Source organism: Enhydra lutris, unplaced genomic scaffold (genome assembly GCF_002288905.1).
Source record: "Enhydra lutris kenyoni isolate GAN:26980312 unplaced genomic scaffold, ASM228890v2 scaffoldscaffold26, whole genome shotgun sequence".
NCBI lineage: Eukaryota > Metazoa > Chordata > Mammalia > Carnivora > Mustelidae > Enhydra > Enhydra lutris.
The window spans coordinates 26,841,478-26,978,737 of record NW_019154110.1 but is presented as its reverse complement, the minus strand read 5'-3'; the positions used below and the strand labels follow the sequence as shown (position 1 = coordinate 26,978,737).

Sequence of the window (137,260 nt, the reverse complement as noted above, 5' to 3'; positions counted from 1 at the left end):
TTTAAAATGACTTTTGTGTATTGATTTAGAATGAGAAACTTGTTTTTATTTTCAGTCAGTATTTCCTTTTTAGGGGCAGAAAATGAGTAGTTTGTGATGTTTATGTTAGATATTTGGCATAGTATATTTATTTGGTATCGTTTTTGACATCTTTTGTTGAAGAACAAAAAACCATTCTAATTATATATAACATTTTCAGAGTTAACATAAATTGAACTTGAGGACTGAGTTATTTCCTGTGCTTGTGGAATGATCCACTTTTTATATATAAGCTGATAGTGAATTATATTTTATAAATATAATAAAGAGATTATATAATATATATACTATGTTAAAGAAATATATAATATATATTATATAATTATATATTATTTATATTTATTATATTAATATATTATATATTATAAATATATATATTTATATATATATTATAAAGAAACATATATAATATATTAAAGAAATATAATAAAGAGATTATTTGTGTATGTGCCCTGCTAAGTTATCATTCATTTCATATTGAAGATGTGTGTTTGTTTTTTTTTTTCAACTTAAAAAAAATTAACATATATTATTTGCTTCAGGGGTACAGGTCTATGATTCATCAGTCTTACACAATTCACAGCACTCACCATAGCACATACCCTCCCCTTTTTTTCAACTTAAAAAAAAAAATTGGTCTAGTTTATTTTAACTTCAGGTAACCCTGTGAACATTGTATTATTTCATTATATTTTGTGTATTTGCTTTTGTATTGCTCTCTCTTTTATGATAATACCTACAAAGATTGCTAGGTTTATGGATTTTTTTTCCTTGTAATTCCATTAGTCATGGTTAATGACTTCTTTAAATGTTTATTATGGTATTCATTTGGGAATATCTGGTAAAGGAAATCTCTAGTGAAAGATACTTTCTCTTGGGTATATGTCATTGCTAATACAAGAGACTTGTGTTCTGCCTTAATTAAATTCACATTAAATAGTTTCTTTGTAACTAGATTTAGTTTTTTTTTTTTTTTTTAAGATTTTATTTATCAGAGAGAGAGAGGGAGAGCGAGCACAGGCAGACAGAATGGCAGACAGAGGCAGAGGGAGAAGCAGGCTCCCTGCAGAGCAAGGAGCCCGATGTGGGACTCGATCCCAGGACGCTGGGATCATGACCTGAGCCGAAGGCAGCTGCTTAACCAACTGAGCCACCCAGGTGTCCCTGTAACTAGATTTAGTGTTCAAAAGCTTTTTCACATTTTAAGAACCTTAAAGAAGAAAAATGAAAATAAATTACAAGTTGATGTTTTAGGAGAAATCTGGAGAACAAGTTTTAGGTCTTAGCACTTTTGCAACAAATAAAATTACAGTCTTAAAAATACATATATAGGGGCTCCTGGGTGGCTCAGTGGGTTAAAGCTTCTGCCTTCAGCTCAGGTCATGATCTCAGGATCCTGGGATCGAGCCCTGCATTGGGCTCTCTGCTCGGCAGGGAGCCTGCTTCCTTCCTCTCTCTCTGCCTGCCTCTCTGCCTGCTTGTGATTTCTGTCTGTCAAATAAATAAATAAAATCTTAAAAAATATATATATATTTGAGCCCAGCAGAAGACCTACTCACTTTATTTTATTTTATTTTTTTTTTAAGATTTTATTTATTCATTTGAGAGAGAGAGAAGGAGACCTAGCACAAGCAGGGGGAGAGGCAAAGGGAAAGGGAGAAGCAGACTCTACACTCTCCACTGAGCAGGGAGCTGGACATGGGGGTCCTGGGTCTATCCCAACACCTGGAGATCATGACCTGAGCCGAAATCAGATACTTAACCAACTAAGCCACTCAGGTGCCCCAAGATTTTTTTTTTAAAGTAATCTCTACACACAGTGTTGGGGGTTGAACTCACAACCCCAGGTTCAAGAGTTGCATTTTCTTCCAACTGGGCCAGCCAGGCGCCTCAGGCCTACTTATTTTATAAAAGTCAGCTTGGTAAAAGTTTTCCTTAACCTGGATTATGCCTAGTAATTTATTGTAATGGAATTTGCTGTAACAGAATATTTAAGTCAGTTTTGAGGATACTAAAACGTAAGAGAAATCATACGGTACTTTTTAGTGCTTTGTAAACCTAAATCCATAAGTAGTTAATTCAAATGTATAAAGATGAATAAATATTTTCATGTATTAAAACCATAAACATATATTGCCCGGTATGCCTTCATAAATAAATCCTGTTGATTTTCTGGCTCTTTTTGCTTATTACTTCTTATCTTCTCTGCCTCCTGAAAATGTGATCAATCTCATTTAATCCAAAATTATATTTTCCTTTGGCTTCAGTGTATTTATCATTGCTGATTTTCTCTCTCATCTGTTTTATCACTGTGGCATTTTTATGACCAATTAGAATAATCCCCTTTATTTATTTATTTATTAATATTTTATTTATTTGTTTGAGAGAGAGTATGAGCCGGGGGGACAGAGGGACAAGGAGAGCCTTGCTGAGTGGGGAGCCCAAAGTGGGTCTCCATCCCAGAAGCCTGAGATCGTGACCTGAGTGGGATGAAGTCAGATGGTCAACCTACTGAGCCACTTAGGCACCCCTCCCCTTCTTTTATGTGCCTGAATCATATTTACCAAACCATGAGATATTTTAAAAATCATATATATTTGAGGCCTCAAATTTAACATCATATATTTTACAACATGGCATCAGTAAATTATAGAATATATTTTTAAATTAAGATATAGAATGCTTTATGTTTTCTTAATTTAGAACTAGTTACTTGATTGTTTTCTAATCTTTACCAGATTTTGGAGAACTTGGTTATTGTCACAAAGACAAGTCTTTCCCAAGTCTGTAAATCTTAAGATTATTTCTTAAAGGAGCTCAAGTATATGTAACATTCAAAAGAGGATAAAAAAATTTACTTCTTTCAAAAGTTAACATTAGTTTTGTTTGAAACTCTTCAGTCTGCTTTTTGTTTCTTAGCTGCCAGAGGGCTTTTTGGGGTCGTGTACGTATGTGTATTTAAAAATACTTCTGAAGTGAGTAAAGAAATTTATTTCAAAATTTTCTAGTAATTGGGCTACCAATTGAGGTAAGACTTAGTAAATATTTGCTGACTGAATGAATGGGCTGTACAATCACGTATACTAAATTAGACAACAACTTGCCCCATTAAACTGTACTTGCCAATGGTTCTTAACCATTTGGGGATTAGGGGACCTTTCGAGGCTCTAATGAAACCATTGACTCTCTTCCCAATAAAATACACATACACATAAAATATTGCATACATTTGAAGAATTCCATGGACTCCGGTTACAAACCCCTAAAATAAGCAACCAGCCCTCTCCATTAATGCAGTAGTGGAGATGGGGGTCATGTGGAGAAGAGATAATCAAATTTATAAAATGTGGATTTATTTAAAAACCTCTAGCTGATCTTGTTACCTGGGGGCTCAGAAACTTATTCCCCCATGCCTGGGAACTCAATAAATATCAATCTGTCTCAACATTCTTTTTTTTTTTTTTTTTTTTAAGATTTTATTTATTTATTTGACAGAGATCACAGGTAGGCAGAGAGGCAGGCAGAGAGAGAGAGAGGGAAGCAGGCTCCCTGCTAAGCAGAAAGCCTGATGTGGGACTCGATCCCAGGACCCTGAGATCATGACCTGAGCCGAAGGCAGCGGCTTAACCCACTGAGCCACCCAGGCGCCCCTGTCTCAACATTCTTAAGGTCTGTATTTCATTGCATAGTCCTAGCATAATTTAGTTAACCCACTAATATCTATTAATGGTTATTTAAGTTGTTTACAGTTTTTCTCTTTTATAAACAACACTGTGGTACAGATTCTTAGGTTGACTGGGGCTTTTTCGCATTTACTGGATCATCCTCTTAATGTAAGTTCTAGAAGTAGACTTGCTGAGCAATTTGCATAGATAGTACACCCTCCAAAAAGATCATCCTAGTCAGCATGCCTACCAAGAACTTGTGTGTGATGGGGTTGACATTTCCTTACATCTTCCATAACTGAGTATTGATAACCTTTGTATCTTTGCTGGTCTCTCATATTTATATTTCTTTAATTTCTAGCGAGGTTAGACAGTGTTTCACATGTTTATTGGCCATTTTGTTTCTTCTTTGTCGTTTGCCCTTTTATATAATTAGCCTTTTTCCTATATAGCTGCTTGAGTGTTCTCAAAGATCTTTCTGTCTTATGGATTATAAGTCATTTCCTCCCAGTTTTTTCCTCTTTTCTTGCCTTTCAACTTTGTGTAGTATTTTTTGCAGTACCAGTGTTAAATTTTTATGTTGTCTAATTTAATAGTCTTTTCTTCTCCAGTCTGGCTCTTAAGACGTGCTTAGAAAAATCATCTCTACCCAAAGATTGTAAAATTTTCATTTGTATTTTCTTTTAGAATATTCTGTGGTTATTTTTTTGCATTAAGTTTCTCCATCCATCTGGAATCTATTTCTGTGTAAGAAGTTTGGGAATGTAGCTTTTTTTGTTTTTCTGAAAATACTATTTATTGATCACTCACTATGTGCCAGACATTGAGCTTAATGTTTCACATCTATTTACAGTTTTAACCTAAATCAATTCCAAATGGTGAGCCAGTTATCAAAAGAAAAAAAAAAAAAAAAACAAAACCCACCGTTTGCCACCAGCTCCCTCTTTCTCTACTGATAAAGTACATGTTTAGTGTATATTCTAAGTCCTCATATCTGCTCAGATTCACTGCTTCTTTGTTCTGTTCCAGAGATCAGTGTGTCTCTGAATATACTCCATTGTTTTAATTATTGGACATTTTATTGGATCATTACAGTTTTTTCAGAGAATAATAGAGGTGAGAATTTTCGGGAACTGCCTCTGAAATATGCATTAGTATAGACTTTTAATCTGGCTCAAAGTATATTTCACATTCTTTAAACAGATGGTAGATAATCACCAGTAGTTCCATTAAAGATACACTAGATTTAGTCTTAAACATGTGTTCCTATAGAAGTAGAAACAGAATAGTAATTTTTAAAAACAGTCTGTCCACTTTCAACTCCAATAGTGTAATTTCATTCTCACATTTCAGTTAAGTATAGTAAAACTTTACTTCTAAATTTTAATTTAAAAGCTTAGGATTGCTTTCAAAATGTTCTTCTAAACAAACAGAAGGAAAGGTATGCAGGTTACAGATAAGACATATATGAACTAGAAAACTACACAGGAGTTATATAGGGATATGTAAAATATTTATGTTATGGATAAGCACTGTCCAGATACAAATATAAATGCAATTATCTAGTAACTAGCTTTATTTTTTTAATACACGTTATTGAGATGAAGAACTTCTGTTCATCAAAACCACCAAAGAATAAAAAAGCAAGCTACTGAGAAGATATTTGCAACATGTGTAACTAGTAGCTACCTTTAAAAAAGCAAGAAGAAACAAGTGCAATCAATTTTAATAATATATTTTAACCCAATATATTCAAAATATTGTCATTTCAACATGTAACGAATATAAAAACTACTACTGAGATATTTTACATTCCTTTTTCTGTGTCAAGTCTTTGAAATCTGGTGTGTATTTTATACCTATACCCTATCTGAATTTGGATACAAAATTTTCATCAGAGATGTATGAACTGGATAAAAAATAGATGCACAAACTGTGTTCAGATTTCATAAGACTTTCAGTTGATGAAGTAGATTCACATACCCAGGTTGTCCTAAACATACTTGAGAGTTTTCCAAGAACTAAAGCGAGCATCAGTTTTTAAGTTTACATTTAAGTTTATTAAAGTAACAAACTCTTGTCCTCAGTCATATTAGCCACATTTCAAGTACCAATAGCATATGTGGCTAGTGGCTGACATATTGAACAGTGCAGTTACAGGCCTAGTTCTTAAGAAATAAAATAGAGGCTGGTCTGCTACTTTTAACATCTAGTCTACAAATAACTCAAATACAAATAGGGTCTCAAATAGGGTCTCTTGCCCTCTGGGAATAGAAGCCATTGCTCTATAAGGGTGCCAAAGCTACTCTTACCTAAAGAAGATGATACCCCCAACATTTCCCACCAGACCCCCACCCCAAAATACATACACAGATGCACTTCCTTTGTATAAAAACAAAACAAAACAACCCGCTGCCCTGGGATGCCTGGGTGGCACAGTCAGTTAAGTGTCCATCTCTTGGTTTCAGCTCAGGTCATGATCTCGGGGTTGTGGGGTCAAGCTCCATGCCAAGCTCTGCACTCAGTGGGGAGTCTGCTTCAGATTCTCTCTCTTCCCTCTCCTGCCCTTCTCTCCTGCGTGTGCGCACATTCTCTCTCTCAAGCAAATAAATGTTAAAACAAAAAACCAAAACAAGGGGCGTCTGGGTGGCTCAGTGGGTTAAAGCCTCTGCCTTCGGCTCAGGTCATGATCTCAGGACCCTGGTATCGAGCCCTGCATCGGGCTCTCTGCTCAGCAGGGGGCCTGCTTCCTCCTCTCTGCCTGCCTCTCTGCCTACTTGTGATCTCTGTCAAATAAATAAATAAAAATCTTTAAAAAACAAAACAAAACAAAACTGCTGCACTGAGGTATGGTTGAAGCAAAGCCCTTCTCTTTTCTTAGGAATAAACCAATCTGTGCTGTGTGGCAGCCAGGAATGAAGAACAGACAGGGCTAGAGGGATTATTTGGTTACTAATGGTATTCCTGACTAGAAATTCTAGCATCTTTTCCTTCAGAAACAAAATTATAAAAGGTAACTAAGGTTTTGTAAGATTGTAGATCTATTGAGGTTTGGGGGTTTAGCTAGGTATTTTTCATCTCTTTATAACTTTGTTCCTATGGGAAAATGTTCCATGTTCCAAACAACACATGTGCAAATGCATTTTGAATATGATTCCATTTGTAAAGTGACCAGGAAGAAGATATGGGGAAGATGTTGGGTGTTGCCTGTTGTTTTTTATTACAGGAAGGTACAGGGGCTTGAGTATGGAACTTTGATGCATCAGCCTAAATTCTCTCTTATCACCTATATCACCTTACTTAAAATGCTGGAACTAAAACATAAAACAGCCCATTGTTTTAAGTATAACTCAACTATCAAATCACTTTTAGGTAGAGTTTTTTGTTATTTTGTTTTCCTTCTGTGTGTGTGTGTGTGTGTGTGTGTGTGTGTGTGCGCGCGTGCGTGTGTTTAAAACAATTTGCCTAGAAAAGAAAATCTCTTGATCTTAGCTACTATTCATTTTTATGGTATACATAAAATGGATGCTTGGAATTTGAGATATTCTGGTTATAGATGAAACTTTTTCCTTTCAAAAGAGATATTCCCCTCTAATGTTAGTTTAGTCTTTGAAGATACCTAAGGAGGGGAGTAATGTTTAGTTCTCTGTAGATGAGGTGAGGATAATGCCAACTATTTGTGAAAGACTGAACAAATAGAGCTTCAGAAGACCAACGTGGTACAGGGATTTTGGAACCTAGGTAATACCTGAGCCCCACTTCCTGTTGTTCTTCAGGCCTTTCTGCTCTATCTATCATTTATTTTTTTTTTTTTTTTTGAAGATTTTATTTGTTTATTTGACAGAGGGATCATGAGTAGGCAGAGAGGCAGGTAGAGAGACAGGGGGAAGCAGCCTCCCCGAGCAGAGAGCCTGATGCTCGATCCCAGGACCCTGAGATCATGACTTGAGCCGAAGGCAGAGGCTTAACCCACTGAGCCACCCAGGCGCCCCTATCATTTATTTTTTATGTAGGCTCCACAGTGGGCATAGAACCCAACAAAGAGCTTGAACTCAGAAGCCTCAGGTCAAGACCTGAGCTGATATCAGGAGTCAGTCACTTAACTGATTGAGCCATCCGGCACCCCTCTACTTAATTTACCTTAATAGTCTTTTTAGATCTCAGATTTTAGAAGAAACCCTTGAAGAAATGGATAGTACTTCTATGTTGCTTTGAATATTGACTGACCTCTAAGCCGTATTAGTTGGCCTTTTAATATTCAATACAAGTTCTGTAGCTCTTACTCTGGTAGGCCTTGGGAAACCTTTTATTTTACTTTGGTGCCCGAAGAAGGTTAATTATATTAATTACACGCACACATACAAACACGCTTAAGACATCCTGACATAGTTTATTGAATATAAATTATTCCTCAATAAAATTGAGGATTATTTCCATAAAGAAAAATTTTCTGGGGCTCCTGGGTGGCTTGTTGGTTAAGCGTCTGCTTTTGACTCAGGGCATGTTCTCAGGATCCTGGGATTCAGCGCCCTGCTCAGTAGGGAGTCTGCTGCTCTCTCTCCCTCTGCCTCTCCCCTGCTTATGTGTGTGTATGTACTCTCTATCTTTAAACTCTTTAAAAAGATTTTACTTACTTATTTGAGAGAGAAAGAGAGAGCACACAGAGGGAGATGGAAAAGCAGACTCCCCGCTGAGCAGGGAGCCCAGTGTGGGACTCTATCCCAGGACCCTGGGATCATCACCTGAGCCAAATGCAGATGCTTAGCTGACTAAACCACCCAGGCATCCCAAATAAAATCTTAAAAAAAAAAAAAAAAAAAAAAGAGGGGCTCCTGGGTGGCTCAGTGGTTAAAGCCTCTGCCTTCAGCTCAGGTCATGATCTCAGGGTCCTGGGATCGAGTCCCGCATCGGGCTCTCTGCTCAGCAGGGAGCCTGCCTCCTCCTCCTGTCTCTCTCTGCCTGCCTCTCTGCCTACTTGTGATCTGTCAAATAAATTTAAAAAAAAATCTTTAAAAAAAATTAAAAAAAAAAAAGGAAAAAGAATTCTTTAAAAAAAAAGAAAAAGAGGGGCGCCTGGGTGGCTCAGTGGTTAAGCCTCTGCCTTCGGCTCAGGTCATGATCCTAGGGTCCTGGGATCGAGCCCCACATCGGGCTCTCTGCTTGGCAGGGAGCCTGCTTCCTCCTCTCTCTCTGCCTGCCTCTCTGCCTACTTGTGATCTCTGTCTGTCAAATAAATAAATTTAAAAAAAAAAGAAAAAGAAAAAATTCCTTTTTTCCAAATATAATATGACAACCTGCTTTGGAATATTAAAAATATTTCCTTAAAAATGAAAATTTAAGAGCATGCACAACAATTGTTATGCTCCATGGAATCTGATTCTTTTGTTTTAAAATTCATTATATTCGGGACGCCTGGGTGGCTCAGTTGGTTGGACGACTGCCTTTGGCTCAGGTCATGATCCCGGAGTCCCTGGATCCAGTCCCGCAGGGGGCTCCCAGCTCCACGGGGAATCTCTTTCTCTCTCTGACCTTGTCCTCACTCATTCTCTCTCTCACTGTCTCAAATAGATAAATAAAATCTTAAAATAGAATAAAATAAAATAAAATTCATTATTTTATTGAACAAAAGATGGCTGTGTTGAATTGAGAAACAGGTGGGACATTTTCAGGTATTTCAAAATATTTTTATTATACCTAGGTTTTCCTGTGATGGTACTTGCTATTTTAGTAGAATTTGACCTATATTTTATCCTGTAGGAAAAAGAAGAAACCAAGTGTTTGTTAGCCACCTACCGCCTTGTTCTGCTATGCATTGATAGGTAGAAACTTGAGTCCCATTGAATTTTTAACTCTGTGCCCTATATTTTTAGTACCTTGTAGAGATTGAATCTGCAAATCATCTTTGAAAGATAAATGACTTGATTTAGTTATATCAAGCAGGAAAACTGTCTTCCATATAGAACTGTGTATCTTGGAAAAAAGCTAGACTAATATCACACTGAAATGATCTTAACTGTGGAATCCTTGATTAGACCTGATTTGTTTTGCACATACTGTATAGCTCCTTAGAGATGATCAGATTTCAGTGAGGATGAACAGATGTCCTGGTTTTATCAGAAATTTCACATTGCCATGCCTTTCACAAAAGCCAATCTTCACTCTCTCTGTCTGATTTTGTTGACGTGCTTTTAAAACTTTTTATCCAAATATTGGTTTGAATACACAGACTTTGCTCTTTACTTGTAAGATTATCTAATTGTCAGGTGGTATCCTTACCCCTAACAGAACAGAAAGAAGAAAAAGAAGAAAATTAAAGGCAAAAATTAGAAAGTATAGCATAGTCTGTATTTATTTGAACTTTAAAGTGTTTAATAGTAGGATCTAAGTTCCATAAAATGTTTCTCTGTTTTGTTCGCTGCTATATCCTCAGTACCTAGAACAGAACCTGCATCTAACAGATGCTCAGTAAGTATTTATACAATAAATATTAATTGTTTCTGTGAGAGGGTTTATTCACTTTTGTTTAAGGTAGGCAGTTACTCATCTTCATAAGCACTGGCTGGTGTTGAAGATACCTTCATTCCATTTATTTCCCTTTAATCTCAATATAGAGGGGATATCTAGAGACTGCATCAGCCTTCAGAAGGACTGAAAGTATTGTCTTTTACTGTGGAAAATAAACCAAGACGGGGAAAGCCAGTTCCCTTTGTTTCCTTTGCATTTTAGAGTTAGAGATGGAAGAAATGTGAGTTTACTAGGTAAGAATTGGCTCCCCCCTCCCCATTAAAAAATGTGTGTGTATGGAATAAATGTCCAGTTTAACTAGTTCAGTTCCATTAAGTGCATTTACATTTTCAGGCAGCTATCAGCATCCATCTCCAGAACTTTTTCATCATCCCACACTGGAACTGTATGCATGAAACAATAACTCCCCATTCCCCTCTCCCCTAGCCCCTGACAACCATGATTCTACATTCTAGAAGCTTGACTACTCTAGGTGCCTCATAGAAGTGTAATCCTATAACATCTGTCCCTTTGTGTCTGGTTCTTTTTTCTTTTCTTTCCCCGGATTTTCTAGTTTTTGCTCTGTCCCTAGACCTGGCCAGTGATGGATACAAAATAAGTATCCAAAGACAAGTTAATTCAGCACCTTGTTGCATGCCGCTAGGGGTTATATTAAAGCTTTGAAAATGTGATTCCTGCTCTTCATGTCTGTAGGCTCATCTCCTCCAAGTCCCGCTGATAGACCTGCACTGACAGTAATAGCAGAGATTAGTCTTTCTCCATGTTTCATAAAGCAAATTGTTCTTCTTTTAGCCTGATGATGAACTGGGAAATTACTAGTCCGTTGTTGTAATTGTTTATACAGACACTAAGGCAAACTCTACATAAGGGACAGCAACTGCAAGAGAGGAGGTTTTGATTGCAGTTTCATTAAGAAATTATGCTCATAACTTGTTTCTTTTCTATTTTCTATTTCTTTGTATCTTCTTTTTTTTTATTAGAAAGGGTTTTTTTTTTGTTTGTTTTTTGTTTTTTGGGTTGTTTTTTTTTTTTGACCGAGATCACAAGTAGGCAGAGAGGCAGGCAGAGAGAGAGAGGAAGGGAAGCAGGCTCTCTGCTGAGCAGAGAGCCCGATGTGGGGCTCGATCCCAGGACCCTGGGATCATGACCTGAGCCGAAGGCAGAGGTTTTAACCCACTGAGCCACCCAGGCACCCCTCTTTGTATCTTCTTTATTCCTTCCCTCCCTTCCCTTTCCTTCTTTTTCCAGTCTATCCCTTTGTCCCTCCTTTCTTTCCTTTTCCTTCCTTCCTTCCTTCCCTCCCTTCCTTCCTTCCTTCCTTCCTTCCTTCCTTCCTTCCTTCCTTCCTTCTTTTTCATTCTCATCTTTCTGAGTAGTTGCTACAGAGACAAGCAGACCCTATGGCCCAAATATAAATAAAATAGTCATAGCTCTCTTATCAGGCTACCCAGAAGGATAGGGAGAAAGAGACTAAGAGAACTAAACTGAAGGACGAAATATCCCTAATTTTTTTTTAAAGGACAGAAACTAACTTGTTCAGAGAAAAAGGAAATATACTGTGAGATCTAATGGGTAAAGAAAGAAGGAGACAGAAAGCCTTGGAGAATGATTTGAAAAGTAACTTATGCAATTTAGATTTCAAGTAGGATCTTAATCTATGGACTATTGTAGAGCCTCCTAAGCAGAACATTAAACATAGGACCAGTGAAGAGATGTTCTACCACTGTATTCCTTGCTCACTGACACTGGGCAGATGATTTCTGCTATCCTTGACTTCATTTTCTCAACCTGTAAAATGGAGGGTCACCATTTAACCATAGGAGTTTGGGCTGAAGCCATTAGAATATGAAAGTCATTTTTTATTATTTATTTTTTTAAGATTTTATTTTTAAGAAATCTTTATACCCAATGTGGGTCTTGAACTCATAGCCCTGAGACCAAAAGTTGTGTGCTATACTGACTGACCCAGCCAGGTGCCCCGAAGGTGTTTTTAAATTCAATTTTTTGATGTATATAAATACAGGTGTTACTGTGCCAGAGACAGAAGTATTGACAATGAGAAATTACCCAAAACCAAGATTGGTTTCTGTTACAAAGGTGGAAATAGTTTTCATGGAATTCAGTAACCTCAGTGTTCTGGGATTTCTGTGACTTTCAGGATTAGGAGAATATTCCACTCCTTGTTTAAATATGAAGGGATAGGGGCGCCTGGATGGCTCAGTCCTGTAGCATCTCCCTTCAGCTCGGGTTATGATCCCAGAGTCCTGGGATCGAGTCCCATATCAGGCTCCCTGCTCTGTGGGAAGCCTGCTTCTCCCTCTCATAATCCTTCTGCTTGTGTTCCCTCTCTCTCGCTGTCTCTCTCCCTGTCAAATAAATAAATAAAAGCTTTAAAAAAAATTCATAGCAAAAATGGATTTTTTTTAAATATGAAAGGATATATATTGCCATTATTGCCCTGCCCCCACTTCTAAATTTACATTGCCAGTATTTATAAAGTTTACTGGTCACAAATAGATTCTTATATCTCCCATTCCTTGTTATAGGGCCCTCTTGGAGTTCAATATGCTTTTATTGGCACTTACTTTGGTTTTCTTTACAGCAGCAGCTGCTAATTAGTGACAGCTTTTGAGCAAGCAGCTTGTCATTTTTGGCAGGGGTAGGGGACATCCATAGCAATTCAAGAGTATATTTTCACTTACTAAATTTACTTTGCTTCATGGAAAGACATCTCAAGTAAAAAATAGTCTGTAGTCAAAGGTGGCTGTATTTACTGAAATATCTTCCTGAGTTGGCATTTGGTCCCATGATTGAAGAACTCTCAGGAGATTAAAAAATAGGTTCAGTGTCTATCAGACCGATGCCATTAGTCCTGAGTCATCCTTCTAACGTTAATTTACATTCTGGATGTAGAACCTCATCATCTCTTTTTGGCACAATAATAAATCTTTCTGGATTGTATTTGGTAGTATGCATGGTAACCAAAGGAGTGAATTGTTGATAAATGTTGTGCTTTCCGTTTTTACTCAGCTTCTTTCTTAAGACATAATTAAAGCAAAGAAACAGTTTAATTTGCATAAAGGAGAAGCTTTCTTTGGAATTTCAGCTTTTATTAGCACCATCGTATTTCATGTAATTCTCCTCTTTGAAATTGCTGCACTGAGTTGTGAGCTCTATTTTACAAACTTGTCATGATGTTTATGGAATGGTACATTGCAATTATATTTATCTTTTTTTTCTTTTTTCTTTTTTTTAAAGATTTTATTTTATTTATTTGTCAGAGAGAGAGAGGGAGAGAGAGCAAGCACAGACAGACAGAATGGCAGGCAGAGGGAGAAGCAGGCTCCCTGATGAGCAAGGAGCCCGACGTGGGACTCGATCCCAGGATGCTGTGATCATGACCCGAGCCGAAGGCAGCTGCTTAACCAACTGAGCCACCCAGGCGTCCCACAATTATATTTATCTTGATTAGCAACAATAATGAGTCAAAACCTCTGTCACAGTTTCCATAAAGTGTGATTCAGTCCCATTATTCCTGTAATAAGGATTCAAGTTAATGACTTCCACAGTGTCGAAAATAACATCTTGAAGAGAATAACTGACCTACCATTCATTTCCCCCAATTTAAGTTCTTTTTGTAACACGGGGGTCTACCAAAATTATATTTAACACCCAGTTATTGATTATGTACCAAGTATTGTGTTGAGGAAATCCAAATGAATGAGAAATAGTTCCTGCCCTGGGATAACTTCTAGTCTAGTAGTTGAGTAACAGATAACTCAAAATTGCTTTGGATCTTATGCCCAGAGTGTAGTATAAATTCTAATTCCAGAGGGGTAATGCATTCCATCTTTTTTTCTTTTTTAAGATTTTTTCTATTTATTAGAGAGATGGAGAGAGACCACAAGTAGGCAGAGCAGCAGGCAGAGGGAGAGGGAGAAGCAGGCTCCCCACTGAGCAGGGAGTCCAATGTGGGGCTCGATCCTAGCACCCCGGGATCATGACCTGAGCCGAAGGCAGCCGCTTAACCAGTTGAGCCACCCAGGCGCCCCAGCATTCCATCTTTAAAAAATGGGATGTTCAAGGGGCTCCTGGGTGGTATAGTCGGTTGAGTGTCCAACTCTTGGTTTCAGCTTGGATCGTGAGATGGAGCCCTGTGTTGGGCTCTGGACTCAGAGCAGTTTGCTTGATATTCTCCCTCCCTCTTCACTGGCTCTCCCCCCCCCACCCCGCCCACTCAAATAAATAAATAAATAAATCTTGAAACAAATGGGATGATCGAAATGATAAAAGGCATGGGATACAAGTATTGTGTTGATTCTTTTTTTAGCTAGAGATATTAAAGATTGTATGAGGCACCTTTAATGAGAGTATGGAATGGCCCAGTGCCCTTGTCTCAAATCTTCCCTTGACATGTTGCACAACACTATTAAATTCAGAAGTTGTCTTCCACATCAGAGTAACTGCTACTTCATGGCATGGATTAGTGAACCAACATGATTTCTTAATATTCAATTAATATTCTGCACTGAGCACAGTAACATAATTATTTCTGTATTTTTCATATTAGTATGCATCAATTATCACAGGGATTTATCATTTACACCCTGTCTGTAACTATGCGTCGGTGTTAGGCAAGTCGATGTTTAGTTATTGATGTAAGGTGAACAGTTATATTGAGATAACTGACTTTAGTAGCTTTTTTTTTTTTAAGATTTTATTTATTTGACAGAGAGAGATCACAAGTAGGCAGAGAGAGAGAGAGAGAGGAGGAAGCAGGCTCCCTGCAGAGCAGAGAGCCCGATGTGGGACTCTATCCCAGGGCCCTGAGATCGTGACCTGAGCTGAAGGCAGAGGCTTAACCCCTGAGCCACCCAGGTGCCTCTGACTTCAGTAGCTTTTAAGATCCTATCTTACCCCCAGAACATTTCACTAGTCTCCTTTGTATTAATGATATTGTCCCTTTAATGAGAAATGTTTCCTGCCAGCAGAAAAACCTGAGTTTAGAATGATCTCTGGTGATGGATAGTAGTGTATCTAAGGGAAACCCAGTAAGGAATTCAGGAACAAATATAACAAATGTAACCACTCTGCTTCTTATAGGAAATGTCGCAGTGCTAATTCTGACCACAGGTGGTCAGGATCTAGGTTTTGGCCTCATTGGAAAGTTACCCACTTCCAGAACAGTTCTCGTTATTCTCCTCCCACTGTCTTTTACAATCTAAAGCATTTAGCTGATTTCTTTCTTTTTCTTTCTTTCTTTCTTCAAGATTTTATTTATTTATTTGACAGAGAAAGAGATAGTGAGAGAGGGAACACGAGCAGGTGGAGTGGGAGAGGGAGAAGCAGGCTTCCCGCCCAGCAGAAAGCCCAAAGTGGGGCTTGATCCCTGAGCCAAAGGCAGACATGTAACAACTGAGCCAGCCAGGTGCCCCGTGTTTAGCTGATTTCTGATTGATTTCGAGGAGTGAAGGTGAGCCACCAGACACCTAATATGGCTGGCTTCCTTTGATTGTGTTTGGAGGTTGGTCATCTTGATGGTCTCTGACCTTTAGGAAAGGGGAGTCCCATTTAAAACATTTTTGGATTGCCAAATAATTTTTCATATCTATTTGTGAGTTGTACTTTGTAGTATTCTACTTTGTAGCTTTTATCATAAAGCAGTCTTGAGTTACAGATACCATGTCATGCATTAGGTGAAGGGTCTTCGAGAGCATGAGCCCTGAAGGCAGGCAGCCTACGTGTCCATCCCAGCTCCTTCAGTTGCTTGCTGCAGGACTTCAGGCAAATTCCCTAACTCTTAAACCTGTTTCATCATCTATTAAAAGGGGGATAATAATAGATTTGTCATGAGGATTAGCTGAGGAAGCATATAACGTGCATACAACAGTACATAGTGTAGTAAGAGCTCCTTGAATGTTTACCATGACTAGTATTACTCTTATTACTCCTCCTAGGGCTTGTACCCTCTTTTTTTCCTTTCCCATGCAAATTCCTTTCTTATTTTTTAAGGTTTGATGATTAAGTACAGGAAAGTCTTGGGAATTTAATAGTTTATTTTGTTTCCAACACGAAATAGTTTCTAGTTGGGTAGCAGCAGTTAATTTAGCATATGTAACAAACTAATAAGTTTTTCCTTAAACCTCAGACTGTCTTCGTTTCAAGCAAGGTATTCTCAAGAGTGGGTTACATACTCTCCATCATCAAAGCCTAGAATCTTTAGAACAAGAGCTTCTCTCAGAAAAAGCCTCCTGTCTCCATTGCCACCACAACCTGAAACTAAAGAGGTAGAAGCCACACAGAGCCCTATGATGTGCTGTAGGAGCCCTTCCGCAGGACCCATCACATTTTCTTGTAAGTTGTATGTGGATAGCTACGCCAGGAATCCATCTGGTTGAGAAAATTTTAAATGTCTTCATTTGTCCTTCCTTTTCCTTTACTTTTATACTCAAAAGGACTAATTTTGGGACGCCTGGGTGGCTCAGTTGGTTGAGCAGCTGCCTTCGGCTCAGGTCATGATCCCAGCGTCCTGGGATCGAGTCCCACATCGGGCTTCTTGTTCTGTGGGGAGCCTGCTTCTCCCTCTGCCTGCCACTCTGCCTGTGCTCGCTCTCTCTCTCTCTTTCTGACAAATAAATAAATAAAATCTTTAAAAAAAAAAAAAGAGTAATTTTGTTGTCTCCAGGAAGACTGAATGTATGGATGCTTGCTTAATTTAAAGAAGTCTGTGTAAGGGGTGCCTGAGTGGCTCAGTGGGTTGAGCCTCTGCCTTCGGCTTGGGTCGTGGTCTCGGGGTCCTGGGATTGAGCCCTGCATCGGGCTCTCTGCTCGGCGGGGGGCCTGCTTGCCCCCCTCTCTCTCTGCCTGCTTCTCTGCCTACTCGTGATCTCTCACTCTCTCTCTCAAATAAATTAAAAAAAAAAAAAACAAACTTAAAAAAAGTCTATGTGAGAATGCTGTTTTTTCTTTGGGGGAGTGGGAGCTCGAGCTCTTCAGTGTTATTCTATAACTATTCAAGGTCACTACCTAAAGAAGATTTAAAATCTTATTTTCTATCCTCTTCTCCTTTTTGTTATTAGTCATGTAGTCTTTTTTCCATGTCTGATCTAAGAAACTATATAATCATTGTATGCATGCTTGTTTATGCTACTGGTTGGTGGTCAGCATGCTTGTTTATGCTACTTGTTGGTGGTCAGCACTGAATCTGGCCAGTGCCTTAGCATGTTTGACGACTAATAGGACTTTAGTTTGAGAGGAGGAAGGCTAAAGATTTATTTTTATATCAATCAACTGGGGACCTCATATGTTGTCACATTTATTATGGCCAAAATACCATTTTATTTTTAGGTGAACTCTGGAGCACTACTAAAAATCTGGACTGGTTCCAATCCTGTTCTTTTCCTCACATTTAAGTCTGCATTAAATCTGGTAGCTCTTAAAAGTTCCACTGCCGTTTAAAAAGTGTAGCTGCTTGTGATCTTACTGTCTTTTTGTCAAGTGAAACACTTTAGCTTGCCTTGGTTCTGAGTCTCATACTTGGTTTGTTTTTCTCTGGAGCTTTACTGGAAACCAAATGCTCTTGCGTACTAGCTGCAGAAGCGGGAGGGGAAGTTGGCAAGAATTAACTGCTTTCTGTTTGGTCTGTCTGAGGCAGCTGACCTTTTGGAAGGAAATCGCTGCTCTTTGCTTCTTCCTGTAACAGTGCAGCCTGTGAAAGAAAATACATACCATGATCCTGGCTTGGGGCGCAAGCTGTTGGTTAAGAGGCGGGAGTCTTTCACTGCCTCTGTTCTGTGGTGTAGGAACAAGGATTCAAGTGCTAAGTTGTGTAGATATCATAGTCGATATGTAGCAAGGGAGAACGTGTCTCTGGAAAAAGTAGTTTGTTTTAGTAAAAGTATTTGTATTGTATTGCAGAGTCCCAATGTTAATGCTGTGGTAAACATGGACAATTACTTTGTGCACAATTTTAGTGCATCTCAATGTTGAACGTCTTGGTATCAGTAGTACCTCTTACACTGTATAGTCTTTTTTCCTGAGAAGCCAAACAGTTAGATTTTTTAAGATGTGAACTCTTTTTTCTTTCTTTTTTTTTTTTAAGATTTTATTTATTTATTTGAAAGAGAGAGACAAAATGAGAGGGAACACAAGCAGAGGGAGTGAGAGAAGGAGAAGCAGGCTCTGTGCTGAGCAGGGAGCCCAGTGCGGGACTCAGTCCCTGGGACCCTGGGATTATGACCTGAGCCGAAGGCAGATGCTTAACAACTGAGCCACCCAGGTGCCCCAAAGATGTGAACTCTTATTTAAATGTCATTTCATGAGGTGTCTGGATGGTTCAGTTGGTTAAGTGTCTGCCTTCAGCTCAGTTCATGATTTCGGGGACCCAAGATCAAGCCCCATGTCGGGCTCTCTGCTCAGCGGGCTGCTTCTCTCTCTCCTTCTGCTCCCCCCACCCCCACCACTCATGCTATCTCTGTCTCTCTTTCTCAAATAAATAAATGCAATCTTTTAAAAAATATGTCATTTCAGGGATGCCTGAGTGGCTCAGTCGGTTGGGCGTCTGCCTTCGGCTTGGGTCATGATCCCAGGGTCCTGGGATTGAGTCCCACATCGGGTTCTTTGCTCAGCAGGGAGCTTGCTTTTACTCTACCTCTGCCTGCCACTCCCCTGCTTGTGTTCTCTCTCTCTCTGACAAATAAATAAATAAAATCCTCTAAAAAATGTCATTTCACCTCACAATTAGCCTTTTTTTTTTTAAAGATTTTATTTATTTATTTGACAGATAGATCACAAGTAAGCAGAGAGGCAGGCAGAGAGAGAGGAGGGGAAGCAGGCTCCCCGCTGAGCGGAGAGCCTGACATGGGGCTCGATCCCAGGACCCTGAGATCATGACCTGAGCCAAAGGCAGAGGCTTAACCCGCTGAGCCACCCAGGAGCCCACAATTAGCCTTTTTAAAAAAAGATTTTATTTATTTATTTGACAGAGAGAGAGAGAGAGACATAGTGAGAAAGGGAACACAAGCAGGGAGAGTGGGAGAAGGAGAAGCAGGCCTCCCGCCCAGCAGGGAGCCCAATGCAGGGCTTGATCCCAGGACCCTGGGATCATGACCTGAGCTGAAGGCAGATGCTTAACAACTGAGCTACCCAGGCGCCTCCAGAATTAGCTTCTTAATATACCTGCTACCCATTGTTGGACCATCTTTTCTACAGGACATGTTTTACTGAAACACAGTGAGTATTACACTTCACACCCTGATATTATTTTCAGAAGGCCACAGATGGGTTCATAAATGGAATATCAGCCAGTGAGTAACAAAGGAACTAGCTGATGGGATGGCTCTCTCTTAAAGAGAGGATTTTGGTCTTCCATTATTTTAACCAAAACCTATTTAGGTTCATTTTTTATTTTGTTTTTTGAAATGATTTATATTCAAGTAACTCTCTGTAAGCAAAAATGAAGTCGATTATGATTATTGGTAAATGCAGAGAACACAGCTATGTGAAAAGAGGGCAGAATACTGTGTTCTCCATTTAGTTGGGTTTCACTGGATGGGTGTGCTTTTCCATCGTATTATTTGTTTCACTCCTAGTATTTACTGTTGATAGTATAGGTTGTTGGGTGAGCATTAGTGTCAATGTGCAGAAAAGATACAGAGTAGCGTAGGGAGAACTATCTCAGGGTTTCCTTAGGGAGATTTCCCTACAATATTTCTTCTCTGTTTTTGGAAACTGGTCCAATCTGTTCAGCCTTCCTGAGACAGTGAAAAATCCCAGAGGGAGTGCTTAGGCTTTGGGTATATGTTCTTGGCACAAAGTAAGTCGGTATCAACATAACAGGAAGACTATCCTGCAGTTCTCTTGGCCTAGGAGCAAAGTGAGGAACCAATGGCTAAAGCTTTCTGGGATCTGGTCTTCTAACTATAATCTTCAGTGGCCTTGAATTGTTACTTTTGAACTATCAAGGACCTTTACGTAGGCCAGTTGTGTTCAGGTGTATCATTAAGGATAAAGGAAGTATAGTTTTGAAATGCAATTCTTGCACTGCTGTGAGTGGTGTTCTGTGTATTTCATTCTGTTTACAATTGGTACAAGTTTACAGGGACAGTTAGTCATATCAAGGATGAAAAAAGAGCCAAATATGAACCTAAGTATGTACTATTTCTTGTCTTGAAATATAACTTTCCCAAACTTTTTTTTTTTCTTTTCTATTTTCCATGTTTCTTTTAGAAGTCACAATAAAACCTCCTAAATTCAAACTCCATTACCCCTGAGATTACTAATCCTAACCTGGTCTAAATTACGGTTTACCTGCCCCCTTTCTTCCCCTATTGGTATTCCAAACATTTTGGTATGAACATTTTCAAACACACACAAAATTAGAGAATAGTATATAATGAATATCTATAAATTCATCCCTCAAGTTCAAAAATTACCAAAGTTTTTAAAATTTTTTTTCTTCTACTCTCCACAAACACACTCTTTTGTTTCTTCTGGACAAAGGCAAATACTTCAAAGTATATTTTTGTGCCATTTACTTTTATACTACTTCGAAAAGAAGATTTTACTAAACAAAAGAATAAAATGAACAGTTATTGAATGCACGGCAAATGAAATATAAAGAGATGGCAAAATTACAGATTAATCTTAGCCATTAATAGTCTTGAACTACTATTTGAAAACATACTATGTTGCTATATATTTGAAAGTGATAGAATTGGGGCACCTGGGTAGTCAGTTAAGCATCTACCTTTGGCTCAAGTCATAATTCTAGGGTCCTGGGATGGAGTCCTGCTTTGGGTTCCCTGTTCAGCTGGGAGCCTGCTTCTCCCTTTGGCCCTTCCCCATGTTCATGTGCCTGTGTGCACCCTATCACAAAATAAATAAATTTAAAAATCATTTTAAAAAAGCGAACTTTTTTTTTTTTTTTTTTTTTTTTAAGATTTTATTTATCAGGGCACCTGGGTGGCTTAGTTGGTTAAGGTGCTGCCTTCAACTCAGGTCATGATCCCAAATTTTGGAATTGAGCTCCGCATCAGCCCCTGCTTAGCAAGGAACCCGTTTCTCCCTCTGCCTGCCATTCCCCCTGCTTGTGCTTGCTCTCTCCCTCTTTCTCTGTCCATTAAAATAATTAAAAAATATTTAATTTATCCATTTGACAGAGAGTGAGAATGGAAACAAAGCAGGGGGAGCAGTAGAGGAAGAAGGAGAAGTAGCCTTCCCACCCGTCACGGAGCCAGATGCGGGGCTTGATCCCAGGACCCTGCTTTTTTTTTTTTTTAAATAAAGATTTTATTTATTTATTTGACAGAGAAAGATACAGTGAGAGAGGGAACACAAGCAGGAGGAGTGGGAGAGGGAGAAGCAGGCTTCCTGCCAGAGCCAGGAGCCCAATGTGGGACTCCATCCCAGGAGCCTAGGATCAAGACCTGAGCTGAAGGCAGACGCTTAACCAACTGAGTCACCCAGGCACCCTGCCCCGTACTTCTTTTTAAAAAATGATAATTCTGAATTTTTTTACTATTTCATGCCCTACTTAAATCAGGACTACCTAATTTGAAAGAAAATGCCATAACCTGGATATTGTTTTGTGGGAAATATTTGTTTCTGTATCTTTTGCATGTCCCTTTATGGAACCATCCTATGGGATGAATTATACTAATTGCTCATGCTCATTAAACTTATATTTCAGATCTTACATTTTAAACAAAATTTCGAACTATAAAAAAGTTGTACCAAAATGCCTTCACCTAAATGGAACAACTGTTTATAGTTCTCTTTGACCTTTCTCTGTTATTTGTCCTCTAGCATATGTATTGTATACACTTTTCATTTAACATTCTTTTCTTTATATTTTTAAAGAATGTGTCTACATGGCATTATATTTCAATATTGCCTTTATATTTCATTTAAATTGCACAATATTCTATCAGATTAATATGTCACAGTTTAACCATCCTCCTGTTTTGGATTTAGGTTGTTTCTAGTTTCTTACTATTATATATTATAGGATCTAACCAATGGTTGTCCCTGGGAGTTGACCTAGTACAAGGTGCTCTTCAAAGCAAAGTTTGCTAAGTGAAAACTTAATACTGTAATTCTCAATGGCAAGAGGGAAGCTATGAACTTGAAAGAGGAAAATATTGGGAACATATGTAGATTTACTAATAAAGTGCCCTTTAAAAAATCAAAACAAGAAGGAAGGGATTATCTTTCATCTCAATGGTACAGAAAATCAGTATATTGCAGTGGCTGGGGAATTTTTATTTCCTGAACTAAAGGATTCAAACTATACAAAAGCCACATTCTAAGATGAGTTGGTCTTGATTAACAGTGTAAAATGGGTCCAGATATAAAACTTCATTAGAAATTCTGAGGCTGGGCGCCTGGGTGGCTCAGTTGGTTAGGCGACTGCCTTCAGCTCAGGTCATGATCCTGGAGTCCCGGGATCGAGTCCCACATCAGGCTCCCAGCTCCACGGGGAGTCTGCTTCTCCCTCTGACCTTCTCCTCGCTCATGCTCTCTCTCACTGTCTCTCTCTCTCTCTCTCTCTCAAATAAATAAAAAAAAAAAAAAAAAAAAGAAAGAAATTCTGAGGCTAACACAGGGCTACATGGCAGTCTCAGACCATTTCTTACTTTTCCATAATGCAGATGGGCATTATTTGTGGGCTATGGCAAATGTTTTTAGTTATCTGGAAAATGGTACTGATGTAGCTTCTTCCCAAATGGGCTGTTCAAGTTGCCTAATGGATTTCAACATAGAGATAATGATAATGCATGTGTATTCAAACTGCAGGACAGCGTGGCATGAAGGAGCCTGATTTGTATAACAGTGTCCTACAAGCTTCAGCACAAAGTCTGAGAAGCCTAGATTTTTATGTACTGCCAGGGACAATTTCAGGATAGGACTCAAAACTCTACTCTTACTATTTGTTTGTTTGTTTCTCTTTTCTTTTTCTTTTTCTTTCTTTTTTTTTTTTTTTAACTTTTGCCCTTGATTTTGATTTTGAAAACTTTTAAATTACTGAAAAATTGAAAGGATGACACAATAAATGCTCATGTACACCTTGTCTACATTGACCAGTTATTAACAGTTGTTGCCTTTGCTTTATCAGGCTCCCTACCACCCCCTCCCCCTCTTTCCTTTGAAAGTAAATTGTAGCCATCATGACCATGTTTTACCCTTAAATACTTGAGTATGTATCTACTAAGAATAGTCCTGTATAACCTCTATGCCATTATCAATCTCAAGAAATTTAACATTGACACAATAATATCCAGTATATAGGCTGTATTTAAATTTAATCTGAATTTAAAATTTTAATTTTTAATTGTCCTAGGAGTGTCCTTTAGAGATGTAGTTTGTTTTATTTTTTAAATTATACTCTAGGTAGTTATTGTGTCTCTTTTGTCTCCTTTAATCTAGGATAGTTCCACATTTTTCTGTCTTTCATAAGAGTTTTGTAATTTGGATTTGTCTGATTGTTCCATGAGTAGAGGTGGAACATTTAGTTTGTGTATTCTTTTCAGTAGATCGCATTCCGAGGCGTATGCAACGAGTACCCCCTTATCCGTGGTTTCGCTTTCTGAGGTTTCAGTTACCCATGGTCCTTCTGACATATTGTCAGAAGGTTCATAGTAGCCTAATGCGTACATGATGCTTACATCATTCACTTCAGCTCACGTCATCATGTAGGCATTACCATCGCAGGATGGATGAGTGCAGTGCGATGAGATGTTTAAAGAGCAGAAGAGACCACATTCGTATAACTTTTATTGTGTATGTTGTTACAATTGTTCAATTTTATTTTTAGTGATTGTTTTTAATCGCTTACTGTGCCTCATTTATAAATTAAACTTTATCTTAGGTATGTACGTGTAGGAAAAACATACTGTTTAGGGTTTGGTACTATCTGCGGTTCCAGGCATCCACTGAGGGGTCTTGGAACATATGTCCCACAGATAAGGGGGGACTAATGTATTGTCCGTTTGTTCCATGATTGGGGATGTTTGATTATTTTGTTAAGGTGTTGTTCTTCACCTCTTCCACTGAAACTGCCTTTTCCTCTTTATGAATAATAAATAATATGTGAGGTAGTACTTTGAGACTGTGTGAATATCCTGTTCTCAGCAAATACCACCCGATGGTTTTAGCGACTGTGATGATCCTTGTCTGAGTCCACTCTCTTTATTTTTGAAATCGTGCTTTTGGCTAAGATAGCTTATATTTAGGTGAGAGTTTTAAACATATGATAATCCACTGACTAACACTTGATCTGTATACTTAGAGATAGCTCCCCTCTCCCTTTCCTCCCCTCTCTCTACCTGCTCTCCACTTCTCCCTCTCCACCCTCCCCCCGACCCAACACTTTCCCCTCTCTCTTCTTCCCAAAGTAGTATGTAATGGTTTGGCTGTGATGTGAAGATTTATGACTGTCATCCCACAATATTATCATCTCTGTGTTGCCTGGGCAAATTTTTCCTTGTTTGTTTCTTTGTGAGCCAAATACTATCATTCTTTCTGTTCTCTTCCCATCTGCTTAATAATCTGATTTTGTTAGAGAATTGCCTTTCTGATTCCTTATACAGTACTGTTTAGAAATTTTTTTTTTTTAAAGAGCAGATGGCTCTGGTATTGACCTACTTCTAGATGAGATAGTTATACTCAAACCTTCTTACTTGACGTTAGTCCAGTTTTAATATGAGCAAAGTCTTAATCCATTATTATTGCTATTTAATATTTTGCCATCCTTCCAAGTTCCTATTACTAGGTGACCATGAGCGCTGAGTCTGTGTAATAATGTTGGTATTGACAGTAGGGCAGTAAACATAACCAAGGAACTTGCTCTTTATATTCTGTCCAAAGTCTTCAGTCATTAAATGGTGCTGATATGGTTAATAGTTTTGAATCCTGGTTCCTTGCCTTAGACTTTCTTAATCAGAAGCAATGTTTATCTGTCTTCTGTTTCATTTGCCAACTAGCCCAAGCCTTTGCCCAAATCAGAGTCTTGCCATATTTCTTATTCTTTTTTAAAATTATGAAATATAATAAACATGTAGAAAAATGCAAAACATAATATGACAAACCACCACAAAGTCCTTAGGACAGAGGCCTCCTATATAGTGGTGGACTGCCCAGATCCAGTGTGGATGGTGCCCCTCAGTAGTATGGGACCTGGAACAAAGTTTTCACTCCCAAAAGAAACCCATACTTCTTCCTTTTTTTTTTTTTTTTTTTTAAAGAATTTATTTATCTAATAGAGACACAGCAAGAGAGGGAACACAAGCAGGGGCGATTGGGGAGAGAGAAGCAGGCTTCCCGCCAAGCAAGGAGCCCAACGTGGGGCTCAATCCCAAAACCCTGGGATCATGACTTGAGCCGAAGACAGATGTTTAACGACTGAGCCACCCAAGAGCCCCAAAACCCATACTTCTTAAGAGTCACTCCACATTATTGCACCAGCCTACTTTGTGTCTATGGGTTTATCTATTCTGGACATTCCATATAATGGAATTTACAATATGTAGCTTTTTTTGTCTGGCTTCTTTCATTTAGCATGTATCACTGTCTCATTCCTTTCTGTGTCTGAATAATGTTCCCTTTTATCCATTTTATTTATTTTTAAAGATTTTATTTATTTATTTCACAGACAGATCACAAGTCAGCAGAGAGGCAGGCAGAGAGAGAGAGGAGGAAGCAGAGTCCCTGCTGAGCGGAGAGCCCGATGTGGGGGCTCGATCCCAGGACCCTAGGACCATGACCTGAGCTGAAGGCAGAGGCTTTAACCCCTGAGCCACCCAGGCGCCCCTCCATTTTGTTTTTTAATTTATATCCATGTTATCCATCCATTCATTGATAGGCATTTGGCTTGTTTTTACTTTTTCACTATCATGAATAATGCCACTTTGAACATTTTTGTGCAAATTTTTGTGGACGTATTTTTTCAGTTACCTTAGGCATATACCTATGAGCGGAACTACCGGGTCATATAGTAACTCCATATTTAACCTTTTGAAGAACTGTAAGATTGTTTTCCAAACCTATACCATTTTACAGTCCTGAGCCTCGATTTCCTCATCTATAAAATAGAGATAATAATAGTGCCTACCTTCTAGTATTTTTGTGAGGATTAAATGAGTAGATTCATAAAAGCACTTGCTGTTGTAAATAATATAGTTAGATATTCAGTAAGTGACAGTAAATTATAAATCTGGATGGTGGAAAATAACACTAATAAATGTTATTTAATTCATTTTAAATCATATTTCTGAAAATTTTTATTTTTTATTACTTTTTAAAAGCTTTTATTTATTTGTTTGCCACAGAGAAAGAGAGAGCACAAGTAGATGGAGCTGCAGGCAGAGGGAGAGGGAGAAGCAGACTCCTGCTGAGCAGGGAGCCTGATGTGGGACTTGATCCCAGGACCCTGGGATCATGACCCAAGCTGAAAGCAGATGCTTAACCAACTGAGCCACCAAGGCGCCCCTGAAATTTATTTTCATTTATTGGATGAATCAAAATATTTGTTGCTAATAATTCATAATTTAATTAGTAGGAGTCAGATGTGTTCTTGGAAGGAATAGGAAAAGATACAGCTCCCTGCTGGGGTACATTGGAATGGATGTTCTGTTCTTTTTTTTTTTTTCCTTTTAAAGTTTAGTATACTTAGTCTTACTCTTGTTACACTGCCCTTCACAATTCTTGACTCTCTCATTCAGAGGTGGGAGAACAGCTCTCCCAGTACTTTCCCACCACCATCCTTCCATTCTCATCTATACAAGTCCATCTGCCAGTAAAATTGACTAAAAAATGGGAATTCCATCTTTTAAAAGGAAGGTGAAGTTTATACTGCTGGATATTGGTTAAGGAGAAAGGTAGCAAGAATTCTTTATGGAGGGTTGACTTTGGAAAGGTTTATTGAAGTGAGTTAAAATTGGAGTCTCAAGAAATTTAACATTGACACAATAATATCCAGTATGTAGGCTGATATATCATAATTGCTCAATATTGTTCTGAACCAGGCACTGTTTTAAGCATTTACATACATGAACTTATTTTTTACAACAACTCCCCAAACACTGTATTATTAGTACCATTTTACAAATAAGGAAGCTGAGGCACAAAGGTGTAAGAAGTTAAATCTTATAGAACTCTGTAGGTGAGTTCACCATTGTCTTCAAAACTCTAACCTTATTTTAAAGACTTTGGTCCTAGGATGTGATGGGATGGGGGGGTGGTTATGGTGGAATGGAGAGTAAGAGTTACAAAATGCTTTATTTAAAAAAATATATATTTTATTTATTTATTTGAGAGAAAGGGACAGTTAGTGATAGAGATAGTAAGAGAGAGCACAGGCGGGGAGGAGAGAGCTCTCTCTCCCGCTGAGCAGAGAGCCTGACTTGGGGCTCAGGGCTCCATCCCAGGGCCCTGGGATCGTGACCTGAGCTGAAGGCAGATGCTTAACCGACTGAGCCACTCAGGTGCCCCAGAATGCTTTAAATTATGCACATGAGTCCAGGGAAACAAATCACTACACACATTTTAACCCCCCCACTCCCACGCTAAGCTAGAATTCATTCATTCAGTTAGCATATATGTGTTGGGAGCATTCTATTGTCTTGTACGCTATACTTCCCCCACAGGTTAACTATACCATGACTTTGGCCACAGTGTTCTAGAAGTCTTCAAAGAGTGATGTTTTTCTTTTCTTTTAAGATTTTATTTGAGAGAGAGAGAGAGAGAGCAATAGCAGTGAGAGGGTCAAGCAGACTTACTGCTGAGCAGGGAGCCTGATGCAGGGCTTGATCCCTGGACTCTGAGATCATGATGTGAGCCAAAGTTAGATGTTTAACCGACAGAGCCACCTAGATGCCCCTAGAGTGATGTTTTTCTTGACAGGGTTTTGTATTTTACTTTTAAAAGGGAAAGCATCTAGGGGCATCTGGGTGGCTCAGTGGGTTAAAGCCTCTGCCTTCTGCTCGGGTCATGATCCCAGGGTCCTGCGATCGAGCCCTGCATTGGGCTCTCTGCTCAGCGGGGAGCCTTCTTCCTCCTCTCTCTGCCTGCCTCTCTGCCTACTTGTGATCTCTGTCTATCCAATAAATAAATAAAATCTTCAAAAAAAAAAAAAAATAAAAGGGAAAGCATCTAATAAAAAGGTATTTATTATTGAGACAAGAATATTCCTCAATCCGGGCGCCTGGGTGGCTCAGTGGGTTAAGCCGCTGCCTTCGGCTCAGGTCATGATCTCAGGGTCCTGGGATCGAGTCCCGCATCGGGCTCTCTGCTCAGCGGGGAGCCTGCTTCCCCCTCTCTCTCTCTCTGCCTGCCTCTCTGCCTACTTGTGATCTCTGTCAAATAAATAAATAAAATCTTTAAAAAAAAAAAAAAGAATATTCCTCAATCCTACCCACTCCTATCATTTATTTGTTAGTAGACATTCATTTTTATGGTTTTCAATAAGCCTGTAACATTATAAGCTTAGACTTTGGAACTTTTTTAAACAAGTGCCTGAAGGTCTTCTTTATTTGAGACTCCTAGGACATATCCAGATATGGAGGGTTGATTTCAGCACCTTAGGCTTTCGGAAAGCACAACATTTTACATCCAACGCTGGTTTAGGTTGTTTGGAATGCTTATGAACATTAGGAATGCAACTAAGCAAAGCTCAGCTGGTTCTCATCTTTGGCTAAAAATAAGATTGCGCATCTATTTCCCAGTCTTTAGAGAAGTGCCTGTGAAGATTTACCAAAGATACAAACCACTTCCTTGTCAGAACATCATGCGTTGAAGATGGAGTTGCCTGTAAATGAGCAAAAGAAAGTGTGTATTGAGAATGGGGGTGCAGTTACTATGTATGCGGAGTAGTAGTCCATGACAGGATAGATACTGATGAGAAAGGACAGAGACCCAGCTCATGCCAGGGGTAGGCATAGCTTAATAATGGATGTGAAGAGTTTGGGCATGTATGAGGGAAAGTACTACTTAGGTTCTAGCTTCTATTGATGCAGTGGGGGATGGGGTGGTTTTTTCCCTCCAAATTGCCTGTTTTCAATTGTTACGTGATAATTTCAGTAACTCATTTCATGTTCTGTGTGTATATAATTCTTAGTTAAAATGCAAAATGATTCTGTACTATTTACTATACCTTTTTTTATATACATTTCTGACTAGTAGTAGGCAAAATCTACTTTCCAGCTCTATCAAAGCATTTTTATGTAGTGAAGTTAAAATAATTTGTATTTTTCAAAATAAGGTGGTTACCACCTTATATTTATCAGCTGTTATTCTTCAGTGGCATTTTAGAAAACACTTATTATAACATGTTCATATTTAGAACCATAAAAAATATTCTTTTTTTTTTTTAAGATTTTATTTATTTATTTGACAGAGAGAGATCACAGTAGACAGAGGCAGGCAGAGAGAGAGAGAGAGGGAAGCAGGCTCCCTGCTGAGCAGAGAGCCCGACGCGGGACTCGATCCCAGGACCCTGGGATCATGACCTGAGCCGAAGGCAGTGGCTTAACCCACTGAGCCACCCAGGCGCCCCATAAAAAATATTCTGACAAATTCTAAGAGTTCAGCATTCCAGTCTGATAAAAACTAGAAACTAATAAAAAAAGAGAAAATAGTGTGACTTTTTTTTTTTTTTTTAAGATTTATTTATTTGAGGGGGAGAGCTTGTACTGGGAGAGGAGCAGGAGGAAAGGGAGAGAGAATCCCAAGGGGACTCTGCACTGAGCATGGAGCCTGTCATGGGGCTCAGTCCCATGACCCGTGAGATCATGACCTGAGCTGAAAGAGTCAGATGCTTAACCAACTGAGCCATCTAGGGGCCCCATATATGTGGTGTATGTGCCTACATATATGGCATATTATCATCGTACTGCTTTCTCTTTTTTTTATACTTCCTTCTTAAAGCAATATGACCCCTGTAATATGCTCAACCAGCAGGACATTTGAGATATTTACCACATATGTGTTTATTCACTAGCAAATTATGTCTTGATTACTTACCATGGCAAGCCACTATGCTAGGCATTAGGGACACAGTGGTAAATAAATGTGCTCCCTTCACTTGCTGTCCTTAGAGTTCAGTGAGGAAGGTCAATAAAAATAAATTAACAAAAATGGAAAGAAAAAAATTACGAATTAGAGCATATGTTATTTTTTTTTAAGATTTTATTTATTTATTTGAGAGAGTAAGTGAGAGAGTACGAGTCGGGGGAGGAGCAGAGGCAGAGGAAGAAGCAGACTCTCTGCTGAGCAGGGGAGTCCGACCTGGACACAACGCTCCATCCCCAGATTCCAGAATCATGATCTGAGTCAAAGGCAGCCACTTAACCAACTGAGCCACCCAGGTGCCCTGTGGCATGTGTTATTAAGGAACAAATAGAATATTGTTAATACAGACTCATCCAAATTATAAAATCTGTTCCATTTTCTTGCCTTGGTATTTCATACTGATACCTTGTTCCATAATAACTTTGAAAAGAGCTGATGGACTTGACCAAATTGTGTGTACACATTTTTAAATTCAAAAACAATAAAAAATTTACAGAATGCTTATGTGCCAGGTACTGCTCTAGGCCCAAGAGAAATAATGAACAAAACAAAGTCATTGTGTTCATGGTGATTTTACCCTAGTGAGAAGTCAGTAAACAAATATATGATAAATGTCAGGAAGTGATAAGTGATGTGAAAAAAAGTCAAGTAGACCAAGAGGTTACAGTGTGACCAGAATACAGTGTTGTTTGCACCGACAGAGAGGTGTCTGAGGAGATAAACGTTTTCCAACAATTTTTCTTCTTTTGTCTCTTAGGTCAGTTCAGATAATGAATGTGAGATTCAAGACAATTTTTGTATCTGTTGGTATTGTTCATATAATCATTAATACAGCTATGGTGAGCTCCTACTTCTTTTCAATTCCTTACCACTAAAAGAGATGAAGACCTAAATTATGTTCTTCATTCCTTCATTGCTCTTTCATACACTTAACTACTTAAGCTTCTCCACCCACCCATCCATCCTTTTACCTTTTTTTTTTTTTTAAAGATTTTATTTATTTATTTGACAGAGAGATAGATCACAAGTAGGCAGAGAGGCAGTCAGAGAGAGAGGAGGAAGCAGGCTCTCCGCTGAGCAGAGAGCCCGACGCGGGCCTCGATCCCAGGACTCTGGGATCATGACCTGAGCCGAAGGCAGAGGCTCCAACCCACTGAGCCACCCAGGCGCCCCATCCTTTTACCTTTTATCCAAAAAACATGTCTTGGTCTCTGTTCCAATTTTCCAAAATCTTGGTATACAATTCATTTAATTAAAAATTATATTGTACAGGGACGCCTGGGTGGCTCAGTTGGTTGAGCAGCTGCCTTCGGCTCAGGTCATGATCCCGGCGTCCTGGGATCGAGTCCCACATCGAGTCCCACATTCTCCCTCTGCCTCTGCCTGCCATTCTGTCTGCCTGTGCTTGCTCTCTCTCCTTCTCTCTCTCTGACAAATAAATAAAATCTTAAAAAAAAATTATATTGTACAATTAAATGTCTTCCAGGTGTTAGATTATAATGTGCAGTTGCTTCTGGAAAGAGCTCTTTTATCCAGGCCTTTCTCCTAGTAAACTCTCAGCCATTGAAATTTGATGTTTTGGATGATCTCACAGTGATCCCAGCCTTAATGTCCAAAAGCCCTAAATAAAATTGTATGCCACTCAAGTGTTCTATAGCATTGCACAAGTCTAAAATAGGTAACTGGCATCCACCCCATACCTCATTGTTGGCTAACTGACTTGTCCCATAAATAGCTCAGTGTTATACTATCGGACAACTACAACTATATTTTTATTTCCCAACACACATGTGTAGTCTTTGGTAGTCAACAAAATCAAGATCTGATTCACTAGACCCTAATTATAACATAGTCAAGAAAATGGTGGAAATCAGTAGCCAGATCATTTTGGATGGGTTTCAAGTTAGCCCTGCCTTCCAAATTCTACATTATGGACTCTGGTATTAGAGTAAGATTCAGTTTTTGTACCCTCTTGTGTAATGAAAGTAATGTTGCCATCCCAATTAGGTTAATCCCAGAGAGTTTCTGCCAACTGAATTAAAAATTCTCAGGTAGGTGCGCCTGGGTGGGTGGCTCAACGGTTAACTGTCTGCCTTTGGCCCAGGTCATGATCCCAGAGTCCTGGGATCCAGTCCCATATCAGGCTCCCTGCTCAGCAGGAAGCCTGCTTCCCCCTCTCCCTTTCCTCTGGCTTGTGTTCTCTCTTGCGGTCTCTCTGTCAAATAAATTTTTAAAAATCTTTTTTTTTTTAAGATTTTATTTGTTTATTTGACAGAGAGAGAGAGATCACAAGTAGGCAGAGAGACAGACCCAGGGAGAACGGGAAGCAGGCTCCCCGCCGAGCAGAGAGCCCAACGTGGGGCTCCATGCCAGGATCCTGAGATCATGATCTGAACCAAAGGCAAAGGCTTAACCCACTGAGCTACCAGGCGCCCCAATAAATAAAATTTTCAGGTAAATCTGAGAGAAGGCATCATGGTAGTTTTATAAAACTTCTAGACTCAAGGGCATGTTTTAAAAACCTACCTACTATTGGAATATAATGGTTCTTGTTCTCTTAGCTGGAATGTATTGTTTTTATGTTGGAGAGTTTTGTTTTTAAGATTTTGTTTGTCAGAGAGAGCACACAAGCAGAGGGAGTGGCAGGCTGAGGGAGAAGCAAGCTCCCTGCTGAGCAACGAGCCCAGTGCAGGGCTGGATCCCAGTGACCATGACCTGAACCAAAAGCAGATGCTTAACTGACTGAGCCATCTAGGGTCCCTGTCGCACAGATTTTTAAATACTGTAATTTAATAGAAGATTGCTTCATAAATTCCTTAGCAGTAACTTAGAAGGTGAAACTTGGGGCATTTTTCCAGATAAATCTATGCCCTTTCTGCATAAAGCATTGCAGCTTAAGTAACTGGCAATAATACTTAGGGTTCAATTCATGTTTTAGATATTTTCACTTTTCTTTTACTGGGTCTTTTTTGAAATGGGAGCACATTTATTGCATTTCTAGTCAAAATGCCAAATCTAAAACAAGTGCTTTTTTTTTTTTTTTTTTTTTTTAAGATTTTATTTATTTATTTATTTATTTGAGAGAGGGACCACAAGCAGAGGAAATGACAGGCAGAGGAAGAAGCAGGCTCCTTGTTGAGGAGGGAGCCTGATGCAGGACTCAATCCCAGGACTCTAGGATCATGACCTGAGCCGAAGGCACACCCTTAATCAACTGAGCCACCCAAGTGCCCTAAAACAAGTGATTTAAAAAAAAAAAAAAAGCAGACTCTCCACTGAGCAGGGGAGTCCGACCTGGCCATAAAGTGCTAATTATCTTACAGTTAAAATGCTGCTTATTGTTACTTCAAGTTTGGAATAAAAGTAACTATGTCTGTGATCCCAAAGTTATAGGCAGTTCTCCTATTGTTGGCTTTGTACTTTCACTTGGAGGATTTCAGTATGTTTTACAGTTGGCGCTTCGTAGACCAAGTTATATACCTTTCATGGCCACACTGGATGTGTACATTTTGAAACATTTTAAAGCTAAAATTCAGTTCCAGAATACTGATCTCTATTCTACCATGAAGAGCTTAAAAGCATTTATCTCTAGGTTTTTTAATTGTGACTATTTATTCTAGTGGATTTAAAGGGGGAAGAAAAAAAAAACCCACCCGAACCACTGATCGCTTGTTGAACAGATTGAAACCATGGCTGTGTGGATACAGGCCCAGCAGCTCCAAGGTGATGCTCTTCATCAGATGCAAGCCTTATATGGCCAGCATTTCCCCATCGAGGTGCGACATTATTTATCCCAGTGGATTGAAAGCCAAGCTTGGTAAGTGAACCCAGTTTTTTCTGTCATATTTAGTGAAGCACAGAGCTGTGGAAGTTTGATTGGAAAGAACATGAGGGAGACTTTAAAAGTTGTACATTTTTTAAAAACTGTGTAACCCATGAAAAGTTATTTAGCCCTAGCTTAGATTTTAGAGAGATGGAATAACTCTTGAGATTTTTAAAATGGGATTTTTTCCTGTATCTTATTTTTTCCTTTTTCCCTTTAATAAATAGTAAGTTGTGCCTAAAAGCATTAGATCCTTGCTGCTAATAAACCACCGTTGACAAATATGTTTTGAGTGCCTGTAGGGTGTAGAGTTCATATGAACAGAGTAAAGCCCTTGTTTGTCCACAAAGAATTTAGTGCTTAATGGGGCAGCTCAGGTATGCATATGCATATCATTTAATAAAATGTATTATTAACAAAGTTAACAATGGCGACATTGGTGTTTTTAAACATATACATACACATAAAGCCCAAAAGACAATACACCAAAATATTAACAATAATTACATTCCTGGTGGCAGATTTTTTTTTTTAAAGATTTTATTTATTTATTTGTCAGAGAGAGAGGTCATGCAGAAGCAGGCAGAGTGGCAGGCAGAGGCAGAGAGAGAAGCAGGCTCCCCACTGAGCAAGGAGCCTGATGTGGGACTGGATCCCAGGACCCCAGGATCATGACCTGAGCTGAAGGCAGTGGCTTAACCCACTGAGCCACTCAGGCATCCCTTGGTGGCAGATTTAACAGGCGTGTTTTTACTCTTATTTGCCAAATTACTGTTTATATACTCAGAGGGAAAATTATTTTTAAATTCTTTCAGAGTTAGTGTAATGCAGTAGATTGACAACAGAGCTGTCAAATGGACGTTATTGCAGGCTCAGGGCCTGTTCTGCTCAGGGCCTGGGAGCATGTTGGGTGGCAGCAGCCTGTCCTTCTGATCTGAGGGGCTCATCAGCTGCTTCAGGCCTCTGCGGGGGGTGGCAGCGTGCGCAGGGCGGGGTCCGCCCCTGCAGAGCCCAGGACAAGAGGCCACTCTGCGACTGTCCGAGCAGGCTTGTGTACCTGACAGTGTTGCCACCTTGCAGTAATTGCAGTTCTGTGTTAGTAGCAGATTTCTGGTCGGAAGCTAGAGAGCACCAAAGGAAGGCAATTTTCTGGGCAATTTAAAAAATCTCAGCCTCTTGTAATGAAGTGAGAAAAAAACCAAGCTAAACACAAGCACATCTGCTACACCTTGTCTAGCGCTTTTCCATTTTTCTCATTTTCTTTTCTGTTTTAATGACTTGGAGAGTTCAGAAAAACATTAGTAGGACGTTTCTGGTGATTTAAAATTTCATTTAGGAGATTCCCCGTGTAGTTCTTATCGAACGAATGTTAAAAGACTGTGTTGATATCAAAGAAAACCTGAATTTTATTTAGCGTGGTTTTCTTAAGAACATAAAGATTTTAATTCATTTATTTTTTTTAAAGATTTTATTTATTTATTTGACAGGCAAAGATCACAAGTAGGCAGAGAGGCAGGCAGAGAGAGAGAGGGGGAAGCAGGCTCCCTGCTGAGCAGAGAGCCCGATGTGGTGCTTGATCCCAGGACCCTGAGATCATGACCTGAGCCAAAAGCAGAGGCTTTAACCCACTGAGCCATCCAGGCACCCCAAGATTTTAATTTAAAAAGATGTTTATTTCTTCATGTTTAAGCTAAGGAAGCCTCCCTCCCCCCCCCACTTTTTAAGTAGAAAATTGAGTTTTCAAGTGCCAGAACCAGTACATGGTTCCTGTGAGTTTTGCACAGAGACCGGATCTTCTCAAGAGTGGGTTCCTCAGATGAGGAGCATTATTGCCAGTGGGAACAGAGGTGCAGGCTGCCCTTCATTCCTTCCAGGCTTTCATTTAATACATAAACTTTACTTAGTACAGAGAGGATACGTATTTAAAATTTGGCTTTCTCTACTGCCTTCTCAGAGTACAGATGCGGGTATAGAGTACAGATTGCGGGTATATTCACTGAACTACATTATCATCAGCGTCTGGGCACACCTGCTTGAGCCTTTGTCTGAGACTAGTTGCTGACTGACTTCAGGGTGTAGAGGTGCAGCCTGTAGCGACCACCAGATCTCGAACTTGGCTCCAGACCCGGTCAGCAGTAACTGAACGTTACTTCAGTCTCACAGCTGTTTAGTTTCTTCAGCGAGCTGAGTTGAGCAATTTAATGCTGCCCTATAGCAACTGTTGCCTAAATTGTTTGAAAAAAGAGAGTTGGTGAGGGGAGTGGGGGAAAGAGAGAAGGAAGGAAGGAATAAAGAGGAAAAGGAAGAGAGGGAAGGCGGGAAACTGTCCAACCTGTCACCAGTTCAATGGCTCTGAATTAGTACAAAATCTGTAGAGTGGTTTCTCCGCGTCACTGGAAGAGTTAGCATTGCCTGGAGGTCCCAGACCTGCGACCAGTGACTTGTGTCAATGCCTGCAGGCACCTTCTGTCTTAATATCTCACTTCCAGGCTTCCTTAGAAATGGCAGTCAGTGTCACTGCACCTGTCTTTACTTTAAGAAGTACTGTGTGAAATTAGCAACGCAGAGAACTAGTCAAGGCTGGCAGAAACATGTAGAACATTCTTGACCTTGTGCCCCCTTACACCCTTGAGGGGTAACTATAAATAGGAAGTTATCAGAGCCCTTGTTTCCTTCAGAGTACACGAAGCACTTTCCTTTTCCCTTCATTTCTAGCGATAGTGTAAGCACCAGAGCAAGTCAGTAGAAGGAAGGAGAAAGGGCAGTACATTGTAAAAGAAAGAGAGAGAGAGAGAGAGAAAAGAGAGAGAGAAAAGAAAGGAAATATATACAGTCCACTAAGGTAATTAGTGGATTAGGGATAGATTAATATAGGCATCTAGACAATTTGAATTGGACTGTTTCCTGAAATTTGCCGTGAGCATTATGAAGAAATCACTTCAGCTAAAGAAAAGGTGTGATGCGTTGAGGCTGTATTTGCATGTATGTATACATATGTATGTAATTTTTTTCCCCTAGGGACTCAATAGATCTTGATAATCCACAGGAGAACATTAAGGCCACCCAGCTCCTGGAGGGCCTGGTGCAGGAGCTGCAGAAGAAGGCGGAGCACCAAGTCGGGGAGGATGGGTTCTTACTGAAGATCAAGCTGGGGCACTATGCTACGCAGCTCCAGGTAGGTGTGAATGCGGGCTCACGCTCAATTCTCTTCCCTAGGAGAGACTCTCCATTTAGTACTTCCCATGGAGCTTTTCTTTCTCTGCTTCAACCCAGTGTTACATGTTAGGTATATAAGGTTCTTACTGTATGATTTTGGGATTGTAGCCTTTTATTTTTAAACCTTTTATTTGAAAACAATTTCAAATTTATAGGAGATTGCAGGATTGATACAAAGAACCCCTACATATGCCCAGAAACACCCATTGTTAATATTTGCTTTATCATATTCAATCTCTCTCCACACACATTTTTTGTGACTTGAGAGTAAGTTGCATACATCATGTCCCTTTGCCCCTAAGTGCTTCAGTGTGCATTTTCTCTTCCTGGTTGTAGTACAGTTATCAGCCTCAGTACATGTCACATTGACAAAACACTCTTAGGTAATCATATCTATATTTCCATTTTGTTAACTGACTCAATAATAACCTTTATGGCATTTTTTTTTTCCCCTCTGGCCCAGGACCACATATTACATCCGGTTGTCGTGTCTCTCTCTCTCTCTCTCTTTCTCCCTCTTTTTTTTTTTTTTAAGATTTTATTTACTCGTTTAACAGAGAGTGAGAGTACAGGCAGAGCGAGAGGGAGAAGGAGGCTCTCTGCTGAGCCAGGAGCCAGATGTGGGACTCGATACCAGGACCCTGGGATCACGACCTGAGCCAAAGGCAGCCGCTTAACGAACTGAGCCACCCAGGCGTCCATGTCGTGTCTCTTTAATGTCCTGTAATCTGGAACCATTTCAACCTCTTTGTCTTTCATTACATTGCCTTTTTTTTCCCCCTAAGATTTTATTTTTAAGTAAACTCTACACCCAATGTGAGGCTTGAACTCACAACCCAAGATCAAGAGTTGCATGCTCTACTAACTGAGTCAGCCAGATGCCCCTGCATTGACATTTTAAAATAATTTGGCTCGTCTATTTTTTTTTAAGATTTTATTTATTTATTTGACAGAGAGAGAGATGATAAGTAGGCATAGAGACAGGCGGTGGGGTGGGGAGCAGGCTCCCTGCTGAGCAGAGAGCCCAATGCAGGGCTCGATCCTAGGACCCTGGAATCATGACCTGAGCTGGAGGCAGAGGCTTTAATCCACTGAGCCACCCAGGCACCCCTTGTCTATTTTTAAAGATAAAATGGACCTCCTTTTGGGTTTGTGTGATGTCTCCTCCTCATTAGATTCAGTGATGTTTAAGTTAGATTAAGTGATGTTCTGTCCCTCTCAGGATATCACATCTAGAGACATACACCATCCATGTTTCCTGCATTGGTGGTCGTAATTTTGATTACTCAGTCAAGGTGGAGTCCAGTTTCTCCTCTGACGTGGTCCTCTTGAAATTTATGTATCCTTTTTCCAGGAATGATGCCCTAGTACTTTAGGCAAATTAAGAGGCAAGAAATAAAATAATCTTGCCTTCTCCTTGTAATTGGGTTTCCTATGACATACTTTTCTCCTCCCCCATTAGTATTAGAGGAGCAGCATTGCTTGTGATTATGCCATCATGTCTCCAGGAGTCTCCTCCTTTATAAAATCTCACCCCTGCACTGAGGTAGCGTTAGGCCCCGTAACATGGTATGAAACAAAGTGATGTCTGCTGTTGGATTCTTTTAGAACACGTACGACCGCTGTCCCATGGAGCTGGTCCGCTGCATCCGACATATTCTGTACAATGAACAGAGGCTGGTGCGAGAAGCCAACAATGTGAGTGTCCCGTGGGTGTGGGGAGAGGAGCTGGGAAGTCCTTCCTTGCCCACTTCTCTCTGGACGCAGATTTCTTAACATAATTTGGTGTGCATCTATTGGTATCTGTATAACCAGAGCACTGTCCTAAGGGGCACAAAAGTAATAGAATGGTCTCATCTTAACTGATCCATAATCTTGATGAGATTATCACCACAAAACAATATGGACAGGTGTAAAATAATTTAATCCCAACTGAATGGTTTTTGAGTAAAGCATGCTCATATTCAGGTGAGATTACTTAAGAAGGATTTTTGCTGAGCCCCCTTTCAACCAAGTGTTGAAGGAATGGCCGAGACCAGGTCACCAAAATGGCTGGATCCATAAAAGCCTTATTGATGCCTCCCCTGTAACTTCATTTTGGGGGCCTCTAGGATGCTGTCTGTGAGAGGTTCAGCCTCTTCCCCCAGTTGCAAGAAGGTCTTGAGTGAGGACACAGATGCTGTGTGTTTACACAGCCTTGTTCCCCGCTGTGTCTTCAGCACCTCACACAGTCCATGGCATCGGGTCGGTGAACGAATGTGGAACAAGGGGTCACCATCATTAGTCTGCAAACTCAGATAACTCCTGGATGTGCTGAGTTCTACTCTCTCCAAAGAGGGCTTAGATGGACCCTGTTTGGGTGACTCTGGTGGAGGCCAGACTGACGTAGAAATTTTTTTTTTAAGATTTTATTTATTTATTTGACAGATCACAAGTAGGCAGAGAGGCAGGCAGAGAGAGAGGAGAAAGCAGGCTCCTCACTGAGCAGAGAGCCCGACATGGGGCTCGATCCCAAGACCCTGAGATCATGACCTGAGCCAAAGGCAGAGGCTTTAACCCACTGAGCCACCCAGGCGCCCCGAGATTTCTACTGTGGCTTAAGAAGGTGTCACAGTTGGCCAGATCACCTATTTTCCCTCCTTTTCTCCCCTCCTCCTCATTGGTTCTCACAAATGATGTGTGCAGTTCCTCTGACTCAAAATTCCACTTTTGGGATTTCAGCCAGGTTTGAGGTACTAGCATTGGCTTTTCCTTCATAAGGTTTTCTTCCATCCTCACTGTGGCCTGCATTCTCCCCATTCTGTCTCCAGGGTACTTCTCCAGTTGGAAGTCTTGCTGACACCATGTCCCAGAAACACCTCCAGATCAACCAGACGTTTGAGGAGCTGCGGCTGGTCACACAGGACACAGAGAATGAACTGAAGAAGCTGCAGCAGACCCAGGAGTACTTCATCATCCAGTATCAGGAGAGCCTGCGGATCCAGGGTGAGGTCCACATGGCCAGGGCGGTGTGTGTCATGAGGGCTAGAAGGAAATTCAGGTCAGATTGGAAGAGAACCAGGTTTCCGTTTAGAGGCACTCTCCTTTCTCTCAAGTAGCAGGGATTTGCCCTAAGGTTGGGGCAGGGAGGAGGAAGCTTAGGAAGGGGGAGAGGTCACAAGCTTGCCTTCAGGAAGTGTGGGTCTCACTCAGGTTTCCCGCACCCGTGTTCTTCCTGGTCTGTTGGGGAAGACATTTCCACCTGTGGGAAGAAGTTCACAGTCTAGTAAAAAAACAGTTTTGTGTATAATTGATGTTTCATAAATGCTGCTTTACTGAAATATTAAATTCTCTAAGCAGGGAAAGTATAAGGGCTAAGAGCTGTGTTTGTAATGACAAATGTTTAATGCTGTTTTGTGCGGTTATTCAGAGGCTGTCCTGGCACCTGAAGCTCACCTTCCTTGTGTAAATCCTGCTAGGTACCTGGGTACTGAGAACTTCAGCAGTAGGTCCTGGGTCCCCACTGGGGCCCCCTACTGACCGTGTAGGAATTTGACAGGGTGACTTTAATTTCCCTCTCCCTGCAAGCAGGCCCCACAGAGATTCTCCGAAAAGCCTCTGCTTGATCAGCCCGGCTATACAGACGCATAGCCGTCTCTATCCAGTGCTTCTCTAAGACTCTGCATGTGGGTCAGTCTTAGAGCTGTCTTGATATTATTTATTAATAACTCCATCTCCCTCAGTAGAATAGAGTCTTTGAGAAGGTATTGTGTCTTACACCTCTGTACCCTCAGGCTCGCACATTGCCTGCACCTATACCAGGTGTTGAGTAAATGTTGGTGGGATTGTTCCAGCATGTCTTCCTCCATCTGAATCCATCTCAGACTGACCTCAGGGAAAGGGTAGCCCTCTTCCTAGACTGGGGAACAGGAAAATTCAGGCTGTCAGTTCTACCCCAGCCTTTGATGGTTGATAGTTCTTCCAGTCCCCTTCTTGGGTTTTCTGTTTCCTATTTACGGGTTTGCGTTAGATTCTGCTTTGGGTTTCTACCCACCATGCAATGTCAGTTCAGTCTCATTTATCAAGTTGACTCATCAGAAACGCAGACTATTGCTCTGTTTGTGCAAGAGAAGGCTCAGCTCCCTCCAGTGGAGCAGAGAATTGCCTCCCATCTCCTCACCTCCCTCCCAGAAGCTTCCACAGAGTACCAGGGGAGACCTAAGTGGGTCACTGGCTTAGGGAGGTTGGGCCCAGGTATGGGGATCACTAGCACCCCTTGTGGGTGGCAGGATTTCTGAGGTGGCCTCAGGACTACTCTGCTGTGTGCCATGGCTGGACGGTAGTCTTCTCTCTCAGTCCCCAGTCATGGGATCAGAACCATATTTCCAGTTCTCCTCCAGTGCTGGGACTTTCACGGGCTGTCTCGAGTTCCTTTTGTCTGTCCCAGCTTGTGTGTCCACGAGGGATCAGAACCGTATTTCCAGTTCTCTTCCAGTGCTAGGGCTTTCCCAGGCTGTCTCGAGTTCCTTTTGTCTGTCCCAGCTTGTGTGTCCATGAGGCAGGGCCTCGGTCAGTGTGACATGGCCCTCGACCACGATATGCTGATGCTCCCATCTCCTTGTCTCAGCCCAAGTGAGGACACTGGGATACTCAGCAAGACGCTGGGCAGGCCGTGATAATCCCAGTGTGGAGGACAGTGGTTACCTTTGGAGGCCGGGATGGGTTTGCAAGCAGGGAAGGACGTACAGGTGGCTTTCCCTGTGGTTTCTTCAGCTGGGTTATCAAAACGCAGGTGTTCCTTGCATCACTCTTTCTACCTTCCCTGGGTCTGAAGTATTTCATAATAGATTTTTGGTAAAACGGTAAGGAGGCCTCCCTGACTCCCCCTTCGTGCCATGGATGAGAGCCCCACGCTAGCGTGGAGAGAAGCTACCTCCCTGTCCTGAGAGGTGTTGCTGCCACTGGGCGCTGGACATTCCCTCCCACTCACCACCTTCTCCTTCTGTCCCTGTGTGTGCCTGTCTGTGCCTCTCCATCTCCTTCTGGTTGGTCCGCTGAGCTCACGGTCACCCAGCCTGGACAAACCAACATGTTAGGCCCCTGCCAGCACCTGGAGAAACCCCTTGTTCCAGAGGAGAGGCTGCTGGGCTCCTGGGGCGGGACAGAGCCTGTGGGGCAGGGGCTTCCCTAGGCGGTCCTTCTGTGTGGGGTGGGACTGAGCAGCCGCTTGTCTCTGGCACCCTGTAACCTGCACTGGAAGCCACTGCCCAGGAAGGACCAGCTCTGACCTTCAGGACCCACGAGCCGGGAGGTTCCTTGAGCCTTTGGTGGATCATCACTTACTTATTCCTTGTCGACTCACTGAGGCAGGGGCCAAGATTCTGCCATTTTGCACGTGGGTAAACTGAGGCCCAGAAGGAGAAATGATTTGCCCGAGGTTCCGCAGTTAGTAAACGGTGAGGGCACACATCGAACCAGGCAGCAAGGCTCCACGCTGGACCCCCGTGTGGCATGAGGAGGTCTGGGCAGGCAGCTGTGTAGACTAAGATGGGAAGGGAGGCCTCGGGGGGCTGCGCCCGCAGGCTTCCGTCTGCACAGTCCCTAAAGGGGAGATCAAAGTCGAGGGGCCAGGGCCCAGAGCCCGCTCAGGTCTGGCTCCCTTGGCTGCTGGAGCCCCAGGTTGCCATCGGTCCGGTGTTGGGCAGACCCTCAGGGCCTTGCCTCCAGAACAGGTGTCAGTGTTCTACTGGGCTTCCTGCAGGAAGCCAGGAAATGATGGTCGCGGGTGTCCCATCGCCTCTTCTAGCTCAGTTTGCCGGGCTGTCCCAGCTGAGTCCGCAGGAGCGTCTGAGCCGGGAGACGGCCCTCCAGCAGAAGCAGGTGTCTCTGGAGGCCTGGCTGCAGCATGAGGCCCAGACGCTGCAGCAGTACCGCGTGGTAAGTGTGGTCTGCGGCCTCTGCTCCCAAGCGCGGAGGCCCACATCCCGGGCCATCCGGGGAGCCCGAGAGAGGGCTAGGGCTGGGAGGAGAGCGGGACCCTGGTGAGCTGGAGGCCAGAACCTTCTTTCCTGTGGGGAGCATGTGAGGCAGAGCGGGTTTGGGAGAGGGGAGGGCCTGTGCCCGGGGCCTGGTCCCCAGCCCTGCCTCCCGAGTGAGGGCTGTTCTGCGGGAGCCCAGAAGGGCCTGCTGTCCCCACCTGCCTTCAGGAGCTGGCCGAGAAGCACCAGAAGACCCTGCAGCTGCTGCGGAAGCAGCAGACCATCATTCTGGACGATGAGCTGATCCAGTGGAAGCGGCGGCAACAGCTGGCAGGGAACGGAGGGCCCCCCGAGGGCAGCCTGGACATGCTGCAGTCCTGGTAATGGTGTTTGGGGGTGGCTGGGGGCAGGGGCGCTGCTTCTGGCGTCTCCTTGGGCAGCCAGCTCTCTCTGTGCTGCAGCAAGGCTTAGTTCACCGAGGGTTCTGGCTCCTGATGCCAGCTTTGGGGCCCCCGTCATGTGCCACGTGCCCAGGAAGGGAGTTCCCGTGCTGGGGAGGGGGACAGGGCTGGGTATGCAGAGTGAGCCTCAGGCGGAGCAGACCGGTTCCGGGGCGCTAGTCCCGCGCAGCTCTATGTTCCTGAAAGGCGGGGGGCACTCTGCTTCAGGGCCAGAAGTGGTGGCTGAGGTGCAGAACCTTCCAGCACGAGCGAGGAGCTGGGTCTTGGGGCGTTCTCCCCAGACTGGGGCCTCTCGGCCTGGAGCCTGGGGCGTGGGGTGATACCATTGTCCTCCCGGTGGCCGGGGCTCCCGTGCAGGTGTGAGAAGTTGGCCGAGATCATCTGGCAGAACCGGCAGCAGATCCGCAGGGCTGAGCACCTCTGCCAGCAGTTGCCCATCCCCGGCCCAGTGGAGGAGATGCTGGCTGAGGTCAACGCCACCATCACAGACATCATCTCAGCCCTGGTGACCAGGTGATTGCCGCCTCCAGTACGCCCAGCCCCTGGGTGGTTGGCGTGGAGCAGGCCGGGGTGCTTTGCCCACCGGGGTTGCGGTAGGGGGGCTCTCGTTGGAGTCCTTGTCTCTTTTCCCTTGGGCCTCCATCCCTCTCTGTCCTCAGTTGCAGTGGCTGCTTGGTGTTGACCTTGCCCAGTCTCTGTTGTGGACGCTCCGTGGACTGCCCTTGTCCCCCCACCCCCAGCCTGGGCCAGCTGCTGAGTCATGTCACTGCCTCCCCTCCCACCACCTCCTCTGACTCTCGGTGGCCTCCCCGGGAACAGGAGCTGTGCCGTGTGCCCTTCCTTTGCCTGCCGAGCCCCGGTAGCCTCCCCACGTCGGTGGGCAGGCCCTGTACCCTGAGTCAGCATCATGTGTGATCTGGTCCCTTGTGTCCCTGCAGCACGTTCATCATTGAGAAGCAGCCCCCTCAGGTCCTGAAGACCCAGACCAAGTTTGCAGCGACGGTGCGCCTGCTGGTGGGCGGGAAGCTGAACGTGCACATGAACCCCCCCCAGGTGAAGGCCACCATCATCAGCGAGCAGCAGGCCAAGTCGCTGCTCAAGAACGAGAACACCCGCAAGTATGCATGCCCTCCCCCTCATGTCTGGCTCTTTCAAGGCTTTACAACAGGAATAATGTGCTCCAGCCTCCCAGTCAGCACTCTGGATGCTGCCAGTCGTTTTAGGAGCCCTGTGAGCCCTTCTGGCCTCTTCTGGCTCAGAGAAAGCATATAGGCTTTCCTTCTGTGGAAAAAGTACATGATTTTCATTCATTTAGTAGGAATATATCCAAGAACATTTCTTTTATGTTAATGTATGTTTATATCTTCTATACTTTATGGAGCTAACATTTCCTTTAAATGATACCCATTTTTACAACCTTCTTTGTTGGGTCCCGCCCAATATATTTTCTACCCTACATTTACTGACATACTGCGAGGGTATTGTGTCAAGTGTCTGTCTGCTCTGCAGTGACTACAGTGGCGAGATCCTGAACAACTGCTGTGTGATGGAGTATCACCAGGCCACTGGCACCCTCAGCGCGCACTTCAGGAACATGGTGAGCATGGGAGAAGGAAAAGAACAAATCTTCCCTAGTTTTGTGAACGCTCTGACCTTTTTTATTTGTCTCCTTTGCAGTCCCTGAAACGAATTAAGAGGTCTGACCGTCGTGGAGCAGAGTCAGTAACAGAAGAAAAATTTACAATCCTGTTTGAATCACAGTTCAGTGTTGGTGGAAATGAGCTGGTTTTTCAAGTCAAGGTAAAGCCCTCCCTCAGCTGTGTGGTGTGTGTGTGTGTGTGTACTTTGTATTGCAAAAGAATTGTTTTGATCACATAGTGTCTTAACCTTCAGTGGACAGAAAGTGGGGAGACCTCATCCTTAAAATTGTGTGTCTTAGATTCTCTTAAGATCTGCAGTAACAGGAAATAGCAAGTTGAAATAGCTGGAGGGTGCCTGGGTGGCTCAGTGGGTTAAGCTTCTGCCTTCGACTCAGGTCATGATCTCGGGGTCCTGGGATCGAGCCCCACATCAGGCTCTCTGCTCAGCGGGGAGCCTGCTTCCCCCTCTCTCTCTGCCTGCCTCTCTGCCTATTTGTGATCTCTCTCTCTGTCAAATAAGTAAATAAAATCTTTAAAAAAAAAAAAAAGAAGAAATAGCTGGAGATATAGGTAGGAATGAATCAGGGAAACCTCACTCCAGATGACTTTGAGTAACAGTTGTAGTAAGTTTTAGACATTTGTTACTTGCTATTTTCTTCTAGAAATACTCCATACTCTTTCTCTTTTCTCTCTTGTTCTCCTTTTGAGAACCTTACTGCCTCCTTCAGAAGTATCTAAGCCAACACTTCTTAAAATATCTAAAATTTCTAAGATTGCAGCACTGTGAAGAGTCCTGTGATTCCTGGAGCCAATCAGGTTCTCTATTCGAGTGTGACATTTACTGAAACTGAAGAGAGAATGAATGTGTTGTGATAAAGAAAAAGAAGAGCAAGAGAGGAAAGTGTCGCTCTTGGCACTCAGCCTTTCTCTTTTGTGTTTCTAGACCCTGTCCCTCCCAGTGGTGGTGATCGTCCATGGCAGCCAGGACAACAATGCGACAGCCACCGTCCTCTGGGACAATGCTTTTGCAGAGCCTGTGAGTGGATTCCCTGAGCCTGTGGGTCTCAAGATCCTGACGCTGGTGTCATGAATCTCTTTCATGTGTTCTCTCCCAGAAAAGCATAGAAAAGCGCAGATTTCTGTAGTGGGAGGCAGAGTAGAGAGTATGTGGAGAATGGAAAGAGCGTGGGCTTGGAATCTGGCCAAGGGTTAAACTCACGCCCCGCCATTTCCTCACGTTGTGACCACAGGGAATTCACTTTCTCTCTTTGAGCCTAAGTTTCCCCAAGTGTCTGTACCACAGGGGTAGTAGTGGTCCATAGTGCTTGTAGAAAGATGAAATTAGGTAACATTCAGGGGCACCTGGCTGGCTCAGTCAGGAGAGCATGCAAGTCTTGATCTGGGGATCATGAGTTCAGGTCCCATTTTGGGCAGAGTTTACTTAAAAAAATAATAAATGAAATTAGGTAACATAGAAAATACAAAATGTTTGTCACGTAGTCACTATTTAGCGAATAGTGTTTTAAATCCTTGGGTCAGACCGTGAGTGGAGTTTGGAACTCCGGAAGGTGGCCCTATCAGAGCGTTACTTACAGTTTAGCAGTTGCTTCCTGCCCTCTTCCCTCCAGTCGATGAGGGTGCCGTTTAATGTCTTTTCCAAACTTGAGGTTCTGTGATCCATATCAACTCTCACGAAGAATGAGATGCTTTGTCTAAGGGCAGGAACGTGGTTTTGTGGGTCTGTGCGTCAAACACTCTCTGACCACTCGTGTGCGCTTGATGAGCATCTTCAAAACATTTCATCAGGAAGAGCTCTAGGTATCACACATTTCCAGCAGCAAGGACTCCATGAAAGCCTGATAAAAGGTTCTGGTTGGCATTCAGGATATAGAATTATGTCCTCCTCTCACATACTCTAACATGAAGAGTCTCAGTGAGTTCTCTCAACAGTCCTCTTTACAGGGGCCCCTGGGTGGCTCGGTTGGGCAACTGCCTTCAGCTCAGGTCATGATCCTACAATCCCGGGATCAAGTCCCACATCGGGCTGCCTGCTCAGCAGGAGTCTGCTTCTCCCTCTGACCCTCTCCCCTCTCATGCTCTCTCTCTCAAATAAACAAATTTTTAAAAATCTAAAAAAAAAAACAAAACAGTCCTCTTTATAGAACAGTATTTTTGCTGCAAAGGTGAGATTTATAGCAGAAATTCTCCCATGCCCATTCTACAGATCGAGTTTGAGGCTTCTCTTAAAACTGCCTGCAGCAAGTCCTGATAAGCCTCCTGGATAGGGTTGCCGCCTCTCCTCTCATTCCCCTCCCTGCCTGTCCACCGAGCTCATTGCTCATGTCACGTTGGCCGCTCTTGCAACATGTCATTGCTAAATAAATTGCCTAAATTTAGGCAGTACCTAAATAAATAAGCATTTTTAGCATTTTCAGTTGTGTTAATGACTAGTGTACAGCTTATGCTCTTTTAAAATAAATACATACTTGTGGGGATTTATTCTACAAATATATTTCCATCTGTGTCAAATGACATAAGTACGTTGCAGAATTGTTTATAGTAGCTAAAGATCACTGGGCTGATACATAGATGTCCATCTATGGGGGCCTGGCTAACTATAGTATTGTTCTTCCATACTGTGGAGTATTTAGCAGCCACAGAAGAACATGTGTTTATGTGCTAATGTAAGGTCTTACAGATACTAAGTGAGAAAAGGGAGAGGTAGAACGTGTGGATTATATGCTATTATATATATGTAATATATATAATATATATAAATAAATAATATATAAAAATAGGTGAATATATATATATTCAATCATTATTTATTTATTTTGTTTTTATTTAGAGAGAGAGTGCATGAGTGGAGGCAGGGATAGCAGGAAAGGGAGAGAGAGATTCTCAGGCGGACTCCGTGCTGAGCATGGAACCCAATGCAGGTCTCAGTCTCACAACCCTGAGATCATGACCTGAGCCAAAAATCAAGAGTCGGGTGCTTAACTGAGAGAGCCACCCAGGTGCCTCCATTTATATTTTTAAAAAGGCATGCATAGAATATGCATAGAATATCTTTGGAGCCATACGCAATAAACTAGATCATATATTCTGGGCAGAGGAACTGGGCTGCTGGGACACAGGGTTAAGAAAATGACTTCATGGGGCACCTGGGTGGCTCAGCCTGTTAAGGATCTGCCTTAAGCTCGGGTCATGTTCCCAGGGTCCTGGAATCGAGCCCCACATCCACCTTCCTGCCCAGCAGGGAGTCTGCTTCTCCCTTTCCTTCTGCTGCTCTCCTTCTCTCTCAAATAAAGCCTTAAAAAGAAAAAAAAAAAAAAGACACATCACTGTATACCCTTCCGTACTTTTAAAATTTTATATTATGTGATTCTGTTGCCTATTCCCAAAAAAAAGTTGTAATAATGGAAAAAAAAAATGAAGTACCATGGCTGAATGGGATGAAAAACAGTTTATTAAAAATCCATATTATAACCTGCTTCTCAATTACAAGTGGTCCAACTCAGTTTCCATTCTTCCACATAAAATTTTTTCACATTGAGCTGGGTTCAAGGATCACACTTATGCACACGTGCGCGTGAGTACGCACACAATTCTCTCTGCCTGCCACTAGAGAACCAGTCTGAGTCCTGTTCCCGTTTTGGTTCACGTTTTGGTTCTGTGGCTCTTAGAATAAAGGATGAGACTGGAGGTTCAGCAGCTCATTTACAGAACACCATAGAGAGCTTGAGGGTACCTCCTAAGTTGTCTCACAGAGCTGCCTGTGTCAAAAAAGTTAGAATTTATCCTCAAGCTCAGCGAGACAAATGTTTGTAACTGCATTGAGCCATCAGTGTTTTCATTTTGTGGGTTGAGTGAATAAATCATGCAACTGTTTTCTCATAAGAGTCTGGCTTCCCTCCGCCTCAGGGCAGGGTGCCATTCGCCGTGCCCGACAAAGTGCTGTGGCCGCAGCTGTGTGAGGCGCTCAACATGAAATTCAAGGCCGAAGTGCAGAGCAACCGCGGCCTGACCAAGGAGAACCTCGTGTTCCTGGCCCAGAAACTGTTCAACGGCAGCAGCAGCCACCTTGAAGACTATAATGGCATGTCCGTGTCCTGGTCCCAGTTCAACAGGGTGAGGGACCCGCCGCCGGCTGCCCTTGGATCAGTCCCTCCAAACTAGATGCCTTCTGGAGGCTTCCAGCCCGGGGCGTTTGTTCTTCATGACTCTAATAAAATGGGCCCCATGTAATAGGAAGCTCCTGAACAGATGGATAAGCACATAATTTTTTATGTAGAAAATTCGGTCTGAATATTTAAGTAAACTGGGCTTTGTGTGCAGCTAGTGGATTTTTTTCCCTTTATAAAGGAAATAGAGCAAAGCAAATGAGAGCATGTCTCACAAGAAGTAAAGCTTTTGTGATCAGAAGTCCATGGGTCTTTTCCATGGACTCTCTGATGCTCCCTGCTGCATAATCCTGCAGAGCCAGGCTACCGTGGGGCCCTCAGCCCACCAGAGGGAATGCTGAGGGAGGAAGCGTCTCCCCCAGCATTGGGTAATTGAGATGTCACCTGTCACATCTTTGACTTTCAGTCCACCTTTTGTTTCTCTTTGTGTACACCTCCATCCCCAGGTGTTTTAAATGTCCTAATTCATAAAAGCAAAGAACGAGTCAGCCCAAATCCAAGTGAAGGTGTTTGTAGCAGGGGCCACTGGGGTGTTGGTAACTTCTCTGTTTTCCCTTCTGTCTTCCTCTCTGTCCGGTTTTTTGACGGTAGGACCATTTGGTAAAACTTAAACAAGCATGTGTATTTGTATGATTCTGACAGTGTAGATGTTTGTTTTTCATTTAATTATTTTCAATTTAAGTATCCGCAGGCAATATTCTAGGTGTTACACTTGGCCTTCTTGTGCTCATTGTTGTATCTCCAACTAGGAGAATTTACCAGGACGAAATTACACATTCTGGCAGTGGTTCGATGGTGTGATGGAAGTGTTAAAAAAACATCTCAAGCCTCATTGGAATGATGGGTGAGAATTGTCATTTCCTAAGTCAGCCAATAGAGTATGAAGCTCTTCTTTCCGCTGTTAAAACATCACATCTGTTTCTCCTCTTTGGCCTCTGTGATCCAGGGCTATTTTGGGTTTCGTGAACAAGCAACAGGCCCACGACCTACTCATTAACAAGCCTGATGGGACCTTCCTACTGAGATTCAGCGACTCTGAAATTGGCGGCATCACCATTGCTTGGAAGTTTGATTCTCGTGAGTTCCCTCCCTTTTTAGAACATATTTTGGGGGCGCCTGGGTGGCTCAGATGGTTAAGCATCTGCCTTTGGCTCAGGTCATGATCTCTGGGTTCTGGGATCCAGCCCCACATCAGGCTCCTGGCTCAGCAGGGAGTCTGCTTCTCCCTTTATCCTCTCCCATCTCAAGTGAATAAATAAAAAATCTTTAAAATATGGTTCTGGTTAGCTGCTTTTGTTGTAAAATTTCTTCAACCAGTGACTTACTGAGCACTAAGTATGGGGTCAATTCTGATGAAGGGCCCGCAAATGGGTCACCATGATGCAGCTGGGGCCACAAAGCAGCTACATAAAATCATACCACGGGAAACACAGTTACTAATTCGGAGAGACAGATGTGTAACAGTGAAGTGGCTACCTGTCACACAGCATTCGTCCGCAATCTGAGCTGCTTCCCTTTTGAAATGTCTGCCTTCTTACTACTGAACCAGAGCTTATTTCAGTGAAGAATTACTTGGATGTTTAGGGAGTCATTAGACTGGAAGTAATGTGCTATTTTATTTTATTTTTTTAAAGATTTTGTCTGAGAGAAAGAGAGAGATAGCGAGAGAGCAAGAGCAGGGAGGAGAGGGAGAAGCAGGCTCCTCGCTGAGCAGGGAGCCTGATACAGGGCTCGATCCCAGAACCCTGGGATCATGACCTGAGCTAAAGGCTATGCTTAACCAACTGAGCCACCCAGGCGCCCCAGAGTAATATGCTATTTTAATTATTCCTTTATCCTAATCAACATAAAGGCATGGCCACTGACTATTTCCATCCAAGAACAATTCTTTTCTCTGATCCTCACAATAAGTTAAGGGTAGCTCACTCGTTTTTTTGCAACTTAAAAATACTAGCAGCTTTTCATAGCTCTCATGCAGCCTCTGCATGACGTGGACATGCTTCCTGGGTCTCTCATGTACTTTTGTACAGGGATCAAGGCTTGGAGTCAATAAGAACTATTTCTTCTACAGAGGAACTGAAAACCATTTGAATGAAACTACCTGAGATCATGGATCTCTAGGGAAGTGCTTACCAGCTTATCTCCCCGTGGCTTTCTTAAGTAATTGAGCCACAACCTCATTTGGTCTTTTTTTTTTTTTTTTTAAGATTTATTCACATATTTAAGAGAGAGTGGAGAGGGGTAGGGGCAGAGGGAGAGGGAGAGAGACCCCCAAGCAGACTCCCTGCTGCAGGTGGAGCCCAACATGGGGATGCATCCCACAGCCCTGAGGTCACGACGTGAGCCAGAAATCAAAAGTCAAATGCTTAACTGTTAAGACTGAGCCAACGAGGTGACCTACAACCTGTGGCTATTTTTAAATGGAGATCTTTATTGGGACAGTTCTAATATAGAGCTTTGATTTGTAGTATATTTGGGTTTTAAGATTTTCTGTTTAGAAATCTGCTTAGAATATGATTATTTTGTTTATTGTTCTAGAGGAAAGGATGTTTTGGAACCTGATGCCTTTTACCACCAGAGACTTCTCCATCCGGTCCCTGGCCGACCGCTTGGGGGACCTGAATTACCTCATCTACGTGTTTCCTGATCGGCCAAAAGATGAAGTGTACTCCAGATACTACACACCAGTTCCATGCGAGCCTGCCACTGGTAACGGTGTTCGTGCTCTGATTGGGTTTTGTTGTGATTTTCGTTTTCTTTTAGTTTTATGTGTGTATGTGTGTCTGTCTTGCAAAAACACGTACACAATTAGTATTTAGTTATTGGTGTTCAAGCATTATTCAGGAGAGTTGTAAATCCCAGACTATATTCTTCGATCATATCTGCTGCTAACCCAAATATCAAATGGAAGGGAACAAATTGCTTTTATTATTATTTTTTTCAAATTGTTTTTAAAACAAGCTTAGACCAAGTAAAATTAGAAAGATAAAATTTGGGGCACATGAGTGGCCCAGTCGGTTAAGCGTCTGCCTTCAGCTTAGGTCATGATCTCAGGGTCCTGGGATTGAGCCTCATGTTGGGCTCCCTGCTCAGTGCGGAGTCTGCTTCCCCTCTCTGCTGCTTTTCCTGCTTGCGTGCTCTCTCTCTCTCTCTCTCTCTCTCTCTCAAATAAATAAATAAAATTTTTTAAAAAAGATAAAGCTTGTTTTTCAAAACAGATGGTTTTAGTGTTTCTGTTCATAAGAGTATTCTGTATTAATTGTAAAATTTCCAGAAAAGTTTGGAACAGATTAGGCATTTATCCTAGGGAAATAGTCAAACAGGATGCATGCACCAGGTTCTCTCAGTGAGTTAGTTTGTTTATGTACGTGCACATGTACATATGTATGTATGAATGTATGTAGTAAGCTACCCCCAATGTGGGGCTTGAACACCGGATCTTGACATCAAGAGTTGCATGCTCTAATGAATGAATCAGCCAGGTACCCCAGGTTCTCTCGATATTAATTCACAACAGAAAACTGTGAATAACCTAAACTGTAAGTCTCTCAAATAACATCAAATCAACATACAGTGGAATTCTATGCAGTCATTAAAGTGATGTTCTAAGATTGTATTTACAGACCTGCTCAGCAGGGAGCCTGTTTCTCCCTCTCCCTCTCTGCCTGCCTCTCTGCCTACTTGTGATCTCTCTCTCTGTCAAATAAATAAAATTTTTGAAAAGAAAAAGAAATAGTCGATGCTTAACCCACTGAGCCACCCAGGCGCCCCCACACCAGCATTCTTCTTAACCAGCCACAGGGCATGGACAGTACAGGATGAGTGACCATTTGATTAACCCCAAACGCAGAAAGAGCAGGGAAACAAAAGAGCACACAGATACTTGACTGATACTCCCTTTCCTAAAAGAGGAGATACTCAGAATGACTCTAGGGACCATCAAGTCAGATTCATTCCTCTCTGATTTCTCGGTACAACCCGACAAGTCTTTGTACATCTTCCGCTTAAAGCTTTTCAGTGATGGGAAATCAGTTCTTCCCAAGACAGCCCCTTTCTTTTGTGGGCAGTTCTAAGTATGACAACATCCTTTCTGTGATTGAAAATTTGTCCTCTTCTGCTCGCCTCAATTTATTCCCTGGGACACAAAGCAAATCCTATCACTCTGCTGCGTCTATAACTTTAAACTTTTAAAATATATTTTCTTTTTATACTTAGTGTACAATTAATGCTTGGTTTGGATTTGTGCTGAAGTACATGTTTTCTGTGGTTTGAAGAATTTATTAACACATCCAAGCCAACTCAGAAGATATTTTAATTTACACTTTTAGTATTAAGGCTTCTAGACCAGGTCCTCCTAACAAATTAAAATATTAAGTGCTTGTATCAGATCTTAAGACAGAATGATGTAGTTGTGTACTATGCTGAGAAAAGATGTGATTCTTAAGGGAGGTTGCATTTTTATTTCATTGAGAACTTTACTTCTCATCACTGTTTCCCCCTCGGCAGCTAAAGCGGTGGATGGATATGTGAAGCCACAGATCAAGCAAGTGGTCCCTGAGTAAGTACCCAGGGTCTGGCTCTGGTCTCCTGCTGCCTCCTTTCTCTCTCCCCCAGCCCCCCTCACCCCTCAGCTCTGCTCCTCCCACTCACTGGCACTACGTGGCCCAGCCCTTCCTTCCCCGCCTAAAACCTGGCTTAGCCCTGGAGAGGGAACTGGGCTTAGTCTCAGTGGGACCAGGACCCAGGGCCCCACTCCCACAGCTGGAGTCCCAGTCCCAGTGGGCACTTTGTCCTTCCACACCCCCAAAAAAGGTGTAAAAATGTCCCCCCAAGCCCTCCCCAGGTCAGCTGTTGCCCGGAGGCTGCTAAGGCTCTGCCGTGTTTCTCCTGCAGGTTTGTGAATGCGTCTGCAGACTCTGCCGGGGCCAGCGCCACCTACATGGACCAGGCCCCCTCCCCAGCCGTGTGCCCCCCGGCTCATTATAACATGTACCCCCAGAAGTAGGTTGTGTTCTGATGGGGCTTTGCGGGGAGGTACTGGGCACCTGGTCTCAGGCTGGGCATCCTGAAGGCTAGTGGGTGAAAGGCCCCAGATCTCCTGTGGGTCTGAGATCACCCAGGCTGGGCTCTAGCATGTCCCAGGTGGGAGAGAGATTTGACCAGAAGATATTGGTAATTTAGAGTGGATTTGGGCAAATGTCTTATACTCTCCTCTCCCAAAGTGGAGATTTTTCTTGTTCTGTGTGAGGGCCAGATGGGCTTTAGGTGTGTGGACAGCCAGGGTTAGGGTCAGCTGGGTGGGTATTGTAGTTTGAGTCTCTCTGTCCAGATAGCAAAGGATTCTACTCACCACTGTTTAGATCATGAGTGTCTTTTCCCACAAAGCCTAGGCAGGGGGTATAGGCAAGCTTGGGCCATTCACCTGGTGGGGTTTGGGGCTTGGGTTGGTCTCTGCTGCTCATCATTGAGCCTCTGACAGCCTTTCCCTTCCTGTCATCTTTTCTGTTTTCCTTCGAAGCCCTGACCCTGTTCTTGACAATGACGGGGACTTTGATCTGGATGACACAATGGATGTGGCACGGCGTGTGGAGGAGCTCTTAGGCCGACCTATGGACAGTCAGTGGATCCCTCATGCGCAGTCGTGACCCCCCACCCCGTCTCCGTCTGCAGCTTCTTCGTCCTCGACAGAGGAGTTACTCTTGTGGATGTTTTAATTCCATGAATCGCTTCTCTTTGGAAACAATACTCATAATGTGAAGTGTTAATACTAGTTGTGACTTTAGTGTTTCTGTGCATGGTGGCACCAGTGAAGGGAGTGTGTGAGTGTGTGTGTGTGCGCGCACACGCGCGTGTGTGAGTTTGCACGTTGGACTGTTTCTCCCCCTTGCTGTGCAGAGTTCAGTTGCAGCATTGGGGCCACAAACAGAGGCTGTGGTTGTTTCAACCTTGTGCAAAAAGGCAGTAGTTCCACAAACCTTGGAACTTGGCCATGTGTCCACTCAAGCAAGAGAAGGACATAGGGAGGAGAAAGCGCCTCCTCTCTGTGAGGCTTGTCACTGTGTCCGCCAAGCAGTTGACATATAACCGGGACCCTCTCCGCTTTCCTTTGAGATGTACGAACTGCCTTTTGAGAAAGAAAGCCGTCCTCACGCCTTCTCTCTCTTCCACCCCCGTTTTCCTGGGTAGGGATGGGTAAAGAGGGAACGTATGGTGATTGTTGGGGCAAGGGAGGTCATGGGTTGTCCGATGGGTAGTGGCTTTTTAAATAACACTTAACCCATCTACATGTTCTCTCCCTCACCCCTCCTTCCTTCCACTCTGTGGAATTCTACTCAGCTCTCTGTGTGTATACATGCACCCACACGTTTGATAAATTAGAGGAGAGAGGGTCATGTAACTGTAGCTTACGACATTGACGTCCTTTGTGTCGTGGCTAGAGTGTAAGGCCCAGCTGTGACCCACAGGCGCTGAGAAAATTGCCTTGCTCCCTGGGACATCTGCCCTCCAGTCTGCCCATCCTTCTGCCCAAGTGTGGGTACTGCGAGGCTTACTGATGACGGCTGTTTGCACATGGTGGTGTTTTATTTCTAAATTGAGACTTCTTGTTTTCCTCTTCCCACCCTCATCAGACATCACAATTCTTTCTTCCTGTGGCAGGTCCTGTGCCATTCATACCCAAGTCACCTTGTTTCCCTTCACTGTTCACACGGGCTGTCTTGGGGAGGGGGTGGCAGGAGTGCGGTCTGAACCAAGGGCCAACATGTTCCTTGGTGTCATTGCCCACTCGGTACGGGCCGCCGGGTGCCGGGCATTGGTAATTTGGGGAAATGCAGTCAGTGGATTTCCTGGGATGTTTGGTAAGCTGCAAAAACAAAATGAAAAACAGCTTCAGTATAATGTTGTCCACAATTTCTTCCATAGCTTTATATCAGATGGAAGGAATGGGCTATGGCAGTCAGGTGGGAAGAGAGGGAAACAGATATAGCTTTTGGGGTAGGCCTACAAGGCCACTCACCCCTGCCCCCCCAAGAATCAATGACTGCACCCAGGAGAGAATGGTCCTAAAAACCTTATTTTTATACATGTGAGTAAATAAACATATTTTTTTTACAAAAATGACTTCTGAATTTATCAGTGTTTTGATGTTAAAGGAAAATATTCCTCTGTAGTAAATTATTTATTGGAAGATGGCTTTTTAAAAGCTGCTGTTTGCCCTGGCTTGGTTTCATACACTGATTTATTTTTCTATGCCAGGCAGTAGAATCTCTCTGCCTCTGAGGAGCAGGCCGACCCCTCCATGATACCAGCATTGACATAGGATGCGGCTAAGCCCTTTACATGCCCCTCGAGATTTGATTAAAATTCTACCGTGAGGATCAGAGCGGTGGGGAAAGGAGAAAAGGAAGCCGGACCGCTCTCGGACCCTGACCTGCCTGTTCCACGGGCTTCACCAACACTGGCCTGTGAGTGCTGCGCTGGGAGTTCGGGGGGCCCTGACAGGCGGGGCCTGACACCCCTTCAGCCTGGACCGGACCCAGCCCCCGGGAATGCTGAGGGCAGAGTTTGCCCTTTACAGTTGGCACTGGGGTTGCGGGTACTGAAAAGTGTGGCTGCCCCGAGTGTAGGGGTCCTGTGCTTGTACAATTGCTAAGCTGTCCTCAGTTTTCCTGAGGTGGTGCCTAGAGATGGGAGAGATTTTTGACTGAAAAGGTGTGCTTGCTATCTGCGTTATATTTTCTCTTTTCTCCCTATTCCTGCAAACCACAAAAGAGGCAGGGGCAAGTTGTACTCCTCTGCCTCTCACTTGCTCTCTCTCTCTCTCTCTCTCACACACACACACACACACACACACACACACACACGTCATCAAAGTATTTCAATGTGTGGAATGTGCAGGGTTTTGTAGGGGGATGGGGAGACTAAAAGTGAATATAACAAAGTAGAAGTATACTTTTTATAATTTTTCTTTTTAAAACTTTGTGAAATTATTTCAAATATATATTTTAGTGTTGAGGCAGATTAGTATATAGCCACCAAAAAAGTATTGTGTACAATTTGGGGCAGTCACAAAATTGTGTATTTTATGTTATAATAAAGACTTCTTCCTCTGAAGGGACAATACTGAGTTCTGTTTTTATTTTTTTCCATCAGGTGGTGAAAGAGGGTAGTTTTGGTAGGGAAATATTCAAATCATCAGTGTGACTGTGAAAAGCAGAACTAGTTGGGAATTGGCCTCAGAGAGAATGTCTTCAGCTTTGATGGCAGAGGGGGCATTTCTGAACTGCCTGTTCATACATAAGATGTTTTAAAAATTAGAATGATAGTCTGTTATCTCCTGCCTCCTGATTCCACACTCTTCCTTTTAGAGAGCTGATCCTTGGGGCGCCTGCATGGCTCAGTCAATTAAGTATCTCCCTTCGACTTGGGTCATGATCCTGGGGTCCTGGGATCGAGTCCTATGGCATTGGGCTTCCGGCTCAACGGGGAGCCTGCTTTTCCCTCTCCCTCTGCTGCTCCCCCTGCAGGTGCTCTCTCTGTCTCAAATGAATAAATAAGATCTTTAAAATAAAAGAAAGTTCGTCCTTAAACTTCAGCACATTTCAAGTGTCCACCCTGCATGGGGCATGGTATGTAGGGACAAGAAATCGTTCTTGAGGATTTTGGCTGGGAAAAGACAGCCACACAACCAATCGTGATAGGATATTGGCTTGTGCTATAGTAAAGTTATCCTGAGGCCGTTACTGAATACCAGAGAACACGGAGAAAAGGCACCAATTAACTTGAGCTGACTCCTTTAAAGAACACATAGAATTAAGAAAAGAGAGGCAGTTGGCCAGAGAGACAAGAGCAAGCAGCCGCTGGAGATGAAGGAGGGCGGGATCATCTCCAGGTCATGAGATCGAGCCCAGCGTTGGGCTCAGAGTGGAGCCTGCTTAAAATTCTCTCTCCCTCTGTTTCTGCCCCCACTACCCATTCACGTTTTCTCATTCACTCAAGATATTTTTTAAAAATGATCAGGTCTAGGAGATGTGTATGCCCAGTAGGCTTTAGAATAGAGAACTTCGAATCCTCCAAGGAACTGACTTCCTTTGCAAAAGAAATTCAAGCTTAAGAGTGCTCTTGAAAACACTGGATGTTTGTGATGAAAGGCAAATGGCAGGAGAACAATAGCTTTATCGGAGATAGAGCCTGAAATGGGGCCAGTTAGTGTGCTACAGAGGGATGGGGAAAGACAGCTGGGAGGTGCTCTCTTGGGGTCAGAACAGATCTCAAACCCTGGCTGTCAAACAGTCCCTTCAAAGAAGCCTGAACTTGATTGGATCAATTTCTGGAGCAACTTACTCCCCAAAGCATTGTTGAAAAATAGGTAATAATCAGCTAGCAGTGCCTGCGGCTTAACAGTTGGGTGTGGTCAGGGAGAGAGACCCATCTGTGAAAATTGCCCTAGTTGTGCTAGGGCGACTGTGGGCATTCTCAAGTCTGTCCCGCCTTACAGACCAGTATCAGGCATCACACTCTGGAGGGGTGTGTGGGAAGTAGACAGACTCCCTAAAATGATCCAGCCACTCATTAAACAAGTAAATAACAAGATCAAGCCCTGGAAAATTCACAAATACATGGAAGTTAAACAACATACTCCTAAATAACCAACTGAGAAAGAAGATTTAAGTTGAAATAGTCACATTTCACAATAAGCAAGTCAAAACTTACCACAAAGTAACAATAATCAACATAGTGTGATACTGGCATAAGGGTAGACATATGGACCAGTGGAATAGAATTCAGAGTCCAGAAGGAAACCCATGTGTCTATGGTCAACTGATATTTGACAAGGGTGCCAAGACCACGTAATAAGAGTAAGAATAGTCCTTTCAACAAGCAGTACTGAGATGCTGGATAACCACATGCCGAAGAATGAAGTTGGAGCCTGACATCACATACAAAAATTAACTCAAAGTGGATCAAAGGCCTAAACGTAAGAGCTAAAACTATAAAACTCTTAGAAAAAAAACATAGCTTCATGACGTTGGATTTGGCAATGATTTCTTGGCCATGACACCATGAGCAATGTAAGATGTATCGGGCCTCATCAAAATGAAAACTTTGCAAGGTGCCTGGCTGGCTCAGTGGGTTAAGCCTCTGCCTTCAGCTCCGGGCATGATCTCAGGGTCCTGGGATTGAGCCCCGCATTGGGCTCTCTGCTCGGCGGGGAGCCTGCTTCCCTCTCTCTCTCTGCCTGCCTCTCTGCCTACTTGTGACCTCTGTCAAATAAATAAATAAAATCTTTAAAAAAAGAAAAGAAAAGAAAACTTCTTTGCATTAAAGGACACTGTTAGCAGAGTGACTAGGCACCCCACAGACTGGGAGAAAATATGTATAAATCATATGTCTGATAAGGGACTAATACCCAGAATATATAAAGAACTCTACAGTAGGAAGAACTTTTAAATGGAAAGAATGTGAACAGACATTTCTCTAAAGACATAGTCCACACGTGGACAATAAGCAGGCAAGAGATGCTCAGTCGGTAGAAATGCAAACCCACAATGAGATACCACTTCTTAACCATTGGATTGGCCATTGTCAGAGCAAAACAAAACAAAAAGCTGGTAGGGTATGTGGAGAAGTTGGAAAACCTGTGTGCACTGCGGGTAGGCAGCTGCTGTGAGGACAGCATGGAGATTCCTCGAAAAGTTAAACAGAATTACCATGTGATCCAGCACTTCTACTTCTGGGTATTTTCTCAGAAAAAAATGGAAATCAGGGACTCAAACAGATATTTGTGCCTCCGTGTTCATAGCAGGAATAGCTAAAAGATGAAAACACAAATGTCCATCAATGAATGAATGGATAAACTAAATGTGGTCTAGACATAATGGAATATCACTTAGTTTTTAAAAAGGAAGGAAATTCTGATACATGCTACGACGTGGGTGAATCTTGAAGACATTATGCTGAATGAATTAGACGCTAAGGGACAATTATTGTATGGTTGCCCTTATATTAGGTACTAGGAGTAGTTAGATTCATAAAGACAGAAAATAGAATCATGGTCATCAGAGGCTGGGGTGGGGGAAGAGAAAGGGGGGGTTTTTGTTTAAAGAGTAGAGTTTAAGAAGATGAAAAAGTTCTGGAGATGAATGGTGGTGATGACTGATACAGTTAAAATGGTAAACTTTATGTGTATTTCATCACCACAAAAAATAAAGATCTATATGTAAGAGCTAAGACTATAAAATGATTAGAAGAAAACATAGGAGCAAATCTTCACGACCCCAGATTTTTTTAAAAAATATTTTATTTATTTTTTTTTGACAGAGAGAGGCACAGCGAGAGAGGGAACAGAAGAAGGAAGAGTGAGAGAGGGAGAAGCAGGCTTCCCGCTGAGCAGGGAGCCCAATGCGGGGCTCAATCCCAGGACCCTGGGATCATGACCGGAGCCGAAGGAAGACACTTAACAAGTGAGCCACCCAGGCGGCCCCATGACCCCAGATTTAACAATGGATCCCTAGTTATGACACCAAAAGCACAAGCAACAAAAGAAAAAGTAGATAATTGGTCTTCACTGAAATTTAAAATTTTGGGGGCACCTGGATGGCTCAGTCGTTAAGCATCTGCCTACAGCTCAGGTCATGATCCCAGGGTCCTGGGATCCAGCCCTGCATTGGGCTCCCTGCACGGCAGGAAGCCTGCTTCTCCCTCTCCTACTCTTCCTGCTTGTGTTCCCCTCTCTCGTTGTGTCTCTCTCTGTCAAATAAATAAAATCTCTTAAAAAAAAAAAAAAAAAAAAGAGGGTTGCCTGGATGGCTCAGTGGGTTGGGCCTCTGTCTTCAGCCCGGGTCATGATCTCAGGGTCCTGGGATCGAGCCCCACATCGGGCTCTTTGCTTGGTGGGGAGTCTGCTTCTCCCTCTCTCTGCCTGCCTCTCTGCCTACTTGTGATCTCTCTCTCTGTGTGTCAAATAAATAAATAAAATCTTAAAAAAAAAAAGAAATTTTAAAATTTTGTACTTCAAAGGACACTGTAAAGAAAATGAAAAGACAACCCACAAAATGGAAGAAAATATTTGGCAAATCATCTATCTGATAGGGAACTTGACTGTAAAATATATAAAGAACTCTTACAGCTTAATAATAAAAGTACAACTAGGGGCGCCTGGGTGGCCTAGTCGGTTAAGCTGCTGCCTTCGGCTCAGGTCATAATCCTGGGGTCCTGGGATTGAGCCCTGCATTGGGCTCTCTGCTCATCGAGGAATCTGCTTCTCCCTCTCTCTCTGCTGTTCACCCTGTTTGTACTCTCTCCCTCCCTCTCTCTCTCATAAATAAATAAAATCTTGAAGAAAAGAAAAAAGACAGCCCAATAAAAAAATGGGTAAGGGGTCTGAAAAGACATTTCTTCGCAGAAGTATACAAATGGCCAGTAGATACATGAAAAAAATGCTGGATCATTGGTCATTGGGGACCATGTAAATTAAAACAGACACAAGGGGTGCCTGGCTGGCTCAGTTGGTGGAGTGTGTGACTCTCTCCATGTTGGGTGTGAAGCTTAGTTAAAACAAAAAACAAACAAACAAAAAACCCACCAGACTCAAGTTACTTCACACCCCACCAGGATGACTATAATCAAAAAGTCAAGTAATAATAAGTGTCATCAATGCTGTAAAGAAATTGGAACCCGGGGTGCCTGGGTGGCTCAGTGGGTTAAGCCACTGCCTTCGGCTCAGGTCATGATCTCAGAGTCCTGGGATCGAGCCCCGCATCGGGCTCTCTGCTCAGCAGGAAGCCTGTTTCCTCCTCTCTCTCTCTGCCTGCCTCTCTGCCTACTTGTGATCTCTCTGTCAAATAAATAAATAAAATCTTTAAAAAATAAAAAATAAAAAAAAAAATAAATTGGAACCCTCATATACTGCTGGTGGGGATGTAAAATGGTACACCCACTATGCAAACCAGTTCAGCAATTCCTTAAACAGTTAAACAAAGTTCCTTAAACAGTTAAACAGCTATTCCATTCATTGGAATGTGATAATTCCCTTGCATTCATTACATTTTTATGCAAGAAAAATAAAAACATATGTCCGAGGAAAAACTTGTACACAAATGTCCATAACAGCATTATACATGATAGCCAAAAACCAGAAATGACCCAAATGCCCATCACCTGATGAATGGGTAAATAAATGTGATATGACATATCCATACAATCAAATAGTATTTGGCCATAAAAAGGAATGAACTACTCCTCCTCAGCACTACATGACAGAAACTGGAAAACATGTTAAGTGGAAGAAGCCAGACACAGGAGACCACGTGTTACATAATTCCGCTTGTATGAAATGCCCAGGATAGGCAAATCTATATAGAGAGAAAGTAGATTTGTGGTTGCTTATGGTGGGGGTGGGGAGGTGGGAAGGGACTGGGGGGTGATAGCTAAAGGGTAGGGGGTTTCTTTCAAGGTGATGAAAATGTTATGAAATTGACTGTTGGTGTTCCACAGATCTGTGAATACAGTAGAAACCATAGAATTGTCTGCATTAAATGGGTGACTTGTATGGTATGTGAATTATACCTAATAAAGCTGTTCTTTAAAAAAAAAAAAAAAAAAACAAGTAAAAGACCTAAACAAGGAATTAAAAGGGGTGAGATCAAGGTGGGGCATCCTGACAGCGAGAGGTGAACTGTGCCACCTGTGCGAAGGCACTCCACTGTGAAAGGGAGAGAGAGCCCCTGGAAGACGATGAGGGGTTGATGGGAGGGGTTTTAGTGTTCAAGAGCCTGATTCCAGAGCACAGGAGCAGGGAAGGCTTAATTAACCACGGGCTGCAGAAGAACCTCATTCTAGAACAGAAGTTCTCAAACTTCACAGTGGGAGGGTAGGAGCCTAACCGAGGTGGGCCCCTCGTTCCAAGTTGCAAAAAGTCGTCGTGTCGTAAAGATGGGAGAAGTTTGTTTTTCCTTGGCATAAACCCTATTAGCTAACACCAATGGTGACCCCAGTTACCAGGTAAAGTTGGGATGAGCTACCGGTGACAAATGGTACTGTCAAGTCCCCTTCCTTGAGAACTAGTTACCGTTTACCTAAAAAAAATAAAATAAAATAAAATAAATTTAAGATTTTATTTATTTATTTGAGAGGGAGAGAGAGATAGCTTGAGATGAGGGGAAGGGATCTTCCCGGAGCAGGAAGACACACATATGCACACACCCCCTACCCCGTCTGGGGCTGGATCCCAGGACTGGATTGGATTGGAAGAAAATTTTGTTTTTTAAACAGTTCTCGGGCTTGAATCTGCTTCTGTGGGGTGCGCCCTTTTCCCAACACAAGCTGCTTCGTGGCACTCTTTTCCACACTCAGCTTTCTATTCCTTCACCTGCAGGAGTTTGAAGACCACACTTCTCTGGCGGGGAGTTTCCTCCCATCTGCCAGCTTGGGCTGGCTGCCAGCATGTGGGCCCCGAGGCAAACTGCCCCTTTAAGAACCCCCCCCTCCCAGCGCCTCCCTCGGGCCTGCGGCCGGATTTCCCCATCAGGGCCCCACCCTTTAAAGCCACGGCTCCATCTTCCTGGCTGGCTGTGTACACAAACCGGAGGGCCCAGGCATTCCTGGGTGCTGAGAGTGGGCACAAGTGGGCTGTGACAGGTGCATGTGGGACATGGAACCACCACCAGGGGCTCAGGAGGGACCTGAAGCTGGGACAGGGAGGGTCCTGGGCTGGGGCTGAGGCCGAGCCACTCGGAGGTGGGAGTGGGCTGGACGGGGCATTCGTGGGGCAGCAGTCTCTGTGTGCCAGGCACCGTGGCAAACCCTTTCTGTAGCTTCTGTGGAGCTATTAGTGTTCCCATTTTACAGATAGGGCAATGGAGCCCAGAGCAGCTAGCTGACTTACCCGGGGCCCTACCGCTAACCAAGTGGCAGCGCCAGGGTCCAAACTCAAGTCAGTGTGACTTCAGAGCCTTGATGTCTTCTCCTCGGCATCACCTGGCTGACGGCTCCTGGCTTCTTCCCAGACTTCCTTTCCCCTTGGTTTCTTGTGTGGTAGAGTGGGGTTAAGGGGTGGGGGAGAGATGGGTTATCCCCTCCTCCCCCATTACCAGAACTTGGGTCCCTTCCTCCTCCCAGGAGCTGCTTGGAGATGCTGCTGCTGCTGCTGCTGCTCCCCCTCCCCCTCCTCCTCCTTCTGCTGCTGCTGCTGCCACCCCTGGCCCTGCTCCGGCAGCCCCAGGATGCCAGGCTGTCCTGGCTTGCTGGCCTCCAGCACCGTATGGCAGGGGGTGCCCTGTGCTGGGCAGCCGCCTGGCAGCAAAGGAGACTAGAGCAAAGCACACTGCACGCAGGCCAGAGCCAGCAGCAGGCCCTGACGTGGTGTCTGCGAGAAGCTCGAAGGCCCCTCGGTCCCCTCCAGGGGACCACAGGTGTGTTTCCAAGGGTCTGGGGAGGTGCCGCGAGCAGATAGAAATGCCACGGGACAGTCAGATTCCAGAACCTGAGGACCTCCCTTCTCCCCTTCTACTGCCAGCACCGGGGGGCCCAACCCAAAGACCCTACCCAGGCTCAGGATCGTTCGAGATGCATGTTCCATTGGGAACATGGGCCCTAGTAGCCTTGCCCCAGGCCTGTGCTGGGTTCCTTCCTCAAGGGTCTTACCAATCTTGCCTGAAACTTCTTGGGAAACTGTGGCTTCAGGACGAGTTTATGATGTCTTTGGAGCTACAGATACAAGCACCTTCCGGAACCATCTCCCTCTGATCAAGGCCAGCCAGGCCCAGGAGGAGGAAAGTGGGGGGCAGCTCCTGCCCCCTATGTCAACCCAGTGCTACGGGGAAGCAGCCCTGCAGGTAAACAGAAGGCTGGAGCCTCGCTCCGCCAGAGACCCTACTTGCAGCCAAACCTTCCCATCAGTGTGGGCAAAGAACCCCCAACCTGGGGCTCAGAGGCCAACACCCTCCCTTGTCTCCCCCTCAGGCTACCTTGCTGGGTCTGGCAGCCCTAAGCAAGGCCTTCCCAGAAGTGCTGACTCCAGGAGGCATTGCCTGTGTGACCCCTACATCTCCCTGGCCTCGTCCCCTCCCCTGGCCTTGGCGCATCCTGGACCAGGTTGTTAGTGCTCCTGGGGCCAAGCACCCTGGGGCCCTACTGCTAGAGGCACTGAGGTCCCCAGGGCTGCGGGCACTGGAAGCTGGGACGGCCACCGAACTCCTGGATGTCTTTTCCGGCCTGGAGGCCAATGGTGAAGAGCTGGCTGAGGCAATGGCTGCTGGGAACCCGGGGTCTCCTCTCCCCAGCCGGGCAGCGGAGCTGCGGGAGGCCCTAGACCTGGGGCCCCGAGGACTGGCCCTCCGACTCTGGCCAAAGCTACAGGTGGTGGTGACTTTAGATGCAGGAGGCCAGACTGAGGCAGTGGCTGCCCTGGCGGCCTTGTGGTGCCACGGGCTAGCCTTCTTCTCGCCTGCTTACGCCGCCTCTGGAGGTCAGCAGGAGTCAGGGCTAGTGAGCTGCGGGGCAGGGGGCAGAGGCCTCACAGCTAGCTGTCAAGTAGTGAGCCCTGCATGGTCACCTCATTTAACGCCCCCAACCCCAGCAGCTCCATTTTACAGATGCAGAAACCGGGGCTTGGGGAGGTCAGGAGACTTGCACAGATGGCCCCAGTATCAGCACTTACCCAAGGGTCCTCCGCCCCCAGAGCCACTTCCCCTTCGCAATCAGGGCCTCAGAGGCAGGGCACTGAGCCTGCGGGAGCCAGGAAGGAGGGGTGGAAGGGGAGCAGTGGGCTCAGTTGCTCAGAGAGTCTGGGCTGGGGTCTAGGCCGAGGGGCTATTCCCTAGCAGACGGCCACAGCACCCCCAGCGAGAGGGCTGCTTGCTCCCCACAGGGGTAGTGGGCCTAAACTTGTGGCCGGAGCAAGCCCATGGGCGCTACCTTCTGCCCCCTGGAGCTCCTTTTATCGAGCTGCTCCCAGTCAAGGAAGGAGCCCAGGAAGAGGCAGCCTCCACCGTCCTGCTGGCCGAGGCCCAGAAGGGCGAGGAGTACGAGCTGGTGCTGACCAACCACGCTGGCCTCGCCAGGTGATCACCTGCCTCCCCCAGGTCACCTCAGGCCCTCTGCAACCTTACTGAGGGCCAGGGACAGGAGCTCACCACCACCGCTACCCCGTCAGGTGCCGCCTGGGTGACGTGGTGCAGGTGGTCGGGGCCTACAATCAGTGCCCGGTCGTCAGGTTCGTCCGCAGGTAGGCGACTCCCCAGGGGAGCTGAGGGGCCGTCCTTGTGCCCTAGGCTCCTCTGCCTCCCCCTTCCACCTCCCTAGGCTGGGCCAGGCCCTGAATGTGCGAGGAGAAGACATTCAAGAGGACGTGTTCACTGAGGCCCTGGGCCGGGCCGTAGGGCAGTGGCCGGGGGCCAAACTGTTAGACCACAGCTGTGTGGAGAGCAGCATTCTGGGTAAGCTGCTTCGTCAGCCCCTGCCCCCCATTCTTGAGTTGGCTGCCCCCCCAATACCATACCCATCCTGAAGGAAGAGCTCTAGGAAAGAGGTAAGACCCAGCCTCTTTTGCTGCTCCTAACAAAGGTCCTTCCCTCATGTCTGTCTCCCATCCCTCCTGACCTCTTTCATCGTTACGATTAGGCTTGGGGTTCCTCTCCATTTCCCCCCTTCTCGGCCAAGAAAGTCCTTTTCTCCCATGAGCCTCAGAGTGGGATACAACAGATGGGGGCGCAGGCATTGGTGTTGGAAGCTGCCCCGTTCACTAAAGTGTGTGTGCGTGGGACTTTGTCCTCAGATTCCTCCCAGGGCTCTGCTCCCCACTATGAGGTGTTTGTGGCGCTAAGGGGGCTGAGGAACCTGTCAGAGGAAAATCGAGACAAGGTAAACGACACAGGGATGGGACGGAACTGCGTGTCCCTTTCACTCTCCATGCCCGCAGGTGCCCTGGGCACAGTGCAGGGAGGGGGACGAGGGGACGAGGGAGCTGGGCAGGAGAACCTCCCTGGGGACTCGGGGAGGGGAGGGATGAGGTCCTCGGACACATGCGTACGCATGAAACGCCTGCCACTCAGCTGCGGCCACCATCAGGCACCCCTCAGCCACGGGCCACAGAGCCACGCACCAGCCTCACTCAGGCCCTTCTGTTCCCAGCTTGACCACTGCCTTCAGGAAGTCTCTCCCCGCTACAAGTCCCTGCGGTTCCGGGGCAGCGTGGGCCCTGCCAGAGTTCACTTGGTGGGGCGCGGGGCCTTCAGAGAACTCCGGGCCGCCCTTGCAGCCTGCCCCTCATCCTGCTTTCCTTCCGAGATGCCCCGGGTCCTCAGGCACAGGCATCTGGCCGAGTGTCTGCAGAGGAGGGTGTTGTCCTGAGCCGAGGCCTCCCTGCTGGCCCATCCCCCTTCATAGGCCACCTCGCTCCTTCCTCTGCGGCCTCTCTGGATGGGAACCCTCCGACAGGGTCTTCGACACTGTGTCACCTGACAGTGGCTCATCAGAGCTGCCAGACCTTAGGGATGTGCGACCTAGTCAGCCTGTGCTGAGCTGCTGAGCAGCAGATGCCTGCAGGGGGATGCCCCCTCCAGAGGACACTGCTAGAAGTCCCGCACACGCCACGCTCCCGTGTCTCCAGCCCAGTGCACCATGCAGGCCGCAAGTGTTGGCAGTTCAGACCCCTGGGAGCATCCCTCTGCAAGAAACAGGAGTGGGAGAAAAGAGCCCGGCATCATTGTCCCTCATGCGACAATTCTGAAGTGTATTCTGCTCGGGTTGCCTACCCTGATAACCCTCTCAGTAACACAGCTCTTCCTGGTTTCCTTCCATCCCCACTCCCTTATCTGCTTTCTAAGATCACCTCCCAAATAAACGGCTCACACCCGATTCTTGACTCAGGGTCTGCTTATGGAGAAACTGTAAGAGTCCTCTTGGCTCTGTTTCTGCGGCCGCCTGGCTCCCTGCACCCCCACCCACCTTCTGCTCTGGACACCAGGGTTCTCCTCCCACTCCCCACTGCAGGTCGGGGTAGGCCCTGGTGTGTGTGCACCTCTTTCCACTCCAAGCTGTTCTGAAATGTGGAGGGACTGCTCCCCAACTTCCCTTGCCCTGGCTTAGCACAGGTCCTGTCTGGCCCCACACCAACAAATCACTTCCCTGGCTGGGGGGCTGTACTATAGATCATGAAGGATCCCACCAAGAAGCAATCCCAAAGACCATGGGGCTTAACTGTGCATCATAACCTGCGGGGAAACTGAAGCTTCCTGAGGCTGTGAAGCTGGCCCAAGGGCCTGCAGCACCTCCTAATTAACGTGGCCTCAGTTGCTAAGTCTTCAGCCCTGCCTCTGAATTATTTCTGGATTCCATGCACCCCCATCAGCCCCACGACTCCTTCCTACTAAAACTTCTCATGGCTTCCTAGTGTCCACAGGACTGAGACCAAACAGCCAAGCCTGTAAGACTCTTTGACCCACCCTGGGCCTCACTCACCTGTCCAGCCACCTCCCACCCCTGGGACTGAAGCTGCAGCTCTAACAACCACACCCTACTATCCCGCATGAGCTATCCCTGGCTAAGCACCATCACCTCTTAAGTCTTTGCTCAACTTGTGCCTCCCGTGCAATGCCTTCTCCCCAACCTTCCCTGATGGAAATCCACTTTGCATGCCAGGCCTTTCTGGGGCCTTTTCTCCCACTGAGCTATCACTACGCTGGGTTGCCTCGCCACCTGAACTTTGGAGCTCCAGGAAAACTGGGTCATGTCCAATGCACACTGTCCCTCCAGTGCCCAGTGCAGGGCCTGGCAGGGAGCAGGTCTTCAACAGACATGCCCCTTATCAAAGAGAGACTCTACTTTGGAGCTGGCACGGTCCTTCCCCAGGGTGGCTCACTCCTGGCTGATAGTGAGATGGGACCCATCTCCGACTCCAAGCAGCCTGACCAGGAAGGAAACTGGGCAGGTCAGAGGACAGTACCAGGTTTGGCTGCTGTCCTTCCCCTGCCCAGGTTTAGTTTCCAAGATTTTCCACCTTGGAGGTTGGTGGAAGGGGTAGAGGGAAGAAGAAAGCTGGAGAGAAGGGAGAGGCAGCTAAGAAGTCTTTTCCATGAAGGAAGAGGGCCAAGGAGCCTGATAGACCCCAGGGACAGCAACAAGGAGCAGAAGGGGGAGGCTAGCTGCCTGACTGCCCCCCCCACATACACAAGCCACGTGGATTGCGGGGCTCACAGCTGCCTTTTCTCCTGCCCTAATTAGCAGCTGCCCAGCACCCCCCTCATTGTCCCAGGCCAGTGCCCCAGGCAAGGCCTCTTTTGTGCTCCCAGATTCCTGGGTGCAAGGTGGCCTCATTAGTGCCCGGAGACCGCCCCATCTCCAGGGAGCAGGCGGACAGACAAGGGGGGTGCCAGGGGAACAGTGATCAAACTCCCGCTTCTGAGAGCCTTGGCGGCCATTCTTTGGGTCCAACCTGGAGACGGGCCCCCTGCAGGAAGCTAATCTTAGACATGTCTTTGTCTGGCCCCAGAGTGGACGCAAGTACCCGTCTGTCCCCCACCACCTCAGAGCACTATAAACCCTAGGCCCTTGATCAGGGGTCACAGTCAACGGCCTCAAAGTTCCTGGCTATTCGGACCACTGCTGACACCACCTCTCCTGGCTACCCCACTCTGAGCTCCAGACACCATGAACCCTCCCTCTATGAAGGTAAAGACGGAGGGAGAGAGGGGTGACTCATCATACCAGATGTGCAATGAGAATGCTTATTCAGGGGGCTGGAAAGAAGACTGAGGGCTCTGAGGCAGGGGACTGGGTGGTCTCAGCGGAGAGCCGGGTGCTTGCAGTGGACTGAGAGCTCGTGCCTCCCGGGCTGTTTGCACCTGTCTCATGTCCCCCTCCCGAAGCCTGCACTGTAGAAATGATTTAATACCGGTTCACAAGGGAGGAAGTTGTGCCCCCTTAGGGCACAAGTGCGAAGAGACAGAGTGCAGTTTCCCCGGAAAGGGAGGAGGCAGACGTGGCAACGCCACGTGGAACCTGCCAGTCGTTGACTTGCACATGTTTGTCCAGGGAGGGACGACACAGGACCTCTGTCTCCCCGAATGAACAAAGTTCTGGTGCAGACAGACTTACACATCTTGTTTTCAGGTATAGTGGTAAGCGCTTTAATGGGGGTACGAGGGACTAAGAGTACCCAGAAAAGAGGGATTCACTCTGCTCAGGGGGTCTCAAAGGGCTTCCTGGAAGAGATGCTGTGCGGGGGCTTGAGAGATGATCAGGTAAAGCAGCCAGAGAGGAGCCCCCCTCCGCCCCCGGCAGGCAGCCATGCTCAGCGGCGGAGAAACCAGCGAACACAGTAGGAGCGCAGGCGGGGAGGGGCGCCGAGCCAGCTGGGCGGGGCCTGGGCGTAGGGGCTGGAGGCTGGCGCGGCGGGAAGACCCCCAGCGCCTAGCCTCGCATCTACCTAGGTACCCTGGGCCGCCGTGACGCTGTTGCTGCTGCTGTTGCTGCCGCCCGCGCTGCTGTCGCCCGGGGCGGCCGCGCAGCCCCTGCCCGACTGCTGCCGCCAGAAGACGTGTTCCTGCCGCCTCTACGAGCTGCTGCACGGCGCGGGCAACCATGCGGCGGGTATCCTCACGCTGGGCAAGCGGCGGCCCGGGCCCCCCGGCCTCCAGGGCCGGCTGCAGCGCCTCCTGCAGGCCAGCGGCAATCATGCGGCCGGCATCCTGACCATGGGCCGCCGCGCAGGCGCAGAGCCAGCGCCGCGCCCGTGCCCGGGGCGCCGCTGTTCCGCAGCCGCTGCCGCCCCGTCTGCAGCGCCTGGAGGGCGGTCCGGGGTCTGAGCCCCTGATCGTGCCCTGTCCTGGCCCTGCCCTTTCCTCGTTGCCCGCCGGGTGGCAGCCCCCAAAAAGGGCAATAAAGACGAGTCTCTAAGTGTGGCTAGTCTCTGTTCTGTGTGGTCGCATCCCGTCCTGCAGGGGGCGTGAGAGTCCTTCGAACTATAAAGAGCCCGAGGGCCTAGAAGCCTCGCGCTGGGGCACCTCTGCTTTGGCGTTTTCGAGCTCTAAACACTGCAAGGAATCGTGGAAGGAAGCTCGGTGGCACGGAGAGGACATGTGCATGCTTGGAGGGGAGGATGGGGAACAGACACGGCTCTCGATGCTCTCCTGGTCTCTGTATCTCGGCCTTTACAGACAGGGAAGGGAGGGAGAGCAAGGAAGGTTGCACAGAGGAGCGGAGTCTGGCCTGGGAAGGGATAGGAGCGGAGCTCGCCCCAAAGGCCAAGAATATAAGGTTCAACATGAATCTTCCAGAATGGCTGCTGCATGAGAGTTGATGGTGTGGGGAACGGGGAAGCGCCGGAGGGAGGCTGTCAGGTTCCTGCAGCCTGGGTTGTGAAGGCCCTCGCAAATCATCAGGTTTTACATTTCATTCTGTAGGTACCTGGGAGTCAGGAGAAGTTCTTAATCAGAGATGGAGTAAGATTTTCCTGCAACTTTAGCTGAATGCACCCTCCACCCCCAATTCACAGGTTGAAGTCCTAACTCCCTCCACCGCACTTCATAAGATGACCTTATGTAGAAATAGAGTCATTGTATATGTAAGTAAGATGACGTCATCCTGGAGGAGAGTGGACCTCTAATCTGATATGACTGGTGTTCTTATAAAAAGGGGGATTTGGATGCACAAAAACTCACACAAGGAGAAACAATGTGAACATAAAGACTGAGGTGGGGTGATGCATCTATGAGCCAAGGAACACCAGAGATTGTCAGCAACCCACCAGAAGCTATGAGAGAGGTATAGAACAGATTCTCCTTCACAGACTTCAGAGGAAACCAACCCTACCTTCTCTTGATCTTGGACTTCTACCCTTCAGAACTGAGACAATAAATTTCTGTTGTTTAAGTCGGTTTGTGGTACTTTGTTATAGTAGCCCTAGGAAATAATTATAACAACAAAATAGAGACACAGAAGGATGTAGCACTTTTAAGCAATCTAACAGCCCAGATAATACCCAGCTCAGACTCTGGGGGTGAGGGAGAGGAGCACTGGCCCGAGATGAGTTTCACCTATCTTCCCATTCTCACTGGCTCCAGCTCCTTCGCCCTGAGAAGCAGCCCCTCTAAGCCACCACACTCATCTGCTCCTGTCATTTTCTGCTTTTGTAGTGAAAAAGTCCCATGGCTGGTCTCACGTGGGTCCTTCTTGCTGCTTCACTGGTTCCCTCTGGGAGATAATGGAGATCAAAGACCATCATTACACCTTTGGAGATTTGCAAACTGCTTCTGCCCACCTTGAAACTATCTTTCTTGTCTCCCATCTTGCCTCCAGCCTCTTTCCCCCTCTTTAATGGCAGCAGAGAGAAGGAGGGTTAAATCAAGACTACAGGAAGAGAAATTGCTCTCCAACACACTCACTGTGTACCAAAAACATGTTTGATTATATTAAATTCTTACAACCGCATGAGGTGAAAATTATTAGCTCCATTTTACAGATAAGGAAAGTGAAGCTTGAGGAGGCTAAGTCACACAATCAGTGAGTAGCCGAGCTGGCATTTTTACCCCATGTACTCCAAAGCTCTTTTCATCCATTCAGCTGCACTCAGAGGCAAAACTCGCCAGGGTGCACTATCCAAAATGCGACACGATGGAGGGTTAAGCCACTCTAGAAGTTGAGTTCTCAGCCTTCCTGCCGATCCTCCACCAACGAAACTAGTCTCTTTAACCCTTGCTGTCACATACTGGAGCGCAGGAAACTGGGATGCTGCGAAATATCTCAACTCCAGCAGGCGGCACTGTGATCCAAACACCATTTCCAGCGTGGGCGGCGCGCGGGGAAACCCGTGGGGCGGAGCCACAAAGGAGTCGCCCGGGAACCACTCGTGGGGGCGTGGCCACCCCAGGAGGAGGGCGTGCCTGCCACCCAAGCCCCGCCCTACCTCTTGGGTCTCAGCTCCAGGTGGGCGTGTCCCGAATTCTCTCTGGGAGAGACACGCGTGGGCCGCTCCCCTCTGGGAGGAGGGCAGCGGAGAAGGGTGAGGGTGTCGCTGGCGGCCCCTCCCCGTGCGGGCCACGTGGCGGGCGCGGGCCGAGCCCGGGGGAAAGAACTTGGCCCGTGGGGAGGTGGGGGGACCGAGGCGGCGCCAAGCTGAGCCGAGAGCTGCGGGGTTCAGAGCAGAGAGGCAGCGGCGGCGGCGGCGCCGAGAGGAGGGGAGGAGGCAGGCGGGCGCATGGGGCGCCCCGGCCCCGCCGGCAGCGCGCCCCCTCCCGCCCCGCCGCGCTGAACGCCCCCCAGCGCCGCTCCTCTAACCCCAGCCCCGAGGCCATGCCGGTCATGAAGGGGTTGCTGGCCCCGCAAAACACCTTTTTGGACACCATCGCCACCCGCTTCGACGGCACGCGTGAGTGGGGAGAGGCTGGGGCTGGGTGTTCCAGCTGGGGCCAAGTCAGCTTCGGCACCGGCGCGGGTCTACTGGATGTGTTGAGACCCGAGGCGGCGAGAGTGGAGTTGATGGTCTAGGAACTCCCGAAGCCGCGGGAAAGGAACAGGACTGGGAGTGCACTGCGAAGGGGGGCGGGGAAAGGGCTAAGAGTGCGGGGGGCTAAGGTTGGGGGTGTGACTTGAGTCAGGAAAGGCTCTTTGTGCCGCAAAACGGAGGAGAGGCCTTGTCAGCTGCTCGCTCCCGGGCAGAGCTCTGCTGGGGGAGTGTGTGGGTATCTGAGACGCAGAGGTGGAACGAAGTGGTCAGGCGCTCTGGAGTCTACTTCCAGAAGGCTCCAGCATCTCCTTGCCTCAGAAAAAAAAAAAAAAAAGAAAGAAAGAAAGAAAAGAAAAGAAAGAAAGAAAAAGAAAAAAAGAAAGAGAAAAGATCAGACTTCAGCAGCACCTAGCTTGGATTAAGGTCACGCGCCCCCAAATCTTGGCGCGTCTGAGTCTGAGGGAGGTGAGGCAGGCGGAAGGGGGTGGTCCGTGTGACGGAGGGAACTCTCTGCTCGCCCACCCCCAGTTTGGATTCCAGGTTCAGCACCTTGGACAGCCACACTCCTCGATCCCAGTCTCTTCTCCCGCCTTTCCCTTTCCCTACTTTGGAGCAGAGCAATCTCCCTTTGCCCCCTTCGGGCTCCCTGGTCAGTATCTGGAAAGTGGGGGGAGCGATACCCGCGGGCGGAAATCGAGCCGCCCGGGCCCTAGCCGCCTCCCCCCCAACCCCCCACAGACACCTCCCTTGTTTCCATAGCTCCCATCACCGGGGAAACGGGCCCTGGGATGGAAGAAGGAGGCTGCTGCCCAGGGCCCAGAGCCTCCCAGGCACCTTCAGTCCCCATCAGCCTCTCCACTCCTACGCACTCACCCCCTTAGCATCCAAGCACTGGTTGTGTCTCAGACCCCTTCCCTCAGCTGGGATTCTGCCCCTTGATGGCACACAGAATCCCCCTGTTGCTTCCACCCATTGGAGCCAGAGGAAGCCAGATCAGGTTCTGGTCCTGGGGTTGCTGAACTAAAAACTTCCTTGCTCAATATGCTGTCAGACTTTGAGCACTGGGACAGACCCTCTGAAATTACCTAAAGAGATGCTAAAAAGAGGACCTTTCCTGGAAGGCAGGGAATAAGGACACTACTCATCACTGTCTCCCTCCCCCACCAAAGGAGATTCGTGAGTTTGGATAATCTCCGTCTTCTGGTTTCCGATCAACAAAATGGGTGTGATATCACCAGAATCTGTGCCCTGTCTACTTTCTAATAGGAGGACAGGATAGCGGCTATGCATGTGTTTTGAAAGCTGTGGGAACGTGGGGGAGTCATTTTACCTTCTCAGTGTAGCTCTTAGTATATGCTAGGATTTGTTCTCCCTAGGTAACTTTTCCCCTATGGTAACTAATGTAACTTTCACAACAGCCATATAGGGAAGATGTATTATGTCTCACTTTGCAGATAAGAAAGTTGAGGCACAGAAGAGTTCATTAACCAGTGTCCTAGGTTACAGTCGGAAAGTGGCAGAGGTGTCGTGCTGGAGCCCATGCCCAGCTCCCTTGTAATAGCTCACCAGCTTGAAAGGAGAGGGAAGGACAGTGTGACCTTCAACCCCTCCAGTAGTCCCTGTCCTGGTTCCAAGCCATCCTTAAGCCCTTGTCCTTTTCCTCTACCTCTTTTTACTCTCATTTCAGAATATCCCAAAGGGGATCCAGGAATCACAAGGAAGCCTGGGAAACTTCTGGCTCTGTGACCTCTGACCACAGCTTGGGGGAGGTACTACTCACCTTGAAGCTAAGATCCCCTCCTGGCCTTGACCTAACCTTGACCTCTTCTTCTCACAGACAGCAACTTCCTGCTGGCCAACGCACAGGGCCCACGGGGCTTTCCCATTGTCTACTGCTCTGACGGATTCTGCGAGCTCACAGGCTACTGCCGCACTGAGGTCATGCAGAAAACCTGCAGCTGCCGTTTCCTCTATGGTCCAGAGACTAGTGAACCAGCCCTGCAGAGGCTGCACAAGGCCCTGGAGGGCCATCAAGAGCACCGGGCTGAAATCTGCTTCTACCGAAAGGATGGTAAGGGGTCGTGGCCCGCCCTGCAGGCCTGCGCAGATCCTGGGCCATACACAGAGTCCACTTGGCACAGTGGAAGACTGGATGCTGGCCCCATACTGCCACAAGCTGACTATGTGATCCTGAGTGCATCCCTGGTCCTCTCTAGGCCTTGCTTCTCCCATCGGGAAGGGAAAGAGTCTGACATAATCGCTGGGGTTCTTTCCATCTGTAAACCTTTGCCAAGCCCTTTGATCATGCCCAGGAACCTTGGGTGATAAAGGGGAAGGGGTGCCATGGGCCGCTCACCCTTCCCCTCCATCTCTTCACATCTACAGGCTCGGCCTTTTGGTGCCTCTTGGACATGATGCCAATCAAGAATGAGATGGGAGAAGTCGTGCTTTTCCTCTTTTCCTTCAAGGACATCACTCAGAGTGGAGGCCCAGGACTTGGCTCCCCAGGAGGCCATGGGGACAGTAATCATGGTAACTGCAGGTCTGGGAAGGAGGCATGAATGGTCAGAGGTCCTTGCTGAGGGTCACACAAGATGTCTGTCAATCTGGCTTCATGGGAGGTGCCCCCACTTATCTCTGCACCCTTCTTTCCAACAGAAAACTCCCTTGGCAGGAGGGGAGCCGGCTCGAGACTTCGATCTGCCAGGAGGCAAAGCCGCACTGTCCTACACCGCCTGGCTGGCCACTTTGGCCGCCGGCGCCAGGGAGGCATGAAAACCAATAATGTGAGTCCCAACATCTCCATCCCAACATCTCCCAGCTGTGATTCTGAGGCATCCTTGCTAATGTCTCCCTGTCTTTCTGATATCCCTCCAGTAGACTTATTCCTTTGTCCACGCTTTCTCATGTACGACTTTCTGCTGTGTCCCATGTGCTCTCACATCTTCCAACCCCATCTCCCTTGCTTACTTATGATTGATATTACTTTACTCTGACGATGTCATAAGGGCAGGGATCTAGGCTCAAATATATTAGCTACCTCTGAGTGACAGTGTTATCTCACGGTGGGGGTGAAATCACAAATTGTAATTCTAGGGAGAGAGCCCCCATTGGGGTCCTGGTATCTAGCCCTAAGACCCTGATAAAGCCACGGGATCGATTCTCCCATCCTCTGTGTAGTTTGTGGGGGCAACAGGGGATGGGATGTGCTGTGTCAGCCTCCCTTCATCTCGGGGATATCCTTATCCTCCACAGGGACCCTAGATTCCAAGTGAAACTTGAGGGAGAAGTTAATGACCCCTGGGAGGTCTAAAGCATGTGTCTGACTTGTTATAATCTCCTTCTCAAGCAGGGTGAAGGTTAAGCCTTATAAATACCCACCACAAAACATGATTGATCCAAAGGGGGCCCAAGCAGTAGGTTGGCAGAGGAAGGAAGTGTCAGGTGCCGGCCCCTGAACCCCTCTCCCACACCTTCCATCTCCTCTCATGATCATGCCTGGAGCACCCACTCCCCCCTGCCCCCTTCCCTGCCTCTTCCTTCCCTAAGCTTTGGCTCCCCTTTCCCTTAAATGTCCCCAACCGTCACCCCTCTCCCCCTAGAACGTGTTTGAGCCAAAGCCATCAGTGCCCGAGTACAAGGTGGCCTCCGTGGGGGGGTCCCGCTGCCTCCTCCTCCACTACAGCGTCCCCAAGGCCGTGTGGGACGGCCTCATCCTCCTCGCCACCTTCTACGTCGCGATCACCGTCCCCTACAATGTCTGCTTCTTGGGCGACGACGACACCCCCATCACTTCCCGACACACCCTTGTCAGCGACATCGCCGTGGAGATGCTCTTCATCCTGGGTCAGATCCTCTGCCCTGCATACCCTGGCGGGTGGGCTGGGGGAACCCACTCATCTAAGCTTTGCTCCGTCCTGAGCCTGCAGGACCCTGGTATTCAGAGCCCAACCTCTTCTGGGTCTTTAAGTCCTAATGGTCCATATCCCCTGAGCCCCGACCCCTTCAGCCTTTAGACCACTCTTCCCTGAAGAGCAGCCAGAAGCCCAATCTGCCTTCCCCATTTCTGCCTCCAACTCCATTCTGGGTCTCATGCTTATTCCCAGATTACTCAAAGCCCCTTAGTAACAGCCTCTTGTACCCCCAGATATCATCCTGAACTTCCGCACCACCTATGTGTCCCAGTCTGGCCAGGTGGTCTCTGCTCCTCGTTCCATTGGTCTTCACTACCTGGCCACCTGGTTCTTTGTTGACCTTATTGCTGCTCTGCCATTTGACCTGCTTTATGTCTTCAACATCACCGTGGTGAGTGACCCCTGTCCCACCCTGCAGCCCAGCCTCCCAAATTCAGCACAGCATCTCCCACTAAGGGACCGACTCCAACCAAGACTCAGCCCTACCCATCCGTCCAGCTGCAAATAGTTGTCAGGCACCTGCTGTGGGCCAAGCTCCTTGCTAGCTGCTCAGAAGGAGCTGGGAGGGTCTGTGCTCTCAGGGAGCTCAGCTCACAATCACTGAGGGAAGCTGAGACAAATGAAAAGCTAACTAGGGCTACCAGGGCGGCGTTGGTCTGATGCCAAATGAGTGGTACTTTTCACATTTTTATTTAACAAACAACTGATGAGCATTTAGCTGTCTGCAAAGCACTGTGTGGAGCATGGTCACTGTGCGGAAAAGGGACAAGGATTCAGCCTCCAGGCAGCTAAGCTGGTGAGGGGGCAGGACTGTTGGAGGGGACAGCAGGAACAGAAGAGGTGAATGGAGAGGAAGACGCGGCCCAGGTATTGCTGGGGGCTGGGCATGGAGCTAGCTGACCTTGGAGTTCCAGGCAGGAAAGTGGGCATGCGTGAAAGTGATCTGATGCTCTGAAATCTAGCCAGCACCTGGGAGTCCAAGCACTCCAGCTGGAAAAAAGGCTCAGGTGATCTGGGAAGTGTTCCTGCGGGAGATAGATCAGGGCTAGACCCTAGACAGAGAGCAGGATTTGGCTGGCAGGGGATGGGGAGAGAGCATCTGGGGGGAACATAGTAAGCCAAGACAAGGAGGTAGAGGCTGTGGGGTGGGTTTGGAGGCAGAGAGTGCCAGGACCTGGGTCCTCCCATCTCCCCGGGGACTGTCTGGAGGTACCTTGGGTGGTCAGCTCTGCACTCAGCCGGTAGCTCATAGGTGCTCTCAAGTCCAGGGTGAGGGAGTCCCACCCTGTGTCCCCAGACTCCCTTGGCTGTTGGGTGGGGAGGTGGAAAGCAGTTTCCCTGTGCGCTCCTCTCTCTGCCACACTCAGCTATAGCAGGAAACCACCTACACGCAGCCGGATTTAACTAGCCGCCAACGGGCTGTGGGCCTCTTCTCCTGGCTGTGTACACGTGTGTGCACGCTCCCACACACGTGCATGTGTGTGTGTCTGCCCTGGGACTCCGGCCACTCAGAGCAGAGCAACCCACCCCTCCCTAGGAGCGCACTCTCCCATCCCATGGCTGTGTCAGCAGGCAAACAACTGTCTCTGGGGAGTGGGAGAGCAGCAGATGGGCTCCTGTCCCTCTTCCCCGGCAGTCCCCCTCCTCTGGTACCTTCAGGAACACTTTTCATGTACTAAGTCTTTTCTCGCACATCATCTCATAGGTGTCTCCCAGTAACCCCTCAGGGCAGATTCTCTTTTTCAGAGGTAGACACGAAGGCTCAGAGAGGTTAAGCAGCTTGCCACAGGTCACACAGCTAGCAGTAGCAGGCAGGAGACTGGAACCAGGTCTCCAGACTCCTAGTCTATTCCTTGTTCCATGACACCACCCCGCTTCCCAGGAACACAAGGCCCCCGAGTGGATGATGTAGCATAAGGGGAGATCAGGAGCAGTGCTGGGCTGGGGGGAGGTAGGGCGAAGAGAGAGGATGAGTGGGCAGAGCTGTGGACTGGAAGGAGCCGAGCCCGGGACACAAGGAAAAGGAGACGAGGGCCCCAGGAGAGTGAGGCGCAGGGCCAGGTGGCTAGATGCAGCCCTGAAGGATTCAAGTCTGGAGGCAGAAGCTCTGGGAGCTGGGGGCAGGCGTTAAGCCCTGGAGACGGTCCATGTGGGGGAAGCAGGGCCACCTCCTTCCCAGCTCCTTCACCTAAAATTAGAGAAAAGGACAGGAGGTGGCTCAGGAGCCGGGTAGGGCCAAGACTACGGGGGACGTTGCTAGAGGCTTCTGGAAGGGCCTTCATACTAAGTTCCCCAGATGCTGCCCTAGAGCCCCCAGCCCTTGCTTCCAAGTTGCCCCCACCCAGAGTACCTGCTCCTCATCTCTAAAATTTGGAGGGCTAATTGAAGCATTAAAGACCACAGTGAAAACAGTCATAGTGGTAATATTGGTAACACTTACAAGCTGCTTATTAGTGCCACGAGTAATCACCCCCCGACCCAGCCCCACAAGGGCTAAGACCTCAAAGCCCAAAACCGAGGCTCCCTCAATTCCTGGACTCCTTTCCTCAACATTCCAGCATGCCCCTCTCATTTGCAGCTGACCCAGCCTGGGAACAGCCCCTAACCTTCCCCGGTCCCCAGGGCCCTGCCTGTTCCCACTCTCCCTTGCTTCTCTGTGTCTCAAGGGATGGCTCCCTTCACAGATGCTGGCATCGCCGACAACCAGCTCTTGTCCACAGCTGATTGCGCCTAGGACTCCGGGGGTGTCCAGCAGGGCCCAGAGCTCATTCCCTACCTCTGACCAGGACTTGCTTTTTCACCAGCCCATGCACGGTGCTAGAGGCAGCACAGCACAAAATGGACTTGGGTAGCCGCTCAGATGGCAGTCCCAGCTCCATCATTTCCTTGGTGTATGACCTTAAGCAAATCACTAGCTTCTCTGAGCCTTAGTTTACTCATCTGCAAACTGGGAACGATGATGATAATTGAACTGAAGGCGCGAGTTTTTCATGAGGATTATAAATGCTTAGCCCAGTGCCTGACACATAGGGCAAGTACATATATAAGTACGCACATAGTTATGTATTAGCCTTTATGAGCTTTAGTATTACTCTCTCCCTGCTGCATTCCCTGGCCACTTCCTCAGGACAGCAGGGCCGTTTTTCCTGCTGCAGCTTCCCCTGGCTCCAGGGCATCTGGTGACAAGGCTCTGGGAGGGGCCGTGGGGGCTCTGAGGAGGTGTGCCTGCTGACAGCCTCCCCCGCCACACTCCCGCAGACTTCGCTGGTGCACCTGCTGAAGACCGTGCGGCTGCTGCGCCTGCTGCGGCTGCTGCAGAAGCTGGAGCGCTACTCTCAGTGCAGCGCGGTGGTGCTCACACTGCTCATGTCCGTCTTCGCTCTCCTCGCCCACTGGATGGCCTGCGTCTGGTACGTCATCGGGCGCCGGGAGATGGAGGCCAATGACCCGCTGCTTTGGGACATCGGTGAGCCGCCGACCCCAGGCTTCCACGGATACCCATCCACCAGCCCTGTCCACACAGGCCCCCGAGCTGATGCCTCCCCCTGCACCACACCCACCACTCCACAGTCTACCTTCCATGCAACAAACGTGCATTGAGCTCCTTCCAGGTTGGGCGTGGAAGTACTGAGTTGAAGACCAAGGGTCTGCCTTGGGCTGACCTCACAGCCTACTGGCAGGGGAGCCGGGCCAGTGACAGGCAGTCAAAAGAGTACTGGAAACACTCAGATGGTGGGGAGGGCGTTTGGGGCAGAGGGAGCAATGCCCTGCCTGGACCCTTTCAGTGGCTCTGCGCTGCCCTCAAAATCAAGTCCACACTTGGCCTGCACCCTGTGCAGCTCTGCAGCCTTCTCTCTCCCCACCTGGCCTCCCCTTCTCCCCTGTGCCCTGTGCCGCAGCCACACTGGCCTCCTTCCAGCACACAGATGTACTGCTTTCTCACAATGGCCTTGAACAGTGTTTTCCTCTCGGGAATCCTCTCCCTCCCTTCTTCCCCTAGGTGACTTTTCTAGTCCTTGCAATCTCCACTAAAATGCTCTGTCCTAATGGAGCCCTTTAAGAACCATAACGCCCACCCCCGACTAGTCCCCGCAACTGGCTTGGCTCTCCCTAACCCATTATGCCCTATTCTTCCTTTTTAGTAGCTCACTGCCCACCTGCAATTTATTTCATGTGTCTCTCCCCTCCAGACTGTAAGTTCCACCAGGGCAGGGAGAATGTCTGGCAGGTCAAATGCCAGGACCCTGCACCCAAGGGGTGCTCAGTAAACTACTTGAGAGTCCTCCCTCAAACGGTCAGCAGCTTAGCCCTGCTTAATGTAACTGTAACCAGCTCACTGTGGGAAGTCCCAGGCCCAGGCTGCTCCTCACATTTCCTGTGCCTGTGGGTGCAAACCTCCCCTCGCCTCTGTAAATACTTGCCCAAGGTCAAGCGCTGGCAGCTCAGGGAAAGCCAGCTCTCTGCTGGCCAGGGCAGCTGCTCCTTGCCTCCCTCCACCCCCCAGGCTGGTTGCACGAGCTGGGCAAGCGGCTGGAGGAGCCCTACGTCAATGGCTCGGCCGGCGGCCCGTCGCGTCGCAGCGCCTACATCGCTGCCCTCTACTTCACGCTGAGCAGCCTCACCAGCGTGGGCTTCGGCAACGTGTGCGCCAACACCGACGCCGAGAAGATCTTCTCCATCTGCACCATGCTCATAGGCGGTGAGGCCGGGCCTGCCAAGCCCCGGGGTGGCCCTGCTAAGCCCCGTGTGCAGATGGGGAAACGGGCTCAGAGAAGGCAAGATGTCCACCCACGTCCAGACAGTCGTGCATTCATTCATTTATAGCCGTTTCCTCAGCATCTACTACATGCTGGCCCTTGGGGTGGGAGGGACGCAGGGGCATGCCACAAAACAGGTGTAGCCTCTTGCGAAGAGGGTGGGAAACCCAAGTCATGACCTAGTTGGGGGGAGGGGGCAGGAGAGGAGCCTCAGGTCTGGCCCCTCCCTGCCCCCACCCAAGCCCACAGGCTCTCGTGCCCCTCCTTCTCTGGGAACCCAGATCCGTGGAGGGCAGGGTGGGTTTGGGGTGAGGGAGGAGGCTGTGGGGGGCGGCGTCCCTCACGGGCTGCCCGCTGCCGCCGCTGCAGCACTGATGCACGCCGTGGTGTTTGGGAACGTGACAGCCATCATCCAGCGCATGTACTCGCGCCGCTCGCTCTACCACAGCCGCATGAAGGACCTCAAGGACTTCATCCGCGTGCACCGTCTGCCACGGCCGCTCAAGCAGCGCATGCTCGAGTCCTTCCAGACCACGTGGGCCGTCAACAGCGGCATTGACGCCAACGAGGTAGTGCGCTGGGATCCCGCGGTGGGGAAGGAGTGGAGGCCGACAGGGTCCTGGGAGGAGGGCGGGGGCGGCTCGCGGGGGCGCGCACCCACCAAATCCACATCCCTCTCCCTTTGCACTAGAAGCACGGGAGCTGAAAGGGAGCTCAGGCCTCAGCTAATACCATCCGTTCCCCCACCCCAGCCTGCATTTCCTGAGCACTTGCTTTGGGCCAGCCTCTGTGCAGGACCCAGAGAGCTCAGGAATCATGACACTCAGCCCTTGTCCTCAGGAAGACACCGGTTGGGGGAGGGAGGCAGACAGGTAAAAATAATGATAACAACAACAACAACAACAACAACACACAGTGATTAGGACTCTGCTGGAGGGATGGTGGTTCCAATGAGGGGACATTATGTCTGGACCCCCACGAGTCAGGGAAGGTGGCACAGAAGAGGGGACCTTGTGAAAGGCAAGAAGGAAATCAGCAGAGGCCATTCCAGGCAGAAAGAGCATTAGGAACCCTGGTCCGGAAACGACACAAAAGAGCAGGGCGAGTTCAGGGAACTGAAAGTGTTTCACTGAGCCTTCCGAACGGGTGTGTGAGTGCTGTGGAGGGAGGAGGGAAACAGGAATGTAAGAGACAGGGCTGGGGAGGCAGGCCCACCCAGCTCATAGGTGGTCTTGAATTTAGATTTTATCCTGCAAAACTTTGAGGCTGGTGAGTGGCCTGGGGCTCTAGGAGGTGTTTCTGAGACTTGGAGCCATGGAACCTGGTAATCAGCTGGTGGCAGGAGAGGAGCTCAGAATGAGGCTGAGGTTCCTGATTGGGGCAGAGGGGTGTGATGGAGGCATGGCAGGAGGAAGGCTGGACTTAGAGGTGGAAACGACCAGGATGAGGGTGTGGTGCTTGTGGTAGATCCAGGTGGAGGCTGCTCCTTAGGCAGGTGAAAACACAGATCTAGACCTGTATGCAGGGCTCCGGGCTCACCAGGAGTAGGGAAGTCATGGAGCTGGTTGCCATGGTGCAGGAAGAATGTGGAAAGTTAGTAGAAGAGCCTGGGGAGGAAATGGAGACAAGAGGGAGAGGTCAGCAAGCCAGAGTGGCCTAGGGGCTCCGTAAGATGAGGATGGATCTGTGAACATTAAGTTTGATTCTCTGAAGGTCATTGGTAATGTTCAAGGCCTACGGTAACCTTGCATCTTTACAGATGATGATATGGAGGCCCAGAGAGAGCAAATGGATTGCCCAAGCTCCACAGGGATGTAGGGCAGAGCTGACTGCTAGTTTCCCGACTCCTGGTTGAAAGGTTGACCCACCAGGACTGGTCCTTGTGTGGGGCTGAGCAACCACACAATGAGTGTGTCTGCATGTAGTCATGTAGTCATGGGCAGTGGACAGACAGGAAGAGACCTAGTCTCTGCTCCAGAACTTGGGTCGGGAGGTCCACACACAAGCAAAACTGAGGTCTTCCTGAAGGTCAGAAATGGGTCACCTCGAAGCAAAGGGCACATTGGAGCTCTCCCCTGGGAGACAGCTCAGGACATTTGTAGAACTCAAGTAGCAGCCGTAGGGGGATGGCCAGAATGACCTATGCCCCTTATGCAGTTACTGCGTGACTTCCCAGACGAGCTGAGAGCTGACATCGCTATGCACCTGAACCGGGAGATCCTGCAGCTGCCACTGTTTGGAGCAGCGAGCAGGGGCTGCCTGCGGGCCCTCTCCCTGCACATCAAGACCTCATTCTGCGCCCCAGGCGAGTACCTGTTGCGCCGTGGGGATGCCCTGCAGGCCCACTACTACGTCTGCTCCGGCTCACTCGAGGTGCTTCGAGACAACATGGTGCTGGCCATCCTGGGTGAGGATCCCACCTCCACCTATGACCTACCCTAGAGCCTTGCCCTAGAGGCCTTGGGTGTGGCCGGGAATCTAGGGACTGGGCTACCCCTAGTGGATATGTGGAATTCCTGCTGAGGAGTCCTCTTTCTTGGTCCCTTCCCCCTACTACCATCCCTTTTGACCATACCCTTGGATTCTCCCCTACTCCCATTGGCCATCAACCCATCAACCCTCCCCCAGTGACTCTCCCCCAACTCAGTTGGTCCTTTCCCACTGCACCATCTCCCAACTCTACTGACCCTTCTCATGGACCCTCAACTCCGTTGACCTTTACCCTTTAACTGACCCCTCTGGCCATTCTTTACTGATCATCCAGTTCCATTGATAACACTGACATCCCCCACTGACTGTCTCCCAACTTCATCCGTCATTCTCCACTGACTTTTTCCCACCTCCTTTGGTTATTTCCACCAATCTTATTGATTGATCCATCTTCGACCACCCTTCAAACACACTGACCACTGGTCAAATCCATTGAGCACCTCCCACTGATATCCTCTTGGTCCCTCTCCCCCAGCTGACTGTCCCCATCCCTTACCCACAGGGAAGGGGGACCTGATTGGGGCAGATATCCCTGAGCCGGGGCAGGAGCCTGGGTCAGGGGCAGGCCCAGGCTACGTGCTGAAGACCAGCGCTGACGTGAAGGCATTGACCTACTGTGGCCTGCAGCAGCTGAGCAGCCGAGGGCTGGCTGAGGTCCTGAGGCTCTATCCTGAGTATGGGGCTGCCTTCCGGGCTGGCCTGCCCCGGGACCTCACCTTCAACCTGCGCCAGGGCTCTGACACCAATGTATGTAGACCCCCTATGGCTTTCATCTCCTCCAAGGTCCCCTCCTTCAGAGCAGACCTCCCCATGCATCTCCTTGATCCTGAGAAAATCCTTCCTCAGTCCCAGGCACCCCTTTCCATTGTCCCTTCCATGCTTAACATATTCCACGCCCACCTGACCCTTCTCCATTGGCCATCACCCAATCCCATGGACCATCTCTCACCGCTTCTACTTCCAACCCCTCCGACCCATCATCTCCTGTTGGCTCCCATCCCCTGCACCCATCCTCACTCCAGACTCCTCAGAGGGCCCTCGCTTTGGGAGCAGACCCCTTGTGGGCTCCTCCTCTGTCAAGTCCCTCTCTGAGCTGGCACATCATCCCCCCGGTTTCCTCTTCTGCCCTCACCAGATACGTCCTGAGCCCATTTTGGCTTAGGCTCTGGGGCTTTGTCTTTCCCTGCTTTTCAGATTGACTTTGCCCCTCAGACGTCTCTGAGCTGGAGTTGGAGGGTATCTCTGACTCAGTTCCACAGAAAGGCCCCACATTCTCAGAGCCCACAGCACCGATGGGTAGGACTAGGAAGTGCTGCGGCAGGCGAGGGGGGAGGTGTCAGTCAGCTTGAACTCCCCCTGTGTCCCCGCAGGGCCTCAGCCGCTTTTCCCGGTCTCCTCGCCTCTCCCAGGTAACACCACCTTCCTGGGTCGGGTTGAAGTTGTGTGGGGAGAGTCTGGAAGCTGGGGGCCCCTTCCCTTGGCTCCTTTGCTGCCCGGAGAAGGGAGGGGGATGGGGAGTGGCATCTGCCAGTGAAGGCTGTTGCTTAATGAAGGGGCCTATTGTTCACTGTCCTGACACCAGCTGCCCTCTGCCCACAGCCCCGCTCGGAAAGCCTTGGCTCCTCCTCAGACAAGACCCTGCCATCCATCACAGAGGCTGAGACCGGGGTGGAGTCTGGGGGTGGTTCTAGGCCCCGCCGGCCCCTCCTGCTGCCCAACCTCAGCCCAGCACGACCCCGGGGCTCCCTGGTCAGCCTCTTGGGCGAGGAGCTGCCCCCATTCTCAACCCTTGTCTCCTCCCCTTCCCTGTCCCCAACCCCTTCCCCTGCCTTGGCTGGCCGGGGCCACAGCCCCTCCCCTCATGGCCCCCCCAGGGGCTCTGCTGCTTGGAAGCTCCCTCAGCTTCTCATTCCCCCACTGGGAACATTTGGACCTCCGGACCTCAGTCCCCGGTGAGACGCCAGCCTCCCCTGCCTTCCCCATACCCCTGCTGGCTTCCAGAACCTTCTCTGGGCTCTGTCCCCAGCATTCCAACTAGTGCTTGTCCAGTGCTCGTCCTGTCTCTGCCCCATCTGTCCATCTGCCCTTCCTGATCCACCCACACTTGCAACCCCACCCTTTTTGACCGCGGCTCCTCTCCAGCTCCCTGGCACTGCTGTCCTCGGTTACCCTCTGCCTGCTCTGCTCTGGCCCTTGCCCTCTCCCCATGGGACTGATGATCACTGCCCCCCATCCCAGGATAGTGGATGGCATCGAGGACTCTGGCAGCACAGCAGAGGCCCCCACATTCCGGTTCAGCAGGAGGTCTGAACACCCTAGGCCCTGCTCACAGGCCCCTCCTTCAGGTAAGGGCCAGCCATAGACTTCACGTCTCAGTCACCCGTTCATCCGCCATCCACCCATCCCTTCATCCAGCCCATTCCACACGTAGTAAGGGTCAACCATGTGCTGGGCTCTGTGCTGGGCATACACAGATAAGCTGGACTTGACCTACATCCTTAGTGAGCTTCCCAGTCCAGTGGGGGACACAACTGTGTCCTCGGATAAACGATTCCAGAGCAGCGTGTTAAGTACCATGACTGAGGCAAGAGCAAGGCTCTGAGGTAGGAGAAAAGGGCACGCCTAACCTTCCTTCTTAGAGGAGGGGACACTTGTGGTGGGTCTTAAAGGTTGGGTGGGAGTTTGAGAAGTGGAACAAGGCCGTTGCTGGAAGGTATAAAGGCCTGAGAGAAGAGCACATCGTGTTTCGGTGCTAAATAGAAGCTTCTGGGTATAAAGCTGGGGCAGGGGTGGGGGAAGGCTAGGGAAGTTATAGGGCCTTGTAATCAGCCTAAAGAGTCTGGATTTTCCATCATCCTGAGCCCAGAGCTCGCTCTTCCCTTGTTCTCTGCCCGCCCAGCCCAGGCTACAGACTCCTGTTTCCCACACTCACCCTTGCATTCCTTTACCCTTTTCTGCCTGCAGGGACCAGGCCCAGCCAGGAACTGGCCACGGAGGCTGAGGAGATGAAGGAAAAGGTCTGCAGGCTGAACCAGGAGGTGGGTTGGGGCTGGCTCCTCCCCTTTGACCTTGGAAAATAACATCTTGGGAGATTTGCCTCATAGAAGAGCATTTCAGGGTTTAGACCCAGAGTCCTGAGTTTACATATTTACACTAGTTGGGTGACCTTGGGCAAGTCCCACAATGACCCTGTACTTCAATTTCCTTGTCAAAAAATGGGCAGAAGAACATGTTTTTGCCAGAGTGGTTGAGGATGAGATAAGACCCGTGCCTGGCTAGTCCCCGGTCCACTGTAAGCCCTCACTGACCGCTGCTTCCCTTTCTTCCCAGCTGCTTCAGGCCTTCCCTCCTTCCACCACCTTGGCATTCTCTCCTTTAGGGACCTACCCCCTACCAAGTCCCTTTCCTACTCCAGCCCTGGGAAGTGGATGCTCAGCAAACCTAGGGCGCAGAGGACGGGGAGGCAGAGAGGCCTTCAGCCCTGGGAGAGCTGGATCTTAATGTCCGAACCCTGGTCAGGAAGAGCCCAGATCTTGTACAGCAAGGCTCTGCCTCTGCCTGCTCCCTGGGGATCTCTGAGCTGTCATCAGGGCACTGCCAGGCCCAACCCTTTGGGAGCGGGCCTTCCCTGGGTTCTGGTAAACATCCCAGGCATCCCAGGAGGGCAGCCCCTGGGCTGGGCGGGCCCTGGGGTTGGGGGCGGGACCAGGCCTGGTTCGGCCGCCTGGAGGGCCAGTCCTGCTTGGGTCACAGTGGTTCCCACACTTGAGTGTCTGTCAGCACTTGTAGATGTGGACTCCTGCACCTCACCCAATTTGGAGTATCTGGGGTAGGGCCCAGGAATCTGCATTTCGACAAGTTTCTCAGTTGACTCTGTACTCCCTGAAATTTGCAAAGCACTGAATAGACACACTTGGGCATGTGTGCTGGGATAGCCCGAGACTAAGCTTGTGTCTGTCACCTCCAGCTTTGTGGCCTCTTCGAGGCCTGCTTTTCTGCCTCTTGTATAAGTTAGGGTGGGGGGGGGCGGTTGTTGCAATAGCCACTGTTCCAAATCCTGGAAAGCATCTGAGTGTTTTCATCTCGACAAAGAGAACCCCTGCCCTGCCTTTTTCTTGGGGTGGCTGTGAACAGAAGTGGCTGGGAAAGTTTTGTAAACTGTTGGGGGGGGCGTGTATCTAGGAGAGTGGTGGTTGCTGTGACACCTGGGGAACCACTGGTTATGTTCCAACAGATCTCCCGTCTCAACCAGGAAGTGTCTCAGCTGAGCCGGGAGCTTCGACACATTATGGGCCTACTACAGGCCAGGCTGGGTCCCCCAGGCCACCCAGTAGCCTCAGCTCGGCCCCCAGACCCATCTGGTCCCCAGCCGAGGCCTCCATGCATCTCTCCATGTCTATCTGGACCACCACCTAGCCTCCAGGATACTACTCTCGCTGAGGTCCACTGCCCAGCCAGTGCGGGGACAGCAGAGATGGGAGCCACCCTTCCCAACCTGAGACCCTCCGTGCTGTCCCCCTACCCCTCAGAGCCTGAGTCTCTGGGACCCTCCCCAGTGGCAGAGGCCTCACCTCTGACCCCACGCCTCATGCGACAGAGCTTTCGGTCCAGGCCAGACACGTTCCACTGACCCAGGCCCTAGGCCCAGGCCTGTCTGGGGTGGGCACTACTGCCTGCCCTCCAGGGAGGGGCTGGGCCCCTTGGCCTCCTGCCTCGGGTCAGCAGCCACCAGCTGGTCTGGTTGGCTCTGCATTCTCTGGACTTTTTTACAAAGCCTGGTCACTTCTGACCCTGTTCCCTTTTCCAAACCTTCCCCTGTCCTTCCCCTCTGTGAGGGGAGCCACCTGAGGCTGTGGAACCCAACAGGCATGAGACGGAATGCAGTGCCGATTAGGCCAGCGGATGACATGTCCTGCTTTCTCCCCAGGACCCGGAGGCAGGTAGATATGGGGGAGCATCTGGGGCTAAGGGAGGGTCCCTGATCCAGCACGGGAAGTGAAAGCTGAGGCAAGAGCTGGCAGGATCTTGGTGTCTAAGGCAAGAGGGACAGATTGCAGATTTCACTGCAGAGATAGCTTCGTGATATCGGGAGGCCTTCTGTCCCAGCCCCCCAGTCCCCTGGGCCCTGCTGGAGACCTTGGAAGCAATGTCACCTTGAGAGGGATAGGTCTAGACGGCTGGCATCTGAGCAACCCAAGACTCCTTAGACCTCCCACTAGCAGCCAAGGCTGGAGGAGCCCATCTCATCCCTCAGTCCACACAGGAAACAAATGATGACCCCCAGATACATACTTTTCTGTTCTCGTTATTATTACTTTCTTTAATAATATGAATGAGTTGCTGGCACTAAAAATCAGGAGAGTTCACATAAATATCCGGATAGTCCAGCTTCTCTAAAAAAACATGGGGAGTTCTGGCAGTCCTGGGCCAGCATTCCACCTGGTAACAATCAACGTGGTGTTGAGTGGCCACCATCGTCTTGAGATGGGGCCACTTGAGGTCATCTCCTAACACCGAGCTAGCTTCCCTCATTTGAATTCTTTGGTCTGTGTAGGTATATTTGGGTTTGCAGTTCCTGCCTTAGAGTTTCCTCCCAGGTTCCTCTGCTCCAGCGGGAGCTTTATGGGCCCAGCCGTGTCTGTTTCTACGCCTGGGCCTGTCAACATCTCTGTTTCTGTCTTTCTGCAGGCTGTCACTGAAGGTGGTCTCTTCTGTTGCCAGGAACTTCAAACAGTCCCCACAGCACTCTTTATCCCTCCCCCTGCACCAGAGCTCAGCCAAGCCTGTTCTTCCCACATCCAACACGGTCTCGCCCAGGACCCTGACTTCTCACATACCCACCCTGGTCTCCAACTCTCCTTTACCACCCAACACCCAGGGCTGACTTTTGGATAGGAAATAAATGCTTTATTTTTGTAGTTGTTGGCTGTGGATGTTTCTGGGGGTTGGTCTGAGAGCCCCAGGGCTTTGGAGAAGCCTACAGGGCAGTCACTCCCCACCACACCCCAGGGCCCAGTTGCTGTCTCTAGGAAGGGCAAAGGCGCCAAGCAATCCACTTGGCACCACATTCGCGCCACCAGAGGCCCCAGGGGTGAGGCAGAAACCTTAATGAGTCACTGTGGGCCGTTTACACCCCCTCCTCCCCCTACCCATCACAGTCTCAGATTCAGACGCAGTATGTGAGAGGGACAGAGTCCCCGCTCAGGCCCACTTCCAGCCCTGGAAAAGGAGCCCATGGGACTCCCCACGGATCTTGTATAATTGATCCTGTACCTGTTGCAGGATAGGTACATCAGGGTCACCAGCTCAGAACCTGCCAGGAATTCCACTCTGCCTTCCTCTCCTTTGCTCTCCTAAGCCTTTCTTCCATCTTGGCTTTCACTTCTCAGATGATCACTGCAGGGGTGCAGGGGTGGGGAGATGGGGGTTACGGATATTGTTAGAAAGAAGCACCCTGGTGACCAGATGGATCCAGGTGTGGGCAGTTTTATGGCAGGCTGTCCCAGACAGGTTGATTCTCCAGCTCAGGCTCCAAGTAGGATTGGTGTTACCGAGTGTCCCAGGAACAACGCCAACAGCACTGAGGGCCTGAGCTTTGATTCCATACAAGTTTTGAGGAGTGTTCCTGGGAGTGGGACGCCAAAGCAGAGGAGATACCGGCCTGTGTTGGGGGATGGGGGTGGGCGGAGACAGAAGTGGTCCTAATGCATATTGAGGGAAGGAAAAAAATAGAAAAATAGAAATAGTCCTGATCCATATGGAGGTCAAGGTGGGGGAGGCAAACAGAAGTGGTTCTAGTCTGTGTGGATGGGGAGAACCAAAGCAGAAGTGGTCCGGCTCTGTTTTTAGCATCAGAGAAAGAGCTGGTTCTGGTTGGAGGTTGGGGTTGGGGGCCTGCAGAGGTAGAGGTGATCCTGGTGTGGCTTGGGGTCCAGCCAAAGGAGGAGGGTTCTGGTTTATGGCTGACAACTGGCAGAAGGTCTCCCTTTGATCTCACCCAGGAATTCTCCACAGAACCCTTCTTATAGCACTTGCATCACCTTCCCCGCCACAGAATGTCCCCCACAGTCCGGTTTCCCTGAGCTGACTTGGCCGGAGAAAGTGCAGACAGGGGCTTCTCCGGTTTAGCCAGTGCTCAGGACTGCGGACTCATGTGCGTATTCATTAACACCGTGTTCTTGCTTTCCCAACTCTGCACACACAGCCTTCTGCCCTCTTCCAGCGCTCCGCCACCCTCCTCCCCTCGGGGCTCCTGGAACCCAGGGTGACGCGATTGGCAGGCCTGGCTTTAAAAAGTTCCCAGTCGGGCTCCGCCTCGCCGGCAGCCGGCTCCACCCTAAGTCTAAATCCCAGGCGGCCACCGGCTCCTCCCAGTTCTGTGAACTACAAGTCCCGCCATCCCTCGCGCGGGTTCTCCCGCCTCACCCGTGCTCCCCACAGGCGTCCCCTGTGAGTCGGCCAAGAGCGCCTCCCATTGGTCTCTCCGCCCTGTCAGTCACCTGGGAGTATTGAGGGGCGGGTCAGAGGTGGAGATCCGGATCCGGAGCGGCTGAAAGGCGGAAGTGGAGGCCGGAGCCTGGGACACCGCCGGGGGGAGAGGAGCGGAGCCTGTCCGAGCCCCGGCCCCAAGTAACGCTGCAGCCCCGGAACCGCCGTGAGTGTGCCTGTCCCGAGACCCAGTGACTCGCTTGCGTTGAAGCCTCTTCGGGGCAGTACTTCCTCCCGCCCAACCTCAGCTTAGGGGGATACTGACCCCTCCCCCGACCCGTAGCCCCCTCTTAAGGGGCTCCCCAGGCGTCGGGCCAAAGTGGGGGCCCTTCTTTCCATCCTTTACCTGCCCTTTATGAGCCTTGGGAAACCGCTAGGGCTCTCCTCTGGACTGTCCAGTCCAGTTGTGGAGGGAGAGACCCCAGATTCTGTTTCCTCTGCTCCCAGAACTGAAGGAATCTTTGCTAGGTATGAAGGAGCCTGTCTTCCTTCTCTATAGAGGTGGCGAGGAGTGCTGTCTGTCGTCGTTTTCCTCTCCCCTCTACCCCGTCCCATAAAAACAGTTGTTCCCTCCAGCCCTAGAGAAATTTTATCTCGATTTTCTGGGGGGCGGAGGGGTCCTGGGTGAGAGCCTGCCACACGCACAGGCTCCCACAGCTCCTCACTTCCTCTCTTTCTTCGAGCCAGGGAGCCAGCCAGGATCTCGGCAGAATTTCAAGTCTGGGCCACTTTTTAGAAACGAGCTGTCTTCTTGTCTTGCCCCCTCCACCCCCAACCCTGTCCTCTAGTTATGTTGTTCTCTAGTTGTGTTCTCTGAGTGTATCTCTCTTCCTGTCTCTGAAAAATTTAGCTGAGGTTTGCTTAATCCTAGCTACAGATCACAGATCAGGGTGGATCTGCCCATTCATTATCTTCTCTCACCCCTCCTCTCCCCCTCCCCCTTGCTCCAGGCTCAGCCCCGTCCTCCCAGAGCACGTGAGTGGTTTCCGAGCTGCTTCGGAGGGACTGCTTCTCCTGGGACTGCGTCTGCTGGTCTTTAGGGAGTAGGGGAAAGACAAAAAATGAGGAGTGTGGTATTGAAGGGTCCTGGCCTATCTCTTTCCCACTCTCAAAAACACACATGCACCTCCTTGATCAACAGGTCTGTGCCACTTCTGTCTAGTCTCAGGGCCTCTTCAATCCCTTCTGGGCTTGGACAAATTGTAGATTACAGAGGAGTAAATTGAGACCACAGTGGCACCTCTGGGTTCTTAATGTGCTAATTTTTGTAGCCCAGGGAATTCCCATGCATGCCAGAAAGTACTGATTCCTCCTCACCCCACCGCCCCGCCTGCCCCCGCCCCCCAGCCTTTCCAAGAGGCAGCCTGTACTGACATCTGATCCTTGTCTATTGCTTGGAACTTAGGTGTGTGAAATGGCTGTTGTCTCAGACCAGGCTTGCAGGTTTTGTTATGTGGCCAAAGTACAGGCCAGAGATTGTACCTTAATGAGAGTAGCCTGACTCTTTGAGGCCATGACTGATCCTTGCTATCCTTAGCCAAGGAAGAGAGAAAAGACCATGTAGTCTTTGGGAATTTCTGTAGCTCTTCAGTGTTCTGGGCCATCTTTACTGCCCTTACAGTGCTAAACATTTTTTGTCTTGGGACCTTTTTGACTTCTGGACAGTCACCAGTGCCTGACACCTACAGACTTTTGAGCTAGACCTGGGATGCATTTATTTCATTGGGGGGGGGGATGGAGGGAGGACGAACAAGTGGGGAAGGGGTCAGAGAGACAGAGGGAGAAGCAGACTCTCTGCTGAGCAGGGAGCCCGATGTGGGGCTCGATTCCAGGACCCTGAGATCACGACCTGAGCCGAAGGCAGACGCTTCACCAACTGAGCCACCTAGGTGCCCCCATTCATTTCATTTTTATCGGACAACAAGAAAGCCTACATTATTAGGGTCAGCAGTTGGATCACAAGCTCTCTATCTGTGTGGTCTTCTTTGGAGGGTCGTTGGAGACTTCTGCAGCCAGCCTAGTTTCTCTAATCTGGTCAGCCCATGCCTCTGAGGGGCAAGGCCAGAGAGGCTGCCTGCTCACTGGCCATTGGTGTCTGACCGAACTTACCTCCTTGGTAGTGAGCTGTGGTTTCTGGAACTCTTTGGGAGTCCCAGGATGAGGCTGCCAGCCTTCTGAGGGGACCTTGTTTGTCTGGTCATGCTCTCCCAGCTAGGATTCTGAAACAGGTTTTTTTTTTGAAGGAGAAGCTCTCCCTTTTAGAGAGATGTGGAAGGCCTCAGTGCCCTGGGTAGTTAGGCAGCCACTTCTGGCATCCAGGGTTTGGAGAGTCCAAGCAGTGATCTGATGTTGCTTGGCAGAAAGAGGGAGGGCTCTGTGTGAGACAGAAGCCTCTCCTCTCTTGCCTCTTCAACTAGTTGGACTTTCCTGCATTCATACAATAGAGAGGAGGTGGTAACAACTGATTTTTTTTTTAAGATTTTGTTTATTTATTTGACAGTAGGCAGAGAGACAGGCAGAGAGAGAGGAAGGGAAGCAGGCTCCCGGCCAAGCAGAGAGCCTGATGCGGGGCTCGATCCCAGGACCCTGGGATCATGACCCAAGCCGAAGGCAGAGACTTTAATCCACTGAGCCACCCAGGCGCCCCGTTAACAACTGATTTTTATTTTATTATTGTTATTTCTAAAATTTTTATATTTTTACTTGAGAGAGCAAGCAGAGAGAGAGAGCATGAGCAGGGGGCAGGGATGGGGCAGAGGGAGAGGGAGAAGTGGATTCCCCGCTGAGTGGGGAGCCTGACACAGGGTGATCCCAGGACCCAGGGATCATGACCTGAGTTGAAGGCAGATGCTCAACTGACTGAGCCACCCAGATGCCCCAACAACAGGTTTTTAGAAATCATTTCAAAGTTGCATTTTTTTTTTCTAAGAATTTATTTATTTGACAGAGAGTGAGAGAAGGAGAGAGAGCACAAGTTGGGGGAGCAGCAGAGGGAGAGGGGGAAGCAGGCTCCCTGCTGAGCAGGGAGCCCGATGCGGGACTTGATCCCAGGATCCTGAAATCATGACCTGAGCCGAAGGCAGAGGCTTAACCCGCTGAGCCACCCAGGTGCCCCAAAGTTGCAGTTTTTTAATGCATGTTTCCTACAGGAAACAAAGTTCTTTTCACACCTGTTTTTCGCAGAGTCTTGAGAGATAGTGGGATTTGTATCATTTTAGAGATGATGCTGAAGGAATTTAAGTAGCTCGCCTAGGTCTTCCAGTTAGAAAGCTTGGGCTGTTAGAAAGCTGGGGCTTGGGATTTGAGAATCGATGTGCCACGTCTTCCCTGAGAGTGAGCCCTCCTTGGGTCTGTTTAAGGAATGAGCACACAGGGTGAACGAGCAGGGGCCCTAGTGCAGACCCTTCACCATCCCTCGTCATTGTTGCCCCTCCTCTGCTTCCATTTTCTTCCCCACCCCCTACTCCACCCTCCTGTCCTCCTGGATCCCCATCTCCTCTGCCTCCGTGGACCATGGCAGTTAGGAGTCCCAGGTCAGTACTCTCCAGGGCCTGACAGTTTGCTGACATCTGTACCGTTAATTTCTGGGAACCTGAAATTTGTGATGGCTAGAAAATGAAAGTAAAAGTGAGTGGGCTCAGGGGTCTCTCCGGGCAGGGTTCTGGGTGATGGGAGCCCATAGAGACTGCTTCTGCTTCGCTCCCCTCCACCACCACCACCACCATGTTCTCCTTGGTGCTGCTGCTGCTTGCAGGTGGGAAGACTGCGGCTCTCCGCCAGGAGCTCCTTTTGCCAGAATTTACATGGAAACAGCAAGGTCATAAATTTAGCCCCATGAAGCAAATACTTCTTAGAGAGAGCTTTCTTCCTCTGACCCTTGCCGGTAAACAGGTGGTATGGAAGGGTGGAAAGCCCAAGAGCTTGAGAGTGAGCCCCAGCTGAGTTGTCATCTGGACTCCCCCACTGAACCAGTCACAGGGCCTTGGACTTGCTACATGACTTTGTTGAGCCTCTGTTTCTTCCAGTAAAATGGGGATACAAAGTATTTTGCAGAATTAGAAACAGAGGGTAAAGGAGCTAGTTCAGGCCCTGGCACAGGATAGATAGACACAAATAGCAACTTTGTGGATTGGTGAGGTTCTGAAGACGAATTATAATTCATCCCTAGGACTCTTTTTTTTTTTTTTTTTAAAGATTTTATTTATTTGACAGAGAGACACAGCAAGAGAGAGGACACAAGCCAGGGGAGTGGGACAGGGAGAAGCAGATTCTCTGTGGATCAGGGAGCCCAATGTGGGGCTCCATCCCAGGACGCTGGGATCATGACCTGAGCCAAAAGCAGATGCTAACGACTGAGCCACCCAGGTGCCCGCATCCCTAGGATTCTGATTCAGCATCTGTACCAGGTGTTGCTGTGATGCCTGGTGCTTTGCTCGATGGTTTCACATGTTGTCTCACCTTGTAGATAGCAATCAGAGTTGTTGTAGGTTGTCTTCCCATTTTACAGAAGAGAATGCTCAGCCTTGACTGTGCTTTTCCCATTGGTCTTCTCAGACCCTGCTGGGGTCATGTGCTGTGGAGACTCAGAGCCGGAGACTAAGAGAGGCCTTTGCATCTTCTAGGACCTTCCATCCTCCTCTTAAACATTTTTGCATTAAAAAAGTCCTGGATCTGTTACAGAGAATGCAAAGTTTTCGTGAATCTAAGCTAAAACAAGAAACTCAAAGGCAATATTTTGGTTGTGGCAGGCTGCTTCGTGTTCAATTCCTAGATTCCTGGCCGTTTTGCATTTCCTCTCCCCTGACTTTAGTTGGGGTACTTTTGTTGGGGCTATTTAAGAAGCCCTGCTTCAGGTAGGATTTATAAACTGGGATGGCACGAAGGTCAGGGGCTTTCAGGAGCCGTGGCAGAGGAGAATTGGAGTATTTCTTAAGGAGCCCTCCTCATGAAGAACCCGATATTTTAAGAGACTAGTTTTCAGATTGTATATCTCCGTCTCCTCTTTGTAGGAACAGTAATACAAGTAAAAGTGCAGCTTTTTCAGCTTTGCTTGCTGTGTGCCACGTGCTCTCCTTAGCTTTTCGCATGTCCTGACTCCTTAATCCCCAGGAGGGCCGCACTGTGTTGAATCCCCTTGTTGAGGTGGGGAACTCGGCAGCCAGCGGTCAGAATCCAGTCTGTGCTCAGATCCCCATACAGCACAGCCCCTCTGGCCCCATGTCTGGGCTCTGTGCTCTTCCCTTTGCCCAGAGGGCTCTTCTCCTCCTCCCTGGCCTGAGAGCTGCATCTCCAGACCTTGCTGTCCAAGCGCAGGTGGAACATCACTTCCTCTGTGAAGCCTTCCCTTCTGCCAGGGAGGCTGAGGGCTTCTCCCTGCACTTCCTCTCAGCACCCCTTGTCTACTGCATGAACCCTGTAGGGGCACAGATCATGTCCTGTTTTATCCATGCATCCAGTTCTCACCTGGTCCCCATCACGGATGCCCCCTCCTGCGGTTGTTAAAGGAAGGGGCAGACGTTCCTAGTTGCCCTTGAAGCACACGGCTGGTTCACGTCCTTGAACACACACTTTCTGAGCTCACACAGCGTGGACCTGGTGAACGCGGGAGTCACTTACATCCATCTGACCCCAAAGCCTGGGCTGTATCTTTGGCCTATCCTCAGGCAGGTTGCTCACAGATGGGAGACCAAACAGGTGGTTGGAGTCAAGGTTATAGTGCAGATGACACAGGGGTGGGGACAGGTCACAAACTAAATTGCCAGAGCAATCTGCCAATCTCAGTCTTTCCAGTGAAGGGATTCTTTTCTTTTTTCTTTTTTTTTTTTTTTAAGATTTTATTTATTTATTTGACAGACAGAGATCACAAGTAGGCAGAGAGGCAGGCAGAGAGAGAGGAGGAATCAGGCTCTCCACTGAGCAGAGAGCCCGATGCGGGGCTTAATCCCAGGACCCTGGGATCATGACCTGAGCCAAAGGCAGAGGCTTTAACCCCCTGAGCCACCCAGGTGCCCCTCCAGTGAAGGGTTTCGTCAGGAAAGGTGGCCATGGCTTTGGTCGTCCACAGTCCCGTGGGTCACCTTCTACAGCGTGAGGATTTGATCGCTAGGCTGCTGCAGCTTCTTGTGCTGAGGCGGCACTGAGGCCAGGCCGGGACTTAGCGGCGATCACTGGGAGTGACTTTAACTCTGGTCTAAGGGTGCTGCTCGGCACATCTGCTACACTCATTTTCGAAGGAGGGAGGTCTTAAGGGAGCGGCATCAGCAGCGGTGTAGACCGGCAGTGGTGAGAGCAGCCTTGTCTATGGAACCTGCTGGCATGGACTTTAAACCCCCAGGCCCCGTGGCTGTGGAATGTGGTTCTTGGGACTGTTGGTGCGGCTCCTGCCACCCCTCTTCCCATATGCCCCTTGGGCAGCTCCCTGTAGAGTTAGTTAACTTGTCTTAAGAACATGAGTTTATGGTCACTGGAGTCCTTGGATCTCATTTTGTCACAGGACAAGCCACTGCCTGCCTTTGTTTTGTTTTGTTTTGTTTTTCTTCTTTTTTAAAAGATTTTATTTATTTGAGAGAGAGCACAAGCAGGGGGAGTGGCAGAGGGAAAAGCAGGCTCCCCACTGAGCAGGGAGCCCGGTGTGGGGCTCGATCCCAGGACTCTGGGATCATGACCTGAGCTGAAGACAGACACTTAACCAACTGAGCCACCCAGGTGCCCCTCTTTTTTTTTTTTTTTTTTTTTTTTTTTTTTTTTTTTTTTTAATAAACGTTACTTCAGTATAGTTTTGGAACAAGTGCACACCGTAGTACAGTTTTCTCACCTGCCCAGTGTCCACCATTAACATCTCATGTTAACACAGTACATTGGTCACAATGAATGAACCAGCTTGGATACATAATTATTACTTAAAGGGGCGCCTGGGTGACTCAGTCATTGGGCATCTGCCTTTGGCCTTGGTCATGGTCCCAGGGTCCTGGGATTGAGCCTTGCATCAGGCTCCCTGCTCAGTGGGAGGCCTGCTTCTCCCTCTCCCACTTCCCCTGCTTGTGTTCCTTCTCTTGCTGTCTCTCTCTGCCAAATAAATAAAATCTTTAAGAAAATTATTAATTAAAGGCCCGTACCTCATTCAGATTTCCTTACCTTTTTCTGTTCCAAGAACCCCTCCTGATACCATACGGAATTTAGTATCGTGCTGCCTTAAGGCTCCTCTTGGCTGAGGCGGTTTCTTAGACTTCCCTTGTTTTTGCGAGCTCGACCATTTGAGGAACACTGGTCAGGTATTTCTTAGTGCATTTTTCAGTTGGGATTTGTCTAACGCTTTCCTCACGGTGACGCGGTGGTTAAGAGTTTTGGGGAGGCAGACCACGCAGGTGAAGGGCCTCTGTCATCATGGTCGAGGGCACAGCCAACTACCGTGACTTGTCACTCTTGGTGTCACCCTCGGTCACCTGGCTGAGGTGATGTGGGTCAGGTTTCCCCACTGTGAAGTCATGGTCTCCCCCCCACCGGCCCCCCGTCCTGTCCTCTTGGGAAGGAAGTCCCTCTGTGCAGCGCACACTGTAGTGACGTCCCTCTCCCCGAGGGCCGTGGATCTGCACGAATTATGTGGAATTCTTGCACGGGGGAGATCGGTCTGCCTTCCCTCATTCCTTCCTTTCTTCATTTATTTATAGCCATCCGAGCTCTTGGGTACTTATTTTCGCCTTCAGTTTATAAAATCCAGTACTACTTTGTCATATTGCTCAGGTTGTTCCGGGTCTGCTCCCTGGGGAGCGCTGTCCATGCCCTTGGGGCCACCCCCATTTCCTTTTGTGAGCACCTCTTCACTCCTTGGTGGTGTGACAAGATGCTCCAGGCCCGCCTTGCCTGCCTCCTGCCCCAGGCCTAGAATCGGCTGTCTCTCCAGGATCGCACTGCCTTCTTAGTAACCATTTCCGCCAAGTATGTCGATCCAGAGCTGTGTGCGTGGGTTCAAGTTGTGTCTCCTCTTGGTAGCTAGTCTCCGAAGACACTGGAAGTAGACAAGGTGGAGATGCCCCCTAGGGAGATGTGCATGTGTGGGAATCATGGTGGTTGACCCCAGTAGCAGGGCTGCTGCTTCTCGACTCACGTGTTCATACGTCCCATAGCCCTCCCTGATGCTTGGACTGACCCACAAATGGTCAGGTGTGGTGTTTACTCTAGAGTTTACTGTCCCGTTGGAAAGATGAGCTACATCATCATCCCGGACTTCAGGTGCTAAGCTCTCCAGCCCAACCTTCCAGGGCTCTGGGTCTTACAAGAGAGTCCATGTGGCCTGGGCCAGCGTACTTTTGCTGCTATTCAAAAACGGACCTCCCCTTCAGGAGGGTTTGTGGCTCTAGGCAGGCCCAGGGCCGTGGCTGTCACTTTGAGCTGTGATCCTGAATCATTGAATAGCTTAAATCCTTCTGTTGTACTGTCAGCCCTCTGAAGACGTGGAACTTGAGCCCTTCTGGAAACACTAACTTGGGATCTTAACAGGAGTTGGTTTACAAGCCTCTAATCTTTCTATTCATAGCTGCATGTGTGTCCCCTTCAGGTGGCTCTGTCCGAGCATCCTGGGCGTGGGGGAGGGCGTGGGTGGCCTTCCTCACCCTGGCTGCTCTCCTAGTCATCACATTGCTCTCTGAGCTGCTCGGAGGCTGTGGTGATTAATGACAACGATTTCCAAACCTCCAGCATTTCCAGCCTAGTTCTTTAAAAGGAACTCTGGTTTCTTTGTCAGCTGTCCTGGTCCTGTCCCCTCCCCCACTCCACAACTGAACTACTTCTTCCCTTTCCTGAAAGAGGCTTTGAAATGGAAGGAAGGGCATTGGGCTTTAAGGTGCTTTCTCTTGTGGGGCTTTTTCTTTCTTTTTTTTTTTTTTTTCTAAGGGGTTATGGTTTATCTGGTAGAGGGTTCAACTCTGCTGGGTTTTCTGGATCATGGTAGTCCATCCTCCATTCTTGTGGCTTTGGAAGCCAGTCTCCAGAGAATACAAGGTTATGGTTATTGACAGACACAGGACATCAAGGGTGAGCTGGTCCTTTTTCCAGGACACTGTTGAAAGTCGTCGTCTTAGTCTGTTTGGGCTGCCATAGTGAAATGCCACAGACTGGATGGCTTATAAACAAGGAAATTAATTTCTCACAGTTCTGGAGGCTGGGAGTCCAAGATAAGGGTGGTAGCCAGCATGGTCAGGTTCTGGTGAAGGCTGTCTTCCAGGCTGACTTCTCACTGTGTCCTCACCCGGTGGGAGGGGAAAGAGAGCCCTCTGGAGCCTCTTTGAGAAGGGCACTAACCCCGATCATGAGTGTGCTACTCTCCAGCCTAATCACTTCCCCAAGGCCCCACCTCCAGATACCATCACACTGGGATTAGGATTTCAACATAACAATTTGAGGGGTGGGTGGCGGGACAGAAACATTCAGACCCTAGCAGTTGTCCTGTTCAGCGTTCTCTCCCAGGGAGGGGCACTGAAGTGTGGGGTCCAGGGAGAGAGCAAGAGAATGAATGTGTGACTCGTGGATAACATACTGATTGAGGATCCGCTTCCTTCGCAGGGACTTCCAGGGCCAGGGGCTTCCCCACCCCAGCACCGTGGACTGAGTGCTTGCTTGGAGTTAGGCCCTCCGCTGGGAGTCTTTCCCGTAGTCTCTTCCCAGCAGCTCTGGGAGATGGGGGCCCTAGTCTCTCTGTTTACATGTAAGGAAGTGGGGGCCGTGACACAATACCAGGTCACCCTAGTACATGGTGGCTGCGGGAGTGGAACTGGAGTCGCTGTGACTCTGGCACTGGTGCCCTTAGCCCCTGTGCAGAAGGAACCTAGTAGGTCCTGTCGGGGGTGGTGAGGAGGCTCTGCGGCTGGGCTGTGGCTCTGTGGGGTGGGGGGGAATGAGCCGACTGGCAGGTGGATGTGGATTTAAACCTTCAGCTGCCCCATCACTTGCCAGACCCAGCCAGGCCTGTGTTGGAGGCTCCATGCGCCACATTTATGAGCACCTGCTGCGCATCAGGCATGACATTAAGTGCTGTTAAAGGAAATGCAGGGACACCTGGGTGGCTCTGTCGGTTAAGCACCTGCCTTCTGCTCAGGTCATGATCCCAAGGTTCTCAGATCGGGTCCCGTATCGGTCCCCTTGCTTAGTGCGGAACCTTCTTCTCCCTCTTCCTGCCGCTCCCCTGCTTGTGCTTGCTTTCTCGCTCTCTCTGACAAATAAAAGCTTAAAAGAAAAACAGGGGCTCCTGGGTGGCTCGGTGGGTTAAAGCCTCTGCCTTCGACTCAGGTCATGATCCCAGGATCCAGGGATCGAGCCCCGCATTGGGCTCTCTGTTCAGTGGGGAGCTTGCTTCCTCCTCTCTCTGCCTGCCTCTCTGCCTACTTGTGATCTCTATCTGTCAAATAAATAAATAAATCTTAAAAAAAAATCTTAAAAACGAAGGAAACCCGTAGTGCAGCCTTTCAGAATTTTGTTGTGAGGTCCTTCTCATCTACAACAGTGGCCTTAATTTCTTTCTTTTTTTTTTTTTTTAAGATTTTATTTATTTATTTGACAGAGATCGCAGGTAGGCAGAGAGGCAGGCAGAGAGAGAGAGGAGGAAGCAGTCTCCCCGCTGAGCAGAGAGCCCGATGCGGGGCTCGATCCCAGGACCCTGAGATCATGACCTGAGCCGAAGGCAGAGGCTTAACCCACTGAGCCACCCAGGCGCCCCATGGCCTTAATGTCTCAACATTTTCACTCCTCATCCTCAGGTCCCCAAGTTCTCCAGCCTCGTGCCGCCCGTAACAGCCTTGTGATAGTTTGGGGCCATGGATTAGTGTGATTCATTTCACTGAAACTCGCTTAGACCCTATCATTGCCTGGCTTCTTCACCTGGCACTATTTCTGCATTTTGTTCAGCAAAGATTAAGAAAGAAAAAGTCAGCCTAAAACATTGTGCTTTGGTCTCTAGGCTCCTGAGAGCAGCCCCAGTCCCTCAGATTTCACAGTAGTAACTTTGACCTTGTTTTTTTTTTTTTTTAAGATTTTATTTATTTATTTGACAGAGGGAGAGAGATCACAAGCAGGCATAGAGGCAGGCAGAGGTGTGGGGGAAGCAGGCTCCCTACTCAGCAGAGAGCCCGATGTGGGGCTCGATCCCAGGACCCTGAGATCATGACCTGAGCTGAAGGCAGAGGCTTAACCCACTGAGCCACCCAGGCACCCCTCTGACCTTGTTTTTTTGTTCGTTGGGCATCCTCTGACCACAGCATATGTGATGTCTGAGCAAGAGGAATTTGGTTGCTGGTGTCTGATACCTGATTCTCTTTTCCCCATATGCCTCCCAAACACAGCCTCTGCCCTCTGCTCTCTGTTTAGGAGCTGAGGGCAATGAATTAAATCAGCTTTCTTTTGTTTTCGGATTTTCTGGAAAGTCAGGGAGGGTTTGTGAGGGGCGCCAGTTGCACTTGTTGGTGTGAGTAGCCAGATGAACAGGTGTTGCCGATGACCCTGACGTCCAGCAGAGGTTCTTGGCGTCTTTCTGGGCTTCGGCAGCAGCCCAAGTGGCAGCTGTCCCAGCTGGTGGTCTGCAGCTGGTCTGCAGAGACCCTCCCTCGCCAGAGGGGAAGACGGCCCTGCATTGCTGAGATTCCAGTTAGAACCGTCCTGTAGTAACTGCAGGAGCAGCACCAGCGCAGCGTGTTGTCAGCAAGGACCCCATGCCTGTCCTCACTGGCTTTTACGTTACCCGGGTTCCCCCACCCCCCGGGGCCGCAGCCGGGGTGGGTGGCGCCAGGGAAGCTCCTGTGCCTTGCCTGGCTCTCTTCTTAGCATCTCACCTGGCACCGGCAGGTGAAGAGCTGGGTGGTGGGGTATGGACCACCCCTCAGCCTCAGGCCCGTCCGCACCAGGCCTCATAGCCAGTGGGGTGTGGCTTTGTGCCGCAGAAGGTGCCAGACTTCACACGGAGCTCTTGCTTGAGGCTTCTTAGAGAGCTGCCTTGGTTGGGGCCAGGCAGTCTGCCACAGCCTTGCTGACTGGGGTGTGCTGAGTCAGGGACTGGGTCCTCTTAGGGAGAAGAGTCTCTTAGGAGTGCCAGCGTTGAGTGCCCAGGGCCCCCGGTGCCTCTTAGAATCAAGAGGCAGGACGAGCCTTATCTGGTTGCGGCCTCACACAGACCCTGTCTGTCTGGCCTTCCTCGCTAACCTGCCACGCAAACGCCTGACTGCTCTGTTGGCCAGCGGGACCCGGGAATGAGGGTCTCAGAGCTGCCCATCGATTCCTCGGGCCTTTCTGTGGACAGTACAGAGCGCACACTGACCAAGCCGTGTCAGCAGATAAGTGTTGTCACCACACACACCCCCCCCCCAAACATACCAGCAGTCTTCCTGTGGGCACGGGAAGAGAGGGAGCAGGGACTGGAGGTTTCCATCCTCTGCCTGAAAGTTAGCGCTTGCTGAGTCGGCTTCTGTCGGCCTCTCAGGGACTGTCTGTCGTGGAGAGCTGAGGAAGCGGCGCAAAGCTCAGGGAAGGCTTTCCTGATGTTCCTGCTGGGGCAAGGCTCTGGGAAGCTGAGAGTCTGTCCCTCAAGGGTGGCTTCTGCCTCACTCAGCTTGGCATCTTTCTGCCCAGGGGAAAGAGGCCCTAGAGCCCCAGGTTCTGCCTGGATGGTGGAAGGGACCACTTGGTCATGAGCATCTAGGGTTTAAGCATCCTGGAGCCCCTGCACGCTGGCTCCTTCTGCAGGTATTAGAGCAGTTGGTGGCCTCAGCTGGAGCCCCTGTGGACTCCACCAGTGTCCTGCTGTGGTGGGGAAGTCCAGGCACCCAGCCCCAGAGGGGCGTTCTCACTGGAAGGGGAGTACGATGAAACTGACCGGTTGAGGGAATTGGGTGGGCAGCTGGGGGCAGATTCAAGGGAGGGGAGCCAGCTCACTCAGAGCCCCTATCTGGGCTGATTTACCTCTCTCCCTTCTGGAAAGGGAGTGCTCTTACTCTGACCATGGAAACGTGGCACCCCCTTCCCCTCCTGCTGCCAGCTGTCCTAATCCTGAAGCCCCTACTTACCTGTGGCAGGAGGGGCCCCGGCCCTGGCCCGACTCACCCCATCAGGATTCTCCCCAGATCTCAACGTGGGCTTTTAAGCTTCTGGCTTCCAGGGCCAAGATTCCTCTGTTGCATTCCAGGTGGGACACAGGTCCTCTGTGTTGCGGTCCCATAGTCGTGGTCACGTATTCCATCCCCCAGCCTGCACCCCTACACCTCTTGTTCTCAGCGCACACTCTCCGGACTGGTTGGAGAGTGCAGAGCCCCACTGGTGTAACCTTTCTCCTCATTGAAAAGACATAAATGTCACTTTCTCTTTTTATTATGAAGCTTGAAACAACTTTAAATTTCTTCAGCCCACAGTTAAGTACAGATATATTCTCGGTATGTGCATAGCAGTCCTATTTCTATTGAACCCTGTTTGCTTGCGCCTTGTTAGGTGGGTACCTTTGTTCTGTCTTGACCTTCTTCTTCTTCTTCTTTTTTTTTTTTTTTAATATTTTTAAATTTATTTAATTTCCGCACCCAGAGTGGGGCTCGAACTCATGACCCTGAGGTCAAGAATCACATGCTTCTTTGACTGAGCCAGTTCGGTGCCTCTCTCTTGGCCCTCTTCTAATTCAGGCATCATCTTTTTGTTTATCTTTTTTATTCTGAATTTTGTCATACTGTAGAAGAGGCAGAAGGTGTCTTATATACCTTCTGACTGGTTTCATGTCATTTGTAAGCTTTAATTTCTCACCATTGTAGGCAAAATCCTATGCCAGAAACACTCCTTAACCTTTTTATTGACCTGGAACTCACATGTTGTAAGATTAACACCTCTCAGTTGGGCAGCTTGATGGGTTTTTACATTTATGGACATATGTGTGTCTGCCTCCCAAATCAAGATAATAGAATTTTTCCATCGAGCAATATTTTTTTTTTTTTTCCGTTTGATACAAACTCCGTTTTCTGTTATTAGAGGCCATATGCTGTGGAAGCCCACATCGAGGGTGGCCTACCTTCTTATTTGCAGTGGCTGTAATAACGTTGTCAATATTCTTGGGTTTTCTAGCAATGATGGGGGAGCTCTGCTAGAGTCATGAGTCCTGGGCTTGGACTCTGCCACCACCTGGCTGTGACCCTGGGCAGGCCACCTCAGCTCATCTTCATCTCCTCCGTAATTGGAAAGAGGAGGGTTAGGTCTTCAAGGACTTTGTGCTTTGACAACCAGTGTGAGTCAAAACTAGTTCGGCCCGAGTAGTATAATAAACCTGTCATTTGTCAGAGCCTCACCTTCAGCCTCATACTGCGCGGTACTCACCTCCACAGCAGCCCCATGCGATCAGTATTAAACAATGCTGTGTTACAGATAAGAGACTGAAGCTCACCGCAGACACTTGTCTGACTTGGCCAAGGTCACTCGGCTAATATACGGTGGAGCCAAGGCTTTAACTAAACTCAGTTCAGTCTCCCAAGTCCTAAGCTGCCGCTTGCCCCGGGGGAAGGCTGACGGGTGTCTCATGTGGCTCATGGCTTGTGTTGCTTCAGACTTTTCTTCCTTCTGGCTCTGCCACCAGCCAGAGGCCCGGGGGAGTCCTGCTGTGAGTCTGCCTTCTGGTCCTGTGTGCTGGTCGCTGTGATTTTCTCCTTTGGGGGAGAGCTGTGTTCTTGAGCCTATGGGTGAATCATATCCTCCCCGGCTGATTTGAGCTTTTCAAGGTCTTCTACCTCCACCTTTGAACCTAATTACCTTTCCTCCTGTGCCTCACGTTGGGTTCTCTTTAAGGGAACAAATTGCTTCTGCTCTCGCCTTTTCTTGCCCAGCTCTTGTGGTGTTAAATATTCAGGAACGCTTTCATCTAGAGTAGAGCTGAAGAGTCCCTGGCCAGAACCACCCCTAGGGGGCCCTGGGTGGGGCGGGTCACTTGGTTCACAGTCCTTCCCCCTCCCCTTCAAGGGCTAACCTTGAGTGAGCCCTTCTCAGCCTCTGGTCAACAGAGTCTGATTGGTTTCCCTCATCAGCTCACTATCCAGGCTGTGCCAGGACTGTCAGCTAGAGGAAGAGTCTCTGAAGCAAACAGGAAGCATGAGAGACACCCATCAGCTGGAATTGCTCACTCTTTTACCAGGAAGGACAAAAAGTATGAACTGGGTGACTTCATGCTTAGAGAAGAGACGTTTCTGGTGGAGGCTAGAGCAAAGGGCGATAGTCCCGCAGCATCTGGTGTCTTGAAGGCCTCAGTAGTTGGCCCCCACCCCCAACCTGATCCCCCTCTGTTGTCCACGGCGCTGATCTGGGTCTGTCTTACTGTTTCTTGCATTCCTCCCTCCTTTCTCTATCAGCTGTAGCTCGTGTGCTTGAGTTGGCTGCCTAGAATCCTTGGGGGAACTTATTTTATAAAAACATTCTCTGGACTCTACTTCTAGAGATTTTAATTCAGGGGGCCAGAGTTATTTTTCTAAATGTCCTGTGTGGTTCTGATAACAGAAAGTTTGGTATCCACTTATCCATAGTGTCCAGAGTAGAGAAGCCAGGGTAAGGTAGAGCAGTGTTTTGCTCTCTCTCTGGCACCCGGCCCCAGAACTGGCTGGGTGTATGTTCAGGAATGTAGGTCCCTTCTGCCCTTTCATGTGCATTGCTGGGGAAAGTGTAGTGCACCCCCCCAGCCCTTGCAGTCGCTCCCATTTCCTGTGAAGATGATGAGGTTGGGGATAGTGCTTCCCCTCCATGACCTCTGAACAAACCAAGGCTGAGATTTGGAAGGTGAGGGGAGCAGCTCATGTCAAGGAGAGTCTTTTGTCATGGGTCTGAAGCTCTACCCATTTGAGCAGCTTCGTGAACATATCCAGGAGGAAATCCATCCTACTTACGTGTTTTTCCTGGTGTTGGAGAAACTGGCTTAAAAAATGAAATCTTTGGCCCATTCTGTATCTTGTAAGAAACTGACTACAACTTGGGCTCCTTTTTTTTCTTTAATCATTTAATTTTTTAAAAAGATTTTTATCTATATGCCAAAAAGAGCATGAGCAGGGGGAGCAGCAGGCGGAGAGAGAAGCATGTTTCCCCTCAGAGCAAGGAGCCCCATTTGGGACTCGATCCCAGGACTCTGGGATCATGACCTGAGCCAAAGGCAGACGCTTAACTGACTGAGCTACCCATGTTCCTGGTTTTGTCTGAAAGAAGACTTTTTTTTTTCTTTTACAGCATTTTTGGTTATAATTCCATCACCTGAGCACCCGTGGATAATTCTTGCCATTGGTTCAGAAGATTCCCAGCAGCAGGCAAGCTCAGTGCATGAACTTACCTTTGCCACCTGCTAGGGCGCATCCTCAGCTTCCCAGGCTTGGGAGTGGAGGGCAGAAAGCTTCCTGGGGTTCTGGGTGTGGCCTTCACCTGTCTGAAACACTCCCTGGTCTTCATGTGCCCTTTGGGGCAAAATCAGCTTCCTCCATGGCTTTGTTGTCTGGGAAGGTTGAATACCTTTAGTCATGTGACCACCAAGTGGGGCCAGGAAAACCACAAGGCCACGCAGGCCATAAAAAGTACAATATGTGCCTGCTCAGGTGTCTCTGGAGGGCAGGACCAGCATCCAGGCAGAACATGTCACCAGCCTGTGTGTGCCAGGCAGAGCACCTACAGTACTTTATTATTTTTTTTAATATTTTATTTATTTGACAAGAGATCACAAGTAGGCAGAGAGGCAGGCAGAGAGAGAGAGGAGGAAGCAGGCTCCCTGCCAAGCAGAGAGCCCGATGCGGGACTCGATCCCAGGACCCTGATATCATGACCCGAGCTAAAGGCAGAGGCTTAACCCACTGAGCCACCCAGGCGCCCGACCTACAGCACTTAAAAAAAAACAAAAAAACAAAAAACATAACAGGGTCACCTGGGTGGCTCAGTGGGTTAAGTGTCTGACTCTTGATTCTGCCTCAGATCATGATCTTAGGGTTGTGAGATCAAGCCCTGCATCGGGCTCCCCACTCAGGGGGAGGTCTGCTTTTTTCCTTCTCCCTTCTCTCACTCCCTGCTTGGTCTTTCTAATTCTCTCTCTCTCTCTCTCTCTCTCTCTCAAATAAATAAATAAAACATCTTTAAAAAGATAAAAAAATTAAAAAATAAATAGAGACTAAGCCCTCCTCCAGACCTTCATCAGAACCTCCAGGGGCTGGCTGCACAGGTGATTTTGATGTGCAGACAAGGTCAGGAACCACCGGATAAGAGTTACTTGTCCCTCCTCTTGGCTTGTTAACAATACCAGGTTCTGTCTGGGAAGGATCTGGAAACCCACTGATTGGATAGGGACAAGACTTAGATGTTATCTCTGTGTCTTTTGACTGGTGGGTGCTGGTTACTCCCTACCCCAGTAGCCCTCAGTCCCAGCTGCTCTGGTTTTGTTGCAATCGGGGACTCCATCTTCTGTCCCCATTCCCTCATACCTCTTGTAGTGCCCCAGCCGCACTCTGCTGCCCAGCCAAGATGATGTGTCACGTGGATTTGTGGTAATAACCAACTTGTAATTCCACTGTGGTTTCCCTCTGCTGCTGTCGTCCTGCTTGGCTCTGGGCAGCCCCTCCCACTGGTGGAAGTAGTCAGGGCCTGCAAGATCCCTGTGACTGTCGGTGGGAGCCCCACCTTGCAGGCCAGCAAAGCCACTGCCACGAAAAGGGGGGGCTCGTTCACCAGCAGCCAGAAACCAAACACAGGGTGGGCGTTGCCTCCAGCATTCTTCCCACGGGCAGGGAGGTGGACTGGGAGATAAGGGAGCGGGCAGGCAGCCTGGGTTCAGCTCTGTCACCTGTGTGCCGGGTGGCCTTGAGCTGGGCATATGTAACACCTGAGCGTCAAGCTATTTACCTGAAGGAAAAAAAAAGGGGGGGGATTGTTTTAAAGCTTAAGGGAGATGATGGTTGTGCAATCACTCAGTAAACGCTAGCTGTCCCTCCAACTGATTTCCTTGGTGAGCACTCTGAATTCCCAGTGTATAAGTAGGCCTTGTGAGGAAGGCTCGCAAAGAAGCCAGAAGCACTTGGGCCGCCTGGGTGGCGCAGGCAGTTAAAGGGGCTGGGTCTTGATACCGCCTCAGGTCATGATCTCAGGGTCCTGGGATGGAACCTGGCCTTGGGCTCTGTGCTCAGCGAGGAGTCTGCTTAAGGATTCTCTCTCTCTCCCTCTGCCTCTCCCTCCATGCATGTGGGTACATGCTCCTTCACTCACGCACTTTCTCTAATAAATAAATAAAACTTAAAAAAAAAAAAAAAGGAAGCCAAAAAAGCTAAAAGCATAGACCCTGCCTCAAAGGGCCATAGAGTCTTGCAGACATCAATGACTGGGTGAAAAGAGAACCCCGTAAACTGTAAAATATGGTAGAACTAGCATTTCTTGTCCCTCATCGAGATCCCCCCCCAATAGTGCCTTCCTTTATTCTTGGGGAAGAGGTGGCTCCCATTTCAAACCTCTTTTCCTTTGGCGCAGTCCAGAAAGGAAACTGTTGTTCCTGGCTAGTGAATCATTCTTCCTGAAGCTCACTTTTTAAATGAGTTGCCAGGAGGACAGGGATGTGAAAAAAGGATTTCAGACTGAACAAAGCAAGCCCTTTGCTGTCAGCTTCTTACGTGAGCATAGCCCATCGCTTCCCACAGCTGTGTCCTGCTCTTCATTCACGCCCCCGTCCTCTGACTGTGGGGGATGCACTCCCCTTGCTCAGGGGACGGGTCAGGTCTGGACTTGGGATCTGCTTCTAAACACTCTACCTGCATTGACTCCATCATGCCAAGGGTAGTTGAATCAAAACTTTCTCTTTCAGGGCGCCTGGGTGGCTCAATGGGTTAAAGCCTCTGCCTTTGGCTCAGGTCATGATCTCAGGGTCCTGGGATCGAGCCCCGCATCGCATAGGGCTCTCTGCTCAGCAGGGAGCCTGCTTCCCCCCTCCCCCAGCCACCCCACCTGCCTCTCTGCCTACCTGTGATCTCTGTCAAATAAATAAAATCTTTAAAAAAAAAAAATTTCTCTTTCCAGCTTAGGTTCAGATGCTGTACAGATGCTCAGGACCAAATACCTCCTCTCAGCACTCGTCTGTAAAACATCATGTATATGTTCTGTTATTTTTTAGTATAAGTCTTCTAGAGGCTTCTGAAGATAGGCTCCTCATCCTTCTTTGCGCCTCCAAAGCTATCGCTAACAATGACTAAGCTGTCACCAGCTGCTGGCGGTGCAGGTCTCGGTGTCCCTTGTTTGTCTTTGCCCTCCCGTACCTCCCCAGTTCTTTCTCTGCGTCACCCTCCGCCTCTGCCAGTAGAGAATGGAACTGAGGTCTCTGTTCATAAGGGAAATTTGGCAGCTGTTCCAACTGCCAGCAGAGCTCTCTGGCTTTGGTGTGTGTTTGGTTTCGTGTGTGTGTTGTGTTTTAATGTGTGTGAGACTTCTGGCCCATCACAAATGAGACAACTGAGGGAACAGGTTCAGGATGGAGGAGCGAATGAGGCTTTGACCCCCGTGCACAGTCCAGCCTCAGACTGAGAAAGTTGGGCGGTCCTTCTCGAGATGGCAGGACAAAATGGCTATTTTGGCAACAACTTGCACTGGCCAGGCCCTCCCTGGTCCCCGAGTGCCCACAAGCACTTGAGCCTGAGCTTGCTCCTGGGACTCCCAGTGCCCTGGGCAGTCTCACCACTCACTTTGGCTGTGCACAGAGGTGGGCCGTGAGCTTAGCTAATGGACCGCAAGTTCATTGTTTGTTCACCTACATCCTGGAGTGTTCCCAGATGATTTTTTGGTACCCCAAGGCGCCTGTTAACTGCCACCAGGCTGCCGTATGCTCGTTCTCCTGTGTGTGTTTAATTTGTATGCACATGTACAGAGTTGGGATTAGGAAGCCAGTATGTTTGCTCAGAACCATGAGCCTAAAGTTGGGAGACCACTTTCACTGCTCAGATGATTGTAGAGCAAATGGACGTGTCGTACATCCTAGCTAGGGCTCTTCTGCTAACTTCTGGGGTCTGGGGGGCCAGGAGTTGGCAGGAGGGGAGGTAGTCAGGTCCCTGGTCGGGGGCAGAGGGAGAGACATGTGATCGAAAAAGGCCTCGCTGAGCAGCCGTCTCTGGACTGACCGGTACTGCTGATCTCTCTTGCAGTTGGAGGTCCCCCTCCTCCCTGAGTGCCTCTTCGCACAGCGCCGGCCCCCGCCCCACGCTCACTGGTACCACTACAGCAAGACGGGCCATGGCGGGTCGGGGAGGTGCAGCGCGACCCAACGGACCAGCTGCTGGGAACAAGATCTGTCAGTTTAAGCTGGTCCTGCTGGGGGAGTCCGCGGTGGGCAAATCTAGCCTCGTCCTCCGCTTTGTCAAGGGACAGTTCCACGAGTACCAGGAGAGCACAATTGGAGGTGAGTGGGCACAGGGGTTCTGCCAGAGAAATAACTTGGCCTTGAGGAGAAGGGAGCCGCTTGCCCAGAGAGACTTAACGTGCGGGGGCGGCAGCACCTCTTCCTCACCTGGGCCCTCGGGTTGAATCCAACAGCCGGTCTCCCCCCAGAGTCCCAGTAGTCCTCCATCAAAACTTGGCTCATGACCACAAACTGGCTGCTTCCCCTGATGACGCCACTGGAGTATTGTGTGGCCTTGGCTAAGACCTTCCCACTGCCCTGGCCTTTGGGAGGGAAGAGGCTGGGTCTGCATCTCTGAGGGTCCTTCCTACTGTGCCAGGCAGTGCATCTGTCCTGGCCTCTCCTACTTTCCAGAATGGGGAAATGGCCTGGTGAGTGGGCCAGTGTTTCTGAAGCTGACCTTTACCCTCGAGCACAGAGGCCATCCTTGATTTCCCGGTAGTCAGCGTTTAGCACGGAATGGTCTGGACTCGGTCCCCCGCCTTAGTGGCCAGGAGAGACCTTGAGGGGCCAGGGCCAACCTTGGGCTTGAGTCATCCTTTCTCTACCCTCTTGGTAGGAGGTTTCCAGGCAGCTGGAAGCTAAATGAGCTGTGTCAGCGGTCTTCTGCTGCCTCCTCAGCACTCAAGTCAGGAGCTGGAGAGAGAGGGAAGTGAGGCAGTCCCCGGGCCCCTCCTTGAGCAGTGGGGCGGGGGTGGTGTAGCAGACAAGGCAAGCCAGCTTCCCCACACGGCTCTCTGGGAGCCTCTGCTGGGTCCCAGGGCGTAGGGGGCTCCCACCTGCCTTGCCCAGCTCTGGGACTCCTCTGAAGCATCTGCACAAGTGCCATGTAGTCCCTCCTTGTCTCCTCAGGCCCAAGATAGGGTCATTGTGTTCCCTGAAGGTCGAGCCACAGCGTGGCCAGTCAGGAGTGGGTCAAGGTCAAAGCTGGGGGTGGTAGCTAGCTGGCATGGCTGGAGATGGCAGGGGCAGCTGGGAAGCCAGCCACCCGGCCTCCGCCTGGCAGCGGAACAGCGTGTACTCTCAGGCGTCCCCAGTGTAGCTGAGTGTGTGACAGTGTCCTCAGGAAACCGAAGGCCAGTAACACCCCTGGGCTGGAGCAAATTCAGGGACTGTGGAGGTTTCCAGCTGGACTGTTCTCTGTGAGGGGAGGGAGGAGGAGGAGGAGGAGGAGTGGGTGAGCACACCCCACCCTTCTGTGCTTGGAGAAGTTTTGCCTCTCCTTCCCCTTGCGGCATTCCTCTTCAGAGGGTGCTCCCGAAGTGGCTCAAGGGCAGGCAGATTTCCCGCTGCCCTTGCCTGGGTGGGTCTGTAAAGCCTGTGCAGCCCCCTGCCGCCTCAGCACGTGGCAGAAAAACACAGACTCCACATACCCTGCTCGGGGCTGCCTTGGCTGCGGGGCTGCGGGGCTGAGGGCTTCTCTGGGTCAGTTGCAGCAGGGGGCCTCTGAGTGCCAGAGCCCAGGTATGGTACTAGAGACACCTGGGGGTGGCTTCTGGACTCCTTCTTGCCTTGTAACACCACCTTCCCTCTTACAGCGGCCTTCCTCACACAGACGGTCTGTTTGGACGACACAACAGTCAAATTTGAGATCTGGGACACAGCTGGACAGGAGCGGTATCACAGCCTGGCCCCCATGTACTATCGGGGGGCACAGGCTGCCATCGTGGTCTATGACATCACCAACACAGTAAAGATTTCCCCTTACTTCTCGACACTTTGTTCCTGGATGGGGGTGTGGGCAGATTTCCTCTGTCATTTGGTGGGAGTGTCTCACCAGAATCTCCAGGGCGATGACATCTTAAATGCCTTGGCTCTGTCAGCTCGAGCTTGTCTAGTGAGTGGCCCTGGGCAGAACGCCTCCTCTGTCTCTGACTTTCTGGCCTTGTCTCCCCAGGACACGTTTGCACGGGCCAAGAACTGGGTGAAGGAGCTACAGAGGCAGGCCAGCCCCAACATCGTCATTGCGCTCGCGGGGAACAAGGCGGACCTGGCCAGCAAGAGAGCCGTGGAATTCCAGGTGGGGGGATGGATGGGACTTGGGGCGGGGTCAGCCAGCTCCACTTGCAGTTCAGCCTCGGCTGCTCCAGACCTCTGCCGCGGGCGGGGAAGTGGCAGGTGAGCTTGTCTCTGCTGTCCTCTCCGGACTTGAGCACAGGCCTAAAGCAGTTGTTTGCCTCTCCTTGTTCTTTTTCGTTGGTTGGTGACGCGTATGCATAAGAATCGCTGAAGCTGCTGCTTATTTTTTATGTAAACTGACTTTTTAATGAAATGTACTGAAAAAGAATTACTTTTTTCCATATAACACATGCACAAGTAAAATTTACACAGTAAAAGAAGGTATATAGAACAAAATGCAAATCCTTAACTCAGAAACTCAGTTTTCCTTCCCCCAAATGCATCAGTTTCTCATTTTTTAGAAACGTACACATGTGTATGAATCTCCCCCCACCTTTTTAAAAAAATATTTTATTTATTTATTTGAGATGACGGGGGGGTGGGGGAGCACAAGCTGGTCGAGGGAGGAGCACACTGCCCACTGAGCAGGGAGTGCAATGCAGGGCTCAGTCCCAGGGCCCTGGGATCATGACTTGAGCTGAAGGCAGATGCTTAACTTGACTGAGCCACCCAGGCGCCCCTGAGTCCTGTTCTTTACCTAGATCGGAGTGTGCTCTGTGTACTGTACATTTTTACCAGGCCCTAACTGATGGGCTTCTAGGTCGTTTGTAATATGGAAAGATGGAAACAGCACTGCGGTCCATAGCCACAGACTTTTGTGCTTTTTCCATATGTGCAAGTGCATTTGTAGGATAATGTTCTAGAAGTATTTCCTGGCTTAGTGATTTTGAAGAGTAAGAAGGCACAGTGGACCTAGGGAAACCTGAGTGAAACGTCTGCTAATGTTTGTGAACTGAGAGGAGCTGTATGTGAAGTGAGGCCCTTGGGGTTATGGTGCAGGTGTCTGCAGCAGGAGGCACCAGGCAGGAGAGCCCTCGGCCTGAAAACCCCTGCATTGTGTCTGCTGTGTATAAGGCGACTGTGATGAGGGAAGATTTTTATCCTGGGCCCTGGCCCCTGCCAACTGTCATCATTTCCCTCCTACTCACTTTCTCACCTCCATCCAAATCAGGAAGCACAAGCCTATGCAGACGACAACAGTTTGCTGTTCATGGAGACATCAGCAAAGACTGCAATGAACGTGAATGAAATTTTCATGGCAATAGGTGAGTTGCTCGCCTCCCCTCCGCTGACCCGGTCCTGTCACTTGCCTGCTGTCTGTAGTACGTAGTAAGTAGGTCTTTAGGGTCCCCTTATCTAATTCCCAGATGTAGATAGTTCACCCAGAAGTTTCTAAAGCCTTTCAAAGTCTCAACATTTTACCTTCTTACCCTTCAGCTTATCACTCACCTAAAACCCTGCAGGACCCTCCCCCTAACCTACTTCTTAGGATTTTTAGGCTTATCTGGCTCTGTAGTGAGTCATCCTGCCCAGGTTCAAATCCTTGTTTTATTACTTAACTCCCGTGGTCCTAGGCGGGTTGTTTAACCTCTTTTTGCCTCAGTTTCCCAAAACACTCAGAATGCACGTGGGACATAGAAGCAAAGCCCTCAGTGGGTTACCACACATCGGGTGGTAAAAAGGCCAGCTTCCACTCAAGTGGACTTGGAAGGCCATTGGGTACTCCCCAAACACATTTTCCCCCTCCTCTTCCAAACAGCTAAGAAGCTTCCCAAGAATGAGCCCCAGAATGCAGCGGGTGCTCCAAGCCGGAACCGAGGTGTGGACCTGCAGGAGAACAACCCAGCGAGCCGGAGCCAGTGCTGCAGCAACTGAGCCCCCCTTGCCTGCCCACTGCCCCCACCTCCTCCGCCTGACCGACCCGACTGGAATCCACTCTAACCAATCGCACTTAACGACTCGGGCTACCACTGGGGGGGGTTGGGGGCAGGGGGAGGGGTCTGCCATGATTTCTCCATAGAATTTTGATCATAGGCCGGAGTGAGTTATTCCACCTGCACCTTTCTGTACAAATACTAATTCAATTTTAAGTCTTAAGTCACTTTTTTAATATATATGATCTGCTCTTCCCACTTCCAGCCCTTTCTACTGCTCTCCCACTCTTCCTTTGCTGGTAGTAGCCACGTGCCCCTGTTTCCCACCCCCTTTGTATGTGTGGAGGCGGGGGTTTGGAGCAGGTACCCTTCTTTCCATCTTGCTGGTGAGCAGACTCAGCAAGAGCATCCATGTCCTTACCATGTTTGGAATGGGCTTGGTTCTGGGTGGTGGGGCAGGCCCTAGAGGCGGGGGGAAGGGAGAGGCAGCTCTTCTCTCAGATGGCTGTCATCAGGCCACCGCCCCCACTCACCCCCCGACTCACAGCTGGGAGAGAAACCACAGCATTACCACAGCATTATTGTGACAACCACCAACTCATTGTCCACAACCTGCCCCTTCTCCCCTGTCACCCTGACCTCTGGCTCTGAGCCCTGTTCTGACCAAATCACGATGATGAGTATTTGGGGGTGGGTGGGTAGGGGGGGGGAAGTGGGAGGGGATGGAACCAACTTTTTCTGTATTTTGTATTGTATGTTTTCTTCAACATGTAACCAATCAGTATCTTGTCAATATAGTCAGCCGATCAATTGACCTCCCACTTGTCTTCCTTGTCTTTCTCTGGCAGAGTTTATCAGACCATATCCGCTCTAGCTTACTTGGAAGTTAATTTAAAATGAACCACTGAATCCTGTGGAAGAGAGGCTCCCCCCCCCACCCCCCTAATGAGGGGATGCTGGTGGTCATGGTAACCAAAAGAAAGAGGCCCTTACTGGTACCAACTCTAGGGGGTGAGGGTGGAGTAAGAGTGACCTGGGGCTGAATCTCACCAAGTTTGAGGGGCCTGCATTTGCCTTTCCCTCTAGATTATACTGGGGTGATGTGCAGTTTGCATTTGAAAGTAGTTGGTCTCTGGAAACACCAGAAACAACCTCTTTGGGGTTTTTTGGTTAAGTCTGTACCTTGTGAAGGACTGGGTCCTCCCACCCTCTTCCCAGGTGACTTCTGGGAACTTGGGCTGCTCTTGAGGCCTAGGGACTGCACCACACTAGGTCCAAGCCCTCTGTCTGGTCTGTGGGGGCCCTCTGGTGGTGATGGAGCCTGGTCCCCCTGCAGGCCTCCTGTCCCTCTGCTGCTCCCTGCTGGAGCTGCTGCTGTCAGCTGCCAGGGGCTAGGCACTGGGTCCACGGAGCGCCCCCAGTTTCGGCTGGGCCACAGAGGCCTGATTCTTGGTGGACCAACCCCTTAAAGTGCCTTCCCTGCCAACAAGGGCCCTCCACTAGCCCTCTCTCTACCTCTCTCTGCCTCGACCTCTGACCCCGACCCCAAGAAAAGACCACAGAACACCAAGGCAGCTGCTGCACACTTAGTTGTTTACTGGGTCAGGGTAGGTTGGCCCTTCTTGGGGCCACGGCCCCGGACTCTCGGGGATGGACCTCTTTGGGCTTCAGGGGGAGACAGTGCCCGGCACGGGCCTCGGACGCACAACTGGCCCGAGGGGGTCATGCTGCAGGTCATGGAGGCGGGATCCAGGTCTGGCGGTAGTTGCATCTGCCGGTGCACCCTCTGTGCCACGCGGTAGCCGGCCCCATCCGGGCTGCAGCCCTCCAGTTGCCGCTGGCCCGTCACCATCAGACATTGGCCGTCCACTTGCACCACCAGCTCCTCAGGGGCAAAGCCGTAGGCATCCACCTTCATCTGGAAGCCATCCTCCGCATGAACGTTGTTCCACGCAGCCACCGCCTCGTCCCTGAGCAGCCGTACCGGCAGCGTGGCCACCTGGTTCTGTTCAGCAAGGGCCGCGCTGGGACTGCGGGACGCCACCTGGCTCCCGCTGGGGAGACCGCTACCGACCCGCTGCATCCGAGTGAGCAACTGCTGCCCAACCGCGCGCGGCGTGGGGCGTGGCGCTGAGCGCGCACACCCGGAGAGGCCTTCGCGCGGCCTGGCTCCAAGCAGCCCGGCTCCACTCCCCTGCGGCCGGGGCGAGGCGGATGGAGTGGGGGGCGCCGCCACGCGAGTCCTGCCTCCCCAGGTCCGGTTGTCAGCCGCCCTGGTGCGCTGCTGCTGCTCTTATCCTGGCGCCTGCCCCTTTCTTAGGCCCTTCTCCCGCTCCAGGCTGGGACGCACCTGTGTAGGCCAATCGAGGCTGGACGTGGGGCCCCGAGCCTGGAGCGCTCACCAGCACAGGGCAGAGACGAGACTGAGCCGCTGGGCTCTTGCCCTTCCAAGAATCGGGCCTGAGGACAAGGGTCCGTCCCTTGAACAGGGCCAAGGGCATGTGACCGTGGGGTCTTCCATTCTCCGAACGTCCTTTCTCTGACCGCGCACAGCCCTGTGACACATGGGCTTGGGAGGTGAACAGGGCTTCCTGGTTTCCTTCGTGCTTCGGACCCTGGGTCGACTGGGGCAGGCTCAGGGCTGGGCTCTGGGGCAAAATGAAGACGCCGGCCCTGCCCTCGAGGTGCCCACGCTGTTACGGGGAGAGTCATTCCCGCCCACTAGGATGTGCCCGCCTTTACTTCTGCCTCATCCTCATCTAGGTATCGGGTTTTGTGGCCATGAACATCCTCTGGTGCTCAGTGCTTTTACAATAATCCTTTATTGCTGAAATGTAACGTAATACAAAAAAGTGCACCAAAGAGTACAGCTGAATTATCCCACAAAGAGCACAGCCGTGTAACCAACCACTTCACGGGGCAGGAAGAGGAAGTGTTGCTTCTTAATCTCCACTGTAGCTGCAATTCTGTGTCTGCAGACTGGTGGGACAGGGCCGTTGGCGGTGGGGGGAGGTGTGCCGGGAAGCCAAGACAACTCCAGACCCCAGGCCGGCCCTTCTACCCCGACGCTTGGGAGGTGGGCGGACTCCACGATTCCCCTCAACAGAAGCCTGTTTTCTCAGATGCTTCACCAAGTCCCCACAAAAACACCAATCCCGGAATCCTTCAAAGAGAGATTATAAGTAAGGAGAGGCCAATCTAGGGTAATGACTCAGGCTTCACTTATTTGTCTGGGACCCACAGACAAGACAGAAAAGTCTGGAAGCTGGAGGCCAAGGGAGCGGCCGTGGAAGACTACAACTCCCACCATGCTCCGGTGCAGCGACGCCTGCGCGTTGAGCGCCGGTTGCCCATGCGGCCCTAGGGCTGGGAGCGCCGCGCCGCGCCGCGCTCCGCTGCGGGGGAGGACATGGCGGAACCTTCCCAGGCTTCGACCCCGGCCCCGGCCACTCAGCCCCGTCCCCTTCAGTCTCCAGCCCCTGCCCCAACTCCGACTCCTGCCCCTAGTCCGGCTTCAGCCCCGACTCCGGCTCCCACTCCGGCACCAGCCCCCGCCCCAGCTGCAGCGCCAGCCGGCAGCACAGGGACTGGGGGTCCTGGGGTAGGAAGTGGGGGGACGGGGAGCGGAGGGGATCCGGCTCGACCTGGTCTGAGCCAGCAGCAGCGCGCCAGCCAGAGGAAGGCGCAAGTCCGGGGGCTGCCGCGCGCCAAGAAGCTCGAGAAGCTAGGGGTCTTCTCGGCTTGCAAGGTGGGGGCGGGGCCTGGGGTGAGAGGGGGGGGGGGCTTGGGGCATCTCGGGTCTCGGGTGGGAATGGGGGCAAATCTGTGGCTGGGGATCGGCTCCCCGTCCCCAGTTACAGGGCTGTTGACTGAGTCTTCTGCAGGCCAATGAAACCTGCAAGTGTAATGGCTGGAAAAACCCCAAGCCCCCCACTGCACCCCGCATGGACCTGCAGCAGCCAGCTGCCAACCTGAGCGAGCTGTGCCGCAGTTGTGAGCACCCCTTGGGTAAGGCAGGTAGTGCCCTTGGAGCTGGGGCGGGGGCAGGTGCTGGGTCCTGCTTGGACGGGCTTTTGTAAGTGTCAGGGAGCTTTATCTGTGAAACTAAAAATGCCCCCTTAAGGAGGGATTGGGTTGGGAGCATGTATTCTCCCAAGGGAAGAGACAGGAAATCTGCCAGCCCAGAAGAGACAGGGTCCACCCAAGGGCTGACGTAGGAGCAGCTGGTCTCATTGCCGGTCACACTGGTTGGAGGGACTTAGGTTGTAAATTGGCTGGTGATGAAGAGGGGCGGGGAGCTCTGGTGATGTGTCCATTCTTCCCAACCCTATCACCTGTCCTTCTTACAGCTGACCATGTGTCCCACCTGGAGAATGTGTCAGAGGATGAGATCAACCGGTTGCTGGGTATGGTGGTAGACGTGGAGAATCTGTTTATGTCTGTTCACAAAGAGGAGGACACAGACACTAAGCAGGTCTATTTCTACCTCTTCAAGGTGAGTTTCATCCAAGTGAGTGTGAGTGAGCAAAGGAGGTGGGGCTGGGGAGTCTGCAGCTCTGAGCTCCACTGACCTCTACTCCTCCCCCTTCCTCTTCCTCCAGCTCCTGCGGAAATGCATCCTGCAGATGACACGGCCAGTGGTGGAGGGCTCCCTGGGCAGTCCCCCCTTTGAGAAGCCTAATATTGAGCAGGTGGGGTGAGGGAGTTGGTAAGAGAATTGGGGGCATCTTGGGGGAGTGAGGAGCCTGTGTTCCCCATCCTTTTCAAGCTGAGAACAAGGGACAGGTTCAGAGAAGGGAGGGAGTTTGGGGCTCAAGATGGACATGGGGGTGGAAAGGGGGATGGAGTTTTTCTTCACCAAGAGCCCCAGAGCGAGAGGTGAGCTTTAGCTCCCCTCAGGAAGCACCAGGTTTTGGGTAAGAAACCCCTCCTTGCTGCTCACGTCTCCTTCCTGGTCTTGTGCCCTGCCCACTTCTCAGGGTGTGCTGAATTTCGTGCAGTACAAGTTCAGTCACCTGGCTCCTCGGGAGCGGCAGACGATGTTTGAGCTCTCAAAGATGTTCCTGCTCTGCCTTAACTACTGGAAGCTTGAGACGCCAGCCCAATTTCGGCAGCGGTCTCAGGCCGAGGATGTGGCTACCTACAAGGTCAATTATACCAGGTAGGCCCAGCCAGGGCCAGCGTGGGGGTGGAGGAGGCCTGGAGGCCCAGCCTGGGTCCAGCACCCCCATTCTCCCTTCCCACCTCCCTGCTGCCCACAGGTGGCTCTGCTACTGCCATGTGCCCCAGAGCTGCGACAGCCTCCCCCGCTACGAGACCACTCACATCTTCGGGCGAAGCCTCCTCCGCTCCATCTTCACGGTGACCCGGCGACAGTTGCTGGAGAAATTCCGGGTGGAGAAGGACAAGCTGGTGCCTGAGAAGAGGACCCTCATCCTCACCCACTTCCCAAAGTAAGGCTTGTTCTGGCCTATCAGGATCTGTCCCAAGTTCACATCCTCCCTGTTGTCCCCTTTTTTCCAGGAAGGCTTCCTGGAGTGGTCTCTCCTTCCCCTCCAGGAGGCTTCTGGGATCTGGGTGTCTACCTGGCACACTTGTCTGGGGCCCAGTTGTGACTTGCCGGCATTTGCCTTTGCGTGTACTAGTCTGGGAATGGCAGGGACACGGCCCGAGTGCTAACTTTACCCCTGCCCACGCCCCTGGTAGATGGGATTCATTGTTTCCCACGGGGCCTGGACACAGCCTCAGAAGCACAGCGCGCCGAGAAACCAGAGCTTACGCTTGAGGGGAAACCGATTTCCACTCCCATCGCGGTCCTTCCTGTGAGATTTTCCTCTGTTCTGCTATACTTTCCTCTCGTTTTAAACCTGGCTCATAGCTACCCGGTATAAGAAACGTCCACTGACTAATGCAGGCCTTTCAGTGCCCCTTCTGCCTCCAGCTGGGACAATGAGGTGGCAGGAGGGGATCCTGAGACCCAGGGTGACTTGTGCACTTCCCACATAGCTCAGGAAGGCACCAGCTCAGACCCTGTCCCCCTGTGCCACACACTGTGGTAGACTTGGCCTCTGTTCTCTGTCTAGATTGTCCTGTTCTGCCTCTGACTAGGGGCTCCCAAGAGGCCGAGGACTGTGTCTTCCCCTAGTCTGAAGGCTGTCTCTGTTCTTCGGCTCCCAATTCCGTGACATTTGGGTCTCTCAACCTGCCTCCATTCCTTCTGGTGTCTGGTCCAGGCTGCTGCCTTGGTTGGAGGACAGAGTTGTGAGACAGCCTGTACCCTCCCCACAGATTCCTGTCCATGCTGGAGGAGGAGATCTATGGGGCAAACTCTCCGATCTGGGAGTCTGGCTTCACCATGCCGCCCTCAGAGGGGACGCAGCTGGTGCCCAGGCCGGGTACGTGCCCCAGCAGGCTCTGCAGGCTCTTGGCTTGGCTTCCCTGGCAGAGCTCAGCCCTCCGCCGGGAAGAAGCACTGCGGATGGCAGCAGGGGGACATGCAGGAGGGTGTGTCTGGGGAATCCTTTTTTGGGGACCTACCACCACCTCTGACCACCCCCTATCCCTGATTTCGCTCCCTCTCAGCTACAGTCAGCGCAGCAGTTGTCCCCAGCACCCCCCTCTTCAGCCCCACCATGGGTGGGGGCAGCAACAGCTCCTTGAGCCTGGATTCCGGAGGGGCTGAGCCCATGCCAGGTGCGTACTTGACCCCTGACCCCTGACTCTCATTTGGCCCCCCTAACCTCTTTTGCTGTCCACCGGAGACCCTGCCAACCTTCCCCAGCAGGTGAGAAGAGGAAGCTCCCAGAGAACCTGACCCTGGAGGATGCCAAGCGGCTCCGTGTCATGGGCGACATCCCCATGGAGCTGGTCAACGAGGTCATGCTCACCATCACCGACCCCGCCGCCATGCTGGGGCCTGAGGTGGGCAGCCTGGCTCGCTACATAGTGTGGGGAGGGGCCTCACCGGCCAGAAGCCGCAGCTCACTCCCTTACCTCTGGTGCCCAGACGAGCCTGCTGTCGGCCAACGCAGCCCGGGACGAGACAGCCCGCCTGGAGGAGCGCCGCGGCATCATCGAGTTCCATGTCATCGGCAACTCGCTGACACCCAAGGCCAACCGGCGGGTGTTGCTCTGGCTTGTGGGGCTGCAGAACGTCTTCTCCCATCAGCTGCCACGCATGCCCAAGGAGTATATCGCCCGCCTTGTCTTTGACCCGTGCGTCCCCACAAGGGCCCCAGCCCCAGGCACCATGACCGTCCCCAGCCTGTGGGAATACTTGCTCTTCCGCTTCTGGCTCTGAATACAGCCCTGGCCTCCAAGGCTCTAGGGACCTGGGAGGCATTTGGGGACCAGGTAGGGGCCGTGACCTTTCCCCTCTCCCCTTAGGAAGCACAAGACTCTGGCCTTGATCAAGGATGGGCGGGTCATCGGTGGGATCTGCTTCCGCATGTTTCCCACTCAGGGCTTCACAGAGATTGTCTTCTGCGCCGTCACCTCGAATGAGCAGGTCAAGGTGAGTGCCTTAGCCCCAGCCCCAGTTTGCACAGAGGGGAAGCCACAGTCTCCAGTCCCTCTTTCAGTGGCCGGCTAGTTCCTCCCAGCCCCACAAGGGGGCGGTTGTCCTTTGGTAACTGCGTTAAGAAAACACTTTAGAGTCCCCAAACCATTAATGCTCTTATTTTCTTTTTTTAAAGGTTTATTTATTTTATATAGAGAGAGTGAGTGAACGCATAAGCACACAAGCAGGGGGAGGGGCAGAGGGAGAGAATCTCAAGCAGACTCCCTGCTGAGCATAGAGTCTGATGTGGGGCTCGATCTCACAACCCAGAGATCGTGATCTGGGCTGAAATCAGGAGTTGGCCACTTAACCGACTGAGCCACCCAGACACCCCTACGAATAACACTTTTAAATGAACCTGAATTTCTTTCAACACCGGAACATTCACATATACCGAGGAGTTAATAGTTTTTACACTAGCCTGGTGCTGGGTGATAGTCCTGGGTTCTGTCCATGGTTGGCATAAGAGACCCGCTGGTAGGGTTCCCAGTTCTCCTGGTTTCTGTAAGCCAGATTTGCATGGTGCCACTCGGTCTTGACCTGTATGGGAGACACTCTCTCTTTAGGGTTCAGATTTGAAATGAGTAGGGCCCTTGTGATTCCTCTTCCCCTTCCCCCCTCACTCTGAGGCCCAGGAACTGGGAACCAGTGACATGGGGACCGCAACTTCCTGGTTGGGATTTCAGTCCTGGCCTTACCATGGCTGGCTGGCTGACTTTGGACACGTTTTCTAACGTAGTTAACATAGTTGGGTTGCAGGTTTTGGTTTCTTGGGTTTTTTTCTCTGGGAAATGGAGGTAAAAATACTCACCTCGTGGGCTGACCTGAGAGGTGGTCTGTAAAGTCCCAGGCACCACTCGTGGCCCTGAGTAAGCGCTTAGAAACCCAGTGTCCTTCGCTTTCTCCCCACAAACTTCAGTTCCTCTGCCAGTTGCCTTTCCTCCTCCCTGTCCTGGGTCCCCTGGCTGTCCCTACCTCCTATGCAGTCTGCTCTCTCCATTCGGGGCCCCCCTGCTAAGCCCTGCCCCCCTCCCCCGCAGGGCTATGGGACTCACCTGATGAACCACCTGAAGGAGTATCACATCAAACACAACATCCTCTACTTCCTCACCTATGCTGACGAGTATGCCATCGGCTACTTCAAAAAGCAGGTGACCCTTGCCTCAGCCCACACTTGCCTGCTGCCTGGGGCTAGAGGTCATCCTGTCCAGCCTGCTGGTGGGGATGGGATGGGATGGGATGGGAGGGAAGGGAAGTCTTTCGTGCCCAGCTGCCTGCCTCCCGCTGCTGCCCCAGTGAAGAGTAGGGACCTGTAGGGCAGTCAGGCAGGCTGGAAGAACTGGGAGACTCTTGAGGGTGGGCTGGGAGGGGCAGCTGACCTAGAGCCTTCCCAGGGACAGATTAATTGAGCCCACACAATGCAGAGCCCCCCGCCTGCACACCAGCTACCATAGAAGGTGATCCGGGAACCAGGGAGAAGGGGACATGGCCTGCATGGCCCCTCAGGGGGCTTCTGGGGGAAGGGTGATTCAAGTTGGAAGGGCCTTGCTAGTGGGTCAGGTCATAACTGTCCACTCCCTAGGGCTTCTCCAAGGACATCAAAGTGCCCAAGAGCCGCTACCTGGGCTACATTAAGGACTATGAGGGTGCAACATTGATGGAGTGTGAGCTGAATCCCCGGATCCCCTACACGGAGCTGTCCCACATCATCAAAAAGCAGAAGGAGGTGTGTGTGTATGCGTGTGTGCGTGTGTGCGCGTGCGCATGTACTCAGCCCTGGGACTTTTCATGTGCGTGGAGGGGTGAGCACACGTGTGTGGATATGTGCCACACGTATGTGCACTTGTGAGGTGGGCATGGGCCAGGATCTTGGTTCTTGCTTTGCCTCTCAGGGAAGTTAGGTGGTGAGGGGCCTGGGCTCAGGGGCAGGGCCTCTGCCTCTGGCCCTGGGAGGGTTGCTGCTGGGGCTGGAGTTGGCCTCTCAGGCCCTGCCTTCCCTCAGATCATCAAGAAGCTGATTGAGCGCAAACAGGCCCAGATCCGAAAGGTGTACCCCGGGCTCAGCTGCTTCAAGGAGGGAGTGAGGCAGATCCCCGTGGAGAGTGTCCCCGGCATTCGTGAGCAGGGGTCTTGGTGGGGGAGGGGGCACCCTGCTGGGGGTGTGTTCTCAAATTCTTAGGGATGCTCTCCCCACTCCCCACTTTGCAGGAGAGACGGGCTGGAAGCCACTGGGGAAGGAGAAGGGGTGAGTATTGTGTGGAGGAGGTGGGTGTCAGGGGAGGCAGAAGGACCCAGGGCCTCAGACGTGGCATCTCTTGCCCCAGGAAGGAGCTGAAGGATCCAGACCAGCTCTATACGACCCTCAAAAACTTGCTGGCCCAGATCAAGGTGGGGAGACCAGGTTCCCTTCTGGGGGCACCTGCGCCAGTGGCTGGGGTGGGTGGTACTCACCAGCTGGGCGGAGGGCACAGTGGGCCTGGCTCCAGCTCGGCTTTCCTCTCCAGTCACACCCCAGTGCCTGGCCCTTCATGGAGCCTGTGAAGAAGGCGGAAGCCCCTGACTACTACGAGGTCATCCGCTTCCCTATTGGTGAGGACGCTCCATTCCTGCCCCCCAAACCTGCCCCTGCCTCTGCCTTCCCTGGGCCCCACGGCCCTGCCCTCCCCAGCTTCCTAAAGGTGAGCCCTTACGTCCCGCCGCCCCAGACCTGAAGACCATGACTGAGCGACTGCGCAGCCGCTACTACGTCACCCGCAAGCTCTTCGTGGCCGACCTGCAGCGGGTCATCGCCAACTGCCGCGAGTACACCCCCCCGGACAGCGAGTACTGCCGCTGCGCCAGCGCCCTGGAGAAGTTCTTCTACTTCAAGCTCAAGGAGGGGGGGCTCATTGACAAGTAGTCTCCGGCTTTGGACCGCAGCCTTGACCTGGAATGTCTCCACCTCGGGTTCTGATCCGATGGCCAGGGGGCGGCCCTGGAGGCCTGGTGCCTCTCAGCTCCGGACGCTCCAGCCCCCGGCCCTGCGGCCCTTCCTGGAACTGCAGGTGCCCCCCACCTGCACACACAGCTTTCGTTGTATCTGACCTTGGGGAGGGGTCTCCTGGGTCCGGGGCTCAGCCCCTCCCAAGTGGCTGCTGGCCAGAGGATAAGCCCTGACCGGCCCCGGTGGCCCCCAGCCCTGTACCCACAGAGCCATGGAGTCTTGGAGTCCTGGGCCTGACCCAGCCCATTGTTTCCTGGAGGGTGGGGACTGTACATCTTAGCGTGAGAGAGGGGCTTAAGTGTTTGAAGTTCAGCTGGGATTGGAGGGGCCTTGCCTCACCCCTCACCCTGCACTGTCTGTCTGCCCCCTAGGAGTGGGGGGCCCGGGGACCATTCATTTCCTGGCATTAATCCCTCAGAGGGAACAATAAAGCTCTTTTTTTTTTCTCTGTGTGATTGTTTCTTTGGTAAGGTCCCCAACCTTGGCAGGTTGACCCCGTTCCTGCCCGGACCTCCTGCAGAAGTGCACCTATTAAAGCTCAGATGGATGGGGCACCTGGGGGGCTCAGTCGGTTAAGTGTCTGCCTTCCCCTCTAGTCATGATCCGGGGGTCCTGGGATCGACCCTCGTTCTCAGCGGGGAGCCTGCTTCTCCCTATTCCTCTGCCACTCCCCCTGCTCCTGCTTTCTGGCACGTGCTCTCTCTCAAATAAGTACACTCTTAAAAAATTCCGCTGGTGCAGGGGCCACCCTCCGCCACCAGCCTCCTGCCTAGTCCGGCGCCCCTGCAGTGATGGCTGCATCCCCCACTTCTCCCTGCTCCTGGCTGCTCCTGGTCCAGGTGTGGGGGCTGCAGGGGTCCCAGTTCTCCACCCGGCCGCCTTGGCCTGGGTCTACATGGTTACAGCTGGCTCAAAAGGCGTGGGGTCGGGGTGGGGTGGCTGAGACTCTGCTGTTGGGGAAGGGACCTGCAGGACCCAGGAGGAGTGAAAGGGTACTTTCCTGCAGCTTTGCTGGGGGAGGGGCAAAGGGGGAAGGGAGATTCCTAAGGCTGAACTCTGCCGGAGCTGACTCCTCCCTCAGTTTCAGTTTCTGTTTTCGATTTCTGCTCAGCCCAGGGGCACCGGCATCCGCACCGGCATCGGCATCCGGCTAAGCTAAGCCGGCCCTCGCCTCGGCAGGTGTTGCAGATAAGACCCGACAGGGCAGAAGTCAGGTAGAGTTTGTGTTACTTCTGCCTCCTGTCTTGGCCAGATCAGGTTCCAGGTAGATCCCTGCCCTGCCCTGCCCCACCTCCCTCAAGTGGGGATGGGGTGGTCTCGGGCCCCAGACTGGGTTTTCCAGGGGCAGGGGGGGGGGGGGTGGGAGCTGGGAGGGGGCTGGGTGGGCCAGGGGTCAGAGTCTCCTTCCATTCTCAAGATGGAGTTGCGACCCTACCAGTGGGAGGTAATCATGCCTGCCCTAGAGGGCAAGAATATCATCGTGTGGCTGCCCACGGGGGCTGGGAAGACCCGGGCGGCTGCGTACGTGGCCAAAAGGCATCTGGAGACTGTGGACAGAGCCAAGGTGGTGGTACTGGTCAACAGGGTGAGTAGCCCACACTCCCCTCGGCGGGGTCTCAGCTCCTCAGGTGTCTCCAGAGCCCGTCCCGAACTCCGGGGCTGCCGTGGCCACCTCTAAGCTCACCTGCCTTTTCTCCCATTCCTGTCCCCAGCCCAGTCCTGGGGGGTCACCTTGCCACCTGTCCAGCTTCCTGCCCTCACCTCATTCTCCATCCGCAGGTGCACCTGGTGAGCCAGCATTGTGAGGAGTTCAGCCGCATGCTGGACAGACGCTGGGCCATTATAACCCTGAGCGGGGACATGGGGCCACGAGCTGGCTTTGGCCACCTGGCCCGGAGCCATGACCTGATCATCTGCACAGCGGAGCTGCTCCAGATGGCGCTGACCAGCCCCGAGGAGGAGGAGCACGTGGAGCTCAATGGTGAGGGCTGTGAGCGAGGGCCAAGGGTACGCACCTGAGGCAGCCTACCTGCTGCCCCCAGGACACCCCTTCCAGTAAAGCTGCGGGACATTTGGTGGGAGTGAGGGGTTCCCCATTCACCATACACCATCATGGAAGTCAGCCTGGCTATGGTGTGGGATCTGCGGCAAGTCCCCCGAGCCACCCCGCCGAACCTCAGTTGACTAATGTGTAAAATGAAGGTAAGTCACCCCTGCCTAGGCTGCTCTCCGGAGCCCCGGTGCAAGTTGAGAAAGGAGGAAGGAGAGAAACGACCTGTGGGGGCTGCGCTCAGAAAAGCTTATGGGGGAGGAAGGGCTTTGCAGGTGTAGGTCACAGCCTTGCCCCTCGTGTCCCCAGCCTTCTCCCTGCTCATGGTGGATGAGTGTCACCACACGCACAAAGACACTGTCTACAATGTCATCCTGAGCCGGTACTTAGAGCATAAACTCCAGAGGATGCGGCCCCTGCCCCAGGTGCTGGGGCTCACAGCCTCCCCAGGCACCGGCGGGGCCTCCACGCTCAAGGGGGCCATCGACCACATCCTGCAGGTCAGCTTGGCCCCCGTGGCCCTGCCCCTACCAGAGCCCCCCACCCCCGCCCCCTGCCCCATGCCCTCCCCAGGCTCTCCCAGGCACACAAGCTCCAGCCCCCAGTGGCTTCTCACTGCGCTTAGATTAGACTCTGTGGTCTATCGTGGTTTACAAAAGTTCCATGGACCCAGCCTGCCTCTCCAACCTCGTTTCTGGCACCCTCCCCTCACGCCTACTCTACCAGCCTTCTTTCTGGATCTTGACCATATCAGGTCCTTCTCAGGACCTTTGTACTCGCTCTCCCTTTTGCCCTGAATGCCCTTCCCCCTGCACTTGACCTGTCTGGCTTCTTCTTGTCACTCAGGGAACAGCTTAAATGTCACCGCCTCAGAACCTTCCCTGATCACCCCCACTGCACCCTAACATGCCATCCAATTTTATTGTCTTCAGAGCTCATTAACTACTGCCCGAAACCCTCCCATTTTGCTAGCTTCACTGGTTTAACATCTGTCTCCCCGACTCCAAAATAAGACTCTTTGGATCCCCGCTACCTACAACAGCCCTGGGCACAGAGCTGGCGAGCAATAAATATTTGTTGAGGAAGTGAATCCCCACTTCGGTGGCCCTGCTCCAGGGCCGCTGGGACCTCACTCAGTCTCAGAGTTCTGCCCACTGTCCTCACAGGACTGTCCCCCATTCGAGTGAACCCTTTTGTCTTTACCCAGCTCTGTGCCAACCTGGACACATGGCGCATCATGTCACCGAAGACCTACCTCCCCCAGCTGCAGGAGCTCAGGCCTCAGCCCTGCAAACAGTACAACCTCTGCCACAAGCGCACCCAGGTGAGTGGGGCGGGGTGGGGGCGAGGGGGGGCGTCTGATGTGAAGTTAGGGCACCTGGCCTTGAGCCCTGACTCCACCCACTGGAGCTCTGGGACTTCTGGGTACTTTTTTATTTGTCTGAGCCTCTGTTTGTCGGTTTTGTGAAATGGGGAAGCTCCAGCCCGTGCCCACAGCCTGCTGTTTGACTCCCTGATGCCTCCGTGGGCATCTGTAGAAACCCTGTGGGATGCTTTGCAAACCCTACACTTCGGGCCCTACACCTCGGGCAGAGGGTCTCTCCTGAGGTGTAGACACTGTCTGGCGTCTGCTAGGACAAGGGCTGCATAAGAACTTAAGACATTGCTGTCCCCGGGCCAGAGGTCAAGGGCACGCAGGAGGTCGAGGCAGAGCAGGACCCCAGCCTCCAGCTGGGACTCCTTCATATCCCCGCAGGCTTCTCTCTGGAGCGCCCTCTTCTCAAACACCGACCTGGCGGCAGGAGCCATGCAGGGTGTTCACGGCTCCCCGCCCCCCCCACCGGTGTATGGGAATCCCTTCACGCCCTCTTCCCATCCAGGACCCATTTAGGGACACACTGAAGAAACTCATGGACCAAATCCACAACCGCCTGGAGATGCTCGAGGTGAGCCGGGACTTCGGGACGCAGAATTACGAGCAGCAGGTGGTGGAGCTGAGCCAGGCTGGTGAGAAGGGCGGTCGGCTCGGAGGGCCTGGAGGCCGGGACCTGCCGGGGCGGAGCTCCCCCCGGGGCGCGGGGGGGGCGGGGGGGGGGGGGGGGGCGGCTGAGTCTAAGGCCGGAGCAGGCCTGGAGGGGCGTGGCCGCTCAGACCCTGAGGCCTTCCCCCGCCCCCCATCCCTCCCGCAGCGGCCAAGGCCGGGCTCCAGGAGCGTCGGGTCTACGCTCTTCACCTGCGGCGCTACAACGATGCGCTGCTCATCCACGACACGGTCCGTGCTGTGGACGCCCTGGACTGGCTGCGGGATTTCTACGACAAGGAGCGCATCACGAAGACCCAGATCCTGCAGGCCGAGCGCTGGCTGCTGGCGCTGTTCGATGGTGAGACCCGCGGGAACTGGACTAGACGGAACCCCGGCGCCAACGCAGGGAGGCAAGGGGCCAACGAGGGTACTGGGGCCCTGTTTTTCTAACCGAGAGTCAAGGACCTGGATAGGACAAAAGATGTATGCCCTCATTTTTAAAGGTTTGTATAGACATGAAAACGAATTCATTTAGTTGGGGGACTGTTTTTTGAAAGTCTGGGGTGTTGTGATACCTTGAAGCTGGGAAGGGGAGGTGGTCTGCGAGTGGCATTTAAGGCAAGAGGCCTCAGCAAGCCTGAGGGGTGGGGCAAGGACCTTTCTGAACAGAGACACCTGAGGTTGAGTTAATCCTGGGTAGCAGAGGTCAGAGATGTGTCTGCGAAGAATTCTGTACTGTAGGCCCCTGGTGTCAGGCTGGGTGGGTGGGCAGAGCATGTCCTTGAGTGTTGTATTGGGGCCCTTCAGGGGGAATCAGGGGCAGATAGCTTCAGGCTCCCTCTACACCCACAGTCCTGTCCCTGTGAGCCACACCCTCTCCCGCCCTGCCCTGCCCACCTCCAGGCCTGATGCCTGTGCCTCTGTTTTGGGCCTTTCTGGCAGATTACAAGAATGAGCTGGCCCACCTGGCAACGTGCAGCCCGGAGAACCCAAAACTGGAGATGCTAGAACAGATCCTGCGGGAGCAGTTTGGGGGCAGCGACGATAGCCCCCGGGGCATCATCTTCATGCAGACCCGCCAGAGCGTCCACTCCCTCCTGCTCTGGCTCCAGCAGCAGCCGGGCCTGCAGACCATGGACATCAGGGCTGACCTGCTGATCGGGGCGGGGAACAACAGCCAAAACACCCATATGACCCAGGTGTGGGCTTTGAGGAGAGGAGCCAGCACTGGGGGAGTTCTTAGGGGAGAGGGGTGGGGTAGAGTCTTCACGGAGCTGTGGGGGCCTGGTTTCCCCAGGCAGAAGGCAGAGAACAGGGGGAGAGGGGTGCACTCTGAGATCCCTGGTACTGAGGGTTTTCCTAGTTTGGGGGTCCCTGGGCGCAGAGAGGCTGACGCTTGGGGAATCTGCAGGGAAGGAGGAAAGTGGTGTTTTCAGGACAGAGGATCAGAGGTCTGGAGTCCCTTGCTGGAGAAGAATAGGTCCTGCGACCTCCTACCATAGACAGGTGGGGGCCCTTAAGAGTCTGTAGGGGAGGCAGGGGTTAGGTGAGGTTAGCTGGCAAGACGGGCAAGATGCTGGGGGTAGCGGTGGAGACTCAGGCTCCCTCGGAAAAGGGGCAAACTCTCGAACCAGGTGATGCTGGGTCACAGGAGGGCAGGCAAACCACTTGGCGCCCATCCTCTTGCTCCTCCCCCACCCCAGAGAGACCAACAAGAAGTGATCCGGAAGTTCCGGACTGGCACCCTGAACCTCCTGGTGGCCACGAGTGTGGCGGAAGAGGGACTGGACATCCCCCAGTGCAACGTGGTGGTGCGCTACGGGCTCCTGACCAACGAGATCTCCATGGTCCAGGTGTGCAAACCCTGTGTTGCCAACAGCCCTCAAAGGTCCTCGTGGGACCACAGGCCCACTCAAGGCTGCGCCCAATCTCCTCCCTCAGGCCAGGGGCCGCGCCCGGGCTGGTCAGAGCAAATACTCGTTTGTGGCAACCCAAGGCAGTCGGGAGCTGCGGCGGGAGCTGACCAATGAGGTGCTGGAGAGGCTGATGGAGCAGGCCGTGGCCGCTGTGCAGGAGATGGACGAGGCCGAGTACCAGGCCAAGGTCTGGGTGGTCTGCACACCGTGCGGGCTGGGGGAGGGGAGGCTGAGGGCACTCTGCCTGGAAGGCCTCTGGCTGCACATGTGCACACACACGCCCCTGCTCCCCCTTTCCTGGGGACTGATGTGGCCCGCCTGGGAACGTCTGAATGGCAGGGAGGGTAGAGGCCAAGGCTGGGGCTTCCTGGGAAGGCAATGGCTCTTCTCCAAGATGCCATGTCACCAAATACTTCATGTATCTGTGAGGGCTGCCTTACAGTGCTTCCGGCACCAGGCTGGGGGGAAACAAACAAAGACATGTGCCCAAAATAAGCCCAGAACCAGGACTTAAATCAGTTTCCCCTGAGGCAGGGTCACCATTGTCCAACCTCACCCAGGACGGTCCCTGTGGACCCCTGTCATCCCAGCCCAATTATTAGTGATGCCCCATGTTACAGTCCAAGAAGCAGCTTTGCACAAAATCCTCCATAGAGGGGGCAGAGACTCGGCAACAGAGCTTGCCCTGCTCCCAGCATTGTCCCTGCTCCCAGCATTGCCCCTGGTCCATATTCTTTTTCTCCACAGAGCTGCTTCTCGAAGCTCCAGGGAGGGTGGAGGGAAGTCCCTTCCGAGTACTAATGATCTGAGGTCTTCGGGAGCCCTTGGATCCTGAGAGTGTTCCAGGGGTCAGGCCTGTGAGGCCCCAGCTCTGCCTGGTGTCCCCTTTGACCCCAGATCCGGGACCTGCAGCGGAGCACTCTGGTCAAGCGGGCGGCCCGGGTAGCCCAGCGGGAGAGTCAGCGGCAGCAGTTCTTGGCTGAGGAGGTGCAGCTCCTCTGTGTCAACTGCATGGTGGCTGTGGGCCATGGGAGTGACCTGCGGAAGGTGGAGGACGCCCACCACGTCAACGTGAACCCCAACTTCTCGTGAGGCCAGGGGAAGGGGCTGGCAGGATGAGAGGGAGGGAGGGGCATGATGGGGGACAGAGAACGCCTCCCATCCAGACCGTGCCCTGAGACTTTGGGAGCTGAAAGGGCATTTTTGACAAGTACCGAGTCTGTATTTTCAAGCAGCTGGCTAGACAGGTTTTATCACTGCCCCATTTCACATGTAAGCAAACAGAGGCTCAGAGAGGCAGAGTGACTTGTCCGGGCTCCCATGGCCACTGGGTGGTTGGGCAGGCACTGGAGTTCAGGATACCAAATGCTGAGAGGCCATGAACTGGGCTTCCCACCCACATCCCCATCCAGTCCCACCTACTCTGAAGACAGAGGGGCTGCTTGTCCCTGAACCATCACCCTCTCATCCTCTGTCCTCTTGAGGGTAACCTTCCCCCATCCTCCATCCGTCCATCCATCCATCCATTCATTAAGTATTTACTAGGGAGCCACTGTGTGCCAGGCCCCTGGGCCAAGGATCTACACACCAGGTCCTCTCATTTAAGGAGGCGGCATTTTAATGAGTTCTTGTAGGACGGATCAGGCTGGTAGGGGGGATGAGCCCAGGCAGGGATGATGTGCGAGCACTGCCTCTGGCTGGCTCGTGTGGGAAGGACTGTGAAGGATGAGACCCTGAAGAAGACAGGCTGGCCGGGGGAGAGCCGTGAAGTTCAGGCCTGAAAGTCTGGCCTTTGTCCCACAGGCAGAGAGGAGTCTTGGGTGGATTTTGAGCAAGGGAATGTCAAGGTCAGATTTACATTTTTAGAAGATCACCCTGGCAGTTGGTGGAAGGATGGTGTGGGTTGGGAGTGATGAATTGGGATGGAAAGGTGGAGCTGGGAGAGGCACCGGGGGGTGGGATGGTTAGAATCATCTGGGTGTATAGTGCTGAGGCCTGAGCCCGAGCAGAGGGCACGCAATGAGGCCGCACAGGCAGAACTTACTGGAGGGCAGAGCTCCAGGCTCTGCGGAGTCTCTGTGCCTCTTGGCAGGCAGAAGAGCCCGAGACCCAGCAAGCAGGAGGGCATGAGGACTGACTCCCATTCCTCTCCAGGATCTACTACAGTGTCTCCCGGGGGGGCTGTGGTCATTGACAGAGCCTTCAAGGACTGGAAGCCTGGGGGTACCATTCACTGCAGGAACTGTGGGGAGGTAAGTGTTTGGGCCTCAGCCCTCAACTCCAGTCTTCAGAATCCCTAGTCTGAGAGAGGAGGCCCAGCCTTCTGCCATCAGGACATCCTCCTGTTCCGCCGCAGGAGCCCCCAGGTGGAGGAGAAGGGTTGAACTGCTAGCTTAGGGAGCCCACGATGTGATTGCAGAGACAGCTCTGAGGTGGGAGACACAGGCCCTGCATTCACAGATCCCCCACCTTGAGGAGAGAAGCCCAGTCTGAGGACAGTGACCCCAGCCCAGCCTTCCCTGTTCCACCCTCAGGCCTGGGGTCTGCAGATGATCTACAAGTCAGTGAAGCTGCCGGCGCTCCGGGTCCGCAGCATGCTTCTACAGACGCCCCAGGGGAGAGTCCAGTCCAAGAAGTGGTCCCGCGTGCCCTTCCCAGTGCCTGACTTTGACTACCTGCAGCACTGCACCCAGAACCTGGCCAACCTCTCCTTGGAATGAACCCCTTGTCACTGCAGTGCCCACCTCCGCCTGCAGGGGGCAGGAGAGTCCGCAGCAGCCACTGTCTTCCCCTGGCAAAGCTTGGGGCCAAGCCCCTCCAGCCTGAGTCATCAGCTTGTGGGTGCCATGCTGACCAGCCACAGAGGAACCTGGGGCGCCCAAGCTGGCTCAGACTCCCACACTGAGGAAGCAACTCGGGGACCACAGCTCGCCCCCAAGCCCTCCTCACACCCACAAATACTCAAAAGCGCTGGATGGAGGCAGGGGTTGGGGAGGAAACAGGCAGGAAGCTGTCCACACTCTACTAGCAATGAACACGGTTTCCCTTGACTCCTTGACATTCCTTCCCCTCTATTTTTTGAGGCTCCTCATAAATTGAAAATAAACTAGTAGAAAATTGCTATAGAAAAGATGTGGTGGGGAGCCTGGGTGGCTCAGTTGGTTAAGCGTCTACCTTCAGCTCAGGTCATGATCTCATGGTCCTGGGATCAAGCCCCACCTAGGGCTCTCTGCTCAGCAGGGAGCCTGCTTCTCCCCTCTCTTCCCCACTCATGTTCTCTCTTGCTATCTTGGACTCTCTCAAATACATAAAATCTTAAAAAAAAAAAAAAGATGTATTTAAAAAATCTGTTGAGGTATAATTGACATAAAATACACTACATATTCATAGTGTACAGCTTGATAAATTTTAACCTATCCTCCACAATCAAAATAACAAACATAGCCATCACCCTTAAAAGTTTCCTCGTTCCCAAGTAACCCCTCCCCAGCCCTGATCTGCTTTGTGGTCTATTTTTAATGTTAAAGTTGTTTTGTTTTTTAACCACCCCTCTTTATGGTTCCCATGTAACATTATTTGGAGAGAGCATCACAAGTTTAAATTTGAGAGCCATCCAGAAGGTGAGCCGCCCCCCCCCCCCCCCCCCCCCCCTCCTTAGAGGCTCCAACCCCAGCAGTGCTCCCTCCGTCTTCCCCTAACCCCCAGGTCACCTCCCTGGACTGGGGAGAGGCTGAGATCCAGGACTGCAGGCATGGTGCTCAGATAGGCATGGGAGTGGGGGAAGTGGTAAAGGCCTAAATTTTCTGTTCTCATTTTAACAAGAAAGAAGAGAAAGAAAGG

The 137,260-nt window shown here is 49.8% G+C and overlaps 8 protein-coding genes across 13 annotated transcripts; 7 read left to right on the top strand and 1 right to left on the bottom strand.

Annotated features, from left to right (window-relative positions):
- The first annotated feature begins 16,337 nt into the window (after positions 1–16,337).
- On the top strand, positions 16,338–57,687 carry LOC111151253 (signal transducer and activator of transcription 5B). 2 transcript variants are annotated; one of them, XM_022509117.1, is made up of 19 exons: positions 16,338–16,583; positions 33,914–34,110; positions 37,135–37,291; positions 38,941–39,030; positions 40,143–40,317; positions 43,118–43,248; positions 43,518–43,669; positions 44,108–44,263; positions 44,689–44,868; positions 45,260–45,347; positions 45,428–45,550; positions 46,334–46,426; positions 49,315–49,521; positions 50,324–50,418; positions 50,521–50,651; positions 52,113–52,283; positions 54,081–54,132; positions 54,468–54,575; positions 55,093–57,687. In XM_022509117.1, exons 2-19 carry the CDS (start codon positions 33,983–33,985, stop codon positions 55,217–55,219), a joined length of 2,364 nt encoding a protein of 787 aa, XP_022364825.1. In that variant the 5' UTR covers positions 16,338–16,583; positions 33,914–33,982; the 3' UTR covers positions 55,220–57,687. The 2 variants fall into 2 exon arrangements, with proteins under 2 accessions (XP_022364825.1, XP_022364826.1); XM_022509118.1 differs by lacking the exon at positions 16,338–16,583 and having other exon boundaries at positions 33,901–34,110.
- A 6,814-nt stretch (positions 57,688–64,501) lies between these two features.
- Positions 64,502–68,429, top strand: LOC111151795 (GH3 domain containing). 2 transcript variants are annotated; one of them, XM_022509997.1, is made up of 8 exons: positions 64,502–64,506; positions 64,692–64,984; positions 65,286–65,407; positions 65,535–66,039; positions 66,442–66,634; positions 66,727–66,798; positions 66,876–67,009; positions 67,260–67,415. In XM_022509997.1, exons 2-8 carry the CDS (start codon positions 64,705–64,707, stop codon positions 67,316–67,318), a joined length of 1,365 nt encoding a protein of 454 aa, XP_022365705.1. In that variant the 5' UTR covers positions 64,502–64,506; positions 64,692–64,704; the 3' UTR covers positions 67,319–67,415. The 2 variants fall into 2 exon arrangements, with proteins under 2 accessions (XP_022365705.1, XP_022365704.1); XM_022509996.1 differs by lacking the exon at positions 64,502–64,506 and adding an exon at positions 67,704–68,429 and having other exon boundaries at positions 64,776–64,984; positions 65,280–65,407; positions 67,348–67,433.
- A 1,791-nt stretch (positions 68,430–70,220) lies between these two features.
- On the top strand, positions 70,221–71,473 carry LOC111151706 (hypocretin neuropeptide precursor). Of its 2 annotated transcripts, none has more exons than XM_022509859.1 (2): positions 70,221–70,241; positions 71,003–71,473. In XM_022509859.1, exons 1-2 carry the CDS (start codon positions 70,221–70,223, stop codon positions 71,375–71,377), a joined length of 396 nt encoding a protein of 131 aa, XP_022365567.1. In that variant the 3' UTR covers positions 71,378–71,473. The 2 variants fall into 2 exon arrangements, 1 of the variants encoding a protein (XP_022365567.1); XR_002640869.1 differs by lacking the exon at positions 70,221–70,241 and adding an exon at positions 70,545–70,682 and having other exon boundaries at positions 71,003–71,068.
- A 2,348-nt stretch (positions 71,474–73,821) lies between these two features.
- Positions 73,822–91,095, top strand: LOC111151593 (potassium voltage-gated channel subfamily H member 4). 2 transcript variants are annotated; one of them, XM_022509673.1, is made up of 17 exons: positions 73,822–73,938; positions 75,854–76,087; positions 76,402–76,548; positions 76,675–76,802; positions 77,619–77,862; positions 78,164–78,321; positions 81,189–81,340; positions 82,547–82,629; positions 83,057–83,256; positions 84,845–85,094; positions 85,680–85,924; positions 86,548–86,586; positions 86,777–87,129; positions 87,416–87,522; positions 88,142–88,215; positions 89,412–90,117; positions 90,866–91,095. In XM_022509673.1, exons 1-16 carry the CDS (start codon positions 73,863–73,865, stop codon positions 89,805–89,807), a joined length of 2,886 nt encoding a protein of 961 aa, XP_022365381.1. In that variant the 5' UTR covers positions 73,822–73,862; the 3' UTR covers positions 89,808–90,117; positions 90,866–91,095. The 2 variants fall into 2 exon arrangements, with proteins under 2 accessions (XP_022365381.1, XP_022365380.1); XM_022509672.1 differs by having other exon boundaries at positions 81,189–81,396; positions 82,435–82,629.
- A 1,627-nt stretch (positions 91,096–92,722) lies between these two features.
- Positions 92,723–117,705, top strand: LOC111151692 (RAB5C, member RAS oncogene family). Its single transcript, XM_022509830.1, has 6 exons — positions 92,723–92,831; positions 112,804–113,057; positions 114,596–114,747; positions 114,955–115,077; positions 116,188–116,281; positions 116,776–117,705. Exons 2-6 carry the CDS (start codon positions 112,892–112,894, stop codon positions 116,889–116,891), a joined length of 651 nt encoding a protein of 216 aa, XP_022365538.1. The 5' UTR covers positions 92,723–92,831; positions 112,804–112,891; the 3' UTR covers positions 116,892–117,705.
- A 765-nt stretch (positions 117,706–118,470) lies between these two features.
- Positions 118,471–119,023, bottom strand: LOC111151714 (heat shock protein family B (small) member 9). Its single transcript, XM_022509871.1, has one exon. The coding sequence runs from the start codon at positions 118,971–118,973 to the stop codon at positions 118,485–118,487; it is 489 nt and encodes a 162-aa protein (XP_022365579.1). The 5' UTR covers positions 118,974–119,023; the 3' UTR covers positions 118,471–118,484.
- A 1,261-nt stretch (positions 119,024–120,284) lies between these two features.
- Positions 120,285–127,877, top strand: LOC111151705 (lysine acetyltransferase 2A). Of its 2 annotated transcripts, none has more exons than XM_022509857.1 (18): positions 120,285–120,638; positions 120,775–120,898; positions 121,240–121,385; positions 121,492–121,581; positions 121,870–122,051; positions 122,152–122,343; positions 123,179–123,285; positions 123,473–123,583; positions 123,672–123,811; positions 123,897–124,105; positions 124,277–124,403; positions 125,489–125,599; positions 126,031–126,174; positions 126,451–126,565; positions 126,657–126,693; positions 126,773–126,836; positions 126,953–127,037; positions 127,154–127,877. In XM_022509857.1, exons 1-18 carry the CDS (start codon positions 120,300–120,302, stop codon positions 127,345–127,347), a joined length of 2,517 nt encoding a protein of 838 aa, XP_022365565.1. In that variant the 5' UTR covers positions 120,285–120,299; the 3' UTR covers positions 127,348–127,877. The 2 variants fall into 2 exon arrangements, with proteins under 2 accessions (XP_022365565.1, XP_022365566.1); XM_022509858.1 differs by having other exon boundaries at positions 120,289–120,638; positions 123,675–123,811.
- A 670-nt stretch (positions 127,878–128,547) lies between these two features.
- LOC111151529 (DExH-box helicase 58) lies at positions 128,548–136,539 on the top strand. Its single transcript, XM_022509583.1, is given in 14 exon segments — positions 128,548–128,640; positions 128,849–129,016; positions 129,211–129,412; positions 129,791–129,981; positions 130,689–130,805; positions 131,362–131,488; positions 131,671–131,862; positions 132,447–132,703; positions 133,208–133,357; positions 133,446–133,607; positions 134,318–134,508; positions 135,575–135,596; positions 135,598–135,672; positions 135,955–136,539. Coding segments are annotated over 13 exon segments (2,040 nt in total). The 5' UTR covers positions 128,548–128,640; the 3' UTR covers positions 136,141–136,539.
- The last annotated feature ends 721 nt before the right edge of the window (positions 136,540–137,260 follow it).

Bases quoted from the DNA above. Each gene is read 5' to 3' on its own strand.
- LOC111151593 (XM_022509672.1), top strand. From the start codon at position 73,863: ATGCCGGTCATGAAGGGGTTGCTGGCCCCGCAAAACACCTTTTTGGAC. The intron at 73,939-75,853 runs GTGAGTGGGGAG...TTCTTCTCACAG, and splicing joins CACCCGCTTCGACGGCACGC to ACAGCAACTTCCTGCTGGCC. The intron at 78,322-81,188 runs GTGAGTGACCCC...ACACTCCCGCAG, and splicing joins ATGTCTTCAACATCACCGTG to ACTTCGCTGGTGCACCTGCT.
- LOC111151706 (XM_022509859.1), top strand. From the start codon at position 70,221: ATGAACCCTCCCTCTATGAAG. The intron at 70,242-71,002 runs GTAAAGACGGAG...GCATCTACCTAG, and splicing joins TGAACCCTCCCTCTATGAAG to GTACCCTGGGCCGCCGTGAC.
- LOC111151253 (XM_022509117.1), top strand. From the start codon at position 33,983: ATGGCTGTGTGGATACAGGCCCAGCAGCTCCAAGGTGATGCTCTTCAT. The intron at 44,264-44,688 runs GTGATTGCCGCC...GTGTCCCTGCAG, and splicing joins ATCTCAGCCCTGGTGACCAG to CACGTTCATCATTGAGAAGC. The intron at 45,551-46,333 runs GTAAAGCCCTCC...TTGTGTTTCTAG, and splicing joins AGCTGGTTTTTCAAGTCAAG to ACCCTGTCCCTCCCAGTGGT.
- LOC111151714 (XM_022509871.1), bottom strand. From the start codon at position 118,973: ATGCAGCGGGTCGGTAGCGGTCTCCCCAGCGGGAGCCAGGTGGCGTCC.
- LOC111151795 (XM_022509996.1), top strand. From the start codon at position 64,834: ATGGCAGGGGGTGCCCTGTGCTGGGCAGCCGCCTGGCAGCAAAGGAGA. The intron at 65,408-65,534 runs GTAAACAGAAGG...TCTCCCCCTCAG, and splicing joins ACGGGGAAGCAGCCCTGCAG to GCTACCTTGCTGGGTCTGGC. The intron at 66,040-66,441 runs GTCAGCAGGAGT...TGCTCCCCACAG, and splicing joins TGCTTACGCCGCCTCTGGAG to GGGTAGTGGGCCTAAACTTG.
- LOC111151705 (XM_022509857.1), top strand. From the start codon at position 120,300: ATGGCGGAACCTTCCCAGGCTTCGACCCCGGCCCCGGCCACTCAGCCC. The intron at 123,584-123,671 runs GTGCGTACTTGA...AACCTTCCCCAG, and splicing joins AGGGGCTGAGCCCATGCCAG to CAGGTGAGAAGAGGAAGCTC. The intron at 126,175-126,450 runs GTGTGTGTGTAT...GCCTTCCCTCAG, and splicing joins TCATCAAAAAGCAGAAGGAG to ATCATCAAGAAGCTGATTGA.
- LOC111151692 (XM_022509830.1), top strand. From the start codon at position 112,892: ATGGCGGGTCGGGGAGGTGCAGCGCGACCCAACGGACCAGCTGCTGGG. The intron at 113,058-114,595 runs GTGAGTGGGCAC...TCCCTCTTACAG, and splicing joins CCAGGAGAGCACAATTGGAG to CGGCCTTCCTCACACAGACG. The intron at 116,282-116,775 runs GTGAGTTGCTCG...TCTTCCAAACAG, and splicing joins TGAAATTTTCATGGCAATAG to CTAAGAAGCTTCCCAAGAAT.